At 43.7% G+C, this 114,667-nt stretch overlaps 1 protein-coding gene across 1 annotated transcript; it reads left to right on the forward strand.

Annotated features, from left to right (window-relative positions):
* Positions 1 to 5,501: 5,501 nt before the first annotated feature.
* Positions 5,502 to 109,966, forward strand: LOC109986960 (diacylglycerol kinase beta). The gene is made up of 27 exons (XM_065962181.1): positions 5,502 to 6,313; positions 17,595 to 18,058; positions 26,625 to 26,701; positions 31,058 to 31,078; positions 32,286 to 32,436; positions 35,301 to 35,363; positions 35,737 to 36,003; positions 38,066 to 38,218; positions 38,800 to 38,849; positions 41,040 to 41,114; positions 41,943 to 42,062; positions 43,840 to 43,957; positions 44,485 to 44,573; positions 45,564 to 45,680; positions 46,316 to 46,414; positions 47,855 to 47,965; positions 48,046 to 48,119; positions 50,701 to 50,775; positions 53,538 to 53,623; positions 54,125 to 54,214; positions 57,800 to 57,960; positions 67,942 to 68,006; positions 78,500 to 78,590; positions 81,724 to 81,925; positions 98,329 to 98,449; positions 99,998 to 100,058; positions 103,051 to 109,966. Exons 2-27 carry the CDS (start codon positions 17,992 to 17,994, stop codon positions 103,147 to 103,149), a joined length of 2,703 nt encoding a protein of 900 aa, XP_065818253.1. The 5' UTR covers positions 5,502 to 6,313; positions 17,595 to 17,991; the 3' UTR covers positions 103,150 to 109,966.
* The last annotated feature ends 4,701 nt before the right edge of the window (positions 109,967 to 114,667 follow it).

Raw genomic sequence — 114,667 nt, forward strand, 5'->3', positions numbered from 1 at the left:
TCCCTCTTGCACTTAACAAGCCACTGAATCTGCTGCTGGTCAATCTGTTACTACCTCACACTTCCTGTTTTGCAGTTGTTGTGTTGGTTGTTATTGTGCGTGGGTGGTGTGCTGTCCATGGTGTATGCACAGCACTGAGGTAAGCGTATGGGGTTATTTGCATGTCTATAAAAATGTCTAAAACTGAAACTGTACAAATACTGATGGTGAAACTCTCGTTGTGGCGTTGAACAATGCTGTGCAGGGATGACTTAAAGCTGAAGAGTAGAGGAAGTGAAACAACACCCTGTGGGGCTCATCCACCACAACACCTTTCTAACTCTTTAACATCTTCAGTACGCAATCTCACACCTGCCAATCAAAGAGTTGAGCTCATCACTTGGACGGTTACAAAAAACAAAAAAACACCACCTGTGTCCAAGCCTACATCTCGCACCCACACACTACAGTTCTGATAAACGGTGGAAAAAAAGTAAATCTGAGACTCAGAAGAGGAGGCTTTGTTTTCTTCTTCTCATTTCACAATGAAGACGCAGAGACCAGATTTGACCATCTGCAAGGACGCTCATGATATTATTCTGATAGTAAAGATGTATGAATCATTGTGTTCATGTGTAATACACAGACCTGAGTGACGTCCCCCATCTGTTCCTGCAGGGGGCACTGGAGTCCCATCGATGGTGGCCTCCATGTTGGAAATGCTGTCTCAGCCTAACTTTCAGTCAATTTAACGACAGGCTGAGAGCTGGAGCTGAGGCGGGTTTTAAGCCTCCTGACAAAACATACAGTGTGTGCCGATCGAGACATGAGCTAATCAGACCTATTTGTTTTTTACACTTCAGCATCGGCTTCATTTTTCAACACCCCATGTTACCGCTTTGTACCAATAGAGGAAAAAGCCAATCAGACGAGCACTGCTTCTTTGAACCAGGCTGTGAACATGTTCACTTCATTTTTAACTCATTGTGTCCACTTGAGGCTTTTGAAGCCTCAAGTGGACACAAGAGGAACTGCAGTTTTTTTTGCACTTCCGCATTAGCTTCATTTTAGGACATCAGAGGTTGCTGCTTTGAAAATATACGAATGAAAACAACCCAAAAAAAATCAGTGTAGTTAATGATTTTGATCTTAATTAGGCCTTAACGGTCACTTTCATAACGCACTCAACAGACAGTGAACAGCTTGCATTACACCTCAATACAAGTCGGTCTAAATGATTGAATGAAGCTATTACACTGAAATGTTTCTCTCATACTTAATGAATTGAATTACGCTCAACACCGGAGGTTGCTGCCTAGTATAATACTACCGTAGAAATAGCCTTAACTTTTGTGGAATACAAGAAACTAGGAGGCAGACGAACTATTTCACAAGCTCTTTTGAGGAGACTTATAACTGAGTTACTCGGAGCCGACATGTAAGGGAGGGTTGTCAGTAAATCAGACGAGAACAATCTGCTTCTGATCACTAAAGAGGCAGCGTCAGGCTATTTTTATCCTGTTTGTCCGCCTATCAACTATAATCTGTGGGCCTTTTGTTTTTCTCTCTAAGCTCCTTCTCTACTCTATTATTGTTTTTTTTTTTCAATTAGCGAAATGTGACTTTAAACCCACAGCTCGACCTTTTCTGTTAGCATGACGACATCATGTCTGACATTCAACAGGCCTCCTTTCACTGCCTCCAAACCCGAGTGAAGCAGCCGAGAGCTGAAAGTTATCAGGGAATGTTGGACATTCTTTGGGAAGTGGTAGAAACTTGTTCTCTTCCAACACAATCACATTCCTCCACGCTGTTCAGGAGAACTGGGGCAGCAGGAGAAAAGATGTACGTCTCCCATTTTTAAGCTCACTTCTTGTCCTGGAGGTTTCGTCCTCCCAGAGTTCCCAGAGTCAGCCGTCCCTATCTTTGGGTCGTGGTTTTCACGGTCCAAACTCTGCTCATTCCTTCTCTTTAGAGTCACTGGAAACCGAACACCATGAAAATGTTCTAAATGTATGAGTGAGGGTTTATGTACAAAACAGTAAGCATCCAAAAGTATAAGAAGTAACTTTTGTCCAGCTTTAACCAAAACACGGTGGATTACGTTTCAGTAAACTTCGCCGATGTTTGGATGGACTTTGGAGGGCTTATCGTGTTTATGATTAAATGTGAAGCGGAGTTAAAAAACTGAAAAATGGTACTGATGCCTATTTGACTACAACCGTTCCTGTGAGAAACTCTCAGTTTGTGTTAATTTTGGCGCCCCCTGTGGATGAAGCAGCTCCTCTTATCTCTTAAGTCTCAACATCATGGGGGGTCGAGTGTCAGAGCGAGAGCTCAGCCCTGACTGTTGCTAACAGGTGTTTAGCATCACACACACACACGCACACACACACACACACACACACACAGTTTAGCCCTGTAATAATAAAGCTCTAGCTACATTAAAAAGCCTTCACTTAGCATTGCATTTCTGCAGAACAAAGTTAGTAGCACTTAGCTAGTAGGCTATGTGTTTGCTGCTAGCTTTGGTCGCGATAGCAATTACAATCTTGGAACCCATCAAATATTTTTCAAATGTTTTAATAACATGTCAGATTATATCATGAGATCAGCACTTCATCCGTCCCAGCACGGAAACACACACTGTAAACACTTAATTAATTAAGGCGAAGGCATCGTGTACCGCTCTCTGCTCTCGACGCCGGCTGCGTTCTTCATCTCCTGCTGAAATGCAAAGGAAAAACAGGAAGCTTTAAGAACTGGTGAATAGAGATGAAGGATTTTGGTACTTAGCTATCAGTGAGCAACTAAAGTGAATATTTTGAGGACTTCAGGGCTTTTAGTGCGTCTTTTCTTCCTGACTTAAAGGCCTAATATTTACTGCTGCACTGCTCTGAATGTCACGTGTGGGCGGAGCCAGTAAGATGTCAATCAAAATCTGATCAGCCACGCCAACACAGTCTTGAAAATGGTGTAAACAGAAAAATGATGTTTCTTCCACTCCTTTTGATTATTTATTCTCAGTTAGATTTTCTTTTGATGCTTAATGAGACTCAACTTTGAATTCATTTTTACTATTTCCAGTTATTCATCCAGAGGCTTAAAACGAGTCTCCCTGCTCTGCTGCTCGAACAGACAGAGTAACAAATGAACAAGCTGCGATGTAGATTGTATTAGCTGAAATTGAGCGACTGAGTGTAAACAACATCCAGGCGACAGGAAGACGGAAATGTGAGAACGAGGGGAAAAATAATGCCCGCTCGTCTCGTTCCTCTGGGGATTGGCCTCGCTCAGCACACAAACAGCAGCAGGAAGCAACGCAGGATTCTGTTCAATGAAACAACGTGTGTGTAAGAAAGACAAAGAAGTAAGTGTTCCACATGCAGAGTGTGCGTGTGTGTGTGTGTGTGTGTGTGTGTGTGTGTGAGGGAGGACAGAAAGACGGCTGGCTTTATTCACCAATGACTTCTCTACAGAAATAGCCTGCAGCACAACAACAGGCCAACACGTTGCACTGACACCTTAAGAGTTGTGTGACATACTGAGCAGGATGTTCTGTGTGTGTGTGTGTGTGTGTGTGTGTGTGTGTGTGGGGGGGGGGGGGGGGGGTAAGGGTGATGTAAGGGTAATGGTGAGACAATATACTGTGGAAAAAAAAGTGATGGAATAGAGAAATCTGAGGAGGAAGGCAGAGTTTGAGAGAGCTCGATCTTTAACGTGAACTCGTTTTTTTTTTAAAAATATTTTTTGGAGGGCTTTTAGTGGAAAGAAGAACGGTAGATAGTGTCGGAAATCAGGGAGAGAGAAAGAGAGAGAGAGAGACTTCTGACTTCAGCTTTAGCAATGTTAACGTATGTTTTCCATGGTAATAAAGCCCTTTGAATTGAACTGAATTGAGAGAGAGAGAGAGAGCGGAATGACCTGCAGGGAAGAAGCCACAAGGATTTAACCTGGGACGCCCGCTTCGAGGACTACAGCCTCTGTACATGGTGTGCACTATCAAACCGCCAGTCCCAAGCGCACAAGTTTCCCTCAGACTTTAAACATGCTCTTTCAAATGTCGTTGTAAGTTTCCGCCCTGAGTATAACTTGAATTTGTCTTGATCTGAAGACTCATTTGGTGATTGAGATATATAAATAATTCCATTTCGAGTGTCTGAACAAGCTGCTCTCTTTTGATTGTTCTGCAGTCATTTTTGTTTTTCCTCTGTTCATTCTGAATTTACTCACATCATAAAACGTACAAGACATGGATCAAGAAAACTGTGATTGTTTAAAGACATTCAATCAAAGTGACAACAAGATCACCACCCTGATCATAGACAACATACTAAAGGAACAACGTGGTGGAAACAACCTGCCCGCGGATATCAGGGCAACAACTCTGTGTCTTTAATGAAATAACAAGCAGCAACAACAGGTGTTAAAATGGGAAGCAGATGTGGAAGAGGAACACATATGCAGTTCCTCAAGTGTCCACTAGAGGCTGGCTGCAAAAGCTTCAGAGTCCCCCTAGACAATTTTTTTTCACAGCTGAAAAATACTTGTTTACATCCTGGTATAAAAAATGCATGTTGGATCTCAGATGTCATTGGGCGAGAGGCAGACTACACACCGGACTAGTCCACATCAACCACAGCACTGATGTGTAGAGACAGACAAACACTAACATCTAGAGTCACCAATTAAGCTAACGAGCACATCTTTAGCCCGGTGGTTCTCAACTGGTGAGGAGCTGTTTCAGAACGGCTTGAAAATTTGCCTGGAAAAAAAAGTCAAATTTGCATCACGGTTTTCATGATGGAGTTAATGAGTGGGTCCTGAGGCTAGACCAGCTGAGAACCATTGCTTTAGACCGTGGTAGGAAGCCAGAGTACCCGAAGGGGACCCATGCATGCACAGGGTTGCAAACGCCTTACAAACACCTTTTCGATTCGGTCGGTTCTAGGGCTGGTTCGGAGTCTTGAACCAGTTCTTTGTGTTTCGACTTCCAAAGAATCGGGAGTAGCACCAACTCCTCGCTGGAAAGAAACGCTTACATCAGGAGCTGGGATTGCCAGATTGTCGTGACCACCAGGTCTTCCTCGAAAGTAAGCAACATCCACAGCAATTCTGAAGAGCAGAAAAAATTCTTTGGCCACGTTGTGTTTGAATGCCTGGAAGTAGGTTTGCAAAGCCCGGAGCGATACCTGACAGGAGGCACTGTAGTCCTCCATTGTTGTTGTTGTGCTTGAAGACGGCACCAGTGGGAAGTCACGGACGTATGAAGTGACGACATGACGTGGCTCTTTTGTGGCCCTTACCTGTGAAAAAGCAAAGTGCTTCTTAGACCAAGTTGAACCCAAATTCGCACACCCGCCCAGACCTAGATCCAGGTTCACTTTGAAAGGGTAACAGAAACCAATCAGGCATTTGAACCAGGCACCTTTGTTATGAGGTACCTGGTCCCATACCCTTATGACACCACAGCACGGCCCAGGTTTAACTTTATGAACTAACTAATTCACCTATACCAAAAACACGATCCTAACCTAACCAAACAATATGCAACTGTTCCACAACGCTGACTCCTTGTTTGTGTCTTTACTTCAGCGCCCGGTCATACATGACGCTTTAATTAAAAGTCTTTATTTGCAGTAACTGATGATGTGCAATAATAATTCGTTAGGTGTGAGACAAGGTAACATTTGATGAACACATTTAAAAAACAAAACAGCAGCTTTCAACACAAACACGAGAGCTAAAGTTTTTTTTCTGAATGTTTTAAAACCTAAGAGGATGAAGAAGAAACCATCACTCCCAGTCACTGAGTGTTTGATGTGAAGCGAGGGGGAATATTTCTGCCTGTAGAATGTGAAATGGAGGAGAAAAAGGAGACCCATTTTCAGCTCGATGATCAGAGACAGAAAGGAGGAAGAGAGGAAGCTGAACGCGGGGGGAAGCAGATACAGAGAGAGAGAGAGAGAGAGAGAGAGAGAGAGCGAAAGAGAGCTTTAACCATGCGCACATGAGAATTAGAGAGACAGAGAGAGGGAGGGAGGGCAGCAGAGGGAGAAAAAAGGCTTAATTAATTCAGGCTGGATGGGAGGGATGTTGCTGCCGTCCCTGCTGAGCCTCCAGTGCCTCTGCTGTCGTGCTGCAGGAAGCCTCGTTGTGTGTGTAAGTGTGTGAGCTCAGAGAGACGACACCACTCCTGCTTTCTGCTTTCTGTTTACCGGGAACCAGACACCGGTCAGCCCGGGATCGGAGCCCCCTCTATCTCCCTCTCTCTGCCTGATCGGGTCTTCACTCTGAAACAGGGATGTTACATGGAGACCAGCAGTGAGCAGAGGTAGGACACACTTTACTCCTCCTGTCTCTTCTTCCATTTCTGTCTCTGCATCCATGTTGCACATCATGCTTGTTGTCATCTCTGTCATCTCATCTGTCTCTCTAATTATCAGCAGAATTCCCTCTCCTTTTCTGGAGGACTAAATGTGCAACCTTACCTCAGTCAAACTTTTTTTATTTTCGCTGTTTTTGTAACTGAAACTGAGATGCTGATAAGGCTTTGTGGTTTGTTTTTCCAGCTATAAATGTCAACCAAAGTTGTCGTGCTCGTGCAGAAGGTTATAACAACACTAAAAGAGAGTGTGAGGGTGGAGGTAGAGTCAAAACAACACGTCTCAGAGTCACTCTACCTCCGGGCAGTCAGCTGGGAACAACACAGTGGAACACATCATGAGATCTGTTGTTGGATCACTTGGACAGCTCCATGGAGAAGATTTAGCCGACTGTTTCCTGAGAATATAAATAAAGCATGCATTGTTTGGTGCACAGGCTAATGTGTAGACTGAAAATGAGCTTCAGCAGTGAGATGACCTTTGTTTGGGAATTGAAAGCAGAAGGGCAAAACTCTTTGCAGAAACAATTCTCATAATCAGGCGCCGTCAACAAATCTCCACACATAGAGTCAATAAGGATGAGAAATTGAGCTGAATTTGTCAATTTTTTAAAAATCCTGTCGTCCTAGAAAATATGTTGAAATATGAATGTTTAAGATCTTATTCTAAAGATTTTTCCTCCATGTTTTGGTCTCTAATTAAACAGATGTTTGAGTGTATGTTGCACCCTGTAGTGTCACAACCTTTTAATCCCAGCCTCCTTCAGCACGATGCTTTTAGCCGACGTCTTGTGATTAATCTTCATTCGGCACGCCTAATTACTTCTCATCAAGCAATCACCAAACGTGATGCTTATTTATGCCCCGACAGCATCCACTTGGGTCTTTGATAAACATGTGAGATTCTCCGTCCTAAGCCTTGTCTGCAGCGAGAGGCTCGGCAGAGCTGCGAGAATCAAGGAGAGAAGCATCAAAGGAGAGAGAGTAAAGACAGAGGAGGATGGATGTGTGAGATATTCAGCTCACACGCTCATTGCCAGGAAGGATATAAGCAGCAAATGGAGTTTCTCATGTTGGACTCATGTCTCAGCAAGAGGCCGGCTGGAGGGTCATTGGAGGTCTGCTGTGAAGATGGTGCTGAAATCCTCCTGATGGTGATCCGCGAGCCGTCAGACAGTAATTCATCACTCGGATTAAGAGGTGAACAATCGCCTGTCTGACCATGGATCTGTGTGATTAGGACGAGAGCGTACTCAGACCCACTCAGACTGATTCCTCTCATTTCTGATCTGACCCGGATAGAAGTCAGCCCTGATTACGAGGCTCCACTTCCTCTTCTTCAACAATCTTTTAACCGCATTGCTACCTTTAACACAAAATCCCTGCAGAGCGCTGGATGACAGAGACATTTTAAACATGAATTTTTAACAACAAACCCTGAACTGAGTGTTACGAGTCATTGTTGAGGTTGAATCTGTAGCCTTTTTAATTTCTGCAGCTCCCTCTCGCAGGTGAGTGTGACTGTTAGCTCATGAAGCCCACTGATAGGCTGAGGAAGCTGACATCAACAGCAGTAATGTGGTAACTAAAATATATCATACATCAGGGCTATCCTGTGTAAATGTGCCTCTGAGTCATGACTGTCTATCATGAGTGAGAAGCTCGAGTCCCGCTGGATGTGTTGTTGTCAGAGCCGTGTTTACATGAACGGGACGGCCGGCTCCTCCTCTTGTGTATAAAAGCTGTTTTAGTCAAGGACTAGAGAGAAGAAGAACATACTCACTGATTATTTGGATGATAGTAAGAGTTTTTAGATCACGCTCATTCTGTGTTGATTTACATGAAATGTGAAGCTACTAGCTAGGCTAAATAAAGAGCGCTAACATTAGCATGCTAACACAACTATGCAGGACACAGGTGATTGCAGCACAAGTTTGCGCTGTGCTTAATGGTGTTAAATTTCGATGTGTTCTATTTGATAACTTCTTGAACGCGAGTCGAGGGGGGTTGGAGGTGTGTCTCTGGAGGAGAGCGGAGGCTTCAGTATGGAGGAGGTGTGGCCAAACAGCAGTTTGTTTTTATCTCACGCTGGAGCTCAAGGGCGCCATCTACTGGATTAAAAAGTCACACATTATTCCTATAAAAGAGAAAGTTCAAGATCAGCTTTGTGATACGTGATATGTCTAACTGTACCTTCAGGCTCGGGTATTAATCAGCCCATCCCTGCAGCCAGCCTCCTCTTTTTAGGTTCAGGTTTTTCTATCGTCTGATTTGAGGTGTTTGCGGTCTGCGCTTTGTTCAGATTGACTTTACACTTGCGTAAGATGTGAACACTGTGTGAGTCAGACTGTCTACTCGTGATCATACTGCATTACCTGGGATCAGCATGTGTGTTAGGACTGCTGTGAAGACGTAACAAGACACTTCCCGCTCAGTAAAATAGTCTCATTCTATGACAGGAAGCAGCAGCTAACAGAAAACTCTGCTAGTTTAACTGACTTGACGAGAAACAACAGGGACTGTTGTAACTCTCCCAGCTTGGTCTGAACGACTCCCAGCACTGTTTTTAAGTAACGGGCTCAATTTGGGGCCAGTGTTGTTTCTGAATAAAGTGCACTGAAGCCTGCAGACCGGCCTCACCTCTCTAATGGAATATATTGTGCAGACGCTGCAGAGCTCTTGTTTGTCTCATGGTTACAGGCCTGCTGTGACATTATACGACAGCCTTCCACTGGTGTGGAAACTCAGAACATTTGTGATGGCTTCATTGGTTTGACTTTTTACGAGGTGCAGCGCGAGGTTTCCACTGAAGAGAGGCTGATTTTCACAATAAGTTAAGAGATTTATTGATGTTGATAAAAATCGTCCCTTCAGCACCTTTAAGTTGGTCGTCTCTATCACGGGTGACACATCCTGTACGAGGCAGTTACATGCTCGTCTTTGCTGATGGACAGGTGCAAAGATTCAGATGTGAAGCAGCAACAGAAAGTGTGAAGCTCAAACTCCGCCCACTTTAACACCTCCTCAAAACCTACTCGGTGCAGGTGGTGATTTACTGCTCATCTATTTTGCAAATTTAAAGAAAGACAGAAAGATCAGCAAACAGCGATATAGATAATGGATGGATGGACCCTTCTCTCATGAGCTTTCAGGTTTATGATAATAAGAATAACTTGTGTATAAAAACTTAACTGAAGTGTTTGTTTTAAAACATTTAAGAATTTAATCATTTCAGATTAAAAGTATTTGGAAGGGAACCGTTCATGTTGCACAAATATTCACTTTTCATGAACTCTGAACTGTCTCCTCCCAGAGACTAGAAGGTAAATTAGGTTTGTGTGATTGGCTGATTCAGTACAATCAGCTGCTGGCTGTAGTTTGGCCTTTCTGTTCCCCCTCTGCATTTTACACACAATCCCCCGGTTGCCATGACGCCCAGGCCTTCCATAAATACTTGTGGTATTTGTGAGGCTACATCCCCAGTAGGTTGGAGAATAGAAAGCCACTGCCCAATGAGAGGCGAGCTTGCAGCAGAGTTAATCGCAGATCGATCCTGAGCGATCTCACACAGTCCGAATGTCAGTGACACGGACATTTACGAGAGATCAGTCTGCTCGCTGTGCTGCCGCGGTTAAAGAGAGCATGTGACATGTTTAACATCAAAACAACCAGCATTATATTCACACTGGGTTTCGAGGGGCGAAATTATCCAACTTGGTTTAAGCTCAGAGGTAAAGCTATGTTGAGGCGTTGCAATAGCTTAAAAGAAATACAAAGATAATCAATGTTGACGAACATCTTAGAACGAAGGAGATTGGAGAAAGAGAGCCAAGCGTCAACCTCCGGTGAGAGCATAAACCATCATCTCACACTCAGGTATAGCTCCTGGTCTACCTTCATGGTTATGACATTATGGCTAACAATCATATAGAGGAAAATAAATGGGGTTTTTACTACCCGATCTACACAGTTGAGCTATGTAAGTTTAGCTGACCCTCTCGGCCAGGACTCTCTTGTAAATTAGATACTTAATCTCAGCGAGGTTTCCCTGGATAAAAAAAAAGATGCACTGATAAATTAACAAATCAGTAAAATCCTAAGACTCTCCACAGTCCTGAATAGTTATTATTAACGCACTTCCAGGGTTGAGAAAAGTCAATATGCAGCCATTATGCAGCAACAACCTGTAACTTTTCCACCTTAAAATAATCGTTTGCAAGCAGCAACCTCCAGTGTTAAAAAATGAAGCCAATGCTGAAGTGTAAAATCCTGCAGTTCCTGGAGTGTCCACTAGAGGCTGGCTGCAGAAGCACATTAAGTCACATACACACCCATTCTAAAAAGCCTGTTTTTACAGCAGAGATTAACATGTTTACAGCCTGGTTCAAAAAACAAATAGGTCTGATTAGCTCATGTTAGCTCGGTTTTTTCAGGAGGTTTAAAACCCGCCTCAGCTCCAGCTGTCAGCTTGTCGTTAGGATGACTGAAAGTTAGACTGCCATCGATGGGACTCCAGCGCCCCCCGCAGGAAAAGACGGGTGACGGCACTCAGGCTTCAATCATTCATAGTTACAGTCTGTGGGAATGACACGCTGGAAAGGAACTGCAGGTTGGACTTGAACATGGGGCTGCCTGCTTGGAGGATTGTAGTCTCTGTACATGGGGTGTGACCTAACCGCTAGGCCATCTGCTGGTTGTTGTAGTGTAAATATCTTTATTTTGAAGGCTTGTAACCGCGATGTTGTGCACCTGCTGCACTAAAGTAGAGTTAAAACTTCAGCAGATGACTAACGCTGCTCTGGAAGATCTGAGGCTCAGCGGACAACTTAGAGCTGTGAAAACAGAGCTGAATACTGAGATGATTCATTCTCTGCGATGGAAAGAAGATCAGAGGTTTGTGGAAGTAGAAACAGTGAGTTCTGATAAAGAGGGCGAGAGGTGAAGATAGTCTCCTGGACGGGTAACAGGAGTGATGTGTGTGTGTGTGTGTGTGTGATTTAGTGTTCAGTCCGTGTGTCTCGTCAGGTCTTGACAGCACATCAGCAGCTCTCCTTTTATGGGTAGAGACAAAGCTCAGCTTGCAGCGCCTAAGGTTAACTGTGCCCCTGTGCAGCTCCCTCTGTGAAACAACATTAGCCTCTAAATTTGTCTTGAACTTTTTCTTTGCCCTGTGCTCTTTGCTTTCGCCCTTTGATGCCCCCAAACTGAAAATGTCAAACGGAAAGAAGTCCGTCCTGAAGCACTGAAGAAGTTCTTCACTCCAGCTGAAAGTCTTTCCACACTCTGAGGACTCCTGAGCTTTGGGTCTGAATCATTCTCCCCTAAACTAAACTCTTAATTAGGAGAATCTAGATCCTCTAAATTTGTTGTGGTTGTCACAACTTCTTCTTTATTGGCCCCGGAGAGCGTGAACGCAGCCTCCTGCACCCATTGATTCAATCCACCGCTCGCCTCGCTGTCAGCAAGAAGCTTCTCTCGCTCGACTCAGATCTTTATTAATCCACTGGAAAGAAATTGTTTTACAGCGATAAAGCAAATCAGCAATAAGCCGAGAGAAGAAATGAAAAGTGTGAATGTTAAAAACAATCTACAAGATGATTTGAGGCAGGAAGAGCGAGGAAGTGTCGGTTACAAAAAGGCAATTTATGGTTAATTAAGTTGTGTGCAGAGACCGGGAGTAAAAGTATTGAGGTCAAAGTAATTAAAGGTTATTCATTCATTCATGTTGGAAGGTTTTTTTTAATGCTTGTTTATAATTATATTAAAAGTTCTTCTGCTCTAAAAGAAGAAAAACAAGTCTGACATCTGTTGCTGGCTTATAATAAATCTGTAATTATCATTTACAGTTTTATACTGTATTCTCGCTCTTTGTAACCTCCAAAAGCTTTGCATGATTCCCAATTCAAAAAACTAATTTACCAGACCCGGTCTCTGCAAAAAAACTCTGTTTTTAGCCTGACCTGCCCTGACCTGGAGAGCTAACATCGGGGCGCTGGTGAAGAGGGCACAGCAGAGACTTCCCGAGGATTCTCAGGAAGACTGCTCATGTCTTTCTACTGCTGCCCCATAGAGAGAATTTTTACATACTGTATGTGTGTGTGGTTCACCAGCTGCACAGCAGCAGAGAGGAAATTGCTTAAGAGAGTCGTCACCATTGCCCAAAAGATCATCGGCGGCCCCCTCCCCTCCCTGGAAGATCTGTATAGTTCCCACTGCCTGAAAAAGCTCAGAGCATTCATAAGAATCCATCTCACCCCGGACACACTCTGTTTGAACTGCTGCCCTTAGGCAGGCGATTCAGGACAATGAAAACCCGGACAAACAGACTGAGAAACGATTTCTACCCGAGGGCGGTAACTGCACTTAACACTGCAAAACAATGATTGTGCAATCTTTATCTGTACCCGAGCTGAATGTGAAGGAATGTGGGTGAATGTGCGTGAAAGTGTGATGTGTTTTTAGAATCTCGTATTTGTGTTTTATTTCTAGGACTTTACAAAGATTTTTTTCATCGCTGCAACACCAGTTGGTTTGACCTGATAACTAATATCATATCTGACACACCTAGGTGTGTCCAAAACGGCCATGTGGGGGTGCCTTAAAAGCAGTTTTTAAGCATCCTAAACAGCACAAAGAGCCTAACGAGCCGCTCTAGTGTCTAATTTGTGTGAACAAAGCGGAGGAAACCTGCCACAGGATTCCTTTGATTGAATTGATTGAAGTGCTTCAGTGACTAACACTGAGAAATGAGCCCTCTTTGGTTTCAAGGATGTAAGAATTAAAACCTCTGCCCACACAAACTCCACGCACTCGCTGTTTGGTTTCCTTGTTTTTCTGACGTGATGATGGTGTTGATTCCAAACGGACACACCTACACGCAGAGTTATATGCAAATACAACGCAGTGAGCGGACAGAAGCTGCAGCAGGTGTGCTTTTAAAGTCTGGCACCCTGCTGCTGAGCTCACACTGCATGCGCATGTGCTCTAATTATTGGACACATATAAAGCTTAAAGAGTTCGTTAACATGATAAATGAGTCAATGCACATCTTGGCAGTCAACTCGAGCTGCACTGATTTCACACTCATTCTCAAAAATCACCTGACAACACCTCTTTCCAATTGGCGGCCTATTTAAGCTGCAAGATCTCCGGCGAGGCTAAGTGTCCAAGTGTCGTTCTTGTGTGTGTACGTTTATGTTTGTTTCAAGAAGAGACGATGCACAAAATAACACAAGCACAAGAAAGTAAATGTGCCAGATTTTGCAAACATTTTATCTGCATTCTCTGTGTCCAAAAGCTCTCTAAACTCACTCAGAGCTGACTCGTCCCTCACCTTTACCTCTCCTTCATAAGTCACCAGGCCGTGAAATTGTAACATTTTCTCTTTTCAACCTAAATACGTTGAAATATGTTTCCCCAATGAACACCTCTGGACTGGTTTCACTGATCTGATTAAAGTCTGAAGACTTCTCCTGAAGTATGACATGCAGCCGGGTCATTGTGCAGATTTGAGGAACGATCCGACGATCCGATAGATGTGCCCTATAGTTAACAAAAACACAACAAACAAATGCGATGTTTCAGCTAAAACTCATCACACTACACAGGTGTGAACTGGTGGCTGACATTTTTAGTTTTGCAGACTTGTTCAGTGAGCTACCGACCCAGTTATGGCGGGAGGTCTATATTTAGCAATGCTTGGATCATGCAGATTATCTGTGCGCTGTAAATGACTGATGTTTGACACAGAAAAGCTGCTGCTGGTATCCATTTAATCATATGGTCACACTGGCTTCCTGCAGCAGACACGAGGGAGAGGAGAGTGTGTCTGAGTCGAGAGCTGCTATCATGTCTTCGACGCCGTCTTCCTGCAGCGAGGGGCCGCCAAGCCCACAGCATCCTGCTCAGCTCTTTGCACGGGGAATGACAGTTAGAGGCATCCTGTACAACGTTCAAACCAAACACACAACTTAGAGCGAGACTCCTCTGGTGCAGCCTGCGGACCTGTCTCCATTCCTCTGTGAACATAATTAAATCAGAGCTCCAGTTTCTGTTTACCTTCCCTCCTCTTCAGTGTTATCGCTCTAATCATCATCAGGATCCTAATTTGGCAGTGCTGCTCTCTCCACACGCTTTACGTCTTGGATCACCTCTTGGTGCTCAATGTGCAGACACAACAACAGCAGACCCGAGTGGTTTATTGGACTAAATTAGATGGTCCAGCTCCAGCTTCCTGATAGTTTTGGCTTAGTCAGAAGAATTGAAAGGCATGCACGATGTGGATTTTAATCAAGATGGTACAAATAACCAATAATCAAGCGCTTTTCATGCCTGAAAATATGGATAAGTTAAAATTTTGTACTTTAATCAGGGGAAATCCGTTCATTAAAGGAGCAATATGTAACTCTGTCACCTAGTGTTTAAAACGGGTACTGCAGTCCAAATTCTGCAGTAGAGAGCTGTCTCCCCCCACCCCCTCCTCTCTAGAGTCGATGCTCACGAAGGTTGCCATGTGGTGGACACTGAAGCTTTGCCGTATACTGACATGCATGTATTATGCTAAGGCGGGGTACACACTACAAGATAATTGGGCTGATTTGTGGCCTGATTCCCCCCTTCCGACCAAAGTCAGTAAAGGCCAGATTATCTTGCCAGACGTTCCTGTCGTGTGAGGTTTGTTTGGAGTGATTTTAACCTCCCCGATCTGCTCGGGAGACGATTTCCCCGGAAACCCTGTTGTGTGTGGACAACACCGAGGACGCCCACGAACGGTGGACAGCAAACGTGAAGCATAAAGTTAGATGGACGTCATAAATTCAGGACCAACTTGTTGATATTCTACAGCGTGTCTGTAAAACAAACCACAATCGAACTGAGGAGGAAAGGAACGGATCTATGAGCTATCAGCTAGCCACATTTAGCTTAACCACCATGTTTGTTTAGTCTTAAGTGGTGTTTGACGGCACGAGATGTTGTTGAATGAATCCATTAGTGTGCGGTCTGCTGAGTTGGTCGTCTCGTTGTTCTCCACACACTATAAGAACAAAACTGTTCAATCTGTCTTGTTTGTCATGAGAGTTCATGACAAACCTCTTCTTGAGTTTTCAAAATCGTTCAGCATTTAAAAAATCTTTCAGTGTGTGCCAGGCCTAAGGCAATGCACTGAGACAATCTGGCAGAGCTGGGAGCTAATCAGGCAAGAGGGAACAGGTGTGTGAGGGGAAGGAGCAGGTGAGGAGAATCTGTGGAGGGGGACAGGAAGAGGGGGGGCTGAAATCATGGAAGAGTTAGATACCTGTATAAACAAAACAAAGCTGAACACATGGATAATGAAATCATGAAACAAACTCAAACCGTGACACGTCTGTAGTCCTGTTTGCTTTTGTAGGTCATAAAGAGAGATTCAGTCAGATTCATGGCCAGTTAAAATCTCCTCACAGGCGCTTTAAAGGCCGTTATCACCTTTTTAAATTAGAACGTGGGGTATTTAGGTGAGCAGTGAGATGAGAGTAGAGTGTGAACTGGAGGCTGTTTCCTGTAAGTGGATAATGTGTTGGAGTATTTTAACATAACTAGAAGAAGTGTAAGCAGACCCACACACGTCCAGAACTGCTGCATGTATCATGTAGTCACATCTGTTCACTGTGTCTGCAGCTCTCTCTCTCTCTCTCTCTCGCTCTCTCTCTCTCTCTCTCTCTCTCTCTCTTCTTCTCTGTATCCATGCTTCTCTTTGTCGTGCTCTCAGTGACGTCATAGTTGCCGGGCAACCTTGCGAGCAAAACAGAATCCCTCTCTGCGCAGAGGGGGAGGCCCTGTTCACTCGGTTTGCACGTGCTTCTATCTCCATCTCTCAGTCAGCCTCACACTGCGTATACATGTAGACCCCCCACCCCCATTGTTCCCTCTGTGTTTGTAACATCACTAAAACATGTGCAGCACATTAGTGCATGCCAACAGCTGTCTGCCTTGTTGTCCAGGAGGGAAGAGATCATCAGACAGAGGAGAGGGGAAGGAGACTAAGAACAATGATTCACTTTAAAAGCCGTGTTTACAGACAGAATAATAGAAATAAAAAACGTATGGAGGGACCAAACCTGACAGTAACTTGATCCTACTGTTCTAACAAACCTGTAGACAACGCCTGATACAGCTGATCCACTGTGACATCACTTACTGTGTTCAGATTTTGTTTTTTTAATGTATTTGTTTGTCGTCATTTGGGTGAGTTAAAGGTCACATATTCTCCTACTCCTCTTCAGTGTAAATAAGTCTCAGAGCTCCTCAAAACACATGTGTGAAGTTTCCTGTTCTAAATCCACTCTGATCCTGTATTTGATCATGTCTATAAACCCCTCTATTTCAGCCCTGCTCAGAACAGGCTGTTTCTGTGTCTGTACCTTTAAATGTAAATGAGCTGTGTCTGACCACGCCCCCTCTCTGGAAGCGCTTGGGTGTCTCGGGCTTTCTCGCTCCATGTCCTATTGTTTACGGTGAGAAGGCAGACTCAGAGGGCAGAACAAACACCTAGCTGTGGGAGTGTCACCCACCTGGGGGAGGGGTTACTTGTGTATGAATTGTGTATGAGTGGTTTAGCAATTACTGATGGGCTCTTTACACAGCAGCTTTTACCATCGGTTTGTGGATGTGTGTGACCTGAGGTGTAAAAGAGTCGTCAGAAGGCCAGAGAAGCGCTACACAAGCTCAATTCAAATTACAAAGTCATGTTTATTTAGAACCCTTGTCTGTGTCATATCTCCTTAGTGCAAACTGTTTTGACTAAATCTGACCACAGTCAAATAACGCTGAAATGTTGTCGTGTGACTCCGTTGACTGATTCATACACTTCATAAATTATAAAAAATGTAATTAACTCTAATATAATATTTAACAAGCTAAGATTTTCACTCAGAGGTGTCTTCCTCCTCCTCTTCCTCCTCCTTCTCCTCCTTATCTTCCTCCTCTACCCCCTTCTCCTCCTCCTCTTCCTCCTCTTCCTCCTCCTCTTTCTCAGTGTTCAGAGGCTCCATCGTTCACCAACATTTCTGCTATAAATCTCTTTTTGTTCACATCTTGCTGTCGTTCGCCCTCTCCTCTGCTCGCCTCTCTTTCCATTAAAACGACTGTGAGAGGTAACAGATCATCTGTTGTGAATGTAAACCTTTTTGTACATCTTTTAATTTAGAGAGACTTGGTGATCTTCACAGTTGCTTTTCTCTCCTTCTCGTTGCAGGTCAGAGACAGAGTTTTTGCTGAGAAACCTTGTGCCAACCTCAACATAGTTTGCCAAACACTCTTTGAAACCTTTATTTTTCTGGCATTTAAAGTGACGATTTGGATATTTGAGGAACCTCAGCAGCCTTCAGGACCCGCTGCTTTAAGATAAAAACTTGAAAACCTGACTGAATATCACCAGCGCTCCATGCGGCCTCAGCTTCTTCAACTCTCCGCCTCCTGTTTGCCCTCAAAGTGAATCAGAGATGACGTCCCAAAAGCTCTTCCTCTTAGTTTTATTTCTCAACCTGACTCAAGGATAACCGTCAATCCCCAAAGAGGCATTCAAGGACGTCAAACTCACTGACACAGAGGAGCCCCCCCCCCCCCCTCCCCCACCCCCGGCTTCAGGCAGCATGGGAGACGGGAGCTGGGTCTGCCTGAGTCCTGCTGAGTTTGGACAGCTGCAGAAATACAGCGAGTGTGAGTACCTGAACCTGCTTTCACTTCAGTTTGTGTTCTCGTGAGAGTTTGGGAGATTGTGACGCAGAAGCTGATTGTATCTGCATGCCTAAACGATACAGCACTTGTGTGTGTTTGTGTGTGTGTGTGTGTGTTGTGTGTGCAACTGATGCAGCTTGTTGGCAAAACCAAATACTGTGGTTTTCATTCAGAGGCCTTATGCAGCTCATATTGAAATGAGTGCAGCAACACAATGTATGCTTTACCTTCAGCTTTAAATGCCACTTAAAGCTAATAAAAGACTCAAACTCACACTCACTTATTTCACTTTAACAAATAGTAAAATCAGGAGATTTTAAAGAAAAGGAGCAAAAGAAGATACACGCGTCCAGTGGCGGTTCTAGAGGCTGATGGGGCCCTATAGGCAAAAAAATCTATCAGGGGGATCCAACCAGTTTTCATCCATATTAAACATAATACCAGGCTTACTTCTCTCCCTTGTTTTCCTCTACAGACGGATAATTCCTCTTCATTATGATTTGTTGACTTTCATTCACAAATTTTTGTTTTCACAGCGGTAATGTTTGCGACGCTTAGCAGGGCAACGAGTGTGAGTGCCTTCAGATAGGCGGTTCATCTAAAGGGCTATCCATCAATTAACATGGATATCTCACAAAGCTTGTCAGCCCTCATGGGACCCCCTGCTGGTCTGGGGCCCCAAGCAGTTGCCTGCCTTTCCTATTGACAAACAGCGTCTCTGCACGCATCTGGACAGTACAGATCGACCCAGACAGGAAGTCAGACAAAGAAACACAAAATTTCAAAATAAAACACAATCCTGATCGTATTTTCCATCACTTTATCAACATCACATCAAAACAGGCACTGAATGACTTTTTGACTGGTTTGAAGACATCAAAAGTGACTGGCAAAATATTCACTGGCATATCCAGTGATTATTTTATCTAGTCTCTGCGGTGTGTCCGGCTCTGTCGCTACCCGTCTCTACTTGTCTGCCTTTTTCTGGCCGATTCGACATGTTGAATCAGTGTCGGTGAGATGAATCTCTCTGATTGGCTGTTGGGAGGTTTCATTTCTCTCCAGCTCTCGACACAGGTTCAGGAAAGCCCCTTGAGCTGTAGTATCCATGCTTTCACCCATTAGTGTGGTTTCTCCTTATTTGTCCCCTCCGCCTCTTCTTTTCTTTTTTCACTAAAAGACCGAGGGCCATTTCCAACTTTTTATCAGACATTATTCTCCAGTAGTAGGCTACCTATAATACGAGTGGTGACCGTCAGTGGTGTGAAAATGGTCTTTTCGTATCAGAACAACGGACTACCGCCCCCTGCTGGCATGGAGAGTTATTTCCTCTCACGCATAAGCAGAACGTACGTGGTGGTTGGCCGTCAGCTGTAGTCTTTGCGGTGTGTTCAAGTTCAACTTTTTGGCCAAGACGTAAGGTGTCTCCACTAGTTCTTTGCCGTCTGCTTGTTGTGTCAGGGCCTTTACAGTAAAGTAACATTCTTACCTCCTGGGAGTTTTAATGGATTCAGTTATAAAATCAATCTTAAATCAAAAGGTGAACAAACAAACATGAGACCAAGACTTCCGCTGGGATGATCTGTGTCACATTGCCTCCCATTAGCCTGCTGGATGGTTATCTGTGTCCTCACAGGCAGCATCATTTGTTAGTCAAAAGAGGGTCTGTCCGCTGGTTCCTGCTGGACTCTGTGTGTCATGATGAATGGAGTCACGCAAGCTGCTCTGTCCCGGGTAAACACCACCATTATAAATCATTTTTTTATGGAGCAGTATGAAGTGGAACCACAACGGGCAATTATGTCCGATTATCTGATCATGTGGGGAATGATTTTATACTGCTCGTAAAGCCAGTCAGTGTTTGAATACGGCGTCCTGCTCTTGGTCATTTATTCAGATAACTGTCATCAAGAACCAGCACTGTTCTGTCACTTCTTTTTGACACTAAATTAATGTCTCTGATTTTTGCTTTACTTGATTGTCTGAATGAGACTTCAGTGATTCACTTGGTGACTTTGGAAGTGATGCTCACAAATACAAAAAGGAATGCACTTTTATTTTCTCCTGACAGCTTAGTGTGAAAGCAACGATAAGGGGCTTAATGTTTACAGGTCGAAGGTTTGTTTGCCTGGTCGTTTTTTCTGGTGTGAAATCTTGAAAAATTAGCAAAAGACTTTACATGAGCTCGAGGAAGAACGATGAAGAATTTGACCTTTTAAACCATCCCTCAGGCGCTCCGGATTTAATTGCGACACATAGCACCGGATGTTAAAAAAGTGGACACATAAATTAAACTGCCAAAAATGAATATATACTTTTATCAATTTCTAATAAAAGTGACATCAATCTTTTCACCAGCTTCAGCCCTGTTCACAACTATCACATTTTTATTCATTTTCACACTTTTAACCCTTTCAATGCCACTCTGTATGCACACTGCCACCAATATTTTTAATGGAAAAAACTGAAAAAAAATAGTTTTTCCTGTACAATAAGTGCCAGATGGGAAATTATTTTCTAGATACCACAGGCTGGTACATGTCATTGATCACCAAAAATATTGATTTGAATACATTTTCATTTTCTGTGCAGTGTCACATTTTTGATAAAATGCGACACATAGCACCCAATGGCCAAAAAGTGGACACATAAATTAAACTGCCAAAAATGAATATATATTTTTATCAATTTCTAATAAAAGTGACATCAAGCTGTTCACCAGCTTCAGCCCTAACCATAACTGTATAATATTTATTAATTTTCACACTTTTAACCCTATCAAATGCCATTTATTGTGATAATAGCACTATTTTTCAAAATAAAAATACATATACACATACATTTATATATATATTTATAACATACCCATACAATGTACTAGACTACAAGGAGTATTTTTTTCTAGTAACACAGTCTGGGGCCTGTTACAGATTACCAACAACATTTATCTTTCTGCATTATTCTGTTTGTGTAGCAAAGAGTAAAAAGAATCTCACCTGCTAACCAGAAGTCAGTGTAAGAAGACCATTGTTGTTTTGATATGATCACTAATATGTTAGTCATTATTATGATCCTATAACATTTTTTACTCCATCAAATAAATAAATAAATAATATAAGATGACTTATACTACTACTACAAGAAGAGTATCTGCGATCTCATTCTCACGGTAACTACCATTCGGAAACCTTCCTCCCCCTGGCTGCACCTTGAGGTCCTGTCCATGAAAACCTGCAAACAGAATTGGTGACAAGGGGCAACCCTGGCGAAGGCCATCGCCCAGCATCACTGGCTTCCTGTGTTGTATATCTTTTCATGGTTTCAGAGGTGAAATGACCAGTACCCCAAGCTGCATGTATTTATAGATGTGACTGCAACTGAAGCTGCATAAACTTGTAGAGGTTGTTTTCAAAACAAATCTAGCTTTTTCACGGTTTTCTCTGCAGGTGCATCTTTGATGTTGTGTTGAGCATTATAGGCCTTTTATAACTGGAATTGTTCAAATTATAAAAATTGAGTAAAAATAGACACCTGTGTGAAAAATAAAAGCCATAGCATCAGAAATGACCAAAATATCAGTAAAATAAGTTTTGAAATGTCCACAAAATGGACATAGGTAACCAGAGGGTTAAACCAACTCTCCTGGCCACAACTCGTGCATTAGATCAATCAAGTTCAGTAGGACAAAATAACAAAGTTCAATTTAATTCGAACAACTTAGAAGTCCATTCAGGATAAGCCAATGTGTGTGTGTTTCCGCTGGCTCCACGTCCAGCTCCATCCCATCTCTGTCAGTCCCGAGTCCTCTGCAGCAGATACACAAGTTTTCTATTTCTGCAGGATGCCGGAGCACAGCACAGGAAGTCAGACATCGAAACAACATTAAAAGATCCGGTTTATTTCAGAATAAAACACTCCAGTTTGAAGCTAGATTTTTCTTCACTGTACTACATCAACTAAACGTCATAATGGGCGAAGCCACGCCCAGAGTCAACAGGTCAGAGGTTTTCAGAGGTCACTGACGACAAGCTGGACGAAGAGAAGCTTATTGTGAAAGTGGAAAACCACAAAATCGCTGATGACCTCGCACATCCTTTTCAAGGACACACACACACTCTTTTTTAACTCCTTTGGTTGGGAACAATGACCTTATGTGTTGTTGTTTAAAAAGTTTTTAAACGACTTGCATCACATTATCTCTCGCACATGATCCTGTAATTACCGCAGGAACTCCCTGGTCTCGGCACTCCAGTTGTCTGGCAGTGCGGCGCCTTGATGCGCTCTGAGGATGCTGCCGGTGGGTGTTGACGGTCGAGGGAGCACGGAGCCGTACCGGAGCAGAGCTGACACACAACGCACACGTATCTGGTGGAGGTCTGGAGGAAGTCTCTAGATCGGGTGTCTCCAACCTTTCTTCATCTGAGAGCTAAAAAATGAAAGTGGCAAAGAGCTACATCACATCGTTTGCATTTATTTACACAGCACACATCAGCTGAATGAAGCTACTGTTTGTACACTGTGCACTGTACACTGAAATTGCAATAAGCCAATGCTTATCAATAATCTTACATTCACATTAAGGCCCAAGAAAAAAACATCACTACTTTACACTTGTTTTTATGGGCCAAATATATGATTAGTGGGAAGAAGTGCATTTACTGTCGTCAGATGTTTCTTTTTTTTTTAACATAGTTTGTCAACCTGTAGGCGAGCTACTAAAAACCTGCCCCCCAAGCTACCTGTTGGAGACCCCTGCTCTAGTTAGACTCTTCTCCTCGGTCACCGCCCCCAACCTCCATTCAGGCTGCAGAGTCCCTTTCCCCCTTCAAGAAAAAGCTGAAGACTCAGCTCTTTCATGAACACCGGCGACCTTAATGATAGTGATAGGACTGACATTATACAGACAGACATCGTCTGCTAAAATAATTGTAGAAATCTTTGTTTTAGTTTCTTGTCTGGCACAAAGTCTTAAATGCTGACGGTGTATTTTTGTGTTTTCTGCTCTTACTGTATTTGGCTGCTCGCTCGCTCGCTCGCTTGTGAGACCCGTTTGAGGTGATGCTGAGTGATTTGTTTGCTTGCTGTGGTACTTCCTTATAACACATTGCAGAGGGGACACACATTTATCCAAACATAATCCTCACTTGACCCATCATGCTGCTGCTGCTGCTGTGGTCCAGCGGGGTCGTTTTCTTCTTGAGCCATGTAGCTGTCGTGGAAGACTATAATGGAAACATGACAAATGTGCATGCTGGGAAGGCCTCGGCAGGCAGTGGAGGTTTCATTGTTACTGATGATGAGGAGCCGAGCGACAGGAAGGCTTGTGTATCAGCAGCCGATCAATCAAGGACTTGTGAAGGACGCCGTCTGTGTTCCTACAGAGAGAGAGGTCTGTGAGCGAGCAACAAAGGAAAGTGTTTTTTAAAAGGTTCTGAATATAATCAGATGAAGCTGAAGGGATCCGTTAATTAATTAGAAACCATCTCGTAATAAATGAATCCCTGAAGACATTTTTAAACACGAGTAGTTTTAGATTTTCAGGATAATGTCTTTATAATTCAAATGCTCCAGCAGTGGGCACTCAAAGAAAACAACAAAAGATGGAGTGGAGGCTGCTGGGGAATCATGGGAGTGATTGCAGAGAGGTGTCGGTTTTGTAAGAGCAATGTTCCGCTGATGAGTTATTGATCCGGGAAAGCCGAATCTGTGAATATATTTCTAACTTTACTGAAGTAGGTGTATCCCTTGAGCCGAAACAGATGACAAGACTTTAACATCCGTTTTAAATGTCTTTCTGAGACAAAATAACGGTGACGGTGCGCAAGCAAAGCAGTTATGTCCTTGTAATTAAGTCCGAGGTTAAAATATAGCTCAACCAAGTCCTGTACTTTATCACAAGAACACAGAAGGATAAGACTGACTGGTTTCCGTTGTGCACCTGATATGTGGTGCGCATGAGAAGGTTTCTGGTGCCCACGAGAAAACTTTCTTGTGAGCACCAGAAACTTTCTCTTAGGCACGCAAAACTTTCACATGAGCATGAGAAATTTTCACTTGAGCACCGGTTAGTTTCTGGTGCGCACGAGAAACATATATTTTTATTTTTTCTGCCTATGTCCCTTTAGGGGCTCCGTAGTTTTTAGATGACTTCGGATATCTTTTAAAAATGTAGTAAATGAAATATATTCACAGCTGATCTGTGTTTGTGTGTACAGAGATGTGTAGAGCAGGTGATGATGCAGGTGATACACAGACTGTATTGTTGGTGGTTTTCAGCTGCTGGGTGTTCTTTTCCGGTCACAGCAGCTCACATAACGCTCTTCCTCTCTCTCTCTCTCTCTCTCTCTCTCTCTCTCTCTCTCTCTCTCTCTCTCCCACTCTCTCTATCTCTCCCTTTCTCTCCCTCTTTCTCGCTCCCTTTCTCCCCCCCTCTCTCCCTCTCTCTCCCCCTCTCTCTCTCTCTCTTGCGCTCTCTCTCTCTCTCTCTCTGTCATTGTTCACGTCTAAAGCAGGACGTCACAAACAGGAAAGCTTTAAAGGCTGCAGAGCTGTGAGCACTACATCTAATGAAGTGAAGTGTCATACTGAGTTGATTATGTGAGCTAACATGATTGGTGTCTCCAGTGTGTGTGTGTGTGTGTGCGTGTGTGTGTGTGTGTGTGTGTGTTTTTGTGTGTGTGTTTATGGAGATGCCGTGGAGATCTGCCAATGCACACGTGTACATTAGCCCTCCTTTAATTGTCTGACAGATGATCGTGGGAGGGGGTCATTGTGGTCAGTGTGCTGGACTGAGGATCTGTGATGTGTGTGTGTATGGATATGGGATTAGCGTCTTAAAGTGAGAAAGACAGCCTGTCCTGTCATACTTTTCCCTAAACACGGTGACTCACGGGCTCAGCACCACTGATGCAGCACTTCCTGGTACAGATGAGTATTTATCAGAACATTCGATAATGAGATGCAGCGTGTTTAATCACTTTTACCAAAGCAGTTCATACAAAGGAACATTTTGACCAGCAGAACGTGAACACTTCCATGACGGTCCTTATTATGAGAATCAGTTAAGAACGTTTGAAGTCATGACGGGATGCGTAATGTGTGTTCATATAACAATAAAAATGTTGATAAGAGAGTCATAAACATGATGATTAATCATCTTCACCCTCACGAGTCTGCACCAGAATAACTAAGTTATTGTGTCCCAGATGTAATGCAGCCTCCTGCCACTAGCTGGAGCTGTAGCTGTGCTTAATGAGCCTGCATTCACCCCACTCTACTACCTGGATGTAAACAGCACACTGGGCGGAAGGCATCTCGTACGCAGAGTGGTTTCATGTAAATAAAGCCATATGCATTTCTCGTGAGAAAACCGCAGCCTGCTGCCAAAATTGCATAATGCTATAAGCAGGAGACATGGCGCTCTGTGTACATGAGTGAGACGCTCATATGTCAGTTGAATGTTGTCTGTTCCTGCAGGGGGCGCCGGAGTCCCATTGATGGCGGGCTCCATGCTGGAAATCCTGTCTCAGTCTAACTTTCAGTCAACCTAATAACAGACTGAGAGCTGGAGCTGAGGCGGGTTTTAAGCCTCCTAACAAACCGTTACACTGCGCCCGCCTGTCAATCATGTCAGCTGCACACCTTATTGTGAATAACTCTTATCCTTCATCAAATCAAAACTGCTGAGTCATCAAAACATTCACCCCCCCGTACAGTGTGAGCCGATGGAGACATGAGCTAATCAGACCTATTTGGTTTTTTGAACCAGGCTGTAAACATGTTAATCTCTGCTGTTAAAACAAGTTTTTTTGAATGGGTGTGTATGTCACTTCCTGTGCTTCTGCAGCCAGCCTCGAGTGGACACTCCAGGAACTGCAGGAATTTGCACTTCCACACTGTCTTAATCTTTCAACACCAGAGGTTGCTGCTTGCAAACGATCATTTTAAGGTGGAAAAGTTACAGATTGTTGCTGCATGATGGCTGCATATTGACTTTTCTCACCCCTGGAAGTGCGTTAATAATAACTATTCAGAACTGTGGAGATTCTTAGGATTTTACTGATTTGTTAATTTATCAATGCATCTTTTTTTTTATCCAGGGAAACCTCATTGAGATTAAGTATCTAATTTACAAGAGAGTACTGGCCGAGAGGGTCAGTAGCATAATAAAACAGTTACTGTACAGTTAGAAAACACAGAATAACACATTGTGAGTCACAGAGAAGAAAAATCTGTATTCAAAGCATCTCACCTGATGCAACTTCCTCCATCACCGTCAAGCTACTTTTAAAAAGATTTAAAGAGAGCAGCTCCCCCAGACACAGATCCTCCTGCAGGACCAGCGTGCCTGAAGCTCCGTTTCCTCATTTAAAGACGGAAAACAAAAAGACGTTTAGTGACTGAGTCTCAGAGTGAAGACTTTTCATATGAATAAAATGACACAAGTATGAGGGGAGCATGTTCAGTATAGACCTATAAACGAGGACATGTCAGTGACTTAGTCTATGAACTAATGACAGAATCCTGTTTTTCTCTGTGTCCTCCTCAGACTCCACAAAGAAGCTGAAGGATATGCTGGAGGAGTTTCATGGTGAAGGAGTCCTCTGCAAATACAACCCCGAGCAGGTGTGTCTGAATCACAGAAATCAATTACACTTTCTCTTTTCTTCTCATGTTCTCTCCTGCTGCCTATGCGCACACAGCTGCGTGGTGTGACGATCTCGGCTTCTTGTTGAGTTCCTCTGATTCAGTGTAATATCAATCACTGCAATGCTTAGTCACAGCCATCGCTTTTAGACGAAGGCTGCGCTGGAGACACACCCGCAGCATCAACTTTGGCTCCTGACGTCAGACGATCCGCTCCAACACGACTGCAGAATACAGCAGTCGATGCAGACTCATTTGATATCTTATTTCTAAACTTTTCTGTCACATCTTCCTCTCTGATTTTCCCATATCAGCAGACCCCCCCTACCCTCTTTTCCCCTCTCCTGTGTTTCCATGGCAACGATAAACATGTTGTGCAGTGGCTATTTTAGAGTCTGTTGGGGTCCTATAGGCAAAAATCTAGGGGGGGGGGGGCTCCAACCAGTGCTCATCCCCATCATGTCGGCCAGTGTCCCGATGATCACTCCTCTTTTTTCTCTCCTATAGACAGGAGAGAAAGGTTTTCTACTGTTGTTGCAAAATTTGAACGTTGCTTCAGTTTACGTTTGTCAGCACTCTGGGGCCCCCTAATGGTCTGTGGCCCCAAGCCTGCCTTGCCTGTTGACAAGCAGCGCCGTGTCTGTCATAACGAGTCTTTCACGGTGGCCGCATCGTCAAGCCGCGTCCCGTTACAACTTCAACATTAAGTAATTCCTGAGTCTGAAAAGAGGTAGTGCAGTTTTTGAGATAAAATAAAGTGGCTTGTAATAAATGTTTTAAATTTGTTAAATCTAATCAATAGTTTTTTTATGAACCCCTCTCCTCACGCCCCCCTCCCTCTTCATCATCACGCCCTCTCTGCACTAATCTTCCTCCTCGCTCTCTGTGATGACAAACAGCTCGGCTGGACGATTGGCGCCGCAAGAAAGCAGACTTTATGTTCAGGTTTCCTCTCAGCGACCACACTGTCACCTGGCGCCAAGATGACCAGTGTGATGCTGCTCCCGCCATCCATCAGTGTGTGTTTACGTGTGTGTTTAAGTGTGTGAGTGTGTGTGTTCATGTACCCTTTAATGACTCATCCCTCCGCTGTGCCATCTGTGGTGGAATCTATACCCGGCCAGCTGATAACAAAAGGAGACGACGACGACGACGACCTCTCTTTCTTTCTTGCGCTCTCTGCTTTTATTCCGTTTATTTTTAGCCTCTTCTGAAAGAATTAAACGTCAGATTAACAACAGCAGAAGAAGAGAAAAACAGTGATTGACACTCGTAGCCATCAGTAGTGTTTGGTTTTATTCATTGAGCAGATTAGCAAACAAACAATGGCGCCATAACTCTCAGTGACAGCTACAGGGTTTCCCTTCACGTGCAGAAGTTAAGGGCTCCATCAGACACAATGAACTTATCAGAAAGTGCAGCCGTCTTCAGTGAATGCATAAATGATGATGCCACATAAAAACACACTGTAGTAGTTTACGATCCTCGTACAGTGAAGACGTTTGAAAGCGTCAGTTGCTGGTTGTTTGGCTCTGTGAGAGAAGAGATGCTGACGTGACGGAGATGTTGTTTTTAGGGGAGAGACATCCAGCGAAGTCGTGTGAGAGGAGGGAGAGGATCGTTGTTCACAGGGTCAGATGTTCCTCAGCTTAATATCCTCTTAATATGAAAAAACATTTTATAATAAGACCTTCCAAAGGGGTTTGTGTTACATGCAAGGTTTTATTTTCTCAATCAGATGTTCAGTGAGTCAGTATAAATCGTAAAGCAACCGCTTCTGGTCAGCTGATCTTTATAGGCACAAAGCCTGATCATGGATTGTATAAAAAACGACAACTTTAAATGTCACATATTCTCCTCCTCTTCAACCAGTGTAAATAAGTCTCAGATCTCCCCAAAACATGTGTGTGAAGTTTCTTGTTCTAAATCCACTCTGATCCTGTATTTGATCATGCCTATAAACCCCTCTATTTCAGCCCTGCTCAGAACAGGCTGTTTCTGTGTCTGTACCTTTAAATGTAAATGAGCTGTGTCTAATATATTTTTATATCTGTGCTTTTTTATAACGATATGGACCTATGGGTCTGAAATAAAGTATAAAGTAAAGTAACCACGCCCCTCTCTGGACGGGCTTGGGTGTCGCTGGCTTTCTCGCTCCATGTCCTATTGTTTACGGTGAGAAGGCAGACTCAGAGGGCAGAACTAACATCTAGATGTGGGAGTGTCACCCACCTGGGGGAGGGGTTACTGCCCTTTGTGATGTCATGAGAAAATCTCCAAACGGCCTGTTTGAGCACACATTTTCTGAAAATTGGAGCAGGCAGAAGACACAGAGGATGGACTTTTCTAATCTTTGGGGGGTTTGTATATTAGTGTCAGAGAAACATGGTGAAGAGGATCATGTGACCTTCAATAGAAACATCTATGAACATGAATTATAATGCAGAACTTTTCTTTCTATTCTTACTATTTTTAATTTTGTGAAGCATTTTGTTTAGTTTGCCTTCTCTTCTTACAGCAGGACCCTGTTAAAGATTAATTACATCAATTATATTCTATGCAGTGGGAAAAACTAAACGATCAGTGGCCCACAAACTACCTTTTATGCAATGCTAAGCTTAAGGTGTGTTTCTCCTTCTGTTCATGTCTGACTGAGTCCTCCTGTTAGCTGCAGCTCATCACAGAGGACATCCTCATTTCTTCTCTCTGATAACATTAAACGTTACACAGACCGATCCACTCTTCTGATCTGTGATCTTGTCGGGACAGTAGATCCCTCGGTGCTACCTTTTAATGCCAAAAGAGAGCCAATCAAATCACCCTGACAGCCCTGCCAGAATGAAAAGGATTAAGCGAAGCATGTAAATGTGTCATAGCTGCCCCGGGGAGATATTCAAAGAATGGCAGCCGTGAACGGGAGCTCGCTCGCTTGCAGGGAAAATAATCGCTGGGTAGACTCTGGGGTAAACGTGTTTTCCAAGGGGACGAGTATTTCCACAAAGGCATCTGGGTGTGCTTACATTTAAGGCTGTCAGTCAAAACCTGACACAGCTTTTAGTATTTATGAATTCTATTTTTGTAGTCTGGTATCTTAGATGATTGTGTGTGTTTGTTTTGTATGGCACGTCTGAACCTGATCTCCTGCACGATGCACAGCTAATGAAATCCTCATGGCATGTTTGTCCAAATAAGGAGAGGAGAGTGATGTGAATCAAACCTGGCTGGGTTAGAAAAACACCGATGGAGGATCTTCTTCTTCATTTGTTACTCTGAGATAGACGTCACTTACAGCTGCCTCCAACCTGCCGAACACGAGAACGTTAGAAGCATTTTTCCACTAAGTCCTGACGTGCAAAAGAGATCCGCTTTACTTTGTCCTAATTTGGTGTGAACCCAATGTTCCCAGGAGGATACGGGTTTAGTTGGACTTCTGATGTACGCTTGGTTTATTTGCTTTTACTTGAACATGAAGGAAAATCTTGACCACTAGAAAACACACTTTGTTACAAACACTGATGTGATCGAGAGCAGACACAGTTTTTAAATCATCGGAAAGAAGAAGCTATTTCTTAAATTCATCAATTGTATTCTGTCATAAGTTTTTATCTTTCTGGCAAAAACTGTGAAAATTACTTTTAATTCAGATGATTGTCTACGTTTTTGTTCTTAATCAGGACCAGCAGATTTTTGATTAAAAAAGTTATTTAAAGGGCCAATCAGTGAGATGTGTAGTGAGTGAAATGATAAACTTTAGATTCTGGTCCTGAATGCTCTGGATTTGTTTGGACCAGAGAACACCAGCAGAACTCTCTCTCTTTTACACTCAATCTGCATCACTAAGAAACTCAAGTGGTACAATCAAAATTTCATACATGCCAGCAAATCATCCCTCCTTTCATGGACGGCTGATCGGGCCATGATCAGATGTGATGCCACAGTGTACATGTCATGACTATTGACAGACGATCGGGCAGAAATTTTCCACGACTAAATAATCAGGTCAAAATACTCCCATCTTTAAGGAAGAAAAAGGCGCACTGATGGGACGCAGTGTTTTCAGGTCTGAACAATGGATTCAACTTTAGTTCTTTTACTATTACATTACCTACTAGATTTGATTTCGGAGTATGTCGGCAGAAACAGAGAAAGCTGTCAGGCGTTCGAGTGTTTGTGAGTGAAGCAGGGGGAAACCAAACAGTCCCTGCAGAAATGTGTCTCAGACCTCTATTAAAGAAGTTACTTCAAACAAAGCATCTAACCCTTTTTCTTCCTTCCTCCATCACTCCTTCCTTCCCTCCGTCCTTCTTCCTCTTCATTGTTCTCACCGTTAAACAGAAGCAAGACGTTCTGAACCAAGTAAGCCTTGCTGGCCCGGTGGCTCTGCATGCTGTGTGGTGTCTGTGTCTGCAGACTGCATGCACATTCTGTCCACTAACATACATAACATAGCATTACATTAGCAGCCTCATCCTCTACAGATGGACCATCATCCAGCCAGAGAGCGGCAGGTCAATGTTCATGGGGTCGATGTGTTCAGGGCTATACACACCCACCACATGTCGCTGTGTGGAGGATCAAAGGGAGGGGAGATTTAGCCTTCCAGCTCAGGAATGAGAATATGACATATTGTTCTATTTGTTTGCTTTTTTTTTTTCAAACATTGTTTATGTTTTATCGATGGGGCCTCCAAAGGTTTTATCTGGATACAGCTTCATCTCCTGCCTTCTCTAATCGTAAAGTCAAGCTGAAATAAAAGAAGCCTTTTCACAGCTGAACCTGAGTTTTGATCGCTCGATACCTTTGACTTTTGGTTTTCTTCTGGTTCTGCAAAATATGGGGTTGTCAATATACCAGAATAAAGTTTCTGTATCAAAACGTTGCCAACATATTTTTTCTGTATATTTTGTAAATGAAACCCAAGCTTACAAACTTTACTTTCTCCTACGACGTTGCTCCTGAAATCTTCTGTGATGCAGGACACAAAAGTGCAGAGATCTCTCTAGTCAAGTTAACTCTAAAATAACGATGCAATGAACTTGAATCGGCCAGTTTCATCAGTTCATGAGAACCGCTCATTTATCAATCTTTCTTAGGGCACATATGTGTGAGTTTCAAGCTAGTCACGGCATTGGCCAATTAGTGTGTCCTTAGGTTTTTACTCACTTTTTTTTCAAATTAGATTCTACTGAATGTTATTCCCATTTGACAATCATTTTAACTCATCTAGAAATGTTGTGTCAGCATCCTCCTGTTGTCAGTTCTAAACTATGTGCTTTTGTCATTTAACTGGCCTTCAATGCCTTTCCATAAAACCAGTTATGGAGGATTTCACTGTCTTCAAGCTTAAAGTTTCTACTGTCATCATGCTGTTAGTGTTTCTCACATTTCAATCCAAAAAAAACTCCTGCAGACCTTCATTTCAGGCCAGATCAACGTGAAGTCCATCACATCTTCCTGTTGTCTTATTGTTCTAATAAATAAACGTCCATTTGTGATCGGTGTCAACTTCTTTCACAGGTGTACCTCAGTGATCCTGTTAACCTCTTTTCTCTCTCTCATGCAGCCCATTGACTATGAAGGCTTCCAGCTCTTCATGGCCACATACCTGGAGAACGACATCCCAGAGGAGCTGTGTCAGCACCTCTTCACCTCCTTCAAGAGCAAGACGGGAGGCTGCTCCCCCGAGCCGTCACGAGCAGGAACAAGCTTACTGGGTAGGCTGTTTGAGTATTTGTAGTTCTGCCTTTTAACACCACTAATCAAATTTGTCACAAATTTATAACCCAGGACCAGCAATGGTCCGGTGTGCTCAATTTATGTTGTTAGACTGGCTGTTCTTTTAGTGTTTAAGTTAAGTTTCCCTGGAAGAAAAGTTCAGGTGTTCATGGTTGTATCATTCTTGCATATTCACTATGATAATCTTCCACAGATTTTGGTTTTATGCAGCAATCTCCCTCTCCCAAACCATAAGCGAAAAAAGTCTTGATATCTAACACAGTCAGATGATCATTTGGCACCTTTGCAAACTGACTGGATTGTGTGTCAGTTTGTTGATACAATGATTTGAATGGCACAGTATGCCTTATGCAGACTATCTTTGCAATGTTTTGCACTGCCCATGTTTTAAACTGTGATGGCCCCTTATTGCTAAACAGATTCAGACTGCAATACATGGAGCACTCTGAGGCACTAATCATTTACCATCACCTCTGATTTTGCTGTAGTTGTTTTGGTGCTTTTTCGGTCTTATGGAGAAATTTGGAATCAGCATAAGGGCAGTCAGCTAGAAAGAGCAGGGTGACTGGTTGTTTAGTTTTCTTTGCTCTGATTAGATTTATATGCAGATTTTCTGCAAGCGTATTTAAGTCCACCAGCTTGCTGGGTACGCGCTGGCACAGGGCCGAGCTTCAACATTGCTAATGTTCTTAGATTTAGATTTCTTTTTAAATAACATTAAAAAGAGTGGGGAACAACGTGGCAAAGGAGTGGAACCCAACCCAGGGTGTTAAACCACACAAACTGTTAATCTCTCTCAGGAACTTTAAATTGTCTAAATTTATTCCCCTTAACCAGCGAGCAGAAAGTTTTGCGCTAACAAAACGTTGAGAAGCAGCTGACCTTTATGGAAATCAATACAAAGCTGCACACAGTCAATGTTTTCTTATCGTATCACTCACACTTGTTTGGAAAGAGTTTGCTAGGTTGTTTTTTTGCAGTCATCTTGTTTGGTTAAAAAAACAGATTATCGCGCACTTTCTCTGATACACGGGTGATAGGGACAGCAAGGAAGTTGGCCGCCACATCTTAATATTTTTCAAGTTTAAGAGTTTAGCAAAGATGAACAAAAAGCTGTTGATTGTTTGGCTTCTTATTACATATGATTATTTGAGTGTTATTAAAGTGTCAGTATCAAGTAAAAAAAAAAACTACAGAAAAGGCATCAGAGGATTCAAAGGGAAGCGATACGTTTAAATGAATTTAACCCAGATTCCCTTAACAAATGAATTCATATTAACATGCTGACATTTTTTAAGCAAACACACAACTGAACACTGATGTCCAGTTGACTCAGGCAAACGGCCCAAGCAGACCGGCTTATTCACCACCACAACTCACAGAAGGACTTCCCGCTGACCGGAGCAGAAGACAGAAATGATGGCCTGTTGTAGGTCACTTGCACTTTGCTCTGTGCAGTTTGTAAACTGGCTCCATCCCTCGGTGTGAGTGCTGCGTGGGCTCTGGCACCATCTCTGCCTGTCTGCTCCTCGTTGCAGAGCAGCTGAGGAGACAGATGGACTGTTGAATTAGAAATCTATTTCTGTGGTAACCCTGCTCACCAAACTAAGAGGCAACAAGTGCAGAGAGGCTGAATGTGAGTGACCGTGTGTCAGTGTGAGGAGCAGAACTGGTGCTGACGTGCTGAGTGTGTCTCTGTTAGCTCAGTACCAGCTTTATCCAGGCCTCATTTGAGTGTATTTCTCTTTTTTTCTGTCCTTTTTCCTGTTTCTAGAAATCACAAAAAATTGAGCAAAGTCTGCACCTGCAGCCTCATGTGTCCCACCTTCCTACTGGAGGTTTTCATCCTGAAAAAGTTTACATCTGTCTTTGTTTTCACTTTGCCCTTCACTGACTATCTGTGAATTTTTAGAATTTATTTTAAGATTTGTTGCGTGTTAAAACAATTCTCTTTTTTTATGTTGTTTTTTGCACATTACCACCTCATAAACATAAGTTGCGTACAATAAAACCACCATGAGGAATGCAGGTCCACATTCAGAAAAAACTGAACTACGGTTTCAACATTAAGTTATACACCAACTGTTTAAAATAAAGAAAACTCATAGAAGGTATTGGATGGTTCATATGATATTGTTTTTGGTCCTGCAGGTGCAAACAAAGTGTGCAGGCAGCTGTGTGAACAATTCAACAGTTAGTATTTCTTTGCACTGGTTTTGGTAAAAAATGTACACCACAAGTGAGGAATGTGAATTAATTAATTCACTTCTAAATATTTGAATAAAATGAATGGACGACTTTAAAAATCAGGTTAATCATGGAGCTCACTGGTTGGTGTGGACTGCACTGCCACCTGGTGGTGATCTGTAGTAAACACTGATAGGATCAGATAATCAGAGTTATCTGCTGCTGTGCTGTTCTTTATGTGCAAATCACACCGTCAGAGGAAACCAGAGGACATCAAATGTCCCTTGAGCTATGTTGTCACAATTTCTTAGACGTTTAAGCTGATGTGGTGTAGTTTTTGTTTCTGCTCAGAGACTATATGAACACATGTCCAGACACTTGTGCATGCTGTGATTCAAACGTGTCCTTACATATTCATTCTTGCCTTGCAGTTCTTTTGTTACAGGCTTTTTGATTTGTGTAATACACTGTCAAAATGTAAAAGAAACAGTGATTTAAAGGGCTTTATTCTGCATGTCCACTGTCTCCTTTAAACACTTGTCATGCAGCTCTCGTTCTTAAATTACACAACATGACATCAAGAGTTTTCTTTCTTCATCTTGCTGCGTCTTTCCCTCTTCTTTTTCCCCTTCTTTTGAACAATGGCCGACCACAGAAGCTTGCTCCATTGATGCAGGAATCTCTATTCAGACCGAAGTGGCCTGTGCTCCCATTACAGGTATCACAGCAAGCCCTGTGGCCCGTCAATCAGGGTGATGTCACCTTTATGGGACAGAAGTCCTGCTGGATGTTTGACCTCCTGCTTCGTTGTCCGTGTGCTCTTGTGTCAGTGTCAGTTCCTGGTGTTGTGCCTGTGGAGCAGATTTTGACTTGCTTTGTGGATGGTGTACGATGTTACTGCTGTGTTGTAGCTTTACTTCCTTTTTTTTCCGTATTTTGATTGTTGTGAATTTTGAGAACTCTTCGTGCAGCCCTCCCCAATCCTACACTGTTTTCTTTGGATTTTCTTCACCTCACTGGTCCCTTTATTTCTCTCTCTGTCTCTTTCCTTTCTTCGTTCCTCGTCATCGTTTTGGTCATCAAACCTCCAGGGATGAACGGGAAGAGCATCCTCTCAGCGATGGGTCGACACACACCTGAGCACTCCAGCGTGATGTGCGCAGCCGGCTCAGGAGCCACCACCTCCCCGTGCTCATCCCGCTCCTCCTCGCAGCGTTCAGGGACGGGGGCCCTCACACCCGGAGGGCCCCACAGGTCACCAGGCTACAACCAAGTGAAAACATCAGAAGGCTGCAGCAATGCGCTCACCCCCAACGCTGGTCCTGCAAGGTCACCGGTGTCCCCAAAACTTTCTCCAGGTGAGACACACAAGACTCTTTTTTAAAATCCTGTGAGCAGTAATGTCGAAATCAGCTCACCTCGACTTTAAGGGGACTTTTTTCTGCAGCAGTACCCAGTAAAACATCTGTGTGTACATCGATGTGTGAACACAGCAGGTAGAAGACTGGAACATTCACAGTGAGAAAATGGGTCATTGGGAGACATGTTTCGTAATTATGTGTAGGTGTAAAAGCGCTTTGAGTCTTCTGACTAGGCTAGAAGAGAACTCTACAAGCTCAAGTCCTTTTACCATCTTTAAAGTGAGGATCTGAAACCCCTGCCCCTTGTGTCTGCCTTCAGGAGGGCTCCGTGCTCTCTGAGGACACTTAAACTAGGTGTGTGGCTCATCGTGTGGATTAAGATCGAGGCTAAAGTGGAGTGGCTTTAACAGATAATCTTATCAGATAATCAGGTTGATGGTTATTAACAGAGTGTTAAACCATGACGGAAGCTTGAGACCAATCAGGAGTTAACAGTTTGACTGCAGGTGCGTGGTCATACCGTCAGCTGATCATTACTTCATTCACTGACAGATACACACTTTGACTTACACGCTACACAGACCAGCATGCATAAACAAACAGCAGAGGAGAATATGGGAAAGGCAAAACATAAATCTGTACAAGGGGCGCGACCTAACCGCTAGTCCATTTGCTCCCCGATAATGACTTGAATTTAATCATTTTATTAAAACACACAGGCAAACCACAGTCGTTATACTGAGATAACGTGAAAGTAAGTCGTGATCTTAAAGAAACAACCAAAAATAGTTTGCTATCACGGGATTAGGGAGTCAAATAAAGTCATTGTTGTATGTCTGCCTCTGTAGTAAAACTCTCACTGGAGTTGTAGTTACTCACGTCAAACCCTGATTTAAACTATTCCTCTCTAACTGATTTCTGGCTTTGGAGTACGCCGTCATTCAGTTTTGAAAACTAAAAATGATTTAAAGGCAGACGTGGATAAGAAATCTCAACACTGCCTTCAAATATAGCTGTAAGTGAGCACATTAGGTTAATATAATAGTTTATAAAGCATGCATTTCTGTACAGTTCATTTCTAACCTAAATGATTGAAAGGCCTTCAACTCTCAATAAATAGATTTAAAAACATTATATGGACTCTGGTTATGGACTTTCTGTACCAGAGTCCCAGTAAATATTTAGTCCTTGGGCCTTCTGCCAGTGATTAATAAAAGACGTGCAATAAAAGGTTATACTACCTGTTCTTGGGAAACAATGCTGCTGTCCTTGTATGGAGGTGAAGCGAGGACAGTTCTCTGATAAAAGTTTCCTTATGACTGTTCAATGAGTTAAAGATGGAGTCAGTAGAAATGTTTGTAAACATTCAAACTGGGCCCCTCCTCCTGCAGAATGTAGTATGTATGTTTACTGATTGTAGCTACACTGCAAGCTAACGCACGCTAGCACAAGCTAGCACAAGCTAGCTAACTGGCTGCTTTGTAGCTGAAGGCTGCTGTGTGAACTAGCGCCGTAAAGACGTACGCACTTCTCACCAGATGACCTCGGCCCGCTGACAAAGTTCCATTGTGTTGAAAACAGGCGACCAGGTCGCTCTGTGGACGAGAGAGACACCATTCTCCCTGCTGTTCTATTAGATCGACTTTGAAACGACTGTTTGAAAGAGGAAAAGTCACAGATTGTTGCTTTAAACTTCCTCCCTGAATTTGTCCGCAATTAAACTTTATTCTCAACATCTGACTTTATTCCTGACACTTGCAGAATAACACTTCATCGTTCTGTCATTTGTTTTCCTTACTCTTGGCCCCTTCAGTCTTCTGTACTCTTTCGTGTATAACTTCTTCTTAGGCAGCCAGTCCTGTCACCTCACGCTGCAATGTTTGGGTCATCAGCCTGTTGCGTCTCCATCCTCTGTCTGATCTGTAGAAATCAATTCATCATCTTGACCTCCGGAGCTCAGAGTTCTTTGAAACTGCTTCATATTAATGAACTTAACTAATTAACTCATTTTCCAATGAGGAATCCACAGATTACATTTCTTTGTTTTCTGCATCAACAGATAGGAGTCACTCAGAGAAACATTTGTCGCTGCGGAGGAGCCCGTCGCCCCAGAAAGGCTCCCCCCTGCCGTCGCCCCAGGTGGTCTTTCTCAAGGACATCGTCTGCTACCTCTCCCTGCTGGAGAGGGGGACACCTGAGGACAAGTTGGAGTGTGAGTCTCAGGGGCTGGTGTGTGTAGGGGGATGTAGGCAGATAGTTAGCCCCTCTGTGTGTGTGTGTGTGTGTGTGTGTGTGTGTGTGTGTGTGTGTGTGTGTGTGTGTGTGTGTGTGTGTGTGTGTGTGTGTGTGTGTGTTTGTGTGTGTGTGTGTGTGTGTGTGTGTGTGTGAGTGTGTGTGTGTGTGTGTGTGTGTGTGTGTGTGTGTGTGTGTGTGTGTGTGTTTTCTCTGGCCTCTTCAGGTCTTCATGTCTGTCAGGTTGTCAGCAGGAGAAACATGGCTGCTCCCTCCTTGTCCTGCTGCCTCCCCGGAGCCTCTCTCTCTCACACACTGCTGACACCTCCCAAACAGGGAACGTCAGAGTCATGCTTAAGCTTCGCTCTGCCCCGTAGAATTCTTAACGTCTCGGTCTAAATTAGTGCTCGCTCACGAGGCTAATCTCTGCCCAGGCACACGTCGCTCCTTTAACCCTGCGGCCGTGTGCGGCGAGAGTAGAAGTAAATTCTTCAAAGAGCTTCTGATAATGTGACAAAATCTGAATCACCATGGGGTCTCTCATCTCTCGTCCCCCTCTAGTTATGTTCCGGCTGTACGACACAGACGGCAACGGGGTCCTGGACAGCTCGGTGAGTGTCTTCTTCTAGTCTTTTCTCTCTCTCCACCATCTTCCTCTCCCTGTTGTGTCCTTCTCGGTCTCTCTCTCTGCCCTCTCACACACTCTTGCAGAGCTTTTTGTTGACATGACATCATTGTTTTTGCAGATGACACGTTGGGTTTCACCATGTGCTGAAGTGAGAACATAAACAGATCATCTCTCTCTTAGAGGGGAATACAGAGCACACATACAGTCTTTGATGTAGATTGTGGTCAGTCGGGCCTCTGTCACGAGATCAGGTTTGAGTACAGTCATGGTGGCTAAGCTTTGTTGATGTTTACAGTCAGTGCAGAGAGTCACAGCTGTTTGAGGCTTTTCAAAATTCATCAAAATATCAGCCGATACAATTCGTGTTTGAAAACCACGAGAATGCACTTTATTTAAAATCTTTAAAAGTTTAAAGAGGACAAATTATCCCCCTGTTCCACCTTTTCAAAGAGTCCCCTGTGGTCTAAACGAAACATCTGTGCTGTGCTTTGGTCAAAATATAACATGAATCAAGCACCAGAGGAGGTTTGTGACCCTGTATAAACCAGCTCTCTCAAACCGCTCTGTTTTGGTGTGTGTGTCTCTTTAAATGCAATGAGCCCCCCCCCCCCCCCCTTTGAGTTTTCCCCGTAGACATCACTCCTTCGCTAACGAGAATAAAAATGGCCAGCCTGCGCTAAAATTTTGTTCTAGGCTGGGGGCGGAGTCTATGGGTGGAGATATCAGGGGAGGGGAGTGGATTTTCTTTATCAAAATCCCACTGTGACATCACAAGGAGAGCACATTAGAAACTGAGCATTTTTAACTGTGTTGTAAGAGTTAAGCAGACCACAAACAAAGGACTGGATGGGTTTATTTCACATGCTGTGGGTCAGCAGACACTCAGGTTACCCACATATATGTTCAAAAACACTGTAGAAGTGGATTCATAATATGTCCCCTAATACAACCAACAGGGTACGCCATGTGTAACAGGTACGGGATGGAACCTGCTTACAGCTTAAAGTATGTCTGTAAAAGACAAAGAAAACACACTGAGTCGACTGTAGTTGTTCACTCTTCTCTCGCTTCTGCCAGACTTTTATTAAACAAATGTTTAAAAAGCAAAACATACAAAATATGTTACTTCTTTAAGTGCATTTCAGACACTCTGATTAATTCACTAAATCCAAAATCTAATTTTACTGTTCAAATTAACATCCATGTAAACACAAGCTCATTATGGTTAAATTACCTAAACTAGCATTTTGCCTCTTAGCAATATTTTCAATAGGAAAAACCCATGTTAACTGACAGAGCTAACAGATAATCAAATAACATTTCACTGATGCAACAATCTTACTTTTGTACATAAACAGAATGAATGATGTATTTATTATTTATTTTACACAGTATCATGAGAGTTTTTTTTGGATTTATTTTTGGGCTTTTTGTGCCTTTAATGGAGAGATAGGACAGTGGATAGAGTTGAAAATCAGGGAGAGAGAGTGGGGAATGACATGTGGGAAAGAAGCCACAGGTGGGAAGTGAACCCGGGCCGCCCACTTGAGACGACAGCCTCCATACATGGGGCGCGCGCACTAACCACTGCGCCACCTCATGAGCGTTTTTAACCAACTAAAAATCAGAAGGGAGTTGAAACTGAGAGTTACGGTCATGCACGAGGCACTTTTCTTAGCATGCAGGCACTCAAAACCGTTTTTACTCTCTTTAGAAACATAAGACCAACAAAGTTTTATAGAACCAATAAAACTTTTAGTGGAATTACATCTGCATCATCATGTGAAAGTTCTATGTTTTAAACTTTGATTACTAACCTGTAAAAGACAAAGAAAACACACTGAGTCGACTGTACTTGTTCACTCTTCTCTCACTTCTGCCAGACTGAAGCAGAGCGCAGCAAAGACGATAAACAGCCCGCTCAGCAGGGGAGGTGCTGCCCCCTTGTGGCATATACAGGAACAGCTTCAAAATAACTTCTTTAACCAAAACACAGCTACGTTTGTATAATATTCATACAAAATAACCAAATACAAAGACAAAATGTGACAACACATTTCGGTGTCACCACGAGCAGGAAACGTTTCCTCTCTTCTTCTGCCGCTCTTCTACTTTTGAGTAGCGAGTCACACATCTGTTCGTCTTCTTTGAAATGTTTTCTTGTTTGTTGTAGGAGCTGGATCGAATCATCAACCAGATGGTGCATGTGGCCGAGTATCTGGAGTGGGATTCGACAGAACTGAGACCGGTGAGTAAAAACTCTTCTCTTCAGTCTGAAGAAACGTAAACAGTCCCTTCTGTCTCTCCTTCTGTAGCAGCTGAAACTAAGACGATGGCAGGGAGAGGATTTCAGATTCAAACTGAAGGAAAAGAACAGAAAGATATTTTTTATCAGCACACTTACACAAACATGAGGGCTGCACAACTTCTGATATGTTAGAGTTCCTCAAAACATGTGTGTGAAGTTTCTTGTTCTAAATCCACTCTGATCCTGTATTTGATCATGTCTATAAACCCCTCTATTTCAGCCCTGCTCAGAACAGGCTGTTTCTGTGTCTGTACCTTTAAATGTAAATGAACTGTGAACTCGCTCCATGTCCTATTGTTCACGGTGAGAAGGCAGACTCAGAGGGCAGAACAAACACCTAGCTGTGGGAGTGTCACCCACCTGGGGGAGGGGTTACTGCCCTTTGTGATGTCATGAAGGGAAAATCTCCAAACGGCCTGTTTGAGCACACATTTTCTGAAAAGTGGAGCAGGCAAAAGACGGAGAGGATAGAGGGGGGTTTGTAGACAGACTAGAGACACATCTTAGTGTTAGAGAAACACGGTGAAGTGTATTTTATATATAATGTGACCTTTAACATTTCCCCCAAAAGGCGCTCGAGGATGGGGGAGTAAAAATGAAAATAAAGCCTGTGGAAAAGAAACGAAGGAAATGTAAAACTCAAAACACAAACAAAGAGAAGCTGCTCTTTGTTTCAGATGAACACACTATTTGAAACCTTTTCTGTGCAATAGACTGGACAGGATTAGTGTCTTTTTTTTAAAAGTCTGTACATCGGTGTGGCTATAGATCCTGAAGGAGATGATGGAGGAGATCGACTATGACAGAGACGGGACGGTCACACTGGAGGAGTGGATCAGAGGAGGCCTCACGACCATCCCTCTGCTGGTCCTGCTGGGCATGGACACGGTACATATCATCCTCTTATTGTTCTGTTTGTTCCTTTTCACTCGGACGTCCTGTGTCCTTAGAGCGTCTGCGGGTAGTTCTCTCTTCTCTGAGTGTGTGTGTGTGTGTGTGTGTGTGTGTGTAGAACCATGCTGGCCTGTCTTCACCTAACGCTGTGTTTGAAAATGTTAGACACAAATCATACGCAGGACGTTTCCTTTTTAAAAACAGGGTTCATGTGTTTACAACAGCAAAGCAGGAAGCCTGTTTTCATGAACTGTGTGCTGGATTGGTGATGATAAAACCACATCGTGTGGGAGAGTATACAGGTCCATCAGAAGTAACTAATCCCATTCATACACATTCACGAACGACCAACAAAGCAGAAGGAGCAACTTGGGGTTAAGAGTGTTGCCCAAGGACACATTGGACATGTGGCTGCAGGAGCCAGGAATCGAACCCCTGACCTTCCAGTTGAGAGATGATTGACTCTATCACTGAGCCACAGCCACCCCTGTATAACAGATACACTCTCTGCACAGCTCTTTCAGTGTGCTCCTCTGTGCATCCTGCAGGTTGAGACTATTATCTCAGTTTCTGCAAAGCTTTGGCCAGAAGTGCTTTGAATGCCTCACAGATTTTAACTTTAATTTATGTTTGCTGATCCACTGAAGGATTAAGGATTAGATTATCTTGCTGTGCCGATGAGGTAAAATATAAATATCCGCGGTGAGACATTTGCTCTCTTAAGGAGCATATTAGTGAACGTAGGAGCTTTATTAAGCGGAGTGATGTAACCAAGAGGTTACTGTGAAAAAACAAACATGTCATTTTAACGCCACCGAGCCCAAGAGATGATATAAGAATGATCTCAGAGAATAAAGAGACGAGCACTTTGGATTTTATGTTCCAAATGTTTATTTCTTTTCCTAATAAATCAGAGTTTTTATAGTTATGGTCCTAAATGGCTGAGATACTTCCCGTTAATGAGCTGCACGGTGGTGTGTGTGGTGGTTGAATCCCCGTCTGACAGACAGGAGCCTCTTCAGGTGCTTCCTCCCACAGTCCAAAGACATGATCATTAGGTCAACTGGTGACTCTAAATTCAGGACTGTAAAAGAAGAGCGATGTGGCTCAGAGACCTGTAGGGGGCTCTAAAGCGACCCCACCTGCACTCAGGCAGGCAACAGGTCACTAAAAACACAGACTAAATTATGGCCTTAAACGAGGCCTTTCACGTTCTTAATCAGCGTACCAAATGATCAGCTGTATGACTCAGCCGACCGTCACTCCATCTTTTCTTCTCTTGAACAACTCCCTGGGTCTTTACTATAACGTCTGTGATTTCTTATGACTCTTTAGATCGACCGTAGCTACTTACTGTATGACTTCTCCAGCACTTTGACTCCTCCCACTTTGGTATCTATGTTGTTTTTAAGAGAATGTGAAGAATCTGGTAACAGTCTGTGCAAATGTTTTAAACACTGTATGAAAGTGTGACCTTTAACTTCTGTGCACCAACCAGAATTGGCGCTCTTAATCTCATTGTATCAACAGCGTTTAGAAGCGTTGCTACTTGTGTTTTATAAAACACTTCCACAGGGCTGGTCTTCCCCCAAATGGGGGAGTGGTCCCTTTGGCAATCAGGATACTTCATCTGAGCTCTTAACAGGGTCCATGTTTGAAGCTGATCCAGTACAGGCTGCATGAAGTTGATTTGTTTGTAGCAACCAACTCCAAAGGCAAGTGTGTCCCTCTCAAAGATGATCTTGTTTCTTCTCATGTCATCTCCTCTCAGAACGTACAGGAAGACGGGCAGCACGTGTGGCGTCTGAAGCACTTCAACAAACCAGCCTACTGTAACTACTGCCACACCATGCTGCTGGGAGTCCGCAAGCAGGGCCTCTGCTGCTCCAGTGAGTCTGAGTGTGTGTGTGTGTGTGTGTGTGTGTGTGTGTGTGTGTGTGTGTGTGTGTGTGTGTGTGTGTGTGTGTGTGTGTGTGTGTGTGTGTGTGTGTGTGCGTGTTTGTGTGTGTGCCTGTTTTAATCTCTTCATCGTCCCTCTTCCCTCGTCTCTGTCAGTTTCTCTTTGTCTGCTCCTCCGTCTTTGTCAGCTCCCTCTTCTTCTTTCTCTCTCCCCAGCTTGAAGTCTTTTGTGCCTCAGAGTCAATTCTGTATTTCAATAAAGAGTCCTCGCGGTCATCCTTAAAAAACATTCACAACATTAATGTCACATCCTGTTTAACTCTGCTATTGATTAAATAGTACAGAGGCGCCGCTCTGTGGGTCAAGGTCGTCTGACGGTCTGCCATGTTGTTAACCGCTAACCTGCTTGTTAGTTTAAAGTTATGATAATAGAAACATTTAAACCATGTCTGCAGCTTGTCTGAGCGATGTAAAGTCATATTTAACACACTGTTTTCCCTCCTTCATCTTCCCACAGCATGCAAGTACACGGTGCACGAACGCTGTGTGTCCAAAGACATCGCCGCCTGCATCAGCACCTACGCCAAGTCACGCAGGCACACCAACGTAAGAGCAAACACAGACGCATGAAAGGGTTCATTCTGCAGGTAGAAACGGCGCTCTGATAACGTGATGAGGGGTAATGAGGCAGGAACACTGAGCGCCCTGTGCAGCAGATACCTCCTGACTCGGACAGAGCGGCGTGCGTCATGGGACGGTCCGTGGCGTCCGGGAGGATTTGTTATTCAGTTTAAATCTTCTGTGATTTAACGTTGATGTGTGAAGAATTCTTTATAAGATCATGTTCATTTACGGTCTGTTTATTCAGTTACTCAGCACGCCAAAGCGATCAAGCACCTCCATCTTTGTGTTATAACCAGGTGAAATCAGTTAGAGGGTGAACACAGGAAGACAGACAACAACTCACACCGACTAAGCCCCGTTTCTACCAGGTGGTCCGCTTTGGTTCGGTCCAGTTTGGTACGGTAATCTTTGGTCTCTGTTGTGTTTCCACAGCCAAGCGTACCATTAGTGTAGCCCGCAAATAAATTAAACAAAGAAGAAGAACACAACACAGGGCACCAATGGAGGACGTCCAGGGGGCGGAGCTACACACTGACAATAGTCGCAAAATAACAAAAATACTCTCTTGAAATCCACTTGGTATGTCAACATCAACCTACTGTTGTTACACGGAAAACGATGATCCGTTCAACCAATCAGCAGTCTGCAGTTTGTCTCGCTCCACCCCTCAGGGTCAGATTGGTACGCTTTGCACCCCAACAGAAGGGGAGCAAAATAGTAAGACGGTACAGATCTGTTAGCATGGTAGCATGGTAGCATTCCAACTTCTGGCAGTGGAAACGGCAATAATGTGTACCGTGCTGAACCGTACTGAACCGTATTGAACCGGACCGCTTGGTGGAAACGTGGCTTTGGTGATGATGTAAGCGTACTAACTCCTTGCAGAATGGCCCAGAGTCTTACTCCTGTTTGGCAGGAAGTGCTACTCCACTAATAAAATCTGATTTTTTGATTGGTTTTGATTGCATGCAGGCTATGCAGCACATCTGGATGGAGGGGAACTCTCCAACAAAGTGCGACCGCTGTCACCGAAGCATCAAGTGTTACCAGGGCCTGACGGGGCTGCACTGTGTGTGGTGTCAGATCACTGTGAGTCCCTGCTTTACACTCACACACCCAGGGGCGTGTCAACTAGGGCACTGACTTATGCAGGGGTGACATGATGTTTGCCTGCACACTGATAACATTTCAAGATTTATGACGGGGTCTGAGCTGACAAGAGATTCAGGAAATAACACTGTGATTAAATGTCAAATGTTTGTCGTAAAGGGCTGGATGGGGAAATATGTTTAAGAACCAATACGTCATTTTTTTAACTGACCCTTGAAACCACTTTCTCTCCCCACAATGTGATAGATTAAATTTTGCATGCATCTGCATTCATATTTTTTTCAATACTTTTTATATCCACTAGATTGCGCCACTGGCCTTGAGTTTACTCAGCAATAATCCAGTTGACCAAAATCTGAAGCTCACAGAAGCAGCTTACAGTCCTCTCTCTCTCTCTCTCTCTCTCTCTCTCTCTCTATCGCTCTCTCTCTCTCTCCCTCTGTCTCTCTCTCTCCTCGCTCTCTCTATCTCTTCACATGTGTGTCAATCAGTCTGTATACAGTCAGAGTAAACAGCCTCAGAGGTGTAGCGTTTCATCCCGCTAACATTTGATGCAGAGAGTGTCCCAGATGGAGTCCGCCCACAGTTCTTCTGTTTCTGCTTCTCCTCCGTAGCTTCATAATAAATGTGCATCCAACGTGAAGCCCGAATGTGATGGAGGAGCTCTGAGGGACCACACTCTGCTGCCCTCGTACATCTGCCCAGTCGTCTTGGTGAGAAGGCGTCTCTCTCTGCTTTCCTTACACCGCGCTGCACACACTGTATGTGGCCTACAGTTGAAAGAGTTCACCTCAACAGGAGAGATGCTCACACTGAGTGAGCTGGAGCAGGCCTCGATCGGAGGAATGACATTTATGTTTCTGAAACAAAATGATCTTTAAGCGTTCTGAAGACTGAGGTTTTTTTTCACTCTACTCTGATTTCAAACCTTTGACCTCAAATATATCATTATTTATAAAACTACCAACCTGTCACCTGCATGCATCCTCCCTCTAATTCATAATAACCCTTTAAAAATGACAGGCCAATGATTTACCTCCACACTGAATTTACACAGCGGGATGCAAGAGAAGAAACATATGCACTTAAATATATATCATGAATGAAAAAGAATGCACCTGCTCATAATTGAGCATTTTGCTTCTTAAATGACAAAAAAGCTTGAAACATTCTGCAGGTGCATGGTCCCTGAGCTGAGGACACAGACAGCATGCATATAAATCAGCTTGTCAGTGAAGTATTTGTGAGGAAAATTGAGAAGTCAGACCAGGAAATAGAATCATGAGTAAGTGTGAAATTGATGCAGGTGTGTGCTCTGACTTGTTCGGGGAAATCTGTGGAAGGCAGCGGATTACAAATAAAGCCAGCTCCGTCCAGCAGGAGGCTGATGATAAGATGACCCACATGTTTACCTCTATAGGGGATGTTTTTCAGGGGTTACTGGGGTGTTTCTTCCCACCCTTTTTACCTCTAAAGCGCTGCTCCAGGAAAGGCGAGCCAACTGGTTAAAAACTATCACCACTGAAAGAAGAATAGAGATGCCCGATACAACAGAGTTTATCAGTTTGATCTTGTTATTGTTTTTAGACCAGGCCTGAAGAGTCACCAGTCTAAGTATAGATTCTGGTCCTGAATGCTCTGGATTTGTTTGGACCAGAGAAGGTAGGCGGTTTTAAGGCATCCCCACACGGCCGTTTTGGACGCCCCTCGGTTTGCCAGATATGAGAGCAGTTATCAGGTCAAACCAACAGGTGTTGCAGCGATGGAAGCGGGCGAGAGAACTGGTTCAGATAGAAGTGATTGTACCCACAGCTCTCTACAATGTTTAGAATTTAGACTGCAGTACCCATTTTAAACACTAGGTGCCAGAGTTACAGATTACTCCTTTAAAGAGAAATTTCCTGCAAGTGAACAGGTTTTTAGTTTTATCAATCCTGATATCTGTGCAGCGGTCTTGTTTTTTTTTCATGCTGTTGTAATAAATCGATGTAGGGTTAAAAGTCTGCAGAATATTTAGAGATGATTGTAACTTATAAAGGAGGAGTGCACGCTGGTTTACAGACACATACTTTTATTAATCATGATGTTTGTGTGTAGAGGTCTTCATCTTTTGTATCCTGTTGTAGAGTTAAAATCTTTCTTTTCTTCCACAGGACCGTCACTCTGTGGTTAAACGAGGAGAGGGGGAGTCTCCGCCCAGCACCAGCCCAGACGACATCAACCAGACCTTTAAATTCTCCCCTGGAGATGGACAAGCACTGCAGGTACACGATTATAGGCCTTCTGATGCTCTATGTTCTGTATGTTATTGATATGACAACAAGATTCACTTCCCTGTCTGCAGATCACTCCTCTCCCAGGATCTCACCCGCTCCTGGTTCTGGTCAACCCAAAGAGTGGAGGGAGACAGGGGGAGAGGTGAGTTCCTGTCACTCACAGACCTCCTGCTGGGGTCTGATGTCTCTCTCTCTCTCTCTCTCTCTCTCTCTCCCTCTCTCTCTCTCTCTCTATCCACTTTTACATTTCAAACATGAAATACATAAGAAAAGGCGATTTGATAAAAGGGGAAAAAAATAGAATTTAATATCATTTATTTGTATGACATATACAGTTTGTCCATCCATTTTCTTTCACTTATTCGAGGCCGCTTCGTGTGATCTCATTCTTTTGGTCACTACCCAAAGCTCATGACCACAGGTGAGGGCTGGGACATAGATCGAGCGTCTAAAAACCGTCACCACGGCAGTCCGGCACGTTCTCTGCACCAATCCGTCTGTCAATCTCACTGTTCAACTTACCCTGACTTGTGAACAAGACCCAGAGATACTCAAAACGTGGAACGTGTCTGACGTTGTGCAGTGGATCACACAGGGACCTGATGGCTCGCAGCAAAGGCCCCATGAACTCCCCTTGGGATGATCTGCTTCTTCTTGAATAACACAAAGCACAGTACCCACCGCTCCTTGAGTTGTACAGAACTCAATCCGTTCCTGTAATCAGTCCCCTCAAAGGCCCAGAATAAAGTTTTGTTCAATTCCACGATCATTAAAATAATTTTCAGCCGTTATTTGAAAATCACAGCACATTTCAGGAGAGTGATTTCTGCCACAGAGGGCAGCGTCGTACTGTATCTGCACCTCCCTGCCGCTCTGAACGACCTCAATTTCTGTTTGTCTCCTGCTTCCTGCGTCGCCTTCTAAACCCCAACACAGTCGCAGCAGACGGCTGTTCATCATGAGTCTGGAAACTGCTCGAGGTTTCTGCCTCTTAAAAGAAGTTCTTCTCCTCCACTGTAACTTTGCTTCATGTTGCTCACTGCTCCTGATGGATTAACGTTGGGCCTTTGTAGATGATATAACCCTGAGTACTCTCTTCTACCTGCTCTTTGTAAAGTGTGTTGAAATAAAGATAGATTCATGAAGCCGTAAGAGCTGTAAATAAACGTTCTTGTTGCCTTTTGTCTTACCAGAGGCCAGTCCTACTCTGTGATTGCTTTACCATGGCAACCCTCATCATTACCATTAGAAAGGAAATGATTCTCTATTAATAGACATGATCAGAACAAAGATCGTTGTGAACAGGAAACCAGAGGCTGCTGCGGCTGTGTTGCTATTTCTGTCTGTGTGAACGCAACATGTTTATGACTGCAGCAAGCTGAGCAGAAGTTCAATCAGCTCCTGACCTTCACATGGATCTCTAAAGTTAACACAACTTATTGTGTTGTTATATTTCATGTCTGCATGTGCACGTGTTTATGTACTTTCATGTTTGATCATGCACACACGTCTGGTTTGTGTGGATGCATCCTGCAGAGACTGTGTATTTCTTCTATGCACACACATGTAATCATCACCACGGCCGCAGTTGAAGTAAATACAAGATTTCAAGTTTTACCAGTTTGATCGACTTCCATCATGTGACACTTGTTTAAATGTTGAAACTCCTCAGCCTCTCTGCAGACTCACTCAGAGAATACAGGGCTGCAGCAGAGACGCTTCAAGTGTCGACTGTAAAGTTTCATTTTGTCAAAACCTATCTTTCTGTGAAAGGAGTCAAATCCTCAAACTCTCTGTCACCTGAAACTGCGAACTTCACCACTAAGAGAGTCACCAGATCCTGGTTAGTTCAGCAGCAGACTTGTACTCCTGTTTAAATCTTTGTTGCTCGGTCCCAGCTAATAGTGAGTCTCTGTACCCAGTTACTCTCTCTCTCTCTCTCTCTCTCTCTCTCTCTCTCTCTCTCTCTCTCTCTCTCTCTCTCTCTCTCTCTCTCTCTCTTTCTTTTTGACTGTTTTTATCTTTTATTCTAGGGACGAGTGTTGCAAAGTAGCAGCCGCTATAAACACTCTGATATTTGCATTTTATATTGTATCTGTCCCCATCAAATAAACCAGAAATAACCAGAAATAGTGAAATGTTTGAAATGTTTTGTTGTCTGTGTGAACACTTTGAGTTGCCTGGTGTTTGTAAGGTATTGTATGAATAAACACGGGCTAAAAAGCATTAGTCCCTCATTTACCTTTGTACACGTGAACACTTCGACCTCCCTTTGTAGACAATTTCGATATTTTAGAGTCATGTTTGCTCATTAATATTTCAGAACCTCGTCAGTCCACATGAGTGTGTATCGCTTCTCATAGCGTCTTTCCCTTGTTTGTCAACAAATGCACGCTGTCACGGTGTGATTTACGATGGTGGACTCAGAGACCATCAGTCAGCGCCAAAGTGCACCAAAAAGTCTTACATACAAAATATAGGGAGAAAAGTGCAAAGTCGCCAAAAAGCAAGTCGAGTACATCTACCTGAAAACTGCACCTTAGTTCAGAACGGATTCTTTGTGCCGCACTTCCCTCCTCTGAATGAAATACTCCGACTGAGGCTCAGCTGGATCCTGAAGGTTTACCTGCAGGATGGTACATCATGTTGTTTGTGCTGATCTATGATGTCTGTAGACAGTTTGAGTTAAGTCTCCTCTGCTCTGTCTGTGTGTCTCTTCTTAGGGTGCTGAGGAAGTTCAGGTACCTGCTTAACCCCAGACAGGTGTACAGTTTGGAGCAAGGGGGACCAATGATGGGGTGAGTGCTGCTTCTATCTCTTTATCAGTGACACAAAGATTGACACAAAGAGCGGACACGTTTATGTTTTAGGATGGCACGCTGATGTTTCCTCATAACCCATGGTGTTGAGTTTCTTTTGTTGACGTTTTTCTAAATGCATATCCGATCAGTTTTCATCCCTCTGTTTTTTTTGCATCATGAATATAAAACAGAGTTTCTCTCCGTCATGTCGATCTAACCTGCTGTGGAGGTCGCTGAAGGGGAGCGCTGCATTACTGCTGTACTGTGCATTTGACCTCCTGAGACACACACACACACACACTCAGGGATACGTCAGAGCGGAGCACAGCCTGTACTCTGGAATGAATGCTGTTTCGCCTTTTTGTCCATTCAGGGAAGAAAAACTGCCGCACGCAGCACAGTGGCTGTAAATGCTTTACCTTGAAGGTGAAGCGCTCCCCTCGCCGTCCTTTCACTTCCATTTATGTTCCTCTCTCTCTCTCTGTCTCTCTCTCTCTCTCTCTCTCTCTCTCTCTCTGTCTCTCCTGCCCTTGTCCACTCATGTCTCTCGCACTCTCTCTCTATCGCTCAATCACGACTAGCGGAGCGGCTGGCCTCGAGAGCCCATTGTAGGAAAAGTAACCCGATGACGCACTCGGGTCTGAGGGGAGATGATACACGCCGCGTCAAACACCAACACTGTAACTCTGATGTGAAGCTGGATAAGACTTTCAGTTTACAGTTTAATCATGTTTTAGTTTAATGATGCGACTTGACAAACTTTTGTTAAATCAGCATATTTGAGCTGTTTGACCTCAGTTTGGGATCCCTAACCACTTCCTGTTTCTGGGCTTAACTTCATGTCCTAACCTTCACTCTACAGGAAGGGCCGTACTGTATTTCAATATAAAAGCACACTGCAAGTAAAGTACTCTCAGCTTAAGGCAGTACAAACATTCAAAATAAAAGCCTAACATCCCCCCTCCTCTCCTCTCCTCTCCTCTCCTCTCCTCTCCTCTCCCCCCTCTCCTTTTCTCTCCTCTCCTCTCACATCCTCTCATGTCATCTCCTCTCCTCTCCTCTCCTCACCATGTATCTACATAGTTAAAACCTTTATTTACTGTACAGTAATCTGATTTCAAAATGGTCGGGGAATGAACACAATCGTCTGTATGTAAGTAAGGTGTTAAATGTTGAACTGGGATCTCGGCCGGCTGACACACTCTTAATGAGGTGATGCAATACTGTGCAGAGCTGAGAGGCCCCGCAGCATGATACCTCCAAACAGTGCCACAGAGATAAACACAGGGTGAATGGAGGTCTGCTGTCCTTCGAGGGCTAACCTCCACTCAGCTGAACGCTTACTGTTACCATGCTGTCCTTAGCAACAGGCTCAGCAGCTCAGATGCTGCAGCTGGCTCTCACTCATTTGTTTCTGTTAATTTCTCTACTTTCACTCATTACATTCACATTATTTTCTCAGCCCGTCTGTGAGTGTAAACCTCTCAGCTCCGTGTTGATGTCCTCTCCTCCGCTTTCATACATAAAGAATGACCTCGAGCAGTCACAATCACTCACCTTTATTCATATTTTATATCGACATGGAAAGGTTTTGACTGGATGTGATAAACAGCTCCATGTAGACGAAATACCACCCCCCCCCCCCCCCCCCCTCCTAAGGAGAGTGCATGTTGGTGTAGTTACTCTGCATGCCCATTAGAGGGGACTTTTCTGCACCATGTTACCTGCAGCAGAAATACTGTAATCCACCACTGACTTTCATCTGAGGTAGCACTGACAGGATCGTCACATCAGAGCAGAAGCTGCTGAGTTTATGTTGGAGAAAGTGGGAAATATTTGAACTTCCTCTGAAACCTGAGACCTGAGACCTGAACCCTGATCAGGGTGTGTGATCATGGAGCTAATAAGGCAGTTTAAAAATCTGTGACCTCTGATTGTAAAGCTCTTAAAATGATCTCTGTTAAAACTGTTAAAGCTCATCATTACTGAAGGATTAACAGCAGATATACAGCATTAAAAAGCCTAAAGGGCTATAAAGCAGATTTAACTTAAGGAGACGCTGTTGACTTGTTTCATATTCAAACACATGAAGGGGCGTCATTTTACAACAAAACATAAGTTGAAACATGACCCGAGGCCTTTCAATACTTTTTCACGGTGACTGGGAAGTGCAAAACAAATTTACAAAACAACAGACTCTTGAGGGAAAGGGAATGTACCAAATGCCGGAAGTGACCCGGAGTTACTGTAAAACTGTCATTTTATTGATTTAAAGATGCGGTTTAGGGGGTCTGTGGGGGATCACTGTGCAGGGGCCAGGTGCTCGGTGTGAAGGGGGTCTGTGCTCCACATGCAGCTGTCCTCCTGACGGACAGAGATGAAAGCTTCCGTCGACACCTTTGTCCCAACACACATTAAAGGTCTCTTTGAAGGGCGCGCTCTCTGTGACCGCTCTGTGACGACGGTTTCCAGGGAGGCCGGGTGGCCGGCGGGGGTTGGGGGGGTGAACACAGCTGGAGAGGACGCACAGTGATCAATCTCTCTCTGTCTGTATCTTTCCTGTCTTTCTGCCCGTCAGCGCTTCTGTTCATCTTATTCAATAATTTAGAGCTCAGGAGATACCCCCCCCCCCCCCCCCGTTAGAAAACAACAGTTAACAGATTCATCACTTTTAAAACACTTTGAGGAGACTTGTCCAGAGAAAGATTAAAAGTCTTCATATGTCCGTTACACCTCCTCCATCTTCTGTCCTTTCATAGGCTCAACTTCTTCCACGACGTCCCTGATTTCCGGGTGCTCGCCTGTGGAGGAGACGGCACAGTAGGCTGGATCCTGGACTGTATAGGTACACAGGTTATTTAACGTCTCACACAAAAATCAGCTAAAGTCACAGCTTTCTACAGCTCTTTAAAACATTTTGTTGGTCAGGGTGGGTAACGATCAGTCGCAGTCAGAGGCTGTTTTCTAAACCTTCTTCCACACCATGTAATTTGTACTGATTGGTCCATTTGTGAACAAATGTGAGATCCTCAGTTTGCCAAAAATACCCGGAAGTCGTATTGATTTTGCTGACTCTAACTGCGCAAATGATGGCATAATGGCTCCTCTGCACAGGTTTGACGCCCAATCCTTTCTTGAATCAGCCTCTTAATTTTGCAGAATTGAGCACTTGTTGTCATCTTTGAACCAATCAGCACACAAAGACAGAAGCTGCAGAAATTGTATTAAACCTGAGTTGTCTTTTCATTCTTTTTTATATCTGGCAGGAAATACTGTAGCTATCTCAATCATTGTTCTTCTACTGTAAGTATATTAAAGGTTGGTTTGTTTGTCTTTGTCCGTGCAGATAAAGCTAACTTTGCCAAGCATCCTCCGGTGGCCATTCTCCCTCTGGGCACAGGGAACGACCTCGCTCGCTGCTTACGCTGGGGAGGAGGTGAGACACTCGATTATCTGTATATAAGTGAAGTTTATTTAGAAAGCACAATTCACAGACAAAGGACCCAAAGTGCTTTACATCAACAACACACAACATACTGTACATACACCAAAAACAGGAACAAACTGCTAGTTCATGGACGGACATTTATAAAATCCTGCTATGACCAGGAACCACAATTGGCTCAGTAAAACATCGATCAATAGAACAGATGGACCTGATCACCCATAGAGTCGGACCTCAGAGAGAGAGAGGGGAATGACATGCTGGAAAGGAGCCACAGGCTGGATTTCAAACCTGGTCCGCCCGCTTTGAAGACATCAGCCTCTGTACATGGTGTGCATGGACTAATCACTTAGCCAAATGTGCCCAAGATTTTGTAAAGTTTACAAAATTACCAAATGTGGCAGACTGAGTTTTAAGCAAATGTGACAAAAACTTGCAGCTGATGTAGAGATTACTCTCTAATCCAAAGTTTGATACAGTGCTAACTGGAGAAATCTGTGAGGATCAGTTTCATAAGATGATGTGTTTCAACCATAAAGAGACATAGAGTTAGTAAAAACAAAGTAAACACAGACCTGAAGGGGTTCAAATAAAGAAGAGGGGGCATTAACCTTGAACACCCGATCATGAGGTCGAGGAACTATTACCTTTATATGTTTAGTCGTCTTCCTGCCAGTGGAAAAAAGTGAGATCATCTGCAGATGTTCAGCAGGAAGCTTAAAAACTGAACAGGCTTGAGATACTGTTAGCGTTCATTTGAGCTCTTAAAGAATGAGCGTAGTTTTCAGGAAGGCTCTCAGGTGTTTAATAAATCAGACGAGCATGTGTGTGAATGTGATTCAGGAAATTAAAGATGGCAAACTGGAAGTGGGAGCTCTTAGGTGTCGAATTAAGATCTGTTAATATGCTGAGCACTCGTGCTGACAGTCCTCTGCCAGCCATTGATTTGTTACACAACTTTCTGCCAGTAATTAGCCGGGCTGGTGATGACTGCTGGATTGTTGCTGCTCGGAGGACCTGCAGAGCACTAACACGAGCTTATGAAGGGGTTTGGCGTGAGGGGGCCGTGGGGCGCCATTCGATCAACTGTTGCAGAAATGAACCACTGACTGTAAACTGTAACTGAGAGAACAATCCTCAGGTGGTCTGAGATCATCGGTTTAAATTGTTCAAAGAATGAGAGTGTTGAATTTGAACATGTGATTAAAGATCTCCTCCTCATTCTCCTTTCATGTCGTCAGTCTGTGAAACCTTTAGAGCAGCTTTACATGATCTCATTTATCTGATCCTGAGGTCAGTACAAACCCTCATCTCAGCCTCTGCCTGAAACAGCTACTGTCTCTTTAAGGCCCGCCTCCCCAAGTGCCCACTTTCTTCTGATTGGCCCCCTTGGCTCTGGAAGCGTTCCAGAGTGGGTCCGAACACTGCAGGGCTGCCAGGGGAGGGCTGCTCTCCAGCTCTGGGAGAAGAGAGTCTATGTAAGAGATTTCAACAGTTTACGTAGAGACTTGAGGCCGTCTGGTGAAATTCTTGGTTTCATATCGGGGAACTATAGCGTGATTTGCAATTTAGCGCCCTCTGCAGACTCATCCTGGGATTACGCCAACATATGTTTGACCTCCATCAGTCAGACGAGTACAGGATCATCTTCTTACTGTCTGTTCCAAAACTCAGAACTGAACTAGGGTGAAAAGACGTTTAAGTTTGCTCCTCCCTTAACTTTGAACCAGTTACAAAAAGGGCTGAGACTCAAAGAGCTGCTCTGATTGGACGATTTTAAAAGGATGTTCAATGACACGTCTGGCTCTAGATGTATACCTGATAGATTTATGTTTATAAATGATCTTTCTGAAAGATTTACTGTTTCATTTTTTGTCATTTTGTATCTTAAACCATTTTATGATTAAGTATCTCTATTATATCTGTATGTGTGGCTGCTCGTTGTTTGTTAGAAACTCCGCTGACCGTCTCGGCCAGAAAAAACCCTGAATGAGTTGAGTTTCCTGGCTTCATAAAGTGTCACCGTGTCATGCTGTCACGGCTGCAGACATGTTAGCCTGCCCACAAAGGAGTTCATGTGTTTGAGTTAATGACTGTGAGGACCGCTCGCATGATTTCTTTTGTTGTCATGTGTAGATTTGAGACAGAAAATATCCGAGAGCTCTTCAGTGGGTGCTACACAGATTATATATGTGTGCACAGGATATCGAGGGATCTGATGGGAAAGCAACAATTGTTTTTAATTGAAGAGGAAATTGTTCCATCTCAAGCCGCTGTAGTAACACATTCTTCATATTTCACACGTGATGCTCCCAGCGTGACATTAAAGCCTCACGCCCTCGTGACACCCCTGAACACACTTCCGCCTCTGATCTCCATTAAGGAGCCCGACTCTCAGCTGCAGAGTAAAACAGAGGGCTCCCTGGGGCGCTGTCAGGCAGGTTCGGAGGTGGTGAGGGCGGCGGCGTCTGTGAAGTGGCAGCCTAATCAGTGCCATTGTGTCTCGTGGTAGAAGCCGTATAATTCACAGTTTCACCAGTTATGTGCGAGGGTGTGAATTTGGATTGGCTGAAATATTAAACTTGGAAAGGTTTACTCTGAAGCTGCTGCACGTGAATAACCACCAAGGTAGACTCAACGCATCCAAATATCATTTTAAACGCTTAAAAAACTCATAAATCCTCAGGCGACGTTCAGCCTTTAAACTATTTCACTAAACTAAACTGAAGTATTCTTTTTCTTTGAATCTTTGTTCAGGAAATTGGTACAAAATTGATTCAAAAATTGCCCTTACAAAGAGCTGAGGTCAATAACATCTATGCATGTATGCTGCAAAAAAGTCAGTGGCTTTGACTGCTTTCTCCGCCCTTAAGTAATCTCGCTTTAAAGCAACAAAAAAATAACTTTTCCACCTTAAAAATATCCGTTTCAAAGTCGATATGAAGGGGCAACAGCTCTTAACCAACAGGATAGCTACTCTCCCGTGTCTGCAGAGCGCCGGTCGTCTGCTTACAGCACTATGCAGGTTTGGCAGCAGGCCGCAGGGTGCGTACAACTTTACGCCACGAGACAGTTAGCCCGCCTCTGTTCTGTTTGATACAATGGGTGACGCTACGAGGAAGAGGACGGAGACGTAGCGTTAAAAGCTGTTTCAGCCTGTATAGTTAGCGGTGTCATCATTGTCTCATGTTTAGCAACTTTAGCGGCTATAGGAAGTCGTCTAACCCGAGTCACGTCTCAGGTTTGATACCAAAATCAATAAATCCATCTGACACCAAAACTAGTCTCTACAACGCTCTGTCGACGCCAGCAGAGTCAGACTTGTGTTAAATCCATCATATTACTGAACCTTGTCAGTCGGTCTTTGGCCCCATTCGCTGTCGCAAATTCTAATGACGTAAAATCTTATTGATCTTGTTGGTCAATACCAAAACATGCAGCCACACTTCATCTGAAAACAGGACAGGGTTACACTTCTGAACACAAATTATGTATCATATCTGTTGTTTTTATTAACCACTTGCCCCCCCCCCCCCCCCCCCCCCCTCTCTCTCTCTGGTTGGCTGTTCTCTGCAGGTTATGAGGGCGGCAGCTTGCTGAAGTTCCTCCGGGACATCGAGCACAGCACGGAGGTGGCTCTGGACCGCTGGAACATCGACATCGTCCCTGATGACAAGGAGGAGAAGGGAGACCCCGTCCCCTACAGCATCGTCAACAACTACTTCTCCATCGGAGTGGTAGGACTACCATCATCACTTTACTATCTGGCTTAAAATGTTAGATACACACCTCTATCAAATAACCATCAAATAATACACCACAGAGGCCGGGTTATATTTAAATAAAGAGGACTTATTCAGTTAAATATTGTGTTTCATAATCTGAAATAAAATTTTGGTCTGGTTTAAACGCACTCTTTAAACCGATCTCTACTGCGCAGATCCGGTTCTACTGGAGAGGCTGAGACACGCTGTCCATTTGTATACACAGTCTGTGATCTGAACTCTGAACATAAAGAGGTTTGAGAGCACAGATAAAGCATACATTAAATAGGTTTGAGAGCACAGATAAAGCATACATTAAATCATCAGATGTATTGGTGATAAGTGAAGTATCTCAGATTAAAAAACCAACCACCCTCAAACTGTGTGACTGACAAACACTTTAGTTGCAACAATGATAGCACGGTGACAGAGATTATCTGGTCTTTGTGGACTTGAGCAATTAGCAGATTCATCAGTGAGTTTGTGCTCCCTCTCGGGCCGGGTTTCGTCTTTTAATTGGAGGAGAGTAGCATGCTGCCAGGTTTCCAGTTGCCTGGCAACCTGTTTATCTCATCCTGATGGAGACGCTCGTTTGAAGGCTCAGGGACATTTACACAGAGGTGACAATCACGGCCTGTGTGAAGTGGTCACAGTGCCGCTCTGCTGGTTTAGCTTCAGTGTAGTCAAAAAGAAGACGACTCTGCCCTGCAGGTCAGCGACTCGTGGAGTCTCTTTCTGGAAACACTTAATAGATCGTACCCTTCCTGTTCTAATGTTAGGTTTAAGAGAAGAAAACTGAGGCTACAGTTGAACCATAAACCTGTGCATTGAATCAGTTCATCGTATCATTTAACATTTATTTTTATCGTTTTGTCTCGTTTTAATACTGATGCTTACGTTAACAAGCAAGACCACAAGTTTTATTTATTCAAAACAAATACAAATCAACACCAGGAGTACCACGTTTGTCCACAGAGGGCGCCAGATCCACACAAAACGAACACTCCTCTTGCTGCTTTAGGGTCTGTGTCTGTGCTGGCTACAGACAGACTACCGGACTCTGACTGTTGCTAGGTGACAAAAAGTTGGCCTGCCGAACTTCTGCTTCCCTTAGTAGTGACTCAAGTTTTAGAATTCTCCGTATGCAGAATTTTTGCTTCTACTAAAGGAAACTTCCCCAAGAGAACATGAAAACCATGTAAAGGAATCGTGTCCTGACATAGGCAGCAGGGTTCGACCTTTAGGATGTACCGTTGAAAAGACGTGTAATTTTCCAGAGGTCCCGCCCCTCCTTGATTTTGATTGGGTGTGTGAGGGAAGTACTCTGAGCTGCTTGGCACTACCATCGCTAAAAAAACATAGACACAGGACCTTAATGATTCTGCGATCTACGGGCTTCCTTATAGTTGCTAAGCTACATTTCCCCCACATGCAAATGGTCAGTCCTTCACTTGTGCACCAGCATAGCACATTATTACCATCACACCAAAGCTGTTATGACAAACACAGTGAACATTTCAGTGTAGCGGTGGAAGGCAGACCGCTCGGCTTGTTGTTCTGCCAAACTTTGTGCTGACTCATCTCCACGGCCACTAAAGTCAGCACCATCTGACGTCTTTTTGTTGTGTTTTTTTCTCCTCCTGTAACATTCAGACCCCATTAGGTTGGCAAATAAAAATAACATTCACACTCCCTGGTTATGAAGGTACAGTACACGCGACTATAAATACACGGCGGTGACATAAGCGTGGAGAGGACATATGTGCACAGGTAGATGGGGGGGGGGGGGGTTTGGCTGCAAGAAGAAGAACCACAGCGATGTTACACAACTGAACTCCTGCTGAGGCCTGCGTACATGGTCAGAGTATAACTCATCTATAGGCTTATTAAATCTGTGTGCAATAACCTCAGGTGCAATAATAGATGTACAGGATTTATAGGACAAGAAAACACTCTTCTATTTTTAATACCTTTGCTTTTTTTGGTCGAGCTGACTCTGGGAGACGCTTCATTAACCTTATTGTCTCACAAAGTGAGGAATGCAGCCATAAAAAAAGACAACAATCAACATCTTTCACATCAAACATAAAATGATAAGCATTATATAGTAATGTCTAGAAAAAATGTAAAACATCAGGTTCTTAAAGAGGACATATTATCCCCCTTCTCCACCTTTTCAAACAGTCCCACCAGAGGAGGTTTGTGACCCTGTATAAACCAGCTCTCTCAGAACGCTCCGTTTTGGTGTGTGTGTCTCTTTAATGCAATGACCCCCGCCCCCCTGAGTTTTCCCGGTAGACATCACTCCTCTGTAGCGAGAATAAAAATGGCGGACCTGTGTAAAAGTTTTGTTCTAGGCTGGAGGAGGAGTCCATGGGTGGAGATACCAGGGGAGGGGAGGGTATTTTTTTTCACTGTGACATCACAAGGAGAGCACATTAAAAACAGAGCATTTTTCTCTGTGTTGTAAGACTTAAGCAGACCACAAACTAAGGACTGGATGGGTTTATTTTACATTTTGTGGGTCGGTAGACACTCAGGCAGTCTGTCCCAGTTTAACCCCCTTTATACAGTATGACGATCATGACTATTTTTACTTTCAGTGTGTGTTAATTTTGGTGCCCTCTGTGGACAAACAATGTAGTGTCAGGTCCTGTTTAATCCTGATTGTGTCATCAGGTTTATCCAGTCCAGTTTTCTTTGAAAACCAGGATAAACGTGAGCTGGATTAGCTGGACCTGGATAGCATAAAAGCGGGTTCCCAAAACCGGATCACTCTGATCCAGATCAAGTGTTTTAGACGACCAGGCCCTGGCTGTCGGTGTGACACTGCCCGTTTGTTTGTTTTGAACAGGCTCTCTAATGCATCAGGGCCATAAAATAAAGCGACAGATCAGCAAGCCTGCGAGAGCCACGGTGACAGATGGCCGAGTATCTGTGAGCACACGACACCTGAGCAAACCGATCTGTGACTCACACACCGATGATGCAGTCATTACTAACCCTCAAATCTGCTTTACTAACCATACAGGGTTTGCGTTTCCGTCCATCCCATCACAGAGCTCGCTACTCGGGGTCTAGTTGCTAAGGAGACGGGAGGCTGGCAAGGCCGAATCTGAAAGCTTTTCCACAGTCATCTGTCCTTTATCTCGCTGACTTAATCGTGGATGACATGGTGTGGAGCATGTGGTTGGCTGTCAAAGCTGTAAATCTGAGGGAGCGTTATATAACTACTCTTTCAATATATTCCAGGATCTCAGCTACGATACATTTCTAACAATCCTCGGGGCCAAATCACTGTTTTAAGTGCAAATGTCTTAAATTCAGAAATAGCATTAAGCATACCTAAAAATATATTTACCATCTTTACGTAAGATGAGGGTTTAGTAGGTTTACGGCTTTGTGCTGTTGGCAGGAGTGACTGTTGGTGGAAAGGTGCACAGAGCAGTGGGCTCACTGTGGGGGCTGCAGTGAACAGAAACAGGAATGTGTGTGGAGCCTTTGCCTCGTGTTTCAGCTTGTGGCTCCATATAACAACGGTCTGTTGTCATGTTTTCAGCTCTGACAAGCGCAGCACAAATATTTCCTTCATTGTTTGTAAAGTGTTTGAATCTCAGACTATATATAGAGCCTGACTGATATATGTGAGTCTGATATAATCGGACTCTTCCGGTATATATCAGATTCATATAAATGTTTTCTGTAACTAGGGCTGTGAAAAAATTAAAATTTTAATTGCATGTTTGAAATTCTCTCATTTCGCATTTAAAAATAAAACTTGTTAGGCTTTTATTTTGAAGTTTTGTACTGCTTCAGGCCCTGTGTCCACCTAGCGCTTTTTTCCTGAGCTGCAGCGTCTTTTCAATGCGTAGAGAGCGCTCGCAGCAGAAAGCGGCCTCCTGGATGAAAAGTGCAGCTCCCAGCGTGTTTTAAAAAAAATAATCATGGCCGAGCATCGGTTGCTCAAGCGCTTTCACTTGACCTGCAGCCTGGAAAGAATCTCATGAGAGGAATCTGAGAGAAGGAAATCACAGCATGTCAGCAGCCATTAAAGATGCCACCTCGTGTTGCAGTGAGGAAGCTGATCCCTCTGCATCGCGTCTCTGAGCTCCACTTTAATGTGGTGTAAACGTGTATGCATGTGCGTGCACTGAAACACACATGGATGTGTGTGTGTGTGTGTGTGTGTGTGTGTGTGTGTGTGTGTGTGTGTGTGTGTGTGTGTTCTGCAAAATGATTCCTGGTGTTAATGGCCGATTACAAATGTGGATCACAATCCCTGACTTCACCATCAGGCTGGAGGTGAAGACTCTGATGGACACAGAAAACCTGAGCTACTTCGTTGAACCTCATTGTCAGAGGTCACATCAGGGCGCCTTCATGTTGTTTACTGAAGATGTTTCTGCAGGACTCGTCAATCCCAGCACAGATAGGATTACAGCAGTTTAAGAGCATATTTTTATGTTTCCTCATATCAGATGATCGTCCTTCAACTCGCCAATAAACGAACAGTCTGAGCCGTACTAGCATATGATGATGCGTGCGTTCAGAAAGATCCATGCAGTCATTCTTGGTGCTCACATTGACGGCAGGAAATGTCCAGGTGCATCAGACGTCCAATCCTCGCATGGTCATTTGGACGCTCAGTGTATTGAGAGTAACGTCACAATCTGTCAGGGATTTAAAAATGTAAGAAGAGTGGTCTCGAGCTTCTGTTTCTCCCTGACACTCAGCGCTGCAGCTTTGAAACTTTTTGTAAATGTGAGACAAAATAAATCTAACTCAATCCTGGAAAAAGATTTTAACCGTAGAGTTCATCATAAAGCAGGCGAGGCCACGGGAAGAGAGAGTGAGCACATAAAATGATCTGAGCGTGTGTGTGTATGTGTATATGTGTGTGTGTGTGTGTGTGTGTGTGTGCGCGTGTGTGTGTGTGTGTGTGTGTGTGTGTGTGTGTGTGTGTGTGTGTATGTGTGTGTGTGTGTGTGTGTGTGTGTGTGTGTGTGTGTGTGAGGTAGGGATGGAGTAGCGCTGGCACACACTGAAGGTCAGAGGAAGTATCAGTGACAGGAAGTGAGCTGCTGCCAGGTTCAGGCCAGGTTACCACGGTAATGAATGGCCGTGCTGAGTGACACCTGGCCAGTCTTAAAAGAAGGGGGGGGGGGGGTGCTCGACACATCGCACACATGGTCACACACGTTGACTCACAAACACACACATCTGGGCAGTCTCTATAGCCTCTGAAAAGTTGGCTCCACATCTTTGTGATATCAACAGAACATGAAAACAAAACTCAAGAGCGGTGGTCAGAAATCTTTTTAAAAGTTTCACTAAATGTCTTCAAATGGAGCCGCGTCGATTTCAGAGCATGAGGAGCAAGAAAAAAAACAAAATACATAACTTTCTCTTCTTAAAGAAAAAAAAAGAAACAGAGCTGTTCTTGTCGCAGGTGTGACATAGAATCGTGAGATTTATGAAACAGACTTTCTCATATTCTCTCTGCTGCTCTCGTGTCTCATGAAATAGACGTGCAGAGTGTTAATGTCAGAAGAAATGTCTCGCACTGCTGGAAAAATCCCGACTGTTTCCAGAAAACATATTCAATTAAAGGCAGGTTGGTCATTTTCTAAATCTAGCATAATTTTGAAAGTCCCTCAGTGCTCCGTCTACACCCCTTCCCCTCTGTGCTCCCTAAAAAGCCACGCCCCCTCACTTACATGCCCGAGCGCCGTTTCTCCAGAAGTGGACCTCAGCTCATCTCTTGCATTGTGTAGAAACTTTGCGCTTTGAGTGTTGGCTAGAGCACGCAAGAGGTAGAGAGCGATCAGGGAGACAGGGAGGCGTGTGATTGGTTCATCAGATTGGTACCTCGTGGCAGACATTGGTGGAAGTTTTTAGAGACTTACAACTGATACAGATGACAGATTTTCTTTGTTCCTTTTTCAGAGAACATGAGTTATTAATTTCTGTCAGGACCTAAAGACAATTTCAATCAAAATCTTAAAAAGTGGATCTGGAGGGAATGACAAACACTGCCTTTAAGATGTGACTTTTGTAAATTCAGTCAGAGTCACATTTTAAGATGAGTTGAATGATGTAGAGTATGGTGAGCGTGTTCTCTATCATGCACGCTAACCTTAGCTTCTTGGTATGACTGGAGAATATGATAGGAGAGATTTGATGCTGACTGTGACATTTGACTGACATTAAGCTAACCAAACCTCTCCCCATCGGCCATGATTCACCCCACAGGGCAGAGCAGACAGTTTATTTGCTCTAGGTGACATTTTCCAGCCGGTGTTTTGGTTGTTTTCATTTTTTTTCTGCTGCTAGTCCCACTATTTTCTACTCTACTTAAAAAAACATCCATCCCACAGCACCTCTTTTTTGCCCTCACACCACGTGCAAAACCCTCAAACGGCAATATCAAAACAACCTTCATCACGCAGGGAACTATAGGCTATGGCAAATGTCACAAATCGTTACAGACAGATTTTATTTGAGGGCGACAGAAAGCAGAAAAACTGAGGTGGTCAGAGATGGCCTGCAGGGTGGGACTGAGAGCAGATGAGCGCGGCCGTTCACACATGACAACTGCTCCTCGGGCGCCGTCTTTGTGCCCGTGTTTTCCTCTATTATTTGTGCTTTTTGTTACATGAAGTAACCTTGCCAAGAGAATCCGCTTTTTGATTTCGCTCTCTCTGTGCGGCAAAGTCAGTCTCATGTGCAGAAAAGCACTTCACCTGTGACGTCTCCTCACTGCCCCGGCGTCCAGTATCAGATTCCTCGTCTGGCCGAAGCAGCAGCTCTATTTAAAGCTCGATATGTGCTGATGCTGTGAGATCTCAGCACATCGCTGCGTGTGTCTGGGAGAGGAGGTGAGCTGCTGCAGCGGGCCAGTAGCACCCGTGGACGTTCTGTGAGGGTGACAAGCAAGCAAGGATGCGTTTAATTACATCAGCTGTGCACCTGTCTTGTCACAAGCTTCCGTTCTGCAGAGCGTTGAAACACCTGCACGGGCAGGCGGGGTGTCAGGATGTCGCCACAGATGCTTCAGCCTGTCAGAGCTGCAGCATGAAAGACTTTGGTGTAAATGAACACCTCTGTCACCGGCTCTGAGCACTAATTGAGGTCAAACTTTCAGACTAAAGTCATATTTGCATGGGAATAGTTTAATTTGAAGACCTCAGGATTTTGACGTTACCTGCCATGTGCAGCCCAGTCACACTAATGCAAAGTCTGTGTTTGATTGGAATTCACAGACCTTATCTCATTGACTGTATAAAGATGGACAACATGTCTCCACCTCAGGGTTCACGGTCTCTTTATCGGTACCTAAAAAGGGAAATTGTTTGTGCAGACTAGAGATTTAGCGTTTCAAATACACACTAAACTCTGCATGCAGAGGGTGCTGAGGGTCTCAGGTCTCAGCTGGCTAAATACTGAAGCTTCAGTGTCCACCACATGGCAACCTGCGTGAGCATCGACTTTAGGGGGGGGGGGGGGGGGGGGGAGAGACAGCTCTCTACAATGTTTAGAATTTAGACTGCAGTACCAATTTTAAACACTAGGTGTCAGAGTTACATACTGCTCCTTTAAAGATAAATGTCCTGCAAGTTTACAGGTTTAGAGTTTTATCAATCCTGATATCTGTGCAGCGGTCTTCTTCTTTTGTATCCTGTTGTAGAGTTGAACTCGTCCTTTCTTTTCTTCCACAGGACCGTCAATCTGTGAATTATACTCCGATGTCTGATGTAGTTCTAACTTTAAGTTTTATAAGTTGTATTCTTTGGTGTCGTGTGTTGGTTTCATTACTGACTCCACAGTCAGTGACACTTTACATCCCCCATGCTCTCTCTCTCTCTCTCTCTCTCTCTCGCTCTCTCTCTCTCTCTCTCTCTCCCTCTCTCCCCCCTCTCTCTCTCTCCCTCTCTCTCTCTCTGGACCTGTGGACCATCATATGTAACTCCTCTGACATAAAGTCGATATAATCTCTCGACCCATGCATCTTGAACTTACATGTGTCAGATGGTATTTATCTGCATGAAATGGATCTCAGCCTCCGGCCTGAGAGGAGACAAAGCAGCTCTGTTCAAACTCAACCTGCTGCTCTCTTTAATTGATGACATCTGCACAAAGTGTCTAAATCTCTGCTGCATGGTTGTGTGTATTAACCCCACTGCAGCCCATACAAAGTATTACTTTGGATGTTTGTTTGCTGCTGTAGCCTTAATGTTCTTACAACATCATTCACTTGAGACTACAATCAGTCCTAAAGGTGTGACAGTCATATTTCAGACACATTTATGTAGAAAGATGCACAAACAAACGTGTCTTTAAATCTTAAATGCTCATTTGCATAATCGGGCAATATATTCAAAAATAAAAGAGTCCTGAAAAGAGTTTTGTGCATGTGTAAAAACAACACAAGTGAGGTCATTCTGAGGCTCTTGTGACTGATCAGGATTACATTCACCTCTGACCCCTCAGGTCAGGGGTTAAACACATGGGAGGGGCTCAGAGGAGCGGGAGGGGCCGGGTCCAGTCTGACCTCTGCTGCGAGCAACTTGTGACCTTTTGTTAAACGCTGCATTGTGCAATGAGTCAAAACTCTAATTCTTTATTTTACACTGTGGTCCAACAACGGACTGAACTAGACCAGGAGTCACAGTGACATTAGAGCCCAGACTCACCTCATGTCACTGTTTTGCAGTAGACAGGTTTCTGAGCTCAGAAAACAGACAATAAAACATGGATAAAAACTGCTGAGTTAGCATCTTTATGATGTTGCTACAACCAGCTGTTCATCTGAGGGAGGTGTCTGTATAAAAGATGTTTCTACTCACTAGTTCAATAGAGTGTTTTAATCCTGTGTCTGGAGTAAAAGATCAGGTGGCAGGTATAAAAATTGAATGTTGAAGGGTTGAAAATGATGATCAGTGTATTTGTGTACCTATAAAAGGTTTGTAATTTGCTTTGGTATTTCAAACAGTCAAGCTCAAATCCTCTCATGTCTTTCATTGTCAAACCGCTTTAATAGGATTGGATTGGACAGTCTTGATTGTCTCCAAGGGGCAATTTGGTGAGACACAAGAGTCCACACAGGAAATACATATCATGATATGTTAATGTGCTAATAGATATTAGACAGAGACACTCAGGTCCAATCAGTAAGATGTGTAGTGAGTGAAATGATAAAGTGACCTGACAATATGATCAGACATTAAGGAAACACGCTATGTTGAAGCGCTGGCTTCTCTGACAACAATGCAGCAGTCAGTATGTCCTCCTTCTAACTTTAGATTCTGGTCCTGAATGCTCCCGGATTTGTTTGGACCAGAGAAGGTAGGCGGTTTTAAGGCACCCCCACACGGCCGTTTTAGACGCCCCTCGGTTTTCCAGATATGAGAGCAGTTATCAGGTCAAACCAACAGGTGTTGCAGCGATGGAAGAGGGCAAGAGAACTGGTTCAGATAGAAGTGATTGTATCCGACCTAAAAAGCCTCTGCATGTTTCTAATAAGCTCCACGAGCAGAAACATGCTCAAACTAGGATCAATATTGGAGATGCTTTTTGAAAAATGGAGAGAGGTTAGAACGTAGAAAGGTTTACAGACCGATGCAGAGCTGGCTAAACACTGAAGCTTCAGTGTCCACTACATGGCAACCTGCGTGAGCATCTAGAGAGGAGGGAGCAGGGGGAGACATCACTCTACAATGTTTAGAATTCAGTCTGCAGTACACATTTTAAACACTAGGGGTCAGAGTTACATATTGCCACTTTAAGGCAGCCAAAACCTTGCAGCCACTCAGATGCATAATAGTAATTTAAAATGTCCTTGAGTCATAAAATTGTATTTCTCTTTGTGTGTTTTCCTCAGCAGTCTGTGATTGTGTCATTTGTTTATCGTCCTGAAGGTCTAAAGTCGTCTTTATCTTCTGCTCTTTCCTGCAGGACGCCTCCATTGCCCATCGCTTTCACCTGATGAGAGAAAAGCACCCTGAGAAGTTCAACAGCAGGTAAGAGGAAGCAAAAGAAACTACCAGCACCTTTAAAAACACACTGGTTGATGAAAGTGGCGTCTTACATGATGTCGTACCGCTAGCTTACCCCATTAGCTAACAAGCAACGGCCTAACCAGCTAGTGACCTCGCCCTTTGATCTGGAAACACAATATGACAGCGAGATGCAATCGTCAGCAATCAATAAGAGGACAAAACGGGCCTGCACAGAGGGATCAATATATTAGCAGAGTGCTAAAAGTGACCTGAGCTGTGACGTACGGGAATGTGAACGCCGAAGTGTCACGAGGCAGGACTCCCAGCTCTGAGTAGTCTGGGGTCTTTTTCATGCTCGTTGATGCGGGTACATTTTTAATTAATTAATGAGTCAGTTGTGTGGAAAGATGTTCAGTGTTGCAGGTTGGAGGTTTGTGTCGCTCTAGCAGCAGAGTGGTCGGGTATCTTCACATGGCAGGCCGTGCAGACGAGTGCACCGCCGCCTAATGAACGGTTATGTAACGGTGGAAGCTGCCTCAGTCTGAGTGTGGGAGGGGTCAGCCACCCGGAGTCAGAGGAGAAATACCTCTGTGACGATGCTCATCAGAAGAAGAGAAAGCTGAACGCAGCAACAGCGATTGACGTACAGAATCAAATGTGCACACGGGCAATCTTCACATGTTCTGCCTTTGTGTGTCTTGGAAAACAAAATTTATGATCTAAGGTCATTTTTTATAAACAAACATTTCAATATGTTCTTCTACACACCACAAGACACATTGCACAAGTTGCCATGATAACTAAATTGATCCTCTTGGAGTGCCACTTCAGACCTACAAGAGATTATCAAAACTGGACTCATTCACCTCAGAAGACACTCTGCTGGGGACATGACACCGAAGCTTTTATTTCAAATATCATGCGGGCAGTCAATATGAGTCATTGTGATCGGTGAAAAGTGCATCCTGGGCTTTCTGGTGATGTAACACACATGGGGGCGTGGCCTACAGATAGCGTTTGTCTCTTCAGAGAGAGTGGAGTGATCACGACTAAAAAGACAGACTTTAAGGCCTTCATAACTGTGTTTTCATCTTCTCTTTAAATCATGACCTTTTTGCTTGTTCTCTTTTTGAATGACTCATTGCATGGGTAGAATATAATCTTTCTGGGTCTGACCCCGACTAAGGATTTACGGTCCAACCTGATTTGTCAGATTTTGCCCTCGTTGAATGTTTTGTTGTTTTGTCCGTATTGATCCGTGTTCTCATCACAGCAGCACAGAGAAACTCCTGTAGGATAGAGGAAAAGGCAGCAGAGCATCCATTGTTTTGTTTTTTTTGGAACAGCTGAAATTGCACAGATGAGAGTGAACCATTTGCACGCGGGCCTTCAGTCACCACAAAACCGAAACGACTCAGGTACCAACATCCTCAGAGTCATCAGCCGCTGACCCGGCAGTAACATTTGAAGAGGTTAGATTAAGGGTAAGGGGTTAGGCGGTGTGCATCCTTGACACCAGCAAATGTTTTGCATGGAGGTTTGCTCTGAGAAACTGGAGAAGGTTTTCACATTCACAAACAAACCAGTTGTTTGTTTTCACACACACACACCTCGCCCTCGAGGCGGTTACAGAAGAGATCCCAGCAGCACCATAAACTCATCAGCACTGATTCCCCTCAGGGCGCCGCTGTCTGAGTGAATGCCGCTGCTGATGTTTGTTCTCACTTTGCATCTGAAAGAGTCGGCACAGAGAAGTGTGGCCACAGCAAAGGCTGCTGGGAATGAAAGCCGGGAGACTTCAAAGAGGCTGTTTCCCCCCCACAGCTTCTGATACTTGTGGGTGGTGTTGGTTTGAGGTGGAGAGATGTTTATATGTTCAGAACAAGGTTAGCAATGTGCTTTATTTAACGGTCAGTATAGAAGATGTGTTTATATTTGAACTCAGCAGCCAATCAAAACCATCCCTCTGTCTTTCAATCCTTCAACTGTTCCTTCAGAAGAACATCAAAACATTTCATGAGCAACCCTGAAGTCAGAAATCTGTCTTGGAAACTCAGAGCACATTCAGTAGTTGAGTTCAATCCAAAATGGCTGCTACATGTATCAACAGTAACGTTTAGGCTGCACACTAAAGTGTTTATTATCAACTTAGTCCTGTTTGTGTAATTAAATCAATCACACCGATAGTATCAGCAAGTTCTATGTAGCCTGGTATTACCTGTTGCAAACTCGCTAATGGAACGCACTTAACACTGATGTTACATCCCAGCTCCGAGAGATCTGAGTTCAAAGGTTAAAGGAGCGCACCATTATTACAGCCTTCATGAATTAAACTGCTGCTGGGTTACCTGTGGGCATGCTCGATCGCCTCCCTTTCCTCCATATTCTGAATAAACTACAGACTTCGTTCACATGAGAAAAGATTATCGAGTGTGTACATTTTTTTTTTTTTAAATCTTGTTGAAGTATCTCAGAGCGGCGTGGTGTGTTTCTTCATGTTTGCATGAAGACGGTTTAGACGAATGTCAACAAAAAGGTTCAGTAAGATGGTTCCTCTTTGAAAGTGAATAATGAATGCTTAAGTTCATATTCCTGAGTCCTTGTATCTGTTCATCACAGAAGAAAGAGAGGCTGATGAAAGATAAAAGAAAGACTAATCTGTTCCCTGAGGGGGGGGAGGTCTCTTTGATCCGTTAAACAAAGGCCGGAGTGAAAAGATGTAAAGTGTTTATGTGGCGAATTCAGCACACGTAAAACTTGCCTTTAAAGGTTACAACACGCTAACCTTAAACTCGTCTTTGATGCTTCCAACTTGTTCTGTTCTCGCTGGTCGCTCTGTGATCCACTCGTCATGGCTGGGATCCAACTGTAGCTCCACACAAGAACATGAACTGTACTGACTTCCCCCCCACACAGTACAACAAATCAAACGGAGATCTTTAACAGGAAGTCAACACTCACTGTTTTTTCTTCTTTTGTACTCCCATTGGTTTTACATTGAGCTGATTGAGGACTGAAACTTTTTCACACTTGACGGGCGGCTCCTGGCGTCTTCTCGAGTCGCTCTTTTCTAGACGCTCACAGCGGGATATTTTCTCTGTCGGACCGGAGGGAGAAAGGGAGGGAGGGAGGGCGGGAGGGAGGGGGAGTCAAAGGAGACAAATCATGACGTCAAAAGGATGATGTGAAATTCAAGATGGCAGACAGAGCAACAGAGTCCATTTCCCTGATTAATTTTTACCTTTATGTTAATAACTTTCACTTTGTGTTTACCTGTGAGATGAACATAACTGTAAACTTAAAACTCTATAAATACTGAAAAGAACGTCACACAATCAGAGGTCAAGACCATGACAAGTGCATTTGGATGGAGTCAACCGTTTTTTGGAAAATCTCCAAACGATGTACCAGTGCTGCAAAAGACAACATGTGCAGCAGAGTTATGTAGATTGTCTCATGTGCGGAGGTTGTCCTCCTCGCTGCAGTGGCTGTGTGTTCAAGGTCCAGCCTGTCCTATTTCTACCAAGACGTTGTAAATAAACAAGAAACCCGGCTTCTATGTGTCACTCGTAAATAATGAATCGAGAGGGAGGCAGAGACGACACTGCTGAACTCTTCTGTGCCGCAGTTCCCGATGTTTGAAAGGAAAGATGCCCCCTCCCCGTCTGAGCTACAGGGATGTACAAGCACGCAAACAAACGGTCACAAAACACGAGTAAGGAGACGTTTTCTCATGTCGGTCAAAAGAAACCCAGCATGTGACACGCAGCTATATGAGCCATGCCATGACGCAAACAAGTTAACATGTGTGAGACATGCGAGGTTCCATTTAGGGAATATAACATGGACAGATCGAAGTCTCTGAGAGATGTTCGTTCCCCACATTAACATCCGGACTGATTTATTTCCAGAGTTTGACAGAAACCAGTCAAAGACGATTCAGAGCTGCGAGGGTTTGGAGTGAAGGAGTTGTGATAGAGAAGAGAAATAACCGGTTACATCTGGTTATGTTCTGTGATGTTTTTATCAAGAAGACTTAAAAAGGACATGAAACTTTGCTGAAGTCAGACTTCAACATGCAGGTTCAAGTCTGTGGTGAACAGGATGCAGGACGCCGGTTTCCCAACACGTACAGTGGAGCGAGTACGGCGCCTGAACAAATACGATGCAGTAATCAGAAAGCAGGATACGAGTATTTATCATGTAAACAGGGAGAGGAAGAACCAGGTTTCTCTGTTTGAATGTAAACTCCAGGTCCTGAAGGTGATCAGAACCAGGATCAGACTCAGAACAGGGACACTCATGTCCATGTGAACACTTTAATAACACTTTGAAATACATTTAAAAACCGGTAATCACATAAAAACAGTGAAGAAGGAAATATAAAAACACTGAGTGCACACATATCTCAAAAGCTGCATACATTATGTAAATGCACCTGAAAAAACGACTCTCAGGACGATTTATCAGATCAACGCTCCAGTTTTTCGACTGATGATTTAAAGTAGTGATTAAGTTCAAAGTTATTTTAAATGTAGACCCCGTGAGCTCCTGTTATAAGCTGCTCAGTCCAGCCTGGAGAAGAGGTCACTGACTCGTATCACCTGATTGGATTAGCAGGGATCAGATATCAGCACCTTTGTGACCCCCTGTCCCAAAACACTGTCACAAGGCTGAGTCATCGAAAACCTGCAGGCGTTTTGTCGAGCGAGCTCAGGGTTTGGTTTGTTTTGATTTGGAAGTCACTCTTTGTCTGTTCAGCCAAAGCAACACATTGTCTTTATAGTTACTTTATTCATTCGGAGCTAAAGGAAACCTATAATTTCAAACAGCAAGCATGCGTACACAATGTGGAGCTGAGTGTTATGTTACAATTCACGCTTTTATCCAAAGCGACGTACAACAGAGAGTAAGTAGAACACTAATCCATTCATACACTGCTACCGAAGCAGCCCGAGCAATGCAGGGTTAAGTGTCTTGCCCAAGGACACTCACGCTAGCTCATGTCTCGATCGGCACACACTGTACAGGGGGGGAGTGTTTTGATGACTCATCAGTTTTGATTTGATGAAGGATAAGAGTTATTCACAATAAGGCGTGTAGCTGACCTGATTGACAGGCGGGTGCCGTGTAACGGTTTGTCAGGAGGCTTAAAACCCGCCTCAGCTCCAGCTCTCAGCCTGTCGTTATGTTGACTGAAAGTTAGGCTGAGACAGCATTTCCAGCATGGAGACCGCCGTCGATGGAACAGACGGGTGACGTCACTCAGGCTTCAAACATTCATATTGACAGTCTATTATCGTAAACCTGACAGTCATTCTTAAATTCTACTTGTGAAACTTTGAGTTTTAGCTTGGGGCATGCCTTTGAATATAGATTCGTCTACATCTTGAACTTGTTTCACTACTTTCAAAGATCATTTAATATTTGAAGAAATAAAAGTGCCAGGTGAAGCCTACAGATGAGTTTGAGGTCTGGATATGATCCCGCTGTAAGTCATCCGTGCCTTTTTTTGGCTCTGGATGATGCCCAAAATAAATCCTCCCACTTCACAGCTCTGTATGTGTCCAGTCAGGGTCAGACTGGATGAAGAGCGTGTGGACAGGATATCCACATCCATGGAAGTCACTACGGTCACTCCCAAACATGCATCAGTCAGCATCTGCTGTTAGTCTTTCATATTGAAAGAAAAACCCACAACTAATATTTGAGCAGATATTTAATCCCTCCAGTGTGCTCTGGGTCTCCCCCCAGGGTCTCCTCCCAGTTGGGCGTGCCCAGAAAACCTCCAAAGGGGGATGTCTAGGAGGATCTTAGTCAGATGCCTGAACCACCTCAACTGGCTTATAGGTGCCTTGCCCAAGGGCACCTCGGCAGAGCTCAGGAAGTGGACTGGCACCTCTCAAGCTGTAGTAGTAACGAGGATGTCTAAAACAAACAGGCAATGAAAATGAATCAGTTTCAATCTTGTCTTTTCTCTGTCTAAACAATTAGACCTCTTTCTAAAATAAACAGATCAAGTAAACCTTTACTGCTGAAGTGTTTAAAAAAGTGGAAACTGATGTCAGGCTGAAAGTCGTGATGCAGCTTATGATTTCTCTGTTATTTAACCTGCATGCCATGGCAGGTTAGAACATCTTTATAGACAAAATAGTGAAACCTTCTTTTCTCAATACTTGTACTTGTTAGAAGCTGCAGAACATCCTTGGCGGGGGTTTGTTTCAGAGGGCGGTGGTGGTGGGGGGTGGGGGGTTGTAACACGAGGAAGAGTGACGTCAAACCTCGCCCTCTGTGACTCCATGCTACGACGGGCACCTAGTGTTCTGATTCCTCAAGATGTACGAGAGGGAGAAGAGGTGGAGGGGGGGGGCGGAGGAGAAGTGTCGGGGCCAGGAGGTCACTGCTCATGTTAGGGATTAAAGGAGATGCTTATCTGAAGGGAGGGGTCACAAGGGGGGGGGGGGGGTACAGTTAAAGGAGACCCCTGAGCTTTGATGATGATGAACATGTGTTTTTATATCAACATGGTTCCTCCTTCCTTCTTCAGATGTCATCATCATTCAGGTTCCACAGCATTGAAAAGGTAAGAGAGGGGGTACCAATGACCATATTTATATTCTTCTCAACAGAAGGGAGGAGAACTGGATTTTAACCCGACAAACTTTATACCCCAAAAGGTATCAGGGCGTTTTCACATTAGGCACGTTTGTTTCTTACCGTCCCTCTCCCCTCTCCCCCGCTGGTCTGCGTTACATTAGTAACATCGTTCCATGAGCACGACTGTGTTTGTACACACTCTGATACAGCAGGGGGCAGTACACACATAGCTGGTTTGCAAAAAACGGCAAAAAGCAGAAAGAAGAAGAAGACGCAACCATGGCAACCACTCGCGGCCTGAGTCCGTCCTGCTAACTGGCAGATAAACATTGATTTAAGAATTAGCATTTTGTGTATTTATCTCAAATGAGAAGTAGCTGCTGGGGCTGCACGGTGGTCCAGTGGTTAGCTCTGTCCCCTCACAGTGAGGAGGTTCCTGGTTTGAATCCCCGTCTGACAGGAGCCTCTCTGCGTGGAGTCTGCATGTTCTCCCCCGTGCATGTGTGGGTTCTCTCCGGGTACTCCGGCTTCCTCTCCAGTCCAAAGACATGCTAGTTAGGTTAACTGCTGACTCTAAATTGTCCGTAGGTGTGAATGTGTCTGGTTGTCCCTCTATATGTCAGAGCTTTGAATGACAGGTGAACAGTCTACAATGTAACCCCGCCTCTCGCTCAATGACAGCTGGGATCGGATCCAGCCCCCATGTATGGATGGATGGATAGAAGGGCTGCTAGTCAAAATCACAATAATGGCTTTGAATTCAAACAAGTCATGAACTTGATCTCTCACTGCAGTCCATGTTCATGAATAAATGTTAAACAGCTTGAAAATGTTCTTCTCTTTGTTTCAGAATAAGTTGTTGATCCTTTAAAGCACGCCGTGAAAACACTAAACCCTCGTTACCGATCAAATCCCCAAAGTTGGGCACATACTGAGTGACCTGATGATAAGATGTTTGTCTCCTAATAATCAGGAAGAAAGAAAAAAAAACCTTTTTAAAGATTATTGAAGATCCTTTTTGTTCTGGCGTTTTGACAGATTTGGAGCAGAAACCTGGGAATAAGAGAGGAAAGGCTTACGGACGTGTTGCGTCTCCCTGTTGCACTCTGAGTCTGTGAGAGAGACAGAAAACAGGAGTTAATTGCATTTTTTTTACAGTCCGTCTCAAGTGGAAGCAGCTTAATGAGGTTAGGCAGCTCGCCTCGTTGAGAATCGCAACTGTTCCTAATTGTGATCTCAAATATGCTCATAATCCTCTGATTTGACAGCGGTGCAGGTTTCTGGGGAGGCATTAAGGTGAGCGAGGGAGAACGAGGGACACAGAGACAATTAGCAGCGAGGAAAACATGTGAGCGAGTACAGCGGATTAAGACATTTCACCAACAAGTCAAATAAACACTTTTTAATGCTCCACAGCTTTAGATGAGCCCATTGTATCGTCCAAGACCACTTTATCTAACGAGCACATTTCAAACATCCGAGGTGCTTCACAGAGTCAGGAGGTCAAACATGGAACAATGAAGAGACGGGTCTTCAATGACTGAAAACACTCAGAGGGGGGCAGGTCTTATCTGGAGAGGTTTTTGGGGGGTTTTGAGAAACCCCGATCGTTCCTGGTAGTGTTGTAGTCAAGACCAGAGTAACCGAGACCAGAGTGCTCTGAGACCGAGACAAGACCAAGACCAAGACCGAGACAAGACCGAGACAAGACCGAGACCAGACCGAGACAAGACCAAGACCAAGACCAAGACCGAGACCAAGACCAAGACCAAGACCAAGGCAGGAAATAACCAAGACAAGACCAAGACCAAGGCAGGACCAGACCGAGACAACACCAAGACCAAGGCAGGACCAGACCGAGACAAGACCGAGACAAGACCAAGACCAAGGCAGGACCAGACCGAGACAAGACCAAGACCAAGACCAAGGCAGGACCAGACCAAGACAAGACCAAGACCAAGACCAAGACCAAGACCAAGACCAAGACCAAGACAGGACCAGACCAAGGCAAGACCAGACCGAGACAAGACCGAGACCAAGGCCAAGGCAGGGTGAGACCGAGACAACACCAACACCAAGGCAGGGCAGGACCCAGACCAAGACCATGAATATCACACTAGCTGACTGATAAAGAACAGGTCCTGTCACCGTGTGGATGCTTCTGTAGTTTGTGTTTGATCTTGGTCTCGTTGCTACGTTTGCACACGACCTTGGCACGTATGCTGTCGTGATCCCGAGCTGTTGTGTCAATATCAGTGTTGTCAGTGACAGCAGCATGCCCTCGTGCCAACAGACACTGTTATATCATGAAATACTTAAATCACACGTAGCATAATGCAGAGGTGAGGCTTCAGTCATCAGGAAGACTTTAAAAATTCACCTGTTCCCTCTTAGAGATTAAAGTGTGTTTTATAGTCGCCAAAGGACACAAATTCATTAAATACGTTTGAGTGTTTGCAGGACATGACTCAAGGACATTTTAAATTATTATTATGCATCTGAGTGGCTGCAAGGTTTTGGCTGCCTTAAAGGAGCAATATGTAACTCTGACCCCTAGTGTTTAAAATGGTTACTGCAGTCCAAATTCTAAACATTGTAGAGAGCGGTCTCCCCCCGCCCCCTCCTCTCTGGAGTCCATGCTGGCTAAACAATGAAGCTTCAGTGTTTAGCCAGCTCTGCATCAGTCTGTAAACCTTTCTGAAATCTTCTTCAAATCCAGAGCATTCAGGACCAGAATCTAAAGTTAGAAGGAGGACATACTGGCTGCTGCGTTGTTGTCAGAGAAGCCAGCACTTCAACATAGCATGTTTCCTTAATGTCTGATCATATAGTAAGATGTACAGATTGCTCCTTTAATTATTGGGGCATCATGCAAGCCCAACATTTAAGGGGCCTAAGTTAGAGTGGGTTCAAGGGTGTCCCATGGGAAGAATAATGCCATTTTCTGCATTATTAAATAGTAGCGGCTGATCCGTCTGAAAGTCTGAGGACGACCTCAGTTAAGTCATGCAGAATTCCTTAAATCCTAATTGTTCATTTTTTGTTTCTTTCCTTCATCAAATCCCGTCCATAATGTCAAATAGAAAAGCTTAGCTGATTTAAAATCTCATTATTAGGCTTTCATATTTGACCTGCCTCCCAGAGATCAGAAACTTTACCTGCCTGATGACATCACCATCACATCTGGTGCGAGTAAAGTTCTGCTAGTTTATATTTGTGCTCTTCTGCATCTGATTCGAGCGTATAATTCCTTACAGACAAACAGTTGTGCACAGATTGACCAAACACAGATTTCACTTTGACATTAAACTCTGTTATTCAGTCCCAAATCTGCAACAAACGACATGAGGAGAAAAACAAAAGCAGCATCCGGTCATGAGGTCACCTCTGACTAATGGTCTTCAGGGCAGAAATGAACTGCGGCTCAGTCCGTCCTGTGGGTCGTTTTTAACGCTGTGAATCACAATAATATTTACCCTGATCCTATAGTCTCCACCAGCCATGTTTTCCCCGTGTGTCCCCTCCAGAGGCAATGTTGACATTTCAACTCTTCTCATGAGGGTGCCGAGGTGACTGTGTGCTTTGTCTCATTGAAAGAGTAAAAGAAAAAAAGAAAACAGAGTGCCTGTGTGACAGATGGTTTGGATGTCTAGTGCCTGGGTGTCTCCACTTAAAAAGCCTTCAGGCAGCATCGGAGGAGCTCTGACCTCTCTGGTCACACGGCCGCTAGCTGTCCTGAGCTGTCAGGTTTCAAAATGTGAGATGACTCAAGGCAGCGGACAGCTTCAATATGTGTCCAGTGCACTCGAAACACATCCCGCTTCCAGCTGTTATCACGTGTGAGCTGAGTTAGGACTCTGAATGTTTTGTAAAGTGTGATTTTAAAAAACATGTGTGTCCTCTGTTTCTCCTCTCAGGATGAAGAACAAGCTGTGGTACTTTGAGTTTGGCACCACTGAGACCATCTCGGCCACCTGCAAGAAGCTCAATGAATGCATAGAGGTGGAGGTGAGTCGCATGATTATCAGAGCTGTGCAGAGGTTCATGCACTGCCAACGCCCACTACTTGTGTTTCAGAGTGCTTCTCACCAGCCCTCGTTGTTGCTAGGTTACAAAAGTCTTCAGATGTTTACTTTAATTCAAAGAAATCTCACCAAGAAAACATCGAAGAAGGAGTCGAACATGGGAACTGTTTCCTCCAAAAGACGAGTCGGACTAGCGTCTCCTCCGCCGTTGTTGTCGACAAATCTGAAATCAGAAGTCCCGCCCCTTCTTGATTTTGATCCGTCTGTAAGGGAGAAGCGACAGTGAATAGCGGTGCGCTGTTCTAAAAGTTGAACTGTTTTAATCTGAGAGAGCTGTGAGCACAGCGGGGAAAAACTGTTAATTGCTAGAGCGTGTTAGTGCTCAGGACGGGGAGCCCTGAAAACACAGAACTATGATGGTTTGGTATTTAAAACGGGCATTGCCAGCGCTACAACACGCCGTCTGTGGACACATACCCTTATTGTACTTTAGAAGAGTTTTAAGATTTCTGAATTTACTTATTTGACCGGCTTATTTATACTTTTACCCCAAATTTCCTTCCATCTGTAATTATCTACACAGATCCCATCTGAGTTTGCAGGACGCCAGAGGTTCACAGGTTCCTCAGGGAACACTTGACTAAAATCCAGAGGGACCGAAACCTTGTGGCTTGTTCTAGTAGATGGTGATGCCGTAAAGGGTAGTGTGCAGGACTTTCTCTTTCCAAGACTTCTACGTCCTACGTACCTACAGCATGAAATGTTTATTATTTCAGGAAATTTACAACAAAGCAGTTCTCCCATGTTAACGAGACGGGTTATATTTAGCACATCATCAAATGAACGCTCCATAAAGTCACTGATTGCCTCATTCTGTCATGCAGCGCTGCATAATCGGTCACCTGGGTGTTTAAAGCACAGCGAGACTTCAGGAAAACAGAGAAGAAAACACAGAAGAAAACATGTTACAGAGACTTTTTAGATCAAATGCAGTAAGCTGCTCCATCTGAAAGGCTTCATATCAAAGATCATATTTACTCTGAATTATTTTTTTTTTAAATCTAGTTTGAGTGTTTGTTGTTTATACTTCTAGTTAGACGAAAATATTCAGGAGGTCATAAGATTCTTGGAAATGTGAGACTATGTCTTTTATTAACGTACACTTTTTTGGCTTATATTATATTTTATAAAGCGTGACTGCTTTGTAAAAGGGTTAAAAACTACCCCTTTAACATATTAAACAACAGGTCTGTCTGTTTCTATCCTGTTTGTAGAATTCAGGCACAAACACATTTTATCCTCCTAAAGACGTGAATCTCTTCATTAAAGCCTGATGAATATTTGACTGTTGAGATTCTGGTCCTGAATGCTCTGGATTTGGGAGAGGGTGCACATGAGGAGGGGGGTCTTAAAGAGACAGTAGCTGAACTGAGGCGTTTCAGGCAGAGGCTGAAATGAGAGATTTCACTGACTCCAGTGTCAGATCAATAAGGAGGTTTTTGAGCTGCAGATCTCATAACTCTGCTCATCAGATGTCCCAGACTGACATCATTAATGGTGAGAGTGAATAGCAGATCTCCTTTAAAATAAGGCAAGCTAACTGGATATCTGGATCAGGATTGGTGACCCTCTTTACAATGTGAACTCCTCTTGATATAAATCTTTGTAGTTTTTATGCACTCATTGACAGGCGCTTACTGATGCTGGGCAGCAGCCATTCGAACACTTTAATAATTACAACAGTGTTAAAATGTAACCCTGGGTCGGACCTACTGGTGTGACCGAAGAGCTCGCTAATCATTTCCCAAAGGTGTTCGACTCTCCTCTTTGTCAGCATCAGCTTGGTTAGTTTTAATAGTACACTAGAAGTGTTCAAACTCTGATAGAGGCGTGCAATGACCTCGCAGACAGTGCTGAATCACTTCAGTTAAATATGCTGTGAACAAGGAGGACACAACAGTTAATGATCATAATATCAGGTATGATTACATCCACTTATTGTAGTGGATTATGACACACACACACTCACACACACACACACACACAGAGTACGTGATGGGTCCTCTGTTGTTCGCCTGCATGTTGTGGGCGTGTGCTGAAGTCCAGCATTTTTTTGTTCCTGCTTTGAGTCAGCACAAATCAGCCGTGAGTGCTGAGTCACAGAAATGTGTTGTTGATTTTCTGCTGGATGACTTCAAATGAGGCTAGACACAGTATAATTCAGAGACAGGCCAAGACTGCCAAACGTGGTGACTTTATGTCTTTTGGTATCACTCAGTTTGCATCGACATTGTGCTCTTGCTTTTTTAACGCTGTCTTTTTTTTTTTTTGCTGCTTCACACCCCTTCACACCTGGCTCCTGTCCAGGTGATCCATCAGGCCAAAGTACATCTTGGAGTCTTTAATAAGTCATTGATGGAAAAAAAAAAGGGTACAAGCACAGACAGCTGTTTCACTCTGTTACAGCAACTTGTGCACTGCAGCCGTCTGTGGTATCCATTAACTTAGATGTTACCTTAAAACATACTTCCAATCTGTACATTTAAATGCCCTCAGTTAGCAGAAAATCTTTGCACTGCAGTTTCCCTCTTTGTGTAAATCTGCAGCAATTATAGTGCAATTATGCAACTGGGCCGTAATGAAGCTCCGCCGTCATTGCACCTTGAGACATTGAAATTGATTCTGCAATGCTGAATATTGGTGTCCCAGCCTGTGAATTCACATTGTGTTCAAGTGTTGCAGAAGTGTGAGAGAGCACGGCACAGCGGCAGCTTCACATACACACACAGTCAGATGTGCACACTCCGCCTGCAGGCATTACAGTGGTGAGATGAGATCTTTGGAGCCAGGGGTGGAGAAGCCCTGTGCCATGCTTCTGAAAAGCATAAATGCGATGTGAACTCACAGACTGGGACAGCAGTATTACACCGTCGCTGAAACAATATGAATGTAGAAAGACGTGATGCTGAGCTGAGTTACTGCACTACTGAAACAAGCAGTCTAAGAAGGGGCTCATAAGGGGGAATTATTGGGCAGAGGATTCATGTTAAAGAAATCTGTTTGTGTTGTGAGTTTATTTGCCATAATCTTTTGGTCGTCTCCCTCTCTCCCTTCAGTGTGACGGCATCATCTTAGACCTCAGTAACACCTCCTTAGAAGGCATCGCAGTCCTAAACATTCCCAGCATGCACGGCGGCTCCAACCTGTGGGGCGAGTCGAAGAAGAGGAGGAACTACAACCGCATGAGCAAGAAGGTTCCTTACACGATGCCCTCGAGCACCGTCACCGACGCTAAGGAGCTCAAGTTTTGCATGCAAGGTGAGTCAAAGAAGCTGAGTTAGGGTGAAGCTGTTGAAGGAGGAAATGACATCAAACTTTGGGTTTTCTGTCGCCTATTTATTGAACAGTCAGCTCTGCAGCATTCATCAGAAAACTATGTTTGGGCTGCCCCAGATCAGTCTGAAACTGACTCCGCTAAGGTCATGAGTAATGATAATGACCCTTTCAAAACTGCTGAGACATGGAGCTTGCACATGAAAAGCTTAATCGATATTTTTTAACCTTTCTGCTTTGTTACTGTTAGGTGGGGGTTGTTTCTGTTTGTATAAATCCAATGAAGAAATCGTGAAACAGACTGGAGATTATAACACCATTTAATCGGCCGAGGTCAGATAACTTCATCAAGCAAGCGTGCTTCCAAATCACTTGACTGACAAAGTGCTGACAAAGTAACAGTGTTCACAGTGCTGCTTATATTCTGTCAAAAAGGTGCAACCCATAAATTCCTTTCTATTTGGGTGCATCACCATAAACAATGAAGATGACTTGACACTGATTTATATATTTATCAGATGTAGACTCTCTGTCTAGCAAACAGTTGCTGACAACATATAGTTGGCTCCTATCCATATATAGATCTGCTACTACTTAGGTGCTTCACCCATATCAGGTTACAGCTTCAGACACCTAAAGGTAGGAGTGTTAACAAGTGGTAGGCAGACTTGAATAATACATTTCACAAAGTTACCAAGATGAATGAATTTCATGAAAATTCGTACTAACAGTTACCCTGAAACGATGTCTACTTGTGACCTCTCGTCCCAGGTTAAGAACGTGGTCTGAACATGATTAATGAGCTGCTCAACCTCAGCAGAGCTTTAGGTCGACTAAGTTCTGCATTTTTAGGACTACCTTAGAGTGGATGAGCTTCACACCGGATGACACGTGTTTGCATGTAAAGGTGCATCAGAGCCTAAAATACTCTGAAGTTGTTCTGCATAAATAAATGTCTCTGGAATATGATGACTGTGGACATAGTCTGAACAATTGTGTGGAGGTATAGTTTATAGTTTTTTTATAGTACGGCTCTGTTTTTATATTATGAACAATATGTGTTATACATAGTTAGGCGCTTTCAAAAGAAAACATTTCTTTAGAAGGAGGAGGGTCCGATCTCAGACTTTAAAATGCAAACTAAATGATGTTCGACCGTCCATCTCTCTCTGTATCTTTCTGATGTGGACATAAATATATATTTATAGATGTTATTGTGAGATCGGAGATGTGTTTCTTTGAACGCCCTCTCGTCAGTGTCTCAGCAAGGTGCATGATGTCGGTGTATCTGTGACTTTCGACTTCTCTTACATCAACATTTCTTTCTCTTCCTGTTCTTGAATTCTTTCACCTCGTTATAATAATAAAAAAATCTGACCTGCATGAGTCTCAAAACATTTTCAAACAGGAGTCAGAAAAACGACGAGCTGTAAAGGCCCCCTTACATCAATTTCAATCAGATTATATCAGTGAAACTATTTGTCTGATGCAAAAACTGCACACAAATGATTGAGAAGCACTGAATCTATCATAGGGAAAGTTGTGTCCTCTATCGAGATGACAACTTGGTTCTATTTAACGTACTTAAACGGTTTGCTTTGTTTTCTATACGTCTGGCTCTGCAGCTCACACTTACATCCAGCCGAGTTTTATGTCCACAAACATTTAAAGAATAACCCACTCTGTGCTTTCACCACTCGATTCATCCCACTCCCGTCTCTCTCTCTCTTCACTTTGTCTCCGCATCTCTGCTGACTGAACTAAACCTTGTTTCCATGGAGATCTCAGGGCTGTGCCGAGGTAAAGACTGGAGGAGAGGAAGAAGCTGATGAGAAGAAAGTGCAGAGAAAGAAGAAACAGGGATGACTCATGTCAGTCAATTGGAGTTTGAGTCTTCGTTGATTCAGTCTTTTCATAATGATGTTGAATGGATGACTCGGTTAAAGATGGATGGAGGCTTTATTGATCCCGAGGGAAATTCAGGCATTAATGTTTCCCTTGCAAACTGAAAAATAAGCCTGTACACATATTAAAACACAAATTAAGATTGAAGTTTTCAACAGGAAATCAAATGAAACCTGTGTTATGAAACTGCACAGCTGAAGAACTCAAACTCTTGAAAATGTCCTAACACTGTCAGGGAGGGATGAATGTATGAAACATGGACCTGACGTCACCTGTTGGTTTTTGAAGAGCGTTATGAAGCCCAGCGATGGCGGTAGCCATGTTGGAAAAGCTGAGTCCAACTAACCTCCAGCTAATAGAGAGGTAGGCGAAGAGGCGGCGTTGAGGTAGAATAAATGTATATCTTGTTTGCTGAGACACAAACATCTAACTCATTATCAATCCATCTTTAATCGTATAGCGCCAATTCATAACAAACACTATCCTGAGACACAGGCAGGTAGAAGAACTTACTCAAATACGGATAGGGAGAAGGGATAAGATGCATGAAGAAGGATATGGACAAACAAAGTGTCGTCAGCTGTTTCCCGCTGCGTTTTCAGTCAAAAAAGTTCAACTTTTAGTTTAGCACGACCCCACCGGCCAAGCGAAATCAGGAAGGGGCAGGATTAATGTAAAGTGAAGCCTAGCTTCCTGGCTAACAGCTACAACACGCCCACCTGTCAATCAAATCAGCCACGCCTCTTGTAATGCCTAATCATGCCACACTTTAATGTAATCAAAACAGATGAATCTACTCTTTGCTGTTTTAATATGGGACTTAATGGGGGTTCCTCAGTTTTGAGCCAGCCTCCAGTGGACACTCAAGGTACTACTCTTGGTCTCATTTTTCAACACTGGAGGTTGTCACTTAGTGCAAACGCAAATGACTGAATCGGCTCACTTTGACCTTAAACACATTGAAAGCGATTTTCTGGGTGAAAGAACAAATTGAGAATAGTGCCTTTCAGATCATTGCCTGTGTATAAAGACAGACAATATGTCTCCACCCCCTCCTGTTGTACAACTGTGAAGCCAAAATACTCCTCAGGACTTGCGCTGACACATGTTATATGTGATAACACCTGATATCATTTAATGGTCTTAATACACTGACAGCTGGCACTCACTCAAACGACCTGTAGCAATTCAACATGAGAACGTAAAGAGATGTTCAAACTCTCTACCTCATGTTGATTCCCTAGTAAAACAGAATAATGTGTTTGTTTACGGCTTCTCTTTAAAAACTATATGGCAGAGCTGTTCATTGTGCTGTCGACGTTCTCCCAGCTCCGAGGGTTACTTTAAAGAGACGCTGGACTGGAAAAAGAAACATTTCACCAAAGACAAAACCACGTCGTTGTCTCCTAGTGAAGAAGCAGAACGAGGGAGAATCTGATAAATCAAAGCCGAATATGTAAATGTTAAACTCGAGGCTTCACACGCTCGCAGGCTCCAGACTTGTTTAAGAACAGAGACTGTCTGTCTCCTCGTATGTGTACGCCTGAATGCACCGTTACTCTTCTGAAGTCTCCTCCGTCTCCTTGCAGGAATCACAGTCCTGCTGCAAATGTCTCGCCATCTGCATCCCTTGAAACATTTTTCTCAGTTTCTTTCTCTCTCCATTTAAACTGCTGCATAAATTAGCAACCAAGTGCTGAAATCTTGTCTTTTGGAATCCCAGTTTGAGGTTGTTCTTCCATTTGTTCTGTATGAGTTGTGCAAAGTCAATCAATCTAAATAACTTAGTTAAAGCAGAGAAGCTGTGGTAGATGTCTAGTGCTTGTTGGTTTCAGTGTTATTAATGAGCTGACTTGATGCGTGAAGTTCAATTTACAGGTTCCAAAGAGAATTTCTTAACATGTTAAAACAGTTACTTAACGCTTTCTTCCAAGTCTTGAATCATACGACCAGTTCATCAATGCAAATTATTCTGAAACCTCTCAGTTATGTTCTGATTTTCAAGAGGTTGTGATTAACAGCTTCAGAACAAAATGCTTCTGTTCTCTACAACCAATCAGAGCAATGAAAGTTGGGGCGAGCTGTTCGTTGCCTGGTAGTTGAGTTATCAAAACTTTTAGGAAGAATGTGCATTTTTTTTTTGATGAATAAGATTTATTTTTGGGCTTTTTGTGCCTTTAATGGAGAGGTAGGACAGTGGATAGAGAGCGGGGAATGACATGCGGGAAAGAAGCCACAGGTGGGATGTGAAACCGGGCCGCCCGCTTGAGACGACAGCCTCCACACATGGGGCGCGCGCACTAACCACTGCGCCACCAGCGCCCCAGAATGTGCAACTTTTTAATCCAGTAGGTGTCGCCCTTGAGCTCCAGCGTGAGATAAAAACAAACTGCTGTTTGGCCACGCCTCCTCCATACTGAAGCCTCCACTCTCCTCCAGAGACACACCTACAACCCCTCTCCACTCTCTATTAAGCACCATTTAGCACAAGCCGCGGACAAACTTGTCCTTGGCTCGAGCTGCAATCACCTGTGTCCTGCATTGTTGCGTTAGCATGCTAATGTTAGCGTTCTTTAGTTAGCTCGTAGCTTCACATTGCATGTAAACTGACACAGAATGAGCGTGATCTAAAAACTCTTACTAACATCCAAATAATCAGTGAGTATGTTCTTCTTCTTCTCTCTAGTCCTTGACTAAAACAGCTTTTATACACAAGGGGAGGACCCGGCCGTCCCGTCCATGTAAACACGGCTCTGACAACAACACAGCCAGCGGGACTCGAGCTTCTCACGCATTGTAGACAGTCATGACTCAGAGAGACATTTACACAGAATAGACTGGATTTATGATATATATATATATATATATGTGGAACATGTCACACATTCTTCCTTTAAGGAAATACAATGCTAAACTGCAAAAAAGTCAATTTAAGAGACTTTCTATAAAGCACAGTTCAGTCAATCAAATCCCCATCAACATGTTGTTACCCCATTACTGGATGTGCTGCCCACTTCTTCGGCCGGCTCGTAACTCTTGACCTCAATCCGATTGGTAATCCACAAAGTCGTCTCTTAAAGAAGTGAATACCGACACACTGTCCTCACGTGAAGAGATCATCCCAATCTCATTACACAGACCAACCCCCCCCCCCCTTAGGAAAGCTTAGGAAAGCTTTGATTCTTATGTTGTGATGTTCATATAATGAGTCTCTCTATGATCACAGAGTGGATCAGTTTAGATAACCGCTTAATCAGTTAAAGGATTTATCGAGGTAAATGCAAACCATTAAATACTTAAGGCTTTAAGGTCTGTGGATGTTAGACATAACAAGTGTTTGTCTCGTTGGGTTTTCAGAACTTTAATTTCTGATTTGTTCACATTTAGTGTCTTTATTTTATATAGAAAGCATCCCACTGCGACCTCGATCATAAATGAAGAAACAACAAATGTAATCAAACCAAAGTCCCAGAAGAACTCCAGAACTACCACGACAGACGGGATACTAAACCATACAATACGATACCAAATGATACGATACGACTTCCTGTCCAGGTCATTCTGTCCTGTTCAGCTTGAAAACATTGAAACAAATTGAAACAAAGCAGAGCGTAGCGGCACTGCTAGCACGCTCAGTCCGCAGACGGACTGTGGCCTGCACGGAGTAAGTGAAAATTGGGGTTACTGACAGCTGGGATTGGCTCCAGCCTCCCCGGTAACAGATCATGGATGGATGGAACTCTGATCCACAGTGCTAACTTTTCGAAGACGGCTTCTATGTTTTAAGTATGTAAATATTTCCGCGTTACTTTGTGAAAGTTGTTGGTGTTGTGACGTGTGTGGTGGAATCTGTGAGCTCCAGAGTCGTCTCTCAGGATTTAACCGTTATTAAATTAGCCTCTTCGCTAATGCTATTTGGAATCAGGGCAGAGAGACGAGTGCTCCAGTTTCAGACAGAAACTGTGTGTCTGCATGAGCACTATGCATTTACAGTTTGTGAGTGTGTGTGTGTGTGTGTGTGTGTGTGTGTGTGTGTGTGTGTCAGTGTTTATGCGTGCCTGCATGTTTATCATACCACTAATTGTTCATGGCAGTTGCTTTCTCTGGCGCAATAAACTAAAGCTTTTAAATCCATTTGCTGCAGATAATGCAATCAGCCCGGGTTACCCAGAGTGAGTGAAAGACGCCGCGGGCATTTCTGACCTCAGTGATGAAACTTCAGTCCTCTGAGTCACCGTGCTGCTGCTCTGGTTTTTGTTCTGCACAGACTGAACTGACAGCAGAGACAGACACACAGAGACAGCCCGGAATAATGTGTCATTGTAATACAGTTATTGTGCAACTCAAATCCAAACATTGCATATGTTCTTAAACTGGAGGAAGAAAGTATCTGCTTTATGTAAAAAGAAAACATTTTGTCTCTCATTATTTACACATACTGAAGAGCTGGAATGTGCATGCCATGTTTATGTGCCCCAAACTACAAATTGGACCAACTGTAAACGAGAAATCCGCCCACCAACCATGTGTGTGTATAAAATGTGTTAGTGTTTCGACACACACACTGCTGGCTCCCAAAACATGGAGAAACTATTTTTTTTTTTTTTACTATTCTAGTGTTGGAGTACTGGAAATCGGTCTTGGTCTCAAAACCAGTCTTGAGACAACTTTTTGAGGTCTCAGTCTGGTCTCAGAATCAAAAGCATCGGTACTCGGTCTCGGACTGGGCGGAGTTTTGGGTGTGGCTACCTCAGGTCAGGTCACCAATTGGTTACTTAATTATTCTTTAACGATCAAGCAGCAACCTCCGTCATTAAAAAATGAAGCCGATGCTGAAGTGTAAAGTCCTGCAGTCCCTCGAGTGTCCACTAGAGGCTGGCTGCAGAAGCATAGGAAGTCACATACACACCCATTCTAAAAAGCCTGTTATTACAGCAGAGATTAACATGTTTACAGCCTGGTTCAAAAAACAAATAGGTCTGATTAGCTCATGTCTCGATCAGCACACACTGTACGGGGGGGGTGAATGTTTTAATGACTCATCAGTTTTGATTTGATGAAGGATAAGAGTTATTCACGATAAGGCGTGTAGCCGACCTGATTGACAGGTGGGCGCGGTGTAACAGTTTGTCAGGAGGCTTAAAACCCGCCTCAGCTCCAGCTCTCAGCCTGTCGTTAGGTTGACTGAAAGTTAGGCTGAGACAGCATTTCCAGCATAGAGACCGCCATCGATGGGACTCCAGCACCCCCTACAGGAACAGGTGACGTTAATCAGGCTTTGTGCAACAATGTATTTTACGTGCATTTAGATTTAATAGTCAAATCCTATTTGTTAACATGGAGGAGGCGGAGCTTCTCATTGACTGTAGCCAGTCAGTAGGGGTAGCTCGAAATGTTTTGGCTTCACTTTTAGGCAGCTGGTTTGTCGTCCATCTCTTTGATTTGACTGTAGAGGCAGGTCATATTGTATAGGGAGTAGCGATGCATATCCAATCCCTCATCTAAATATGGTTCTTACCCGCTCCTAAAGACAAAGGGTGCGACAGCACTAATGCCAAACTGGAGACTTGAAAAAGGAAGTCCTGATTCTTGAGTCTGTTCTGGTGTTGAGGTGTAAATTACTGAAAACAAGTTTGACAAAGAATATTTTGGAGGATTCTAAATGAGCTGAAGTGGAGGGAAACCCAAAGTTCAGCTGTCTGAATTTGTCAGCTAAGTGGGGTCAAAAGTCCAATCTTGTTGTCGTCTAAAAGACAGATAAGAGTCAGAGGAGTGGAGGGAAACAGAGCCGAGTGCTGCAGCTGCTGACAGGAAGAGGATTCATGTACGAAAGGCCCCGCTGTCACCCCGTCCCTTCACCAAATTTTTTTTATCTCTGCGCCATCTCCCCCCCCTGCCCTGTTGATTTCCTCTCTGCTCCTGGATCACATTTCCTCTCCTTCCTGCTGTGGATTGAGCTGGAAAGGATGCACATAAATAAAGTGAAGATAGCACGCAAACGGCGAGGGATGAAACGTGGGAATGTTGTGAGTGCAGGATTCTGTGCAGGACAGCAGAACAGAAACATGTTACAAGATGTTTGGAGCTCGGTTTATTGTCTTGTAGGTTATTATCAAATTCTAAATATCTAAACAAAGGTTTTATAAAAAATGTTGTATCTTTAGAAGTCTGGTGTTTGTTGTTGTTGTACGTTTCTAGTCAGAGTATTAATGAGGTTACTGATCAGGTGTTAGCAGGCTTTGGTGTACGGAGGGAAAAAAAGAGCCCGTATGGAGAGCCCAAAGTCATACCCCTTATTGATATCACGACTCCCATCGGTGTCAAGCTGACGTGATTTATTTATCTCTATTAACAAGGGCTGGAAATCTTTGGGTGTCTCACGATTCGATTTAAATTCTTGGGGTCATGATTCGATTCTTTAGTCATTGATCCTTGAGTCTATTTATGCATTAATAATTCAGCATCTACTCCAGTCATCTGTGAGACCGGCTGAATTTCTTGTTGCTCCATTTAGCATTCTTCTGAGTTAAAGAGCTAGCATTAGCAATTAGCAGGGAGTGACTGATTAGCTTAAAAAAAAAAACAATGATTAATTTTAAAAAAAATACATTGATTTTTGGAAGTTATGTATCGAATTTAAAATCTTGGAAGAGCAGAATTTTGATTTTTACATAAATTGATTTTTTTTACCACCTCTACTATTAACAGATCAACAACATAAATTTAATCTTGAATGAACATGTGCTCGATGCTGTGACGTGAAAGCGTTTAGATTTCCCTACTTCTTGGAATTCATCAGAAATAAAGATAAAGATAAAGATAAACTTTATTGATCCCCCGTGGGGATTAATGTATTTTAATATCAGGCAAGTCCCGGCGTGGAAGTTACAGTGTAAGGTTTACAACATATCCAACATGCATGGTGGACGAAGCAACAAAGTCCGACCTAATGACGACAGTGTTTGCCTTTATATCCATGCTAGTGTAAGTGAAGCTCACTTCAGCATCATCAGTGTGCGTCAACCTGATTGAGCTGAGGTTGCCATGGCGGCAGAAAGCGGCTTTTGCTGTGGCGTTCATGTGCATTTTAGAAAAACAGACTAAAGAGGAGGAATAGCCAGTGTTGCAAGGCAAGTTTGAGATAAGTCGCGTTGTTGTTGGTATATGCTTTTGTCAGCTCTGGCGCCCGTGTGGTCACGCTGATTAGTGCGTCCTTTCATGCTGCATTTCTATTGGTTCGTTAGGTGACAAAGATCGCAGAAGCATTCAGGTTCTGAGGCTGAGAGAAAGCGTCCCACATTTCTGACATCATCAGATATTTGTTTCAGGATATCTGTGATTGTCACCGCCGTTTGGAGCCACGCCCACAGATATGACCACGATTGATCATCTTATAGGCCTAACATCGAACAGTCTTTACCCAGCATTAGTGACAGCCTCAGATAGAGTAATTAATTTGCTTTGTATTTTCTGGTTGCTGTTTTTTTTTCTCCAAATACAAAACAACGCTTTGTGGTTTCTTAATGTTCATAACCTCCAAACTGACAACCGTTGCCTCGTCTTTATTTTCACCGCCCGGCATGTTGGATGTGTCGTCGCCTTCGTGTTGTAAAAGCACCTTTTTTACGAGGCCGCTCTGAGTGATCCCTTCTCCTGTTGAGTCATTAGTCGAGTAATCGTAATGCTTTTTATAACGGCGGTGAGTAATGGGAAATGCTATTTAAATCTCCACTTGTAGTATTTTGGTTGTTATTTTGAAAACCAGCTATTTCAGGTGAGCAGGATCCTCCTTCATGACTCACTTGTTTTCTTTCCCTTTTTGTCGGACTTTCTCTCCTCTTCCACCCTTAGCCTCCCCCCCCCCCCCCCGTCCTCTCACCTTGCCTTCTCATGCTCCTCCCCTCCCCCACCACCAGTCAAGCTGTGACACGCCATAAAGGATTCTATATTAAGTCGACTGCGTTCAGCATATTGTTTTGTTCTCACACAACAGAAGCAGCAGACTATAATTACTTTGATTCCTCCCTCCCCTCCCCTCCCCTCCCCCCTACTGCTGGTCTGTGTGGCTGGAAATAGTTCCTGTACGGAGCTGCTGAGTGGATGGATGGATGGTGGGAGAGTGGATGACCTTCCAGTGATACATTTACTCAAAGTTAATGAATGACAAATGAGCGCTACTTAAAGAGGCCAATCACTGCAAAGAGGAGTTGGAACAGAAAAGATGAAACATTTCTATAAAAACAGAATAATGTGTTCTTTCCCATCAGGGTCTCTGCACAAAAATATGCCAGAAAGACAGCAGAGATACGGAGTGTGTGTGTGTGTGTGTGTGTGTGTGTGCGTGTGTGTGTTTGTACTGTATCATAGTAACACAGTGTTCTTTGTCAAGCGTCCATGTGCTCTCCCCCCGTACCTTTACCTCCGTGGGTGCTGGCGAGGTGAGCTGCAGTTCCTCTTGACCATCTGCCACAACTCCGGCCACCCCGAGACAAAAACAGGCCGAGCGAGGAGGAGGAGGGAGAGAGAGAGAGGGAGGGAGAGAGGAGGGCGAGTAGGCAGAGGAAGGATACACAAATGTGTCGGCTTATAATTATAGCTCCAACACCTTACACTGATGCACACTGAGCGCTTCTCCTCTGGGGGATTTATTATTCATCTGTCTGGTATAAATAACTCCTCACTGAATTTAAAAGTCATATTCTATATTTTAAATGTGACATAGTTCTGGTGAGTGACAGAAAATTAAAATAGAGAGTGTGCTTAATTTATAATTAACAAAAGAAAAGTTTGGTAAGCGATCGCTACAAACAAAAGTGTCTTCAGGAGCGACTCTAAGCCTCACCCCTAAAGTCTAGTTCCTTTGACTCGTGTGAGCACTCAGTACACTTCCTCGCTGGCTCTCTTGGAAGAGGTGTGCTTCTGCACGGGTACACAACGTGGACAGCCTTCATTATGGAGAGTGTTCTGTCTGTATCTGACTAACATGACTCAGAATGAGACACAAAGTCAATAAAGTAGCGGCCATGTTCTCTGATGTGATGTCTGTCTTGTAAACTCAGCATGCTCCATGATCATGTAAAGCCATGCATGTGTTGCATTATGGCGTTATGTTCAAGAGGTAACCATGCTCAGGCCCGGTTAGTCCTGGAGCAGTGTGAGAGCAGACCAGCGGGGGAATGGGGTGGGGGGGGGGGGGGGGTGGATATGAACCTGGGACTCCTGAGCTTGGAGGACAATAGCCTCCATGGGGCGCATGCTGGGTTTTTTTTTGCTACGTTTTTTAATCATAACAAGGAAGAAAAAATAAAAAGTACGTCTGGTCAGACGTATTAGTTGCAGGAACGTCCGCATGCGGAGCAGCTAATAATCCATGTAGCCTCCAAGCTGACGTCGTCCATGTTTACTTTGCGTCGTGGTCCGCGTGTTTTATTGCATGTAAAGACAAATGTTCTTATCTGACGGTTAGATAACTGATGACGCTCGCCACTTAACCAACACGACTTGTGGCTCGTGTTTGTTCAGCCTGTTTTAAAACACTGACATTTTGAATTCAGGCTTTTGGTTTCAAAATAAAGGTTCACATTTACGTCAGCACACGCTCAGCTGGTTAATGCAAATGAAGTGGGCGCCATAATGAAACAACATGATGATCTCATATACTCCCTCTGCTTTTTGATTTGACATATTTAGATGTAAGCTGTGGGTGGGGGGGGGCTGTATTACATTAAGAGTTTAAGAAATGACGTCTTTACAGTCTGAGCGCTGCAGAAGAGAAACAGAAAGGAGGAAGTAACCGAGAGAAATCCAGTGTTTAAAAAAGGTTCCATATTTTTAGACTGAAATTAAAACCTGTTATGACTTCTTACATCACCTCAAATATTTCCAACAGTTATCAAAGCCGGAGAAATCCTTCATTTTAGAGTCGTAACAGGACGTGTCTCGTCTTGGCGGTCGCCATGACTCTAACACTGACCCACAGCCTCCCCAAATTTAGACAGCGTGCAGGAGTTTGCAGTTTTTGATAATTTAAAGCAACAAAGTTCTCAATATTTGGTTTCTCAGACTTGATGCTTGTTTCTGTTGTATCGAAACACGAATCGATATCTTTTGATTTCTTTTATATCAAAGTCTGAAGACACTCAGAAAGGCGTCTGCACGCCATCACACTTTATGCTGACATGTTTATTAGATCATACAACTCTTCGGTCTGACAGACCTCCATCAGACACTGTGAGGGAGTCTTTCTCAGTGTCTACGTTTCACCCTCCTCCGAAGCTCCTGTCACATTTTCAGTCGAGCAGAAATGTATTTAAACGTCATATCAAAGTTCAAAGTTCTGGTGTCATGACCACCCTGGATTAAACAATTATAAATATTTAAATGTAGTTAACTATGAGCTGTTACAAATATTCTAACCAGGCAGTAAATAAAGCCCACGTTTGAAACCAATGACTCAATGACTTCAGATTTTCTGCACTGAAGAGAAAATAGTGCAGCACAGCATTTCTCGCTGCCCGCTGCTTGGCAGAGCAATGCCACCCCATCCCAGAATGCACTGTGGCTGCGTTATGTAAGAGGCTGTTCTATTCTATTCTTAGCCCTACCTCGCTGAGAAGTAACAGGGCCGGTTGCCTGAGAGTCAGAGCGCAGAGATCTGATGAGGCGGGAATCATCGGCGAGGTGAGAACCAGCGCAGTGGGCTGCCCTGCCATCAGGCTCTCGCTCTGGGACCCGGGCAGGACGGCATGCCCATGTTTGGTGTTTGGAGGAAGTAGAGGTGTACGGGTGGGTGTGCGAAGGAGGGGGATTTATATATTTATATTTAGGAGAAGGATATATGAATAGTGCTGTTTTAAACAATCCTAAAATAGGACATGTCATCACAAACGTTCTCTCTGACTCATTCGCTCCACAGTGACACAATGACTCCATCTTTACATTCAGCGCCGCTTTTTCATCCCCATCTGTCATGTTCATCTATTGTGTCTCTACTCCCTCTTGATCCCCCACTCTCCAACTGTCCACTTTTTCTCTAAATGGTTTCCTGGAAAGCTGTGCAGAGCTGCACACAGAGCTGCATATGGTGAACATGTGTCTGTGCAGGAGCCCGCAGTCTGAGGACGAGGCGGCGTTTACGCAGGATCACCAGCTTATGATCAGGGGGTTTTATGACGTTTAGGACACTGAGATTATGTGCGTATTGAGTATTTTTTCATGGAATTTGAGGTTTTAGTTGGAACATGGGCTGAATTTATGCTGCAAATAAAAAAAAACTGCATTTACAGTTGCTTCCTAGAATTTAAAAACTAAAAATTGAGACATTTGTGGGGACACAAATTAAATCATGATCATTCTGCATCAAGTTTTGCGTCAAGGCTTACGGCCCGGGTTCGAATCCGACCTGTGGCTCCTTTCCCACATGTCCTTCCTCACTCTCTCTGTCCATGATTTACGACTCTATCCACTGTCCTGTCTCTAAATAATTTGTATTAAGAAGTGGTGAAATGTGACCAGAAGGGGATCCCTTGTTGTTGTTGTTGTTGTAGTTTTGTTCCACTCTCACCAGCTCTTTAACCAAACCATTAACCAAACACATTTTGATAGACCGGCGCTCTACCTACCCAGCACCTAACAGCAGACTGCAGCCCACCTGCAGGTCAGCTACACACCTGATTGTGATTAAATCAAATCAAAACTGATGAGTCATCAAAACATTCACCCCCCCCCGTACAGTGTGTGTCGATTGAGACATGAGCTAATCAGACCTATTTGTTTTTTTGAACCAGGCTGTAAACATGTTAATCTCTGCTGTAAAAACAGGCTTTTTAGAATGGTTATGTATATGACTTCCTGTGCTTCTGCAGCCAGCCTCTGGTGGACACTCGAGGAACTGCAGGATTTTACACTTCAACATCGGCTTCATTTTTCAACGCCAGAGGTTGCCGCTTGGGTATATACAGTAATGTGCCTTCATGTGGCAGAAAAATCCGTTTATGTTTAAAGTCTGGAGTCGAACTTGATAGAAATGTTGAAGCTTTTCTGGAATCTGAGTTATTTCAGTTCTTGGAAGAATTCTTCTTTTAATGCATCTGATGGCTGAGCTCAGATTGTTGGAGTCCTCCCAGAATCAAAAACCTCCTGCAGATGACAAATCCAGTATTTAGAGTCGCCCGATGACCGTGTGAAGAAGGTTGAATACGAGTAAATCTCTAATGAAATGCCACCAGTGTCTCCTATAGTGTTGTAACTATGCTCCAACACCTCTGCAGGGAGAGTCACTGGTTTTAAACTAATGATGCACCAGAGGAGGAGGCTGTAGAAATCAAAGACCTTTAATCGAACAAAGCTTCAAACTGCAGACTCCCACTTGATGAAATCTACCTCTGAGGAGACGAAACAGTTGCATCAGCAAGCTATAATTTTAACATTTTCAAAAAACCTCCCTTCACCTTTTTTTAACACCATTGCGCACATTTTCACGTTACGAACAGCGTGTTGTTGCAGTTGGTTTCCCGTCCTCACGAACACTTTGCTACTAATGCATCTTCCAGGAGCGCTGAAGTCTTCAGAGGGCCGACCAAACTCTCGCTCAGCCTTTGAGTGATGTTCAAATGTTTGCTTCTTACGCTGCTCTGACATTTTCTTTTGAATTGTCAGCTGAAATATTAAAGAGTGCCGGTGACTCAGCAGCAGCAGCAAACTTGTTCACATATAAACCGTCATCATCTTTCTAGCTCGGCTCAAAATGGCAGCACATTTATAAATGCCACAGATTCAAACTGCAGATGAGCCAGATCTACATCATAACTGACGGACATTTGATGGTGCTGTCTGTTTTATTATGTCTGGTTTCACATTCGAGACCCGGGCCGGAGAACCCTTGACAATAAAGACCGGTTTATTTGATCTGTGTGAACACAAACCTTGTACCGTACTCGGGTACTGTGCCTGAGTCCGCTTGAAGATGGGGTCTCGGGCACAAATCATGTGTACTTGAGTATGACCCACGGGAGATGTGAATGCAACGAAGAGGCCTGCTATGTGACATCATTCTAATGTCACGATGTATATGTAATTTAATTATTATTTAATTATGTGCTGTCCTGTAAATGTTTGTTTGTATTGTGTTTTTTCTGCTCTCTGTGCAAGGCAAATTCCACTACAAAGGTTTCATTCATTCATTCATTTTTCTCTTTAGTTGGACCAAACATGCAAGGTGACATCATGAATCTGACTTTTTGCAGAAAAAAACGCCAGAACACTTTCCTGTTTAAAACAAAGCCGACCGGGTGAGTGAGGTCTGGCGGCGTTTGGAAAGAAATAGCGTTGCTGACACTGTAACAGACAGACCTGCAGCCTTTGGCTCCCGTCACAACATGCAGCGCTGCCCGTCACAGCTTGTCTCAGGTTGATGGAGGATTCAGACCCTCGGGGGTAGGGGGGGGGGGGGGTGATGGTTGGACTGGTTTAGCTGGGTGCCTCTCATAAACCTCTCTTTCTTTTCTCCGGCTGCAGTGAAGCAAACTCTGCCAGAGCCATTAAATCAAATCGTGCCTTTATATTCATCTAGACTCTTGGTACTTGTACTCCTTTTTTGACCTTTTTTGACAGGCAGGCATTAACTTGAGGAACATGTAATCACAAAGAAAGCATTTAGAATTTGGAGAGCGGCAGATTTAATGGAGGAGTCACTCTCTGAGTCTGTCTTTGACATTTTAAGAAGTCTGTGATTCATCTCTGCATGGAGACAGAAAGGCTATTAGAGGGAAAGCCCAGTGCTTTCTGAACGCATGACAGAGAACTGGCAGATGTTGAGGTGTTCAGGCGGCACCAGCCTCCCTGAATAAAGTTAATGAACTCTCAGTGCCGGGCACACTCACCTGTGTGCTGAGGAGAATGCCTGGCAGAAGTGGAGATTGGACTCGATTTGGGATCTATGTTGATGTGGGGCCTGCTGTTCTCAGTCACTGTTTCTAACCAAAATAAGATGTGTTATCTAAGAAAAGCAGTTTTTCTGTCTTCAGCTGGGCATACACTTGAGGTAATTTCTGACCCGATTCTTGAGTCCCGTAAACTGATTTTGAAGTCGGGTTGAATTTCAGCTCCATCATGTCGTTGGCCGTGCAGAGTTCAGGAGACCAGAGGACTGATCTCAACCCGATGCCGATGAATTCCTGGCATGTCAGAAATGTTGTTCGGGCCGACTGCAGACACTCGCACAATGAAATTCCCACTTTAAGTGCTTTGTTGTTCTTGATAGTGTGGGGATGAACAGTGATGCAGTGGTTAGTCGTGTTGCCTCACAGCGAGGAGGTTCCTGGTTTGAATCCCCGTCTGACAGGAGCCTCTCTGTGTGGAGTTTGTATGTTCTCCCCGTGCATGCCTGGGTTCTCTCCAGGTACTGGTGCCTCTATGAGTATTGGTTAAGCAAAGTGTCTGTAACTGGACTCATAACTTCTGTCTCTGTCGCCCTCTCCGTGCAGACCTCAGTGACCAGCTGCTGGAGGTGGTCGGCCTTGAAGGTGCGATAGAAATGGGTCAGATCTACACCGGACTGAAGAGTGCGGGACGCAGACTGGCTCAGTGTGCCAACGTCACCATCAGGTCAGAACCTCCTGCCTCCTCCATCTTTTTCTTCCTCATGTACCTGACCAACTCCTCCTACTCTTTTTTCCATCTTCCGCTCCTCCTCCTCCTGCTCCTCCTCCTCCTCCTCCTCCTCTTCCTCTTCCTCTTCCTCTTCCTCTCTTCCTCCTTCTCTTTCTCCATCTTCCTCTTCCTCCTCTCCTCCTCCTCTTCTCCTCTTCTTCCTCCTGATCCTCCTCTTTCTCCATCTTCCTCTTCCTCCTCCCCCTCCTCCTCCTCCTCCTCCTCCTCTTCCTCCTCCTCCTCTCCTCCTCCCCCTCCTCCTCCTCCTCTTCCTCCTCCTCCTCCTCCTCTCCTCCTCCATCTTCCTCCTCTCCTCCTCCTCTTCCTGTTCCCCCTGATCCTCCTCTTTCTCCATCTTCCTCCTCCTCTTCCTCCCCCTTCCCCTCCTCCTCCTGGTCAACCAACCGGAAGCTTTTTATCCACTCTATACATGTGTGATCAAAAATGTATTCCTTGAGTGTCTCTGCATCTGAAGGTTAAAATCCCTGCTGTAGCCAAACAATAAGATGCTTGTAGCTTATAAATAATAAATACAACTTCATGTTTTACTAAATGAGCCGAGGACTGACCCACAATCACAGAGTGAGAAATAATCTGTCTGTTAGAGAGTTACAGACTGTGCTGTTTATAAGAAAACTGTGACCTGCACAAACGCTGTAATAAGGTTTCACAGTCAGACCTGTATTTTACTAAAGATACTGTAAACAAACTCCAATATCTGGACGGGGCTGTGCAGCGTTAGAAAAAATAACTAACTCCAAACTATTAGAAACAATAAGTGGAGTTTAGAGGTATTTAAAAAACGTCTTTTGCCGACTTAAAATGCTAAAAGCTGAACGAGGTGTGATGAAAAGGATCCGATACAACGAGCATGTTTGATGTTTGTAGATTTAATATAATTCCATCACAAACATCCTGGTGGCGCTGTGGCCACTTTTAGGTTCCAACACATTTCTGTTCAAACAAAGTGCTCTCAGAACAGATGTCGTTGCGGTTCTTGTAGCCTGTTAAACATCGACAGCGATCCATAAACCGAAGCGAAGAAGCGACATTTACAATCCGTCCCCTCTCTTGTTCTCCTGACTATTTTCCAAGACCCGAATTAAAAGAGCATTCATCACGGTCATTCTCCCATACTGTGTTTCTCTAAGCAGAGAGGCATGCATGAAAGTCTTAAACCAACTTTTAGTGTGTGTGTGTGTGTGTGTGTGTATATGTGTGTGTGTGTGTGTGTGTGTGTGTGTGTGTGTATGTGTATGTGTGTGTGTACAGTGGGTCTGTGAGTTTAAAAAGTGGGGGCCTGTCTGGGAATGGGTCTCATGGGAACAAAGGGTGCAGTGTTTGACCCTTTCCCCTGACGGTGTGAACAGGCTTCTCGTGCCTCCGAGGTGTGTGTGATCTGACCTTCACAACCTCCAACCCCACCCTATCCCCTCTCTCTCTCTCTCTCTCTCTCTGCCCTCCCCCACCTCTCTTGCTCGTCCCTCCTCTCTCTCTTCACAGGACGTCCCGCCGGCTGCCCATGCAGATTGACGGGGAGCCCTGGATGCAGCCCCCCTGCACGGTGAGAGTTAGATCTGAACCTTGCTCCCGTGTTGTAGATTTGTTTTTAAAGATTTGAATTCTCAGAAGGCTTACAGCATGAACCCCATAAACACAGTGCAGTGCTTTTTGTCCAACAGACTCCTTTTTGTTGGCTTTTCTGTCTTGTATAACCGAGCATAAAGGTTTCATCTCTGTCAAGGACAGAACTTGACGGTGATAAACTGCAGGCACATCCGCCTGTACAGTTAAAGTAACCCTTCAAGGCCTCTTTTCACCGTCCGAAATGAAACAGAAAATTCATCCATGCATACAGAAATTCAATCAACATTTTTTTTCTTTTCTTTACTGGATTGAATGTTTATGAGATCTTTCCACTTACTGGGAAAGTTCAGGATAATTTTTTAAAATCAGGCTCCAAATCTGGTCTAAAATTGTCTGTGTAGCCAGCCGAAGGGAAACTAGGAATAGTACTCTTACATCCTGAAATCCTCAAAATAAAAAAGAAACACGTTATTGTTTAAGCTCACTGCGTGACGCACGTGAGGGGAACCGAGAGAAGGAACTCACATCCAAAGGGTGTCAAGGTAGAGATATTCAAAGCTCTATATCCTTAGGAGTAGGATGGATGGCTAACCCGCAATTTCCACATCATTCACTCACGATGCATTCCATCAACGCTGTGCACGACGGTGCTGTTCGCTCCCGCTTTATTTCATGGTTATGTTTCCACAGCATGTTACGCTGACCATGTACGAACTGTGTGAACGGCGCCCCTCGACTCTGCAAGCTTGAAAATTAGAATCAGAACTACTTTATTAATCCCAGAGGAAAATGCGGTCGTTGCAACACACTTCCAAGAAGCTTCCTGAACAGAGTAGAACGACCTGGACAGGAAGTCAGGCAAGGAAAGGTAGAGAGGTTCTGGCCTATTTTAAAATAAAACACAACATACAGACTCCTGATCGTATGACCCATCACTTTATCAACATGACATCAGAACAGGCACCAGATGAACAACAAATCATCCTCAGAAAAGACAAAGTTACATGTTGTTTGCACTTGTAGTTCTCCTGTGATCTTGTAATTCTCCTGTGATCTTGTAGTTCTCCTGTGATGCTGCTCATGGCTGCGCTCACGCTCCAGAAACGGACCCAGTTGGGTACTGCGCTGATAGTTAGAGCAAATCCGTGGCACTGACGGAACACATTGTGCACGGACTGTGTGGATGTTGTGAGTAATAGGGTCGCCAACAAAGACACAAGCCCTGGGCAGATAGATGTCTTGTGTTGATCAGGGCATGTTGGGGCATGTTGTCACCACTTTAGACAGGATGACGCTTTACCTGACTTGACAGTTGAATTGAAACCATATTGACTCGGTCCACATCACCTGTATGAACAACCGAGTTCGACATTGTGACACTGTGCTTGTCTCCTCAATCTTAAAACCCATCGGATGTTGGCTGACGACCATTGAGGCTTTTCGGGTGTAGACAAATCTTGCAGGGCTTCCAGTGTAGCCCAGGGATTTCTATGAGATGAGATGAGATGAGATGTTCTAGATAACATATCTGATATTTTGGCCAGATTCGTCCACTTTTTAGTCGAGTTAGCAACTTGAGAAGCAAGAAAAGAGTTGTGTCGAGAAACGATAACTTGTATTTGAGAGTTATTTGCACTCAGATATTTACAGACTGAGATTAAGACAAACTTGATTATTCATCAGATGATAGCTGGGGAGGTTATGGGACTGTATTTCAGCCAATACGTAGTGTCCCTTTAACCCCCCAAAAGTACTGATTTCCTAAATAAAAACTGTGCCTGCTCAAACTCGATGGGTCAGTACTTCCTGGACCTAAAATCTAAAACCAGGACGCTTACAACACAGCAGTCCTGTAACCTGGTTTACCAGCAGACAGCCACATGTCCTTCACAGGTGATGACGTCAGCTGTATGTCGGACTAAGATTCCTGTTTCTTGTTGCTTTTGTCCTAAACCGACTCATTTGCCTGCTTTTATTCATCGCCCACCTTCGCACACCAACGGCCTCAGCCTCCAACGCCATCACTGCCATGCCATCAAATTTCTCAAACCGGCTGTATTCCTTTAAAAGAAGAGAAATCAGACACTATCTATTCATCCTCACAGCGTTTCAACCGATTTGTTCACAGTGGACCTTCATTCATGAGGCGGAAGCTTTTTGTTGAGTTATGTGGGTTACTCTCAAGGACCCAGCGAGGGATTTGGTAACAATCTGTTGTGAATACGGAAGCAACCACTTAAAAATTTTATGAAAAAATGTTGATTTCATGATAATCATGAATAAGGTGTATTCATTCATTTCATAACATTGCTAATGTATGAAAACAAACTATTCTGTTATTTAAAGCTGCCTTTTGAAATAGAAATACAAACAGAGGTCAGAAATCAAGAACCAAATAAAGATAAACAAAATGTTATGACGGGTTTATAGACATGATCAAATACAGGATCAGATTTAGAACAAGAAACTTCACACACATGTTTTAAGGAGCTCTGAGACTTATTTACACTTGTGTGATCTTTAATACTCAACCAACTCGATGTTTCATCAAATAACTTACCACTCATCTGAAATCACTCAGTTAAAATTTATTAGCTTTACTTTAGCGTGTAGTGCTGGATGGTGATCTGATCTCATAAACGTTGCATAAAGTTAGAAGTTTTGTGGATGGGGGATCCATCTTCTTTAATAACCCTCTGGTAATTCATGGTGTAACTGAAATGTTATTTGTGAAGAGACAGGAAGTGATGCAGGACCACTGCTTTTTTTTTATAGCTTTTTACCCGTTTGTTCTCTCTCTTTGCTAATTTTTTCTGCACAAAAACATCAAGTCAAACTCCATTAATGTGTAAAAGTAATAAAAAAAAACGATTCTGATTCTAATGGTGATTGTGTTGAATAGACATTGAGAGCAGCTTCCTGTTTAGAGTTCAACCTTAACCATGTCCTTCTTTTTTTGACTCTTGCAGATCAGGATCACACACAAGAACCAGGTCCCTATTTTGCTTGGCCCACCCCAGAAGACGCCGTTCTTTTTCTTCAAGAGACGCAACCGGAGCCGCGACTAGGACACGAGTATACATACGCAAAACCAAACATGAACAGTTCATATTCATGCACATTTAAATGCCACCAACTGTATAGGCAGCTCCATCGGACGACTGGTACACGGTTCCCTGAATGGAGATGGAAAGTGGGAAGTTAAACAACGGGATCACAAGTGGAACGTTCCTTCAATCAGGACGCCTACAGACTATTTATTCTCAAAGGACGGCGCCCAAAGTGACAGGACTCTAAACCTACAGTACCATCGTTCCCTGTGTAACCATCATCCTCTAGTCTCCTCTAGTCTCGTCTCCATACAATGCCCAGCCATGGATTCAGTCTCAGCCACTTGTAACGCCAAGCCGCACCATGTCCAAACTACTCAGCCATAGGCCAGTACTGCACTGCCCGCGTAATCCAATTTGGGCTGCTGGGATTCCCTCACAGCCCCGTGAATGAAGTGGAGGAAGTCATGGTGGGGGGGGGGTTAAACAAGTAGGTTGAATGAAGAATGAGGAAAAGCTCCAACACACTATGGTGGAAAATAGAACAGTGGTGTGGTGTGGCAGTAGTCATGGTTGTTTACAAGACTACAGAGAGTAAATAAAGTAAGATCCACCTCCTCTTTAAAACACCTGTATGAATAATGGATCAGTGGTTGCTTGTAAGAGCACTCGCTGCAGTTCTCCCCGAAGACTTAGAGCACGGTACGGCCGAGAATGAGAGTGGAGGAAAGAGTGTAATCAATTATTGAGTTACTTTGTTTGTGGGTTGACGGCAGTGGGGCGTAACAGTGGCCTGGAATCGTTGGAACATGCAGGGAGGTTAGCCCCTTAGCATCACTGGCCTATAAAAGTGGATCCTGTACAGACCGGATCAGCAGGCGGAGGAAGTGTCTGGTCCACAAGTGCAGTTACCACCACAACAGTCTAGCTTGAAAGAATAGATTGGAAACATGTGTAGTTCATCTTTTTTTCCCTTCTTCAACAACTCATTCCTCCTCTGAACATGGACTCAAAATGTTTAGTAAAGGGTCTAGAATGTTTCAGACCAGAAGCAAAGCAAGTTTTCCATGCATGGCGATCAAAGTCGACGCAAGAAAGTTTAGAGATATAAACTCCCGTCATTCGCTTGTTTGGACCAGTTAAATGAGTGCATGTATCATAGTTGATATCCCAACCTGCATCAAAAATGGACAGTCCAAACCCCTCCCCAAAAAATCTAAGTTTCTGATGGGGGTTGGTTTATCTTTTAAATGCAACAATGCAAAACTGTAAGGCACTACAAGACTAAAACAAAGCCCTGAAAGCTGGTGTCTATTTGTCATAAACGTTGATTTAAAGGTCACATATTATGTGAGTCGCAAGACATTCTTGTACCAATCAAACCGAACCTGTTAAAGTCAACACAAAATGTGAAGAGATTCTAAATTCTGTTATAGGCCTTTTCGTTGGGCTTGTATGAGTTGAATTTATTTTTAAACTCAAGCGAGATGGTGCTGATGCTGCATCAGAAGAGCATTTCAGGGTCGATGTTCTCCAAATGTTCCAAACTTCCAACAGAGATGGATCCAAACTCCATTGAAAATCAAAGTTCAGAGGTTGTTAGTTTGTCTTGTCCTGCTCGCTAACGGTTAGAGCAAACACATGAGGTAACAAAAAGCTAAAAGTTGTAAAGAAATTCTTGTACTTAGCCAAGCCTGCCCGAACTAACAGTCACCAAGCTGGCTCTGGAGAAGGGGTAGAATTTAAACAAGCTTTGTGCGGATCCTGATGACCCCAGACACAAGGGCTATGTTAGCAGGTTTTATCTTTGTTTAATAAATATGTAAGGGTAACGCAGTGGGAAATCTAGCCTCGCTTCTGGTCCGAGTTAAGCTTAACACTACCATTCAAATTGAATCTACAACAGCTCCAGTGAACTGTGTGCCAACGGATGCTTCTACTGGGTCAAGGATTGAAATAAATCCCCTCAAGGGTATATCATCATGCCCCTGGGGGTTTATTTACCACAGGATTGACCAGGGGAGGGGGGGGCCTAAATTTATCCCTCTATTTCAGGGATGGTGTATCTCTGCTCCAGTGAAACCCTACGCCTAATTACCGTGTCAAACATCAGCTCACAATGTCAAGTTTGCTGTCACAGTGCAAATCCCACAGCCTGCCCTGCCTGCACAGCACTGCTGGGTGGCTTTAACGCATTCATGGTTTGTTTAACCGAGCCAAATAAAGACGGGCTGGAAATAGAGGAGGAATTGTGTTTTTACCAAGACGGAAAAAAAAGGATGTTGTGACTCAGAAACTGTGGACCGGGGAGCTTAGATCAGTGTTTTATAAAGAATGTATCCATATCACTGTCCCCAAAGTATGGCTAAAATATATTACACAGTATGTGCAGAAAGAGTATATATTTGGAGAGTAGGTGTAGCTCACATATACTGTACACACGAATGTGATTTAATATATCATTGTTATTCAAATGTAAATCTTAGCTTAGAGGGGTTCAGATCAGTGTTAGTCGCCATGCAGAGCTGCTACAGTCTCTTTCTGGAGACAGTTTTCCACTTTGTCTGATTCAGATCATTTTTACATGACAAAAACATGCAACAAAAAAACAAAACGTTGACACGATGATGATAATATGCACCTACCAGCCATTTTAGGGCCTGCCAGAGGTCCTCGCCGCTGAGTGTGGTTTGCTTGAGTGCTTTGAGAGTGGGAGGTGAGGCTATACCAAGATTTAAGCTAATAATATCGAGCTTTATGTCAAATAACGAGAGAGATAGTCTACTGGGCGTTCCAATGATTATTGAGATATGTTAATGTTAGCATGCTAAGATGCTTACAATGATAATACAGAGATGTTAAGCTAAGACATTATAAACTATATTTTCCATCTATAAGTTTTTAGTGTTAGCATGCTAACATTTGACAATTAGCACGTAAAATCTAGTAAAGCTACATGCTAACATGCTCACATTTACAATGGATATATTTTTATACCAATTTCATGACATGCAGTAAAGTTTTTCTTCATAGTTGACTGTGTTAAAATGCTAATGTTTGCTAACCAGAACTTGAAGTAGACTTGTGATGCTGGTCCATATTTTAAAACTCTCGTATAGTGTTACAATGCTGGGTGTTCAAACTCAAGGTTTCAGATCATAAAGAGACAGTTTGTTTTGTAATGATAAGACTCAGCCTGACTTCAGAGAAGGTTGTAACGGTAGAAAGATTATTTTGTCACACTTCATTCTTCAGAAAACAGCTGGTGATGTCATCTCACACTGATATCTTGTAAATGTAAACGAGTGAATGTTAAAACTCACATGTGATCTGAGTTGGACATTTGTGGAAAACGTGTCTTACACCCCGCTGACATAAAGTGCATGTCAGAGGGAGACTGGTGAGACGCTCTGAGGGTTCAAACTGAGCTCCACTTTAGGGTCTGCCTTTAGACTCTGGTTCCCTTTAAAATACCCTAAAATAGTCATTACTCCTGTACCCAGGCTCCATGGAAACCCAAAAGATGTCCAGTAAAGCCTCAAACACTCATTTTGAGTTCCTACATTCAGACTCAACATTAACGTGGAAATCGTTCGGGTTACTCTCGTGTCACTTTTTTGTTTTCAGACCACAGGAAGTTCTTTATAGTCCAGAAAAGTTGGGGGGCAAACTCTTAATTCTTCTGTATGCACTGCAAAAACTGAGAATGATCGTAGCTGTAAGAAGCTATAAGAAGCTTCTTACAGCTTCTTATAGCTATAAGAAGAAATTTTAAGAAGAAAGCTATAAGAAGCTATAAGAAGAATTTTTTTTCGCTCCAACTTCGGCGCACAATTGGCCGTCGACATCTCTTCAGTCCAATAAGAACGCTTGCCTGGTGCATGTGCTCAAAAACTTTAGTCAAGGTGAAGTGGTCCAATGGCAACTCTTAAATATTTATGCATAATTAACAGAGATCCACAGTAACGTTGGTCCAATGGAAAGGAGATACTGTTAGATCTTCAGGGATTTTTTTCCTGCAATACCACAAATGGCCACTGGGTGACTTGGAAGCAGGTTAGAGCAGTGGCGATGCAATCATGTGTTATTTATGAATCCGTTGCACTCTACTTAACAAAATAACATTGAGTGACATCATGAACCTTCGCTGGTCCAGACTTAGTTGTGCAATGTTGAGCTGAACACACAGAACAATGACGTTATCAGAAACCTGAGTAACCGTTTGATAATTGTTGACATTGTCAATCATAATTTTCAAGAAGTTTGAGATTACTTCCAACTGAGGTTATTATCGCTAACAAAAACTAAAACGTAAGAAGCCTTTACTTTAACTAGAACTAAAATAAAAACAATGCTTTACCGTAAAACGATGACTAACAGCGTGCCGTCAGCTCTGTGCATTACGGAGCAGATCGCTCCCTAGCTAGTCGCATGTCGCGGTCCTTATTTGGAGCATGCCAGCAGCGTCACTCCGCTCCGATCTAAACACACACTGAGTCTATTTTAAACAAAGCTCGCTGCAAGCACGCGTCAAGCTGAACAGAATAGATGGAGCCGGACAGAAAGTCAGCCAAAGAAACGCACAGAGCATCCTGTCAATTTCAAAATGAAACAGAATAAACAAATTCCTGATTGTAAAAACAGGCACCGAATGAACAACAAATTAATCCGTGTGATCTTGTAGTGATCCCGAGGGCTGCAGCTGCTCATGGCTGTGCTCACGCTCTAAATGGGGCAGGGCGCTCACTGTACTGCACTCACTCAACGATCAGAGTTTTCTGTTCTTGGAGAACGCAGATTGTCATCGATCTTGGTGGTTTATGTTTACTGAGGGTCATTAAAGATACATATCCTCGCCACAACATCACAAAATAAAAGCACTCAGTGCATCACGACCTCATCGATTTGTAGTCGACCACATGGGAGCCTGGGTGCAAAGAGAACTCAGCGGTGAAAGAGTGCATGTTTACAGTAAATCTACATCTATGAAAAGAATGGTTTTAGACAGCTATATTACCAAGTGTATATATTTGTTTATAATATCTTATCTGACATCACCGCATGCCTGCTGAATCAAAGGAAGAGTGAACAAAGAGGAGAGCAGCTGTTCAGACATTTTCTTTGCTTCATGATTTCATTGACCGGATTTATTTTATTTATTTGTTGTGGTTTTATTTCTTCTCCTTTTTATTATTGCAGCATGTTTATAAAGCAGAGAAGAAGAAGAAGGCTCTGTGGATGATGCTCCTACTATTACAAGATGCATTAGTGATTCATGGTTGGATCAAAGCGGAGACATGAAAGCCCACACAGAGTCTGTCTGAGAGAAGAACCAATGTGTGTCACAAATCCTGTCCAATCCTGTCTTTGAAGTAATCAATTACCTAATCAGAGGAATTGATCTGCTCTGTGCCGCACACGCCCAAACAGAAGACAGAGACAAAGTAGAGTCATCATATCCCAAACAAATCGAGTCTTTGCCCAAAACAATTTAAACAACATTCCGACCTAAAAGGAGTTATTAAATTAAGGCTGTCAAACCATTAATCACTAAATGTCAATAGTTAATCATGATTAATTACTTTTTAATCACATGTTTGAAATTCCATTATTTCACATTTCAAAATAAAATTAGTCAGGCTTTTATTTGAATGTTTGTCCTGTCTGAAGCTGAGAGTACTACTTCCTGTGTGCTTTTATTTTTGAAATAAAGTAAGGTCCTTCCTGTAGATGAAGGTTAGGACATGAAGTTAAGTACAGTGGTTAGGGATCCCAAAGTGAGGTCAAACATCTCAAAGGAACGGTAACAAAGGTCAATGTGTGATGTCATAAGGTGGATATTACTCTGGACTCGTCAGCTGAGCTGTCTGAGAGTTTGTTAAAGTGAATTGAGACATTCAAAGATGCAGCAGTGTCCTTCTTTTACATCACTGAGACTACAGGGAGACGCTGAGGACGACTTTCTACGGTGAGCCTGAAGAGACAAAAGAGCATGAGATTAATGTGATTAACTAATTAATGCTGACAGCTCTGATTTAAACCCAGACTTTAGACCAAACAAATAAAGATGATTCATCAATATGTGGCCTCCCAGCTCTCCGTCTTTTCTGCGTCATGGCAGCTGATGTTTGCTGCCGTCACGCTAATGGACTGATGTACCTCGCCGCCACTGAGTTGAACTCTGTCAGCCAATAAAGGACTCGTCTTTATCTGCAGCTTTCTGAAGAAGCAACTTGCTGCTCTGAGAAGATAAGGCGTCAAAACCCATGAAAAGAAACCAAAACCAACCATGTGTTCCTCCATTTCTTTTTACACCATCTGCGTCTACAACAGACACTGGATTAACGGGTCTTTAACCTTTCAGAATAATAATAGATCTCATATATGTTATTGAATCCAAGAAGGGGTAGTGCTACATCTGTTGGGGACTATTTCCAGCCGTGGATGAATACAAACATTGGGATTTATTTGGACGCAGGAGTCTGTTTTTGGCACCAGATATCAGTGCCCAAGTTCATCGTTGGGAGCAGATTTTTCCCCCAGTCCAACATTTGGATTGCTAGTTGATCATTTCTAGAGAAAACGGAGGCGCCAGTAAAACGATGTCGGCCGTCCCTGTTTGGTAGGAAACACTTCCTGTGTGGTCGGTTGTTTTCTTTTCATGGGTTTTGTTCTTAATAAGAAGAAAAATGCAACATCAGCAGCCTTATCCTTTTGTTTTCCTTTACTACTTTTAAGATGTTTTAACAATGTCTGGGTGTGGAAGCGTTCAACAGGTTCCTGTAGTTCATCAGGTTACTTCAACTTTAAATAAAATCCACTGAAACAAAACAAACTGTGATCTTCCATTTCTGTGTCAGGGTTTCTGCTTCTGTTTCTGAGGAATCTAGCTGCTGGCAACACGTCAACTATCCTGGCAGGTTTTCAGCCCTGAACAGGCCTTGGTGTCAAGACCACATTTGAAGGTCTCTGTCTCATCACAGAGTCGAAAGCATTTTTACTTGGTCTTGTCTCTGTCTGGGACTGGGTGGACTCTGGATTTTCAATCAAGACCCATCAAGACCACCACTGTTTGGCTATTTTTCCACGTCATCACTGTGATCAGAAGGAAAACTCCTCTTTCTAAAAGAACAAACAACTTCAATTAAGTTGTATTTTTATCCTCCGGTTACGGATGCAACCTTCCCGGTGTTACGGTCTAAGTGAGGGACATGCCTCCTACACATAAGATGATGATTTATGGTCTCTGTCTTGACTCGGTCTCAACCTGCCTTGGTCTTGTCTCGGTCTCGGAGTACTCTGGTCTTGGGTATGTCTTGGTCCCGGTCTGTGTGGTCTTGACTACAACACTACCTTTGCCTCTGCCTCTTTGTTTTCTCCTCCGGTGATGTTTGAATTGTAATTTGATGAGTCAGGAGAGATGTCCTTGACTTCAGCGTCCACTAAAACCAGCCTCACACTGAAGTCTCTCTCTATTGGACGAAGTCCTGTATGAGTCAGATATTTCTGCAGGATGCAACGTCAGCTATCATTCTGATTATGGAATAGTGATTAAAAAGATATTTCAAACGTTACACAGATTAACAGCTTTTGCAACCAAGTTCAGCATATTTCTGACTTTCCCTTTAAGGCTGGCTACTCACAAGACGATTTAAGGGCCCGATTTTGACCCCATTCCCATCTGAGGCTTAACGTTACCAAGCAGCAACCTCTGGTGTTGAAATAAGAGGCTAATAGTGCAAAATCCTGCAGTTTCTCGAGTGTCCACTAGAGGCTGGCTGCAGAAGCACAGGAAGTCACAGACACACCCATTCAAAAAAGCCTGTTTTTAGAGCAGAAATTAATATGTTTACAGACTGGCTCAAAAAAACAAATAGGTCTGATTAGCTCATGTCTCGATCGACTCAGTTGTGTAACAGTTTGTCAGGAGGCTTAAAACCCGCCTCAGCTCCAGCTCTCAGCCTGTCGTTAGGCTGACTGAAAGTTAGGCTGAGACAGCATTTTCAGCATGGAGACCGCCATCGACTCCAGCACCCCCTGCAGGAATAGGTGGGGGACGTCACTCAGGCTTCAGCCATGGTTACTGTGTGTTTTTCCCTGTGCTGTTTGTCCCTTCTCCCCTTCTGTAGTCTCCAGCTCTGCCAAGGTGAAGCTACTGATTACACAACGAGGCGCACCTGGCCTCAGAGCTTAAAAGCCAAGCGCTGCCTTCAGGAGGAGAGAGAGGCTTTGGAGTTGAAACTGTGCTGTCGCACAGTCATGGAGCTTGTGGTATTCAATGAGTTCCTGAGTCTATCTTTGGTATGATTTAGTTATCCGTGTTGATAATAAATCCCTTAGTTTGGACTTCGGTATGATGTGTTTAATTGGGTCAGTTTTATTAAAATGCACAGCTCTATGTCAGGAATTTGCAGCTGTCATCAATCAACAGAATCACAGACATGTGCTTCTATGTGAAACTATCTCAGACCCCTCCCCCGCTGTTTGTTTGGTCCTCCCCCCCTTAGAGGTGGCTCTCCAGTCCAGTGTGATCCAGCTCTCGTCCCGGGACAGCCGAGCAGTATTGAGTAACTTCAGCGGGGCGTGCACAGCTGAGTGTCTGACAGTGTATTGTTGCTCTTAACATCTGATCATAGAAATAAAGAAAGATTGTGAATCTGATATAACACCTCACGTTCATCACACAGCTTCAGGAGATCTCATGAGGGTGGTTAAAAAAGTGGTGCATGTCACAGACGTGATCAAATGATCTGATTGATGAACCCCCACAACTGTGTTATCAGGCCCCTGAGCCCCCTCAGGCTGTGGTGACTCCCATCACTCACATATTCAAGGGCACATGACCTCCCTGTGTTTGCCACGATGAAAAAAATCCATACGTCCCACTTGTGTCTCTACTGTATATCACTCTCACTGTGTCACAATTTAATAGACAAAATCAGGCACCACATAAAGTCAAGTTTATTCATGAAGCACATTTCAGCAACAATCAATTAATGTGAAATAAATTAAGAAAAAGTTGATGAGAAGGGATTGAAGTTATGGGAAAGCAGCAATAAATAAAATAAGCGCCTCAGGTTCTCTCATCATTTGTACCATCAGTGAGGGCCATAGAAACCAAAGGCTGCCTCACCTTGCTTGGTTCTGGTTCTGGTTTTGGGAACAATGAGTAAACCTGTCCCAAAAGAACCTGACGGGTCTGGATGCCTCGTAAGGGACTACAAGATCTGAAAGGTATTTTTTGGCCCAAGACCATGTAGTGCTGATTCTAGGATTTGTTGGAGCCCTAGGCAAAAGTAATGTCAGCAGGGCAACGAGAGTGGATGCGGTCAGATGGGGACCCCTTAGGGAGGTTTCCTACTGTCATTGCAAAATCTGCACATTTGGGGTTGCTGCTTTGGTCCAAAGTTTGTCATCTCTCTGGGACCCCCCTACTGGTCTCGGGCCCCAAGCAGTTGCCCTCCTTGCCTGTTGACAAGCAGCACCCCATGAGGAGCAGCATTTTAAAATCTATCCTTTGACTCACACGAAGCCAGCGTCGAGATCTAAGGACTGGTGTCATGTGTGTGTTGGTGAGCGTTCTGTCTGACAGATTTTTTAAGTCCGACCTGTGAAAACACTGTTATAAGAATCCAGCGTGCTGAAAACAAAAGCATGAACACGTTTCTCTGAGTCCTCTGGGTGAGCAGGAGGTTATGCATATTGTCTCTTTTTGGGCTACAGACTCTTTGCATGTTTGGATTTCTTGTTAGCTCCATTTAAACAACATATGATCTAAACATGCTCCATTGCGCCTGTTAGTGCAGCCTGATAAAGACTGAAACTTATCTTAATGGTTCATGTGAAGACAGTAACAGTGAATGAAAAACTGTGACGACATTAAAGAGTCACATTTAATCTAAGATGAGAGTGAACTAACGAGGAGACAATGCTCTGATAACGGGGGACACGTTCTCCTGCTGGACGGCATCAAGATAACAGACACGTTAGATAATACGGTCGTGAACAAAAGAGGTCACACCTCTGTTAGTAACAAATGATTAACCAAACATTCTGTCATTAAGGTCTTTGATAAACTACAGAGGTGTGCAGTGGGAACAATATTCACATCTACACTCCTGAAAATATCTAGATACTTTCAGGAGAACTGATCCAGATATTCTCCTGACCTGTTCACACATGCAGCTTACAGCGTGAGACTATCCCTGTCAGGAAGAAAGGGGGGGGCGGAGTCTACTGAGGTACGATGCGACAGAGTCCTCTCTTTCTATCAATGCTACATGTAGTTGAACAGAATCTCAATCTGAACTAAAGAGTGGAGAAGAACATACTGGAGAACAGGAAACATAATGCAGCAGGTTCATTAGAGCACGGAGATGGTAGAGGTGGCGTGCAGACAGTCTATGGTCGTGCAGCGATCACAGGGAATAAAGGTCACCACCCCCTCCCACTCGCTCCAGGTGAATTCTCCTGATTATATCCTGCTGCGTTCTCACATCAGCTCACTCTGACTTTCTGCAGAATAAATACCAGGAGGCTGGAGGACAAACTCCGGGTGAAGAGAGAAACATTCAGCTGTTTGTGTTCACACATGACGCTCAGCCTGGAGATTTCAGGAGTTTTCTGCAGGTGTGAAAGCTCTAGCAGCTCTGAGTGTTTGATTTCAGTTTTTAAACGATGTCCCAAGTTTCAGCTCACAGCACATTTTTAACAATAAGTATGACCTCACAGATTTATTTCTCTTCTATCTTCTTAAGAAGTGTAATTTAGTTTTAAGTTTTTTCTCTCTTATTGACTTTTACACCTGAGGAGCTGCAGAAACAATCAATTCAAACACTCGATTCGCTTCATTACAGCCAAACAAAGGAAGCAGAGGAGAGTTTTCAGGCACAGCTTCACCAACAAGGTGCATGAAAAATGAAAAGGCTTGAAGAGGCCTAACAGCTCCAGCAGCACTTCAATTTTATGAAGACCACAACAACTTTTTTCTTTAAACTACTAAGTGTTGCTGGAGCTTTTTGCCCACCACATCAGAACACAGGGACGGTTTCAACGCTTGTCATTGTTCTCCTCCGTGTGTTGAAGTATCTTTCTGTCCTTTTGGCCCAGATATGTGGCCCAGCAGCAGCTTCCTGAAGAAGCAGAGAGAGAGAGAGAGAATCTGGATGAAAAGAGGAAATGTCAAAAGAGAAAGAGGCATTGAATTAAGAATGGAAGAGAGACAAGAGCGAGATAATAGAAGAAAGCATGGTTATACAACGGGGAGCCTCTGAAGAGTGTGCCTTTGGCGAGGCTTCTTGAGTACGGCTGCTAAGATAACAAGGCAGGAATTATCTCCCAAAGTGCTATTAATAGCAGACAAGTCACATCTTGTCCCTCAGTGAGAGAGCATCCTGCGCCCAGAGGCACTACTTTCCCATTTTAACTCGTTTTCAAATGTGCGCTTTGACAGACATTTGCAAGCCGGGACGGACCGCCAACACTCTTCATTATGAAGCCTCTCACCGTCTTCTGCTTCCACACAGTGACTGTTATT

This window comes from Labrus bergylta, chromosome 13, assembly GCF_963930695.1.
Source record: "Labrus bergylta chromosome 13, fLabBer1.1, whole genome shotgun sequence".
Lineage (NCBI taxonomy): Eukaryota > Metazoa > Chordata > Actinopteri > Labriformes > Labridae > Labrus > Labrus bergylta.

Coding starts and splice junctions, on each gene's coding strand:
- LOC109986960 (XM_065962181.1), top strand. CDS start 17,992: ATGGGAGACGGGAGCTGGGTCTGCCTGAGTCCTGCTGAGTTTGGACAG. Junction 32,437..35,300: donor AGCAGGAACAAGCTTACTGG/GTAGGCTGTTTG, acceptor GGCCGACCACAG/AAGCTTGCTCCATTGATGCA. Junction 54,215..57,799: donor CTGCTTACGCTGGGGAGGAG/GTGAGACACTCG, acceptor TGTTCTCTGCAG/GTTATGAGGGCGGCAGCTTG.